The 139162-nt window shown below is 46.1% G+C and overlaps 3 protein-coding genes across 5 annotated transcripts; 1 reads left to right on the forward strand and 2 right to left on the reverse strand.

Moving 5' to 3' along the window:
* Positions 1-63147: 63147 nt before the first annotated feature.
* LOC116514091 (major facilitator superfamily domain-containing protein 8-like) lies at positions 63148-94791 on the reverse strand. 2 transcript variants are annotated; one of them, XM_032225532.1, is made up of 12 exons: positions 94432-94791; positions 81420-81605; positions 80634-80696; positions 77824-77943; positions 76660-76739; positions 74049-74367; positions 72030-72103; positions 71160-71243; positions 68403-68532; positions 66186-66308; positions 64458-64588; positions 63148-63511 (listed from the first exon to the last, which is right to left on the reverse strand). In XM_032225532.1, exons 1-12 carry the CDS (start codon positions 94505-94507, stop codon positions 63422-63424), a joined length of 1476 nt encoding a protein of 491 aa, XP_032081423.1. In that variant the 5' UTR covers positions 94508-94791; the 3' UTR covers positions 63148-63421. The 2 variants fall into 2 exon arrangements, with proteins under 2 accessions (XP_032081423.1, XP_032081424.1); XM_032225533.1 differs by lacking the exon at positions 94432-94791 and adding an exon at positions 92032-92199.
* Positions 94792-96797: 2006 nt separating this feature from the next.
* POLR2H (RNA polymerase II subunit H) lies at positions 96798-102577 on the forward strand. 2 transcript variants are annotated; one of them, XM_032225892.1, is made up of 5 exons: positions 96798-97059; positions 98316-98399; positions 99518-99611; positions 100549-100632; positions 101950-102577. In XM_032225892.1, the coding sequence occupies exons 1-5, from the start codon at positions 96987-96989 to the stop codon at positions 102065-102067; spliced, it is 453 nt and encodes a 150-aa protein (XP_032081783.1). In that variant the 5' UTR covers positions 96798-96986; the 3' UTR covers positions 102068-102577. The 2 variants fall into 2 exon arrangements, with proteins under 2 accessions (XP_032081783.1, XP_032081784.1); XM_032225893.1 differs by lacking the exon at positions 96798-97059 and adding an exon at positions 97066-97175.
* Positions 102578-105923: 3346 nt separating this feature from the next.
* On the reverse strand, positions 105924-121176 carry THPO (thrombopoietin). Its single transcript, XM_032225528.1, has 5 exons — positions 120954-121176; positions 117868-117995; positions 114944-115030; positions 111703-111867; positions 105924-107434 (listed from the first exon to the last, which is right to left on the reverse strand). The coding sequence occupies exons 1-5, from the start codon at positions 120964-120966 to the stop codon at positions 107252-107254; spliced, it is 576 nt and encodes a 191-aa protein (XP_032081419.1). The 5' UTR covers positions 120967-121176; the 3' UTR covers positions 105924-107251.
* Positions 121177-139162: the final 17986 nt, after the last annotated feature.

A 139162-nucleotide genomic window follows, 5' to 3' on the forward strand; every position in this document is an offset into this window, starting at 1 on the left:
TGGCTTTTATATTTTAACGGTGTTGCTGGAGGTGTGCCATCCATCAAGAGCCGTGGTGACGCAGTGATTAGAATGCAGTACTGCAGGTAAAGCACTTTGAAGCGGTATATAAGTCTAAACCCTATTGCGATTGCTACCTCTTTGGCATCTTTGGGGAAGAAGTGTCCTATCAATAACTATGTAAACAATTGTTGTTGTTAGCAAGTGCCGTTGCTGTTCCTTTCCTTCCTTCCTTCCTTCCTTTCTTCCTTCCTTCTTCCTTCCTTCCTTTCCTTCCTTCCTTCCCTCCTCCCTCCCTTCATCCCTCCCTTACCTGGTGCACAGTGGTTAGAATGCAGCGTTGTATGCTGACTCTGCCGACTGCCAGCAGTTCAATCCTTATGGGCTCAAGGTTGACCCATCTTTCCATCCTTCTGAGGTGGGCAAAATGATGGCCCAGATTGTTGGGGGCAAGAGGCTGGCTCTGTAAACCACTTAGAGAGGGCCATAAAGCACTGTGAAGCAGTATGTAAGTGCTAGTGCTATTCCTTCATAGCAATAGCAGTTAGACTTATATACCGCTTCATAGGGCTTTCAGCCCTCTCTAAGCGGTTTACAGAGTCAGCATATCACCCCCACAGTCTGGGTCCTCATTTCACCCACCTTGGAAGGATGGAAGGCTGAGTCAACCTTGAGCCGGTGAGATTAGAACCGCTGAACTGCAGATAACAGTCAGCTGAAGTGGCCTGCAGTACTGCACCCTAACCACTGTGCCACTTCGGCTCGTCATCTCACTTCCTTCCTTCCTTCCTTCCTTCCTTCCTTCCTTCCTTTCCTTCCTTCCTTCCTTTCCTTCCTTCCCTCCTCTCTCCCTCCCTTGCATGGTGTGCAGTGGTTAGAATGCAGCGTTGTATGCTAACTCTGCCGACTGCCAGCAAGGTTGACTCAGCCTTCCATCCTTCCGAGGTGGGTAAAATGAGGACCCAGATGGTTGGGGGCAAATAGGCTGACTCTGTAAACCGCTTAGAGAGGGCTGTAAAAGCACTGTGAAGCGGTATATAAGCCTACATGCTATTGTATCAGGGCTGTTGGCAGGGTGCGGTGACAAAAGGCAACGGTGCGGACAAAACTTTGCCTAATGGGAGCCTCAACTGCCCCATCGTAGCTGCCATTTTGACTTGGCATTTGGAGCCATCAGCAACCTTCTGAGCCTCTGCCCAACTTCCCTTCCCATAGGTAGTAAAAAAAGGGTTTAAAAAGTGGGGAAAAATGGTTCCGACGATCACATGGATAAGCTGTGAGTCGCGCAATTGTCGGCCCCTCTTTAATTCACTTTTTAAAGCATTTTTTCCCCTACCTATTGGCCTGAACCGGCAGGGGAAAAAAATGCTTTAGAAAGGGAAATAAAGAGGGGCCGACAATCGCACGACTCAGAGCTGATCCACACAATCGTCGGAACCATTTTTTCACTTTTTTAAAGCATTTTTTCCCTACCTATCCACCCAAACCAGCAGGAAAAAAATGCTTTTAAAGTGGGGAAAACTTGGCCATGCCCACCCGGTCCGCATGACCCACCACACCACACCAAGCCACGGCCACAGAAATGGGTGGCAAAAAAAATGTAGATTTCACCACTGTCCTGACGCTCTCTGAACTTGGTTGTTTTCTGGCAGACATTTCATTGCCCAAACTAGGTGATCATCAGTGATGGTCACTAGCACGGATGATAGTACCTAGCCTAGGTGGAGGAGGAGGAGGAGGAGGGGGAGGAGGGGGAGGGGGAGGGGAGGAGGAGAAGAATAAGAAGGAGAAGAGGAGGAGGAGGCAGGAGGAGAAGAAGAAGAGGAGGAGGAGGAGGAGGAGGAAAAGAAGTAGGAGGGGAAGGCAAAGCGGAAGGAGAAGGAGGAGGAGAAGAGGAGGAGAAGGAGAATTGGAGGAGGCAGGAGAAGAAGAAGAGGAAGAGGAGGAGGAGAGGAGGAGGCAGGAGGAGGAGAAGAAGAAGAAGAAGAAGAACAAGAACAAGAAGAAGAAGAAAAGAAGAAGAAGAAGAGGAGGAGGAGGAGGAGGAGGAGGAGGAGGAGGAGGAGGGGAGGAGGAGGAGGAGGAGAAGAGGAGGAGGCAGGAGAAGAAGAGGAGGAGGAGGAGAGGAGGAGGAGAAGAAGAAGAGGAGGAGGAGGAGAGGTGGAGGAGAAGGAAAAGAAGGAGGGGGGAAGGGGAAGGGAAGGAGGAGGAGGGAGGAGGAGGAGGCAGGAGGAGGAGGAGGCAGAAGAAGAAGGAGAAGAACCATCCTTAAGAGCCAGGCACACCTGGACAGGGGAAACCTTCACATTTGCCTTCATGAAAGGCTAACAGTGTTTAGGTCATTCTGATCACCAAAGTGGAGGGGGGACAGGGGATGTGCCATAAAACAGAGGCCCCAGCAGAAAAAGCTCTTGGTCACTGCCAGCTGACCATCTTTGGCTGACTAGGGTCTACAGCCTATCCATCTGGTCAATCTGTTTGGATCGGTTTAAAGACTTTAGGGGGGGGGGGGGACTCCAGCTCCTGGCACATCCCAAAGCAGAAATGCTACGTTGGCTGAATGCAACGTGCAATCTTCCATTACTTGTCAATCTGCAAATAAAATAAAATAAAATAAACCAGAAGGAGTGGGTGGAATTGCAGAGTGCCCTGCTAATGGCCTGGGACCCGCGGCTCTTGTTCAGAATAGGAAGCGCCAGAGGCAAAGCGCTCGCCTGCCGGGGAGAAGGAGAACCCAGGCCGTAGCCGTTCCAGGGTCTTGCCGTACAGCATCCCCGTTCTCGGTGATCGCGGTGTAGGTGGCTGCATCCAGACCATCCTGGGGCTTCCTGCAGGCAGAAAAGCAATCAGGAGGGAGCCAGAGCAGATGAGACAGGACAGGAGGCATTTTGGAAAAAGGAAGCCATTAGCAACCTGCTGTGCAACGCGGGTGGGTGGGTGGAAGGAAAACTGAGATTTTTCTCTGGAGCAGAACAGGCTGTTACACGCACAGCCGTTGAGGGCGAATGGACTCTGCTGTTGGAAGAAATATCCATCTGGTTCAGCCCCAAGTGGGGAGAAAGACACTGGAAACCTGGAGGCTGATTGGAAAGAGGGTTTGTTGATGAACAGGACCTCATGGGTTTGAAGCAGTGGTGGGCTGCAGGCGGTACGCCCTGATACGGGTGTACCAGAGCTAGCCCTGAGCACCGGATACCATTCTGGTACGGTGCTCCGGACGGCCCACCCACCCGAGTCCTTACCTGTTTTTTAAAGCTTCTGCACTGCCGCGGACGCGCATGGCACATATAGCGCACGCGCGACGCGACGCAGAACAGTTGGAGTGTCACAGAAGTGCTAAGACGTATGCGGATGCTACGCGCGTCCATGAGGATGCCGCCGGCCCTGATTCCAACCGTACGGTTGGAATGGGAATTGAAACCCACCACTGGTTTGAAGTCCTGGTGCAGCTGACCACATGGAGTGGAGAGAGTGAGGGTTATTTCTACCCTTTCTTGGGCCTTGCCCTTGAGCTTTCCTGTTCCTGTGGCAAGAGCATATCTTCTATTGGTTGCTGTAGGGGGGGGGGGTCCACAGCAGGGGTGGGATTGAAAAATTTTAGCAACCATTCTCTGCCCAATTGCTGGGTGGGTGTGGCCATGGGGGCATGGCCTAGTCAGTTTCCTGCACCACAGTGTTGGGGGGGGTGTTTTTTGCCCTCCCCTGGGCTCTGGAGGCTGAGAGTTCTAGTCCCGCCTTAGGCATGAAAGCCAGCTGGGTGACTTTGGGCCAATCACCAGGCGGCTGTGAGTTCTAGTCCCGCCTTAGGCATGAAAGGCAGCTGGGTGACTTAGGGTCAGTCCCTGTCTTTCAGCCCAAATCCCACCAGGCAGGGTTGTTATTCTAAGAAAAAAACAGAGTAGGAAGGAGTGAACTGGTCTATTCACTGCGTTCAGCTACTTATAAAGTAATACAAGCAGAATTTTAAAAAATCTTAGAATAATAAATTTCTCCCCCTTCGGCCCTTCCTTACCCCTCTCCAGCGAACAACGGGGAACAGTTGGGTGCTCTGCATGCCTCCTCTTGGATTTTGTGTTGGCAGTTCGTGAGCGAAACGCATCCCAAGGAAGAAAACTGAGATTTCCCCAGGTGTCTCCCATTGTTATTGCAAGGAGCCATCTTCAGTCCCAATGGCCCGTACGTCAGACTTGGCTGTATCTCCTCCTAGAATCGGTGGAAGCGTCGATGGAAACAAGGCTCTCATTGATGCTCAACGTTGGCCCCTAAGAGGTTTTGGGTTTCCCGTCCACTTTCCCTTCGTTTCTCGCTGGGGTGTAATTATGGAGCGATGGGAGGAACTCAAGATTACAATTCTTTGGACAAAACGCACCACTCAGGGACTATATGTGAATGCCCCAATTTGCCACGGCTGGTTTTCAGTTTCCCAGCCCTTGTTTTGCCTTTAGTTGGGGGAGTTTTGTTAAAGTAGGGGGGGAGGGAGAGTTGTTTTCAAGGATCCCCAACCAGGTTAGGCCAAATTCAGCCTCCTTTCTCTACAGTACCCCGGGGATTATGTGTAACTGGCAAAGTGCTGGAATTAGAGGAGGAATTTCCTCCTCCTTATAAGTTGCTTCTCTCCTTGATAGTTTCCACCCATTGCTTCTTGTTCTGCCCTCTGGTGCTTTGGAGAATAGTTGTGACTCCCTCTTCTTTGTGGCAGCCCCTGAGATATTGGAAGACTGCTATCATGTCTCCCCTAGTCCTCCTTTTCATTAAATTGCTTTTACTTACTTTCAAAGTTTTGTTTTTTTTAGAATTGTAAGCTGCCCAGAGTCACTTGGTTGAGATGGGCAGCCATAGAGTTTAAATAAATAAATAATATTCTCTAGCTCATGTCTTGCAGTCCATCCATCTATTCTTCCAAAATTGGTCCGCAATAAAGAAAACTATTGGCACACAGGGCCTCAATTTTTTTGTCAATGGGGCTCATGTGAAAAACACACACACACACACCACACACACACACACACCACACACACACACACACTTGATCTTAGCAATAGCAGTTAGACTTATATACGCTTCATAGGGCTTTCAGCCCTCTCTAAGCGGTTTACAGAGTCAGCATATCGCCCCCCACAGTCTGGGTCCTCATTTCACCCACCTCAGAAGGATGGAAGGCTGAGTCAACCTTGAGCCGGTGAGATTAGAACCGCTGAACTGCAGATAACAGTCAGCTGAAGTGGCCTGCAGTACTGCACCCTAACCACTGCGCCACCTCGGCTCATGTTAGTTGAATTGGATCCAGTCAGTAACTGGATAAGGGGCGCAATAGCTCAGTGGTTAAAGACGCTGAACTTATCCTCTCGTGTTCAAGACCCAAGTGCCGCTAGGTGAGTTGAGCGCCAGTTACTTGCCTCAGCTCCCGCCAACCTAGCGGTTCGAAAGCATGCAAATGCAAGTAGATAAATAGGTACCACCGGTGGAGAAGGGAACAGCATTCTGTATTTTCATTTCTGGCCACATGACCACGGAAGCGTTCTCGGACAACACTGGCTCCCTAAGAAACGGGGATGAGCACCGCGCCCTAGAATCCGACACAACTGGACAGGGGAAACCTTTATCTTTAGTAACCGGGCAGGGGACCACCAGGTGATCTCAGAGACGTAGACTAGACTGGGAAATCAATCAGGAGTGAAAGCAACGGCACAACCGCATTCAGGCCTTTGCCAAGCGAAGACTGCGGGTGATCGGTGTCGAATATTTTTCTTTCGTGCGGCCTCCGATGACTACCCTTCCATGCCGCAGACTTTTCCTGCAACCAAATTCCGCCGCCATCCTCCTCTCATTTGCCTAATGCTAGCAAACGGTGTCAATCATGACATCCCCGTTTGACCCGGCATTCGTGAGGACCTGGCTTGCCTTCCCGGCCATTAGCCTATTAAAGCGCCATCTAGGCGTGAAATGGGAAGGTGTCATCCTCACTTCGAGTGACGCCTTCATTTTCGCTCGGCAGACGGAAGGGTTGCCTTGGACCTTGCCATCGCTGTGATTCCCACTGCCGCAAAGACGGAGGGGTGTGCTGCACACCTCATCATGTGTGTGGTGTGTGCGTCTGTCCGTGTGTGTGTGTGTGCCTGAGCTTAGCTGCTTAGGCTCCCAAGGGCAATTTATCCCCCCCATCAGAGGCGTCTCTAAGCTGTGCCTAAGCTGCCTTTCAAGTTATCTCGCATTCTTCCTCCCAAATGAAGGCCTGCCTTGAGTATAAAGGGGGAATTTAGTCACGGGAGCCCATTATCTTAAATGGCTCACCTTCACCCACAAGGACCAAACGCCAACCCAGGAAGGAAGGAAATAAGAATTTCAAGGAAGAAAAAACCCCAGAAGCAAGAGCCAAGGTGGGGAAGGTTCGATTAGCTTTTGTGTTCCAATTGTCAGGCCTGCAGCCATCTTTTCTTTTGGATCTTTGGCCTGCCACACTTCCTATTATTCTACTATGCACTTTCTATTTGAATGGAGTGAGATGCTATGTAGCCATAACAACATTCTTTCTAGAAAGCCAAGATCATCCCTTTGTCTTTGCACTTCTGCATCTGACTGGACCCGAAGGAGTGGAAGCTGCCAGCATGGCAGTGGACGATTGGACCATGTGATGTACTTGTGGGTGTGGGGCAGGGGTGGGTTCCTGCCAGTACTATAGAAGAGGTCCACAAATCTACTGTGCCACTTAGAACCGGTCCCAGCTCCCTCCCCCCCCCCACCCCGTCCGCACATCATCAAGATGAAGAGCGAGAGGAGGAATTCAGCTCTCTGTTCTCCATGACCAACGTTTATTCCATCCCTGGTCCTTTAGGAGGTCATTTTCCCTTCTTCCAGATTCCCACAAGCAACCATTTAATCCCTTCTCCCTTCTCAAGCAGGACAGATACACCCCTCCTTTCTCCTCTCGTGTAGCCCAGTCCTTAGTTACCCCTCAGGGAGGGTGTAAAATCCACAGCCCCTTCCTCTATGTAATGCAGATGGCTCTGGCTACCGGCCTCTGCAAGCACACATATATCACGTTGCAGCCGTGTCTTCTCTGGCACCATAGAAAAGGGAATGATGGGGCAGGAATGTTCCCGGGGAGGTAGAAAGCGTTCCAGCCCCCCCATCCCGTCCCCCTCCTCCTCTCCCCCCTCCCAATCCCCCTCGGGAGCTGTTTCTTACAGCCAGGGACCAGCCTCCTCCTCCTCCTCCTCCTGGGGTGATCCTGGGATTGGCAGCTTGGTTCAGGACTGGTGATGTATGGCTTGCAGTTGTGCATCAGATAAGAGAGATTGAGTGCAGGGCAAGGCATCCCTTATGTTCCTGGCTGGGTGAGAATCCACGTTTTTGACCTGGATAAAGGAGCCGCCCATCGAACCTAGAGAAATCCCATCATAACCAAGAAAGGAGAATAGTTGTAGCTCTGGGGTGACACGAGAGGTCCTTGGTGCTCTCTGAGCTTGGCTGTTTCCCTCCAGACATTCCACGACCCAACTAGGTAACATCATCAAGGCTAGAAGGGAGTGAGGTTTGCAGAGTGGTGGTCGAGATGGACTGTGAGGTCCTTGGTGCTCTCTGAGCTTGGCTGTTTCCCTCCAGACATTCCACGACCCAACTAGGTAACATCATCAAGGCTAGAAGGGAGTGAGGTTTGCAGAGTGGTGGTCGAGATGGACTGTGAGGTCCTTGGTGCTCTCTGAGCTGGCTGTTTCCCTCCAGACATTCCACGACCCAACTAGGTAACATCATCAAGGCTAGAAGACAGGGAGTGGGGTTTGCAGAGTGGTGGTCGAGGAGGACTGTGAGGCTTGGTGCTCTTGAACTTGGCTGTTTTCTTGCAGACGTTTCATGACCCACCTAAGTAACATCATCAGGACTATCTAGGTAACTAGGTAACATCTGGTTTAGGTAATGAAACAGCTGCAAGAAAACAGCCAAGCTCGGAAAGCACCAAGGACCCCCTCAAATCCCACAATGTTCTGAACCCTGAAATTAAGCCCATTTTTGCTTAATAGTGTCTGGGGGGAGGGAGTGCACTTCTCTGAATTCACAGAGAAATTCAAACAAGTGGGGGGTATTCACACATTCCCCCAATCGAGATGGCACAGGGGGGCTTGATCTGCCAACAGCCCGACAACAACACATTACTTTCCCAACCGTACCACCATCGTGGTCAGCCTTCAGCTGACCCAAGACATACATTCTCCTTCCCATGTGGTCAAAGGCTGGGCTTCCCCAATCGACTTTCACAGAGCTTTTCGTAAAAATGTTATGTGTATATTCCAAGAAGGAAAGGCAAGGGGAGGGGAGGGGAGGGAAGGAAAGGAAGAATGAAGGGAGGGAGGATGAAGAGGGAAGGAAATAAGGAAGGAGGGAGGAAGGCAGGGAGGTAGAAGCAATGAAAGGAGGGAGGAGGGAGGAGGAAGGGAGGGAAAGAGGACAGGGAAAGGAGGAAGAAAGAAGGAAGGAAAGAGGGAGGGAGGGAGGAAATAAGGCGGGAGGGGGAAGGAGGGAGGGTAGAAGGAAGGAAAGAAGGAAGGGGGAAGGGAGGGAGGAAAGGAAAGGAGGAGAAAGAAGGAAGGAAAGAGGGATGGGCGGAAGAAGGAAGGAAATAAGGGAGAGAGGGAGGAAGGATGGAGGTAGACGGAAGTAAAGGAGGGATGGGAGGAAGGGAGGAGGAAGAAAGAAGGAAGAAAAGAGGGAGGGAGGAAATAAGGAAGGCGGGAGAAGGGAGGGAGGTTAGAAGGAAGGAAAGAAGAAGGAGGGGGAGGGAGGGAGGTAGAAGGAAGGAAAGAAGGAAGGAGGGGGAGGGAGGAAAGGAAAGGGGAAGAAAGAAGGAAGGAAAGAGAGAGGGAGGAAAGAAGGAAGGAAATAGGGAGGAGGGAGGAAAAGGATGGAGGTAGATGAAAGGAAAGAAGGAAGGAGGGAGGGAGGAAAGGAAAGGAGGAAGAAAAAAGGAAGGTAAATGGGAGGGATTAAGAAGGAAGGAAAGAAAGAAGGAGGGAGGAAGAAGGAAGGAAGAGGGCGAGAGAGAGAGGGAGGTAGAAGGAAGGAAGAAGGAAGAAAAGAGGGAGGGAGTGAGGAAGATGAGTCCAGGCACAAGTGCAATTACTTCAGAGCCATTTCACTCATCAAATAAGATTATTTCCATTTTTTTTAAAAAATTTCCTAATGAAAACAGAAAATCGCAGGACGAGGCAAGAGACATTATCAGAAAAAGAGGCCAAGCTTTCTCTAAAAGGCTGGAATGGAGCCGAGGTGGGAATCCGAGATTAACAGTGTAATACAAGGCAAAGGATCAGCTCTGTTGATAGAAAGGGGTTTATTTCTAAGTAATTTGCTGAGGGAATCAGTAAAATAAAGTTGGGGGGAGGAAAGGAAACACTTTCACCAAGCATTGACTTGCTCTTTCAATTTCCCAGGGTTTTTGATCACGGCAATAATTTTAATTATGCTCACAGGTGCCAACGACAACACGGGGTTTGTTATATATTAGTGCAGACAAGGAGAGCCTAGGGCTTCAGGTAACCCTCCAATTCTATTTTGCAGCCCCCACGGGTCTTCAGCGCAAACTAACAAAACGTGCAGCCACAATGCCAAGGTTTTTTTTTTTAACCACAATGCTGTCTTTGTTGTTAACTTACTAATGAAAAAAAAAGTGCATTTGCTGGGAGAAAGCACCCATCTTCTGTTGGGATTGCATTCATTCCTAGGAACCACAACTAGAACTTTTTTTTAAAAAAAAGATCCCGAAATTGCAATTCTAAGAAATTCACTGTGTAAAAAAGTCCTTCAACATTTCTGAACTCTTCTTTCTTACTGGCCGGATGCCCTTCCTGTCGCCAATGCGGAGTTTTGTTCAGCAGATATATTCTCATTGTGCCCAGAGAGAGAAATATATGCCTCTACCTAGGATGAACTCACGGCCTCTTGATTGTAAGGCGAGAGACTCCACCACTGCATCACTCAGTCAGCAACCTTCTTTAAGCTCTCCAAATTCAGCCACAGATTGGGCTTCATCGAAACTAATGGAGAAGGATGTATTTTCATCCCAGGTTCTCCAGATGTAACCAACCACACCAAGGAGCTGCCCATGGCTGGCCTTACTGATTCCATCCGGGGCATGGATGTCAGTAGCCCAGATAAACAACTCTGCTCAACCATCACAAGAGCAGGAGACCATCAGCCCAAACTGGAAACAAACTGGCCAGTTGAGCTGGCAGCAGATTGGACAGGGAGGAGGTTTGGGGAGGAACCTGGGCCAGTCCAGGAGTCTGGGGAAGGCTCTGATGAGGGCTCTGTGTCGGAAGCAGAGAGGGGGCCAGAGCCGTATGCCATTTATCAGCTGCCTTTGGAGTCAGAGATCAGTGAGGCAGAGGAACAGCTGGAGCCTGTTCCCAGTGTGCGCATACACAGAGTTGCCAGACGAAGGAAACAGCTAAAGAACAGGGGTCGATTTGGGATATAAAGCTACAGGTGGACGATTTAAAGCTACAGGTGGACGATGAATGGCCCCTCCCTTAGGGAATAAAAGAGGAGGGAAAGGGGAGGGGTGTTTGCAGGTGACATTTACCTTATTTTTCAGACTATAAGATGCACTGGAATATAAGAAGCACCATGATTTTGAAGAGGTATTTAAAAAAAAAAAAGGTTTTGCACTCTGCAGGCCTCCCAAACCCTCTGCACGCCTTGTTTTTTGTAAAAAAACGTGCAGGGGCATGCCGAGTTTTGGGAGGCTTATACAGTGCTCCTAGGGTCTGGGGAGGGGGGGGAAACGAGCAATAGAAAATAATAGAAAATAGAAATACAATGCAAATAGAAGAGAAGAGAAGAGGGAAGAGAAGATAGAAAATAATAGAAAATGATAGAAATAATAGAAAAATATAAATGCAATGCAATAGAAGAGAAGAGAAGAGGGAAGAGAAGAGAAAATAGAAAATAGAAAATAATAGAAAATAATAGAAAATAATAGAAAATAATAGAAAATAATAGAAAATAATAGAAAATGATAGAAAATAATAGAAAATAGAAAATAGAAATACAATGCAATAGAATAGAATAGAATAGAGAAGAGGAGAGAAGAGAAGAGAGAAAATAATAAAAAATAATAGAAAATAGAAATACAATGCAAATAGAATAGAATAGAGGAGAGGAGAGAAGAGAAGAGAGAAAATAATAAAAAATAATAGAAAATAGAAATACAATGCAAATAGAATAGAATAGAATAGAATAGAATAGAGAGTTGGAAGGGAGCTTGGGGGTCTCCTAGTCCAACTCCCTGCTCAAGCAGGAGACCCCTACACTATTTCAGACAAGTGGCTGTCTGAAATGGTATAGAAGGACAGTTGCATATGAGAAAAGGGTCATCAAAAAATCTAATCAATCAATCAATTAATCAGGTTCTCTTCAGTCCCAGAATCTCATTCTACAAAGAATCAGAGGACGTGTTGTGGGTGAAGGTCAAAAAAAGCCAATATCGCAGCCACAACTACTTGATGGAAGGCAGGGTCGGCTATCCACCCTGGAGTGACAACTGTCCTCTTGACTTTTTTGACACCACCCACCCACCCACCCTCCATGGTTACTCCTGGGGTCAGCCCACCGGCCACTTTGTGGTCCGAAGGAGCAGAGAGGCCAGGCGGCAAATGGTGATTAAAACAACCCCAGCTCCCGAGGCATTGCTCTGCTTTGCCAACCTTGTTGGGTCCAGCCAAGTGTGAACAACGCCAGCCGACAGCTTAATGAAGGCAGCCGTGCTTGAGAGGAGGGGTGGGGTGGGGGAATGCTCGGGGGCCGTTGGGTCGACTGCCAACGTGGAACAGCTTCGCATTAAGAAACAGAAGCAAACAAGGAACAGAAGCCTGGGGAGGATGGATGGTTGGCTGGATGGCGGAGGCAGGGTGGATGGAGGCCCAGGCAAGCAGCTCTACTAAAAAAAAGTTTTGTGGTTTTTCATGGAGTTGGGATTGGCACCTGTAGGCTCTAGGACTGATATGAACAATCACAACACAGGGGAGAGAGGAAGGGAGGGAGAGAGATGAGGAGAGGGAGAGAGAAAGAGAGACAGACAGGGAGAGGGAGACGGAAAGGGCGAGGGACGGAGGAAGAGACGGGGAGAGAGAAAGGGAGAGGGAGGGAGGGAAGAGACGGGGAGAGGGAGGGAGAGGGAAAAGGGAAGGAGAGGAGGGAAGGACGGAGACAGAAGTGGAGAGAGAAAGGGAGAGGGAGGAGGGGAGAGACGGGGAGAGGGAGGGAGAGGGGAAAGGGAGAGGGAGGGAAGGACGGAGACAGAAGGGGAGAGAGAAAGGGAGAGGGAGGGAGGGAGAGACGGGGAGAGAGGAGGGGGAGGGGGGAAGGGCGAGGGAGGGAAGGATGGAGACAAGGGGAGAGAGAAAGGGAGAGGGAGGGAGGGAGAGACGGGGGGAGAGGGAGGGAGATTGGAAAGGGAGAGGAGGGAAGGACGGAGACAGAAGGGGAGAGGGAAAGGGAGAGGGAGGGAGGGAGGGAGAGACGGGGAGAGGGAGGGGAGAGGGAAAGGGAAGAGAGGGGGGAGGGAGAGGCAGGGAGGAGACAGAAGGAAGGAGGGAGAGAGAGGGAGACGGAGAGGAACAGGAGGGAGATGGGAAAGAGAGGGGGAGGGGAGAGGGAAAGCGAGAGGGAAAGCGAGAGGGAGAGGGAGGGAGAGAGGGAAGAGGGAAGGGGGAGGGGAGGAAGGAGACGGGGGAGGAGAAGAGGGAGAAGAGAAAGAAAGAGAGAGGGGGGAGAGGGAGGGGGAGGGGAGGGGAAGGCGGAGAGGGAGAGAGAAAGGAGGGGAGCGCGGGAGAGGAGAAGAGGGGGAGGAGAGGGAGGAGACGGAGAGGCGAGAGAGGAGAGAGGAGAGGATGGGAGAGGGAGAGAGAAAAGAGAGATAGACAGGGAGAGGGAGAGGGAAAGGGGAGGGAGGGAGGGAGAGGTGGGGAGAGGGAGGGAAGGAGACAGAAGGGGAGAGGGAAAGGGAGGGGGAGGGAAAGAGAGAGCAGGGAGAGGGAAGGGGAAAGGGAAGAGAGAGAGAGGGAGAGAGAAGCAGGGAGAAGGAGAGGGAGGGAAGGAGGGAGAGAGATGGGGAGACGGAGAGGGAACGGGAGGGAGAGGGAAAGCGATGGGGGAGGAGGGAGGGAGGAGAGATGGGAAGAGGGAAAGGGAGGAGGGAGGGAAGGAGGGAAGAGAGATGGGGAGAGGGAAGCGAGAGGGAGGGAGAGATGGGGGAGAGGGGGTGGGAAAGGGAGAGGGAAAGGGAGGGAGGGAGGGAGGGGGGGAAGGGAGAGAGCTGGGAAAGGGAGGAATTTGTGACCTGCTTTAAACCAGAGGTTGACGACAATGGCCTCGTATGACTTGTGGGCTTCAACCCCCAGAATTCCTAAGCCAGCCATGCTGGTTCAGGAATTCTGGGAGTTGAAGTCCACAATCATAAAGGGCCATTGTTTCTCCATCTCTGTTAAACAGAAGCTCACTCAAGATTCTGGGCGATGAAATCCTTACAGTTGCCACATTTGAGAGACACCATTCAAAATTGTGGTACCCAACAAATGAGGATAAATCCAACAGTTCTCCAGTCTGGTTAAACAAGTTGTTGCAGACAGATATCTGGACAATTCTTCCTTCAGCTGCCAAGAAAGTTTTGTTGCGAATGATTGTCCCACCAACAAGGAGCAGCGTGATGGAAGAATAAGCAAAGAGAAGTGATCGTACAGCGGGAAAAGCCAATAGCAGATTAGATACAGGTTAACAGAGTTGGAAGGGACCTTGTAGGTCATCTAGTCCACAACCCCAAGCAAATGGGGTGAAGCCAAAATCCAAAACCCCAAAGTTTTGAGAAAACCCAAATAGACCTCCCACAGTTGCAAACGAGATTTAAAGCATGACTTAGTTGGGGGGGGGGGAGAGAATCTGCAGAAAGAATTGGGGGAGAGTGAAGTTTGGTCACGTGCAGGCAATTTCCCCTTTCAACACTTCTTATATTAGGAGCCCACGTTTTCCTCGTGGCATTCAGTTCACACCCGCTCCCCCCAAATGCACACTAATTAAGTATTAAGATACATGTATGTTTAAAAACTCTTCATTGCCTACAGGTGAGCTAGTTGGGGGAGGGGGGGGAACAGCTTATGTGGGGCCGAGTGCTAAGATTATTCACTGGAAATTGTGACAGAAGTTTGGATTGCGTACAGCAAAAACCACTGGGAACATCAGGTGAGAAGGTTCTAGGAATGAAAAAGTCAAGATCTTGTGGGATTTCAGAATCCAGACTGGCAGGCACTTGGCCCACAACCCACCTGACATAACAATGTGAAAAAAAAAAGTTTGGTTCATTGACATTGCAATACCTGGCGATGAGCGAATTGAAGATAAGCAGCAAGAAAAAAATCACAAAGTACCGAGACTTGCAAATTGAAGTTGAGCGACTGTAGAAAAAGAAATCGTGTGTTGTCCCGATTATAATTGGAGCCCTTGGAGCAATACCTAAAGGGCTACCTCGCTATTTGGAAATTCTAAATTTATCCGACTTGAATATTCTGACTCTACAAAAAAACACCCTACTTGGAACAGCTTATATCCTCCGATGTTACCTTAACAGTTCCTAGGTCCTTGGTTAGGACTCGAGCTGTTGAGCTACCAACCAGCCCTCAAAGGCTGTGAATCTCACCAAAGATTAACGACATAACAACAACATCAACAACATTAACAACAACCAGATGGATCATCATTTGGAACACAACATGTTCACAGTTGTCGAAAACCAAAACGTACAATTTATTCGTGGCAGACAAAACCGCGCTCGACTAAAGCGCGCCCGATTAAACCGCGTCATCAACAGGGCGACAACAGCGAGCGCAGAGAAAGAAGGGTGCTTTAAATAGCGCTTTGAAAGCAAGCCGATTCAAGTTAAGGTAAGGGTTAGGTTTAGGGTTAGGTTAGGGTTAGGTTAAGGGTTAGGTTTAGGGTTAGGTTTAGGGTTAGGTTAAGGGTTAGGTTTAGGGTTAGGTTAGAATTAGGTTTAGGGGGGTTAGGTTCAGGTTTAGGGGTTAATTTTAGGTTTAGCGTTTACAGCGTGCTTTTTTCTCCGCGCTGTTGTCACGCTGTGATGATGTCAGCTACGCGGTTTCGTCGAGCGCCCTTTAGTCGAACGCAGTTTTGTGGTGGAACCCAATTTATTGATATCACAGTACTAGGAAAGTCGAACTGGGAGAAATGAAATACGGCGAGTTGACCATCGAAACTACATGGCTATGGATGAAACATGTAACAGTGATATCCATTATCATCGGGGCATTGGTAACATGTCCAAGAATTTTACAGAACACATCAAAAAAACTGCAGCTTCCTGCAATAACACCAGCGGAATTGCAAAACACTGTGCTACTAGGAACATTATACATCTTAAGAAGGTACTTGGTTGATACTAGGATGCTGGCAGGAACCCATCTCAGCCATCAGGGCCAGTCAATGGTATTTGTGATCAGTTGACTGAGTTTCATGTTTAATGAATGAAGTACATAGCAATGATGATTGGAATAAAAACCTAATAAATAAATACAATTTCAAAAGTGGAGAGAAAAAACAAAAGTACATTATATCATGCATGTAGGCTAATGGAAATTAAAACAGAGAAAATTTTAAATAGTCCTTCATTTGATTTCACGGACCCCCTGAGAGCCGCTTAGGGACTAGACTAAACTTTGAGAGCCAGGTTACATTCAGGTTACCAAGTGCCTGGATTTTGATCACATGTCCTTGATTATGAACCGTCATAAGTTCAAGCACCAGTTGTAAGCAGGGGTAGGATTCAGCCAGTTCGGACTGGTTTGGGCGAACGGATGTTAATTTTAATCTGGTTCGCCGAACCGGTTGTTGCAAGGACTGGCTGATACCCCCCTCCCCCCCTCCCAGGGGTCCCCACGCAGCCCATTTGGATGCCAGGTAAGTCCAGGGCCCACACAGAGGTTCTGGGAGGGCAAAAAACAGGCCTACCGAAGTCCAAAAACAAGGCTGGGGGAGCCATTTTTCCCTCCCGGAGGCTCGAGTAGGACCTCCGGGACATGGGGAGGGCGAAAACACACACACACACCACCCACTGTGCCATGGTGCAGGAAGCTGACTAAGCCACGCCCCCATGGCCACGCCCACCCAGCAACCGGGCAGAGAACTGGTTGCTAAATTTTTTCAGTCCCACCCCTGGTTGTAAGTAACTAATTTTAGTGCCATGATTACTTCGAACATTGGCTTGTAGGAAGTTAAAACCCACCCCTAGAAAATTGAAATATCCTGGGAAATGTTGAAAAGGCAGCACATTATATTTCCCTGGATCAGAAACGGAGAAACCTGTTTTTAGGCAGGAAATAGATTCACTGTTAGTAGCCTCCGCCTTTGTCAATGGACCGTTAAAGGGGAGTCGGTCTATTCTACATAACAAAGATCTCTCCCCTTCAGATCCATGGTGATGGGATTAAGGCATGATAGTGTTGGCCCTTTACCCATCTCACCACAGGGCACCTGGGAAGAAGCAATGCTCGACCAAACTTGCTCAAAAAAACAGCCTAGAGAGTTGCCCTGCACCGCCCCCTGGGAGTCTGTCAATCAATCAGAATACTAGCTCAGTTTCAAAGCCCAGAGAGGGCATAAAACCAAGGACTTTCAGCATCTCTGTCTTTTCTTTTCTTCTTCACCAGGGGTGGGTTCCTGCCAGTTCTAACCTCTTCTATAGAAGAGGCTCCACAAATCTACAGTGCCATTTAGAACCAGTTCCAGCTCCCTCCCCCCGCCCGTCCGCACATCATCAAGATGAAAAGCAAGAGGAGGAATTCTGGGAGTTGAAGTCCACAAGTCTTAAAGCTTTCAAGTTTGAACACCCCTGGGGTTTATTTTCTAAAGGGTTAGGGGTGCAAGGGTCTTGTAACTTGACAACTTTAAGACTTGCACGCTTCAATGCCAGAGTTCCTGAGCCAACATTTTAGTTGCTAAGCAAGAGCGTTGTTAAGTGAGTTTCACCACATTTTACAAGTTGGCCCCCCACCCAGTCACATGACTGCCAATCCACTCCTACCCGGTCACATGGCTGGCAAGCCACTCCCACAAAGCAGGCCACACCTACAGAAGTGGTTCTAAAAAAATTTGAAACCACCACTGTTCTTCACCCAACACCTGGGAGCATCTGATCCCCTTTTCTGTTCAGGGCTCAAGCCATGTGAGCCTGTCCACCATTAAACCATCCAAGCAGCCTCCATGTCTCCAGTGTCTTTTTCTCCACTTGGAGCTGAACCCAGAAGGACATTTCTTCCAACAGGCTAAACAAATGGTTGTAGGTCGAGTGCTAGCTTTGTGGTTACGACATAAAGCTCCGATAGAAGTCACGGCAATAAACATAGATTATGATGTCATTGAGACACGAGAATTATGATTTCATTTTGAAATGAGAAATATGATTTCATTCAGGGGGAAGGGAGTTATTTGTTACCTTCCTCACCCCCCCACCTCCGGCCACCATTTTGCCATGAAGTTTCTTGAAAACACACATGTTACTTATAAACATGTTCAGATTTTAAGCAAAAAATGGCTACTCCCGATAGAATGAGGGAACTGCTTTCTAAACTCAAAAGAAACCATAACAAAACTTTAAAAGCTGGACTTTTGATAAATACAGATGAAACCTTTCTCATTTAGCAAGCATGGTTGCAATCAGTTTAATTGGTAGCTTTGGCAAGCAAAGCTTAATTTCTGAGACCATTTTTTAATTAGTGGGGCTGAGAAGGAGTTAAAAGCACGGTTATTTATTTTTCCAGGCAATTTTTACACTGAATCATACTTTGCTAGAGAGCCAGAAAAAGAAAACACTGAAAATACAGTCCCCCCCCCTTCATTCTTACAGTGAATCATAGTGTGTTTTTTTAATTACATTGTAAATTATCCCACACTTGCTTCAATATCTCACATAGGCAGCCCTATTGAAGTTTTGGTGACATACATTGGAAATGTAATTAGTTAATTAATCAACTTAACAACGCCATCTTGCAGATGTCTCCTATGAAATGAGCTTTTGGATTGCAACAAAAACTTATACCCGGGGTAGGGCATATAGAGAAATGCTGTTCTCTAATTGATTGACAGGCACAGTTATTGTCATTTAAATCAAATAGACCTCGCTATTTTTTTTTAAAAAAAAAAGTTTATTAAAAGTGCTGCCCTTGCCAGACATTTCAATGTGTTTTTGCTCATATGAACAGAAATACTGAAAAGTAGTTTTAATACTTTTATTGGGGGGTGTGGCAGAATTTATAGGTCCTCTTAAAAATAAACCCTACAGAATAAAAAATTACTTCAAAAGCTATGCGTTTAGAGAACAGCCGAAACCAGCAGTCACCAACTGGTGATCCGTGAGAAAATTTCGGTGGTCCGCAGAAAATTTATTTGCATTTTTATATTGCACTAAATCAGGGATCCTCAAACTACGATCCCTGGGATGGATACGTGCAATGAACGCTTGTGTTGCTGCAAAGAGTCTCCCCTTTGGGGTCTTTTTGTATGGGTCGGAGGGGGGCAGAAATTCCAACTCGGGGTCTGCTTCAGCCTCCTGGTGGGGGGCTTTGGGCGAAGGCTGGAGGGAAGCACCGCTGGTGGAGAAGAGCCAGGGGGGGCTTGTTCCAGTGGGACTGCATCATGGCCTGAACTGGCTGACCATCTCAGCCTGCTGAGCCTCCAGGCGCCGGCACCTGGCCTTGCACTCCCGCAGGTCTTCCCTCTGCTTGGAAAGCCTATGCTTCTAGTCCTCAGTGAGGTGCTTCTGCTGAGCCTCCTTCTCGGTCAGATCCAATTTGAACTGAGCTGTTTTGCCAACTCTTTCTCATGGTGGCTGCTTAGCTCCAGCAACTGCTTCCTGTTGTGGCCCCCAGGAGCCCAGGTGGGCAGGTGAAGAGTGGCTGGGAGGGGAGGGGCGAGGAGTAGTTGGCAAAGCACCCCTTGACATGAATGACATTGAGTTGGTCACGCCCACCCAGTCACATGACCACATAGCCACGCCCACCCACGGTCATTAGGCAGATCATATTAGTGGTTTGCGGGATTTAAAATTATGAATTTAGTGGTCCCTGAGATCCGAAACATTGGTGACCCCTGGCCTAAATTATCATTCGTGTATATAGGTTGACTTACAATCATCTGTTTAGTGACTGGAAAAAGTGGCTTATGACCAGTTTTCACACTTACTGACCATTGCAGCATCCCCGTGGTCAGGTGATCAAAATTTGGATGCTTGGCAACTAACTCATCTTTACGACGGTTGCCCTTTCTTGGGGGTCTCGTGATAACCATTTGTAGCCTTCCAAGTTGGTTTCTGACAAGCAGAGTCAAAGGGGCAAGCCATATTCGCTTAACGACGGCGTGATTCACTTAACGGCGGCAGTGATTCTCTTAAAACCTGTGTGTAAGATGAGGCACAGCTCACTTGACCATTAGAGATCGTCCTTGACTTACAAGCGTTCATTTAGTGGCCATTCAAAGTTACAACGGCACTGCCAAAAGGGACTCATGGCCGTTTTCACTATTATGACCATTGCAGCACACACACACCCACGGGATCAAAATTTAGTCATGCCGGCTACATGACCACGGCAACTGGTTCACACTTATGACCGTCGCTGTGTCCAGAGATCACATTTTACGACCTTCCGACAAACGAAGTCAATGGGGAAGCCAGTTCCACTCAACAAACAAGGTTTGCTAACTTATCAACTGCAACAATTCACTTAACAGCGGAAGCAAGAAAGGTCTTAAAGTGCGGCAAAATTCACTTAACAAACATCCCACTTAGCAACAGAAATGTGGGACTCAGTTGTAAGTCGGGTATACCTGTACCTCTTAGCAATGGGAATTTGGGGGCCATTTGTGGCTCAGTGGCTAAGGCGCTGACCTTGTCGATCAGAAAGGTTGGCAGTTCGGCGGTTCGAATCCCTAGCCCCGCGTAACGGAGTGAGCTCCCGTGACTTGTCCCAGCTTCTGCCAACCTAGCAGTTTGAAAGCACATAAAAATGCAAGTAGAAAAAATAGGTACCACCTTTGGTGGGAAGGGAACAGAGTTCCATGCGCCTTCGGCATTGAGTCCTGCCGGCCACATGACAATGGAGACGTCTTCGGACAGCGCTGGCTCTTCGGCTTTGAAATGGAGATGAGCACTGCCCCTAGAGTCAGGAATGAATAGCACATATGTGCAAGGGGAACCTTTGCATTTACCTTCGTAAATTGAGGACTACCTACTGTACGTATTTGAAATCCATGATGTGTTTTAAACCAAGGGTTGGAACCTCACACAATCGCCAGATGTTTCTCCTGCCAAACCTTCTGAGAAGTTGGAATATCACTAAAGCTCAGGAGTCTGGGGCAGTCTCATCGCCCAGATCCTTTTGGGAATCTCACACCAGGATCTGAAATCTCCTGGCTATTTTACGAGTGTTTTGCTGTTTTCACAGGACATCTAGAATGAAAGCTACAGTTCTGAATTATATATGAGATTTGGGCCGTTCAATGCAAAGCCATAATTATTTATTTGTATAATTATTTAACAGAGCGCTCCCAGATTTAACTCTTGGTAGTGCTGCTGGCTACCCCAGCATTGAACTAACACATGGTCTATTTTAACCACATTTTGCTAACAAGTCTGAGTGGCCAAGTTCAGTGTAATCCACGCATGATGTAAATACTATCCTTGCCTAGGTTTACAGCCTGATTAAGCCAGAACTAAACAAATTGTAATATGGCTTAATAGGATAATAAGTCCCCAGTATGATCTGATTTGTAAAATTGGAGAAAGTTGTATAGTTTTCAATTATGAACAAGGAGAAAAACACCTTCCTGATCCTGAATGGAAAGGTTGAAGAACATGTAGCTCAGTGTTTGTTTTTTCAAACTTGGCAACTTTGAGATGCGCAGAATTCAACTCCCAGAATTCCACAGCCAGGACACTGCATATTATAGCGTACAGCAAGAAACCATGAGTTCTAGTTTTGTCTTAACCTTGAAAGCCAACTGGGTGACTTTGGGCCAATCACCAGGAGATTGTGAATTCTAGATCTGCCTTAGCCTTGAAAGCCAACTGGGTGCCAATTTGAACTGAGGTAACGGAATGTGAGGCAACTGGCAGTTGGAAAAGAGTTCTTTTCAGAAAGGGGAGGGGGAGTAGAACTCCTTAGCATCAGGGCATGTTAATTACTGTATAAGAAATACTAATGATCTGATGGTCATTTCAAAAACTCCTTTCCTGTTGTGGGATTTGTTTCAGGTTGCAGGTGCGTTGGTCTACCTCTCAAGACTGTTTTTCACGGTGCTTTGAACCGTGATTATCGTGCTGCTCCAACTTCACATAACACGGTATTAGAGCCGGCTGTGAGATTGGGGCTCCAGATCCAATGCACTGGCCTTCCAAGCGCAGATGGAAATATTTTACACTTTAGAGCTCATTTCCAAGCCTGCACAAAGGAATTTTTTTTGGGGGGGGGGGAGAACCCACAAAGTCCTTGATACTCATTGCAGTAACAAGCAACACCCCCCCCAAAAAAGATATTTCCCTGCTCTGTGAGTATAATTGCTGGCACATACAATCCTAAGCCTTCCAAAACTAAAGAGGGGGGGGTTTCTCTATTTTTTCATGGGAATATACAAATGTTACTTAAGACAATTTGATTGTTCTCAGCAAGTTATTCCTGGGTTATTTGTTCATTTCTCTGACGTTTTGCCCACAATCAAATCTAGAGAAGCCAGGCGTGGCTTGAAAAAATCCAGACATCCACGAGAGGGCAGAAAAGAGCCTGGGTTTGGGAGGTTTCTCCTGGCTGCTTACTTTAATCTCTCTGGAAAGGTTTCTCAACCTTGGCAACTTGAAGATGTCTGGACTTCAACTCCCAGAATTGGAAGTATTGGAAGACTGCTATCATGTCTCCCCTAGACCTTCTTTTCATTAAACTAGACATACTCAGTTCCTGCAACCGTTCTTCATATGTTTAGTCTCCAGTCCCCTAATCCTCTTTGTTGCTCTTCTCTGCATTCTTTCTAGAGTCTCCACATCTTTCTACATCGTGGCGACCAAAACTGAATGCAGTATTCCAAGTGTGGCCTTACCAAGGCATTATAAAGTGGTATTAACACTTCATGTGATCTTGATTCTCCCTCTGTTGATGCAGCCTAGAACTGTGTTGGCTTTTTTGGCAGCTGCTGCACACGGCTGGCTCCTATTTAAATGGTTGTCCACTAGGACTCCAAGATCCCTCTCACAGTTACTACTATTGAGCAAGGTACCACCTATTGTACCTGTGCATTTCGTTTTTCTTGCCTAAATGTAGAACCTTACTCTTTCACCATTGAATTTCATTTTATTAGATAGGGCCCAATGTTCAAGTTTGTCAAGATCCTTCTGTTTCTTAAGCAGGTCTTCTGGAATGTTGGCTATTCTTGCCAGCTTGGTGTCATCTGCACATTTGATGAGTTCCCCATTTATTCCCTCATCCAAATCATTGATGAAGATGTTGAAGAGTACTGGGCCTAAAACAGAGCCTTGGGGTTCTCCACTGCATACTTCCCTCCATGAAGATGCAGTTCCATTGAGGACTACACGTTGGTTCATTCAGTGACTCTCCAAAGTCACAACAACACTGAAAAAAGTGAATTGTGACTATTTTTCACCCTGACGCCCATTGCAGCCTTCCCATCGTCACATGATCAAAAGTCAGGAGCCTGGCAACTGACTCATATTTATGACGGTTGCAGTGTCCCGGGCTCACGTGATTCCCCTTTTGTGACCTTCTGACAAGGAGGCCAGATTCGCTTAACATCCGTGTCACTAATTTAATAACTGCGGCATTTCACTTAACAACAGTGGCACAAAAGGTCGTAAAAGGGGAGCAAAATTCACAACAAATGGCTCACTTCACAAGAGAAATTTGAGGCTCAGTTTGTGGTCGTCAATCTGTAATATTTTGGGCCTTCTCTTCAGCTTGAGGGAAGTGTGTCTGGGGACAAGACCAGTCTGACAGTCTGGGGAGAGACCCGCAGAGAGGGCAATGGCCAAGGGCCAGAGCCAGGAGAGGCCATGGCCAACATGATGCCACTTGTAGAGGACCAGCTGGTGACTGTGGTTCCAACAGCTACAAAACAGATGGCAGATGGCTAATTCTTGTGAATTATGGATGCCAGTGGAAACAACTCACCAGCTGGGAGCTTTTGGCCTCCACCAGCTGGGTGATCGGTTATGCTAGGAAAGAGCCGAATGGTGCCCACCCAGTGACACTGGGAGGAGAAGGAAGAGCTTGGGGAGAAAGTTTAGATCAGCAGAGAACATCAACATGAATCCCTTTCTCAGCCATCCAGGGCATGGTTGTCCCAAAGGGGCTTTTTCAGGAGGCAACTGGACCTTTTCATTTTCCTTTTGAAGACGTTTCGCTTCTCATCCAAGAAGCTTCTTCAGCTCTGACTGGATGGTGGTGGGGAATGGAAGGAGTGATATTCCTTGCAGACAGCTGGTCATTTGCATCCTTTTAGAGAATCATTGAGGCCACCTGGAGGTTTATCTGGTGTCCTGAGGGTCACCCGAGTGGTGCAAATGGTTCTGCCATTTTCTTTTGGTCTGGAAATCCATTCCTATTCCCACACCATTCAAAGGAGTGTTCATCCCAAATTGTATAGCCGAGGTGGCGCAGTGGTTCAATGCAGCACTGCAGGCTACTTCAGCTGACTGCAGTTCAGCAGTTCGGCTGTTCAAATCTCACCGGCTCAGGGTTGACTCAGCCTTCCATCCTTCCGAGGTGGGTAAAATGAGGACCCGGATTGTTGTTGGGGCAATATGCTGACTCTGTAAACCGCTTAGAGAGGGCTGAAAGCCCTATGAAGCGGTATATAAGTCTAACTGCTATTGCTATTGCTATTGCTAAAAGTTTGTAGAGCAGTGTTTCTCAACCTTGTCAACTTGAAGATGTCTGGACTTGAACTCCCAGAATCCCCCAGCCAGCGAATGCTGGCTGGGGGATTCTGGGAGTTGAAGTCCAGACATCTTCAAGTTGACAAGTTTGAGAAACACTGCTGTAGAGATTCTCAGCCATCCAGCGCATGGTTGTCCGAAGGGGCTTTTTTTCAGGAGGCAACTGGACTTTCTGTTTTTTTCTTTTGAAGATGTTTCGCTTCTCCTCCAAGAAGCTTCTTCAGCTCCAACTTCTACAGCTATCCAATCTGGGGTGAAGCACCCTTGGAATGGTGAGGGAGGAGAAATGGATTTCCAGAGGAAAAAAATTGCAGAATACAGGAACCATTTGCGCCACTCAGGTGACCCTGAGGACAAATAAATCTCCAAGTAGCCTTAACGACCCTCTAAAAGGATGCAAATGACCAGCTGTCTGCAAGAAGTATAAATCCTTCCATTCCCTACTATCTGGTCAAGACCTGGGCCAGTCTATTCTACATAACAAAGATCTACCTTCTTTAGGCAGAGCTATAATAGGAATCCCAAAGCCTTTTAATTACAACATCATCCAGCAAGGCTCAACCAAGCGTGGGACTCAGGACAGCCTACAGGTTGCCACAAAGAAGAGGGAGTCAAGCTATTCTCCAAGGCACCTGAGGGTAGAACAAGAAGCAATGGGTGGAAACTAATCAAGGAGAGAAGCAACTTAGAATTGAGGAGAAATTTCCTGACAGTGAGAACAATTAATCAGTGGAACAACTTGCCTCCAGAAGTGCGAATGCCCCAACACTGGAAGTCTTTAAGAAGATGTTGGATAGCCATTTGTCTGAAACGGTAGAGGGTTTCCTGCCTAGGCAGGGGGTTGGACTAGAATAAAATACCTGTATTCGCTTTGCAGTTCAAACTCATCTCTTCCCAGAGCCAGAGATTCTGTACAGTACATGCGCAGCGCAGGGCAGAGCCCATTTCTAAGGCTAAAACTGGTAGCAAATACAAAAGTTAGCATTGGTATGTCTGCAAAACTTCCAGTGGCCACTAGTGGCAGCCCGAGGTTAAAGAGTGAATCAGCGTATCCCTTTGCTGCCCTCTTATGGTCACGCAGATTTTGCAGAGTCCAGATGAGTTGCGCCACCAATCTTTCTCAAGGTGAGTTGCTGCACCTCTCCAAAATGCAAAGGACTGTAAGGAAGGCTGAGCACCGAAGAATTGAAGCTTTCAAATTGTGGTGTAGGACAAGACTTTCTGACAGTTACAACAATTAATCGCTGGAACAACTTGCCTCCAGAAGTTGCGAATGCCCCAACACTGGAAGTCTTTAAGAAGATGTTGGATAGCCATTTGTCTGAAACGGTAGAGGGTTTCCTGCCTAGGCAGGGGGTTGGACTAGAAGACCTCCAAGGTCCCTTCCAACTCTGCTATTGTATGTAAGAATTATAGAATAATACAGAATACAATATAAAGATACGTTATTATTGGATAGATTTAAGATGATGTAATGAATTGTTATAATATAAATGAATCCAATTTCTAGAATATCTTGTTTAAAATGAAGGAATAATAGTGACAGTCAAACAAATGACGTACAATGATAATAATGTATACATACATATTTGATTGATGATAATATGTGATTCCATATAAATTGTAAGTGAGGACTATGGAGAGGATGCGCAAAAATCTTGTAACCAATAGACACGCTGTATGTAATTGAAGATGGTTTTATGTTTTATGTTTTGTTTTGTAGGAAGTTATCACCCAGCCCTCTCCCAGAAAAATGAAATATCCTAGGAAATATTGAAAAGGCAAAATATTTTTTTGGGATGTGAAAAGGAAGAAACGTGTTAGCTCCCTGTAGCTTCCTGCCCATCCCCACTTTGCCAATGGGCCATTAAGAAGGCCAAGCTAGTCCCTTTACATAATAAAGAGTTCTCCCCTTCAGCTCTAGGGGGGTGGGATTGAGGCATGATAATATTGGCCCTTGACCCAATTCGCCACATGGCATCTGAGAACTCAACCAAACCTGGATTCAAAGCGCAGCCTAGAGAGTTGCCCCTGCATGGCTCCATGGGAGTCTGACAACCAATCAGAATACAAGCTCAAGATCAAAGGCCAGAGAGGGCATAAAACCAGGGACTCAGCTGCCCTTCTCTTTCTCTCTACCAACATTGAAGCAGGTGATCACCTTTTCTGTTCAGGACTCAAGCCATGTGGTCCTGTCCACTAATAAACCATCTTTCCAAGCAGCCTCCGTGTCTCCAGTGTCTTTTTCCCCACTTGGAGCCGAACCCAGAAGGACATTTCTTTCATCTGTTTGTTTATGTCTGTCTAAAAATAAAAACTCTCTTTTTAAAAAAAAAAAGAAAAAGAAATTTGGGGCTCCGTTATGGCCGTAAGTTGAGGACTACCTGTACAGCCCAAGGAAGAGTTTGAGGCTTACCTGAGCCTCCTTTCTGGGCCTCTTATAGAGCAGGTTCTCCCCTTGGCTGCCGCCCTGCAAACCACCTTCCAGAGATGTCAAAGAGGCATCTCTGTTTCCCTCCATCCAATCTCCGCTGGAGACGATAGTGGAGGAATTCAAAAGGTCAGGCCAAGACTTCGGCTGCCGCCTGGCCTACCTCTTATGCTGCCAGCCCCCCGGAGCCCTCGCCTCTCCCTGGGATGGGCGCTGGGCAGGTGTGCGTTCCTCTGCCAGGCATGTGAGGGGGGGGGGAGGGTCATCCCTTGGTCACGCTGGTGTCGTCATTCTAGAGACAAACCAAAGCCTCTTTCAGAGGTGCTGATGCTCTTCTGCAGGGGGAGAGAGGCCAGGGCTATGATGGGCTGGGCAAACCTCCAGCTCCTAGAAGACCAGGAGGGCAAGGGAGAGGGAGGAGGAGGGGAAGCCCCACGTTGAGGTAGGCAGCCTTCCAAAGGGTCCCTGCAGCCATCTGAAGGCCCTTTGTCTTCCTCCTGGGCCCACTTTCCATGAGATTCCATTGCTTTCAGCAGAGATAGACTGGCAGCCAGGTTGGGGACCGGGCAAGCGTCCAGCCAGGAGGGGTCTGGCAGAGCAGCCAGGCCCAAGTCTGTTGAAGCTCCATCAGCACCATCGAGCTGAGCTGACAAGCATCCAGAAGCCCAAGGAAGCAGGCGACGCGTAGCCCTCGCTCGGCCCTCCTGGAATCCCTCTGGCAGCCTGTATTCCTTGAGCTCTCTCGAAGTGTGACTTCTCCAGGGCTTCTCCTGCTTGGGCAGAGGGGATTGGCAGGCAAGGGAGGGTCTTGGCAAAAGAGGCAGAAGGGTGGGTGCGGGGCAGTTTCAGGGTGAAGAGATAAGAAGGCAGGTGGGTTTGGGATGAATTCTGCAAGTTTTCTGTAACTGAAACTGCTGGAAAGTGGAGGGTCTCCCTTCCTTTGGTTAAGAGGAGGGAAAGGAAGGGAGAGAGAGAGAGAGGGAGATAGGTGAGTGATTGGATGGATGGATGGATGGATGGAAGGAAGGAAGGAAGGAAGGAAGGAAGGAAGGAAGGAAGGAAGATGAGTAAGTGGACAGGAGGAAGGAAAGAACAAAGATGGAGGGGAAAAGGAAAGGAAGGAAGGAAGGAAGGAAGGAAGGAAGGAAGGAAGGAAGGAAGGAAGTAGGGAGGAAGGAAGGGAGATGAATGAGGGGTGGGTGGATGGAAGGAAGGAAGGAAAAGGAGATGAGTGAATGGATGGATAGGAGGAAGGAAAGAACAAAGATGGAGAGGAAAAGGAAAGGAAGGAAGTAGGGAGGGAGGGAGGAAGGAAGATGGAAGGAGATGAGGGAGGGAGGGAGGAGGGAGGGAAGGAGGGAGGAAAGATGGAGATGAGTAAGTGGATGGAAGGAAGGCAGGGGAGAGGGAGGGAGGAAGGAAGGAAGGAGATGAGTGGATGGGAGGAAGGAAGGAAGGAAGAAGGAAGAAGAATGGAAGAAGGAAGGAAGATGGAAGGAGATGAATGAGTAGATGGGAGGGAGGAGGGAGGAAGGAAGGAGATGAGTGAGTGGATGGGAGGAAGGGGGGAGGGAGCCCTTCATCCAGGTGGGCTTTGTTACTCCCACCTGCCCACCCTCCATCCTAGACATGCCTCACACTGTATCACCCCAGCATAGGAGGGCAGATTTGAAGTCCAGGCCAGACGTGACTCCCTGAAGGCTGGGGACCGGCTCGCAACCTCATAACGTCATTACTTAATAATGATTTCAGATTCGACAGAAGGGGGGAAAGTATTTCAACCTGGAGGTTCATCCGAGCCAACCTTGGCTGATCTTGAAAAGCTCAGCTGAGTCGGAGCCGATTAAAACTCGGAGAGGAGAAAATCCAGAAAGTTTGCCAGTCTGAAGGCTGCAAAAGACAGCCCAAAAAAGCCACAACAGACAGATAACCTGGCTTTTACCTGTGTTGCTGGTTAGGCGGGTTCGTTGCTTTGTTGTGTCTTTTACAGACTAACCGAGATGGAAGGGAACTTGGAGGTCTTCCAGTCCAACCCCTACTACATGCCAAAAGTGGGGGAGCGCAGGGGGGGTCGTGCGCAGGGATGCCCACATCCATAATTCTATCTCTGTGATCCCCGTGTGCATGCATACGCAACCCCCATGTGCATTCCGCATTCCAGCTCCGCAGGCCGCCCGCGGACCACAACAGAAGGCTGAGTCACCCTTGAGCCTGGTGAGATTTGAACTGCCAAATTGCAGCCAGCCAGCAATCAGCAGAAGTAGCCTGCAATGGGTGGAAACTAATCAAGGAGAGAAGAAACTTCAAACTAAGGAGAAATTTCCTGACAGTTAGAACAATTAACCAGTGGAACAGAAGTTGCCTCCAGAAGTTGTGAATGCCCCAACACTGGAAGTCTTTAAGAAGATGTTGGATAGCCATTTGTCTGGAACGGTATAGGGTTTCCTGCCTAGGCAGGGGGTTGGACTAGAAGACCTCCAAGGTCCCTTCCGACTCTGCTATTGTATTGTATTGTATTTATAATTTCCATAGTGAATTCATTTTTGCTGTCATTTCCAATGGTCCATAAGCAAACGGTTACAAGTCAAGGACTATCTCTCTGTTCGGTTTACCTAATAGTGAGTCAGTGGGCTAAGACTGGGCTTCCTTCTGCTGTTCATTAAACAAACACTGCAGTTGTTAAGCAAAGCGATGGCCTTTAATCAAACCTGTTTTCACTCTAAAGGCCCCAAAACTGCCAAACAAAATGCCAAAACCCGCAGTCAAGTGATCGCAGATGCTGCAAACAGCTGTACGTGCAAGCCAGTTGCTACGTGCCCACGATGCGATCATGTGACCAAGGGCATTATGGCTATCAGCCACAATGGCACAATGACTATATATGTATATTTTGGTTCCATTTCTTTAAAAAAAAAGGAGGAAGATATACGTTAAAATTAAATATGCATATTGAAAAGGAATTATAAATACCATCAACATAAAATGGAACTCGCTCGGAAGCTGAAATATACCAAGTAAATGAGATGAAGAGTGGGAAGTAGAGGATAGAGGTAAGGGAGGAAGAGAGGGATAGGAGAGAGGGTGGGGGGGAGAGAAGGAGAGAAAAGAGGAGTGGAGAGGGGAGAGAGGAGAAGGAGAGAGGAAGGGGAAGTGGAGAAGGATGACAGAGGGAAGAAAGGAGGTAGGGAGGAGGAGGAGAGAGGGAGAAGAAAGTGATGGACAGGATACAAATATGGTGTATAGAGAGCAGAAGAGCCAATAATTGTTTTGGGGAGTTGCTGGTAAGATGAATTGATGTAACTATTTAGCAATATAGCAATAGCAATAGCAGTTAGACTATATACCGCTTCATAGGGCTTTCAGCCTCTCTAAGCGGTTTACAGAGTCAGCATATCGCCCCCCACAGTCTGGGTCCTCATTTCACCCACCTCGGAAGGATGGAAGGCTGAGTCAACCTTGAGCCGGTGAGATTAGAACTGCTGAACTGCAGATAACAGTCAGCTGAAGTGGCCTGCAGTACTGTACCCTAACCACTGCGCCACCTCGGCTCTAAATTTAATAATACAATACGATGTTGGCTATGTAATAGCATACATGTGATTGATTATATGTTATGAAAATGAAAACATAACAAAACTTTTAAAAAAGAAATTAAAAATGGGTCATAAATCCTCTGGGTAGGTCTCTCACAACGTCAAACGGTCTCAAACGAGGGAGTAGCCATTAAGCAAGGACTACCTATCGGTTAAAAAAAAACCTGGATGCATTCATTCCGCAACCCTTCCATAACTCAAGGTTTGATGGCTGCCTTTATGCATTACGCCAAACCTGGTTAGTTTGAAGGCTTGTTTGCTGTGCTGTGGTGGTGAAGTGGTTAGAGTGCGGGACTGCAGGCTACTTCTGCTGATTGCTGGCTGGCTGCAATTTGGCAGTTCAAATCTCACCAGGCTCAAGGTTGACTCAGCCTTCTGTTGTGGTCCGCGGGTGGCCTGCGGAGCTGGCAGCAGAGTCGGACAGTGAGGAGGTTGGGGAGGAACATGGGCCAGTCCTGGAGTCTGGGGAAGGCTCGTATGAGGGCTTTGCGTCAGAGGCAGAGAAGGGGCCAAGACCACCTGATATGATGTGCTGCCTCTGGAGTCTCCAGAGTCTAACATCGGCAAGGCAGAGGAATAGGGGAGCCGGTTCCCAGTGTGCGCATGCGCAGAGCTGCCAGAAGGCAAGAACAACTGAGAAAAAAGGGGTGACTCGGGAGTAAGGCATGGAGATGATTGGCCCCTCCCATAAGACATAAAAGACATAGAGCCGAGGTGGCGCAGTGGTTAGGGTGCAGTACTGCAGGCCACTTCAGCTGACTGTTATCTGCAGTTCAGCGGTTCTAATCTCACCGGCTCAAGGTTGACTCAGCCTTCCATCCTTCCGAGGTGGGTGAAATGAGGACCCAGACTGTGGGGGTGATATGCTGACTCTGTAAACCGCTTAGAGAGGGCTGAAAGCCCTATGAAGCGGTATATAAGTCTAACTGCTATTGCTATCGCTATAAAAGAGGAGCAAATGGATGTGAGCTTTTGCAGGAAGCAATTAGTTCCTCTGAGAAGTCCTGTTTGACTCTGTGCTACGTTTGGCCTGGCAAAACTAATTGGAAATTAACTCTCTGGCAGCATTTCAAGAGAGATAAAGGTGAGTGCTTATCAACCTTACTCTGTGGCAACTTGAGCAGACATCTGTCAGATTCTTCACAGACTGTTTGTGAATCATTACAATACAATAATACAATACAATACAATAGCAGAGTTGGAAGGATCTTGGAGGTCTTCTAGTTCAACCCCTGCCTAGGCAGGAAACCCTATACCATTTCAGACAGATGGCGATCCAACATCTTCTTAAAGACTTCCAGTGTTGGGGCATTCACAACTTCTGGAGGCAACTTCTGTTCCACTGATTAATTGTTCTAACTGTCAGGAAATTTCTCCTTAGTTTGAAAATTGCTTCTCTCCTGATTAGTTTCCACCCATTGCTTTTGTTCTACACTCAGGTGCTTGGAGAATAGTTTGACTCCCTCTTCTTTTGTGGCAACTCTGAGATATTGGAACACTGCTATTACGTCTCCCCTCGTCCTTCTTTCTATTAAACTAGACATTCCCAGTTCCTGCAACCGTTCTTCCTATGTTTTATTCTCCAGTCCCCTAATCATCTTTTGTTGCCTCTTCTCTGCACTCTTTCTAGAATCTCCACAGTGTGGCCTTACCAAGGCATTATAAAGTGGTATTAACACTTCACGTGATCTTGATTCTATCCCTCTGTTTATACAGCCTAGAACTGTGTTGGCTTTTTTTGGCAGCTGATGCATCACTGCTGTTCATATTTAAAAAGGTTGTCCACTAGGACTCCAAGATCCCTCTCACAGTTATACTGTTGAGCAAGGTACACCTATACGTACCTGTGCATTTCGTTTTTCTTGCCTAAATGTAGAACCTTACTCTTTTCACCATGAATTTCCTTTTTATTAGATAGGGCCCCAATGTTCCAGTTTGTCAAGATCCTTCTGTATCTTTAGCTTATCTTCTGGAGTGTTGGCTATTCCTGCCAGCTTGGTGTCATCTGATGAGTTTCCCATTTGTTCCCTCATCCAAATCATTGAGGAAGATGTTGAAAAGTACTGGGCCCAAAACAGAGCCTTTGCAGTGGGTACTCAACTGCATCCTTCCCTCCATGTAGATGCAGTTCCATTGAGGACTACACTTGAGTGCGGTTGGTCAGCGGGCTGTGAATGACCATAATTCACAGTCCTATAAATAAAAGAGTTTTTTGGGGGTGGGACTGAGATTGTGGTTTCTGATTTCTCAGGAAGGCTAGGTCAGAACACCTTCCATCCTTCCAAGGTGGGTAAAATGAGGAGCCAGATTGTTGCGGCAGCAATATGCTGACTCTGTAAAACACTTAGAGAGGGCCGTGAAAAGCACTGTGAAGCGGTACATAAGTCTAAGTGCTATTGCTAGTTTTGCAGTTCAGCCTGGATTAACCAGTATAGTGCAGTGTTGCACATCGGCAAAGCAATGGTGAGGCATTACTCTGAGCCGTTTTGCCATGCACGGAGCTCTCCTTCTTACAAAAGCAAATTAAAATACCTGTATTCGCTTTGCAGTTCAAACTCATCTCTTCCCAGAGCCAGAGATTCTGTACAGTACATGCGCAGCGCAGGGCAGAGCCCATTTCTAAGGCTAAAACTGGTAGCAAATACAAAAGTTAGCATTGGTATGTCTGCAAAACTTCCAGTGGCCACTAGTTGGCAGCCCGAGGTTAAAGAGTGAATCAGCGTATCCCTTTGCTGCCCTCTTATGGTCACGCAGATTTTGCAGAGTCCAGATGAGTTGCGCCACCAATCTTTCTCAAGGTGAGTTGCTGCACCTCTCCAAAATGCAAAGGACTGTAAGGAAGGCTGAGCACCGAAGAATTGAAGCTTTCAAATTGTGGTGTAGGACAAGACTTTCTGACAGTTACAACAATTAATCGCTGGAACAACTTGCCTCCAGAAGTTGTGAATGCTTCAAAAAATTTAAGAAGAGATTGGAGAACCATTTGTCTGAAATGGTATAGGGTTTCCTGCCTAAGCAGACGGTTCAAATATTTGATTCGATTCAATTCGATTCGATTCTACTCTACTCTTCTCTTCTCTACTCTAATTCTACCATATCCTACCCTACCCTATCTTATCCTACTCTACTTTATACAACTTTACTCTAATTCTACTCTACCCGACCCTACCCGACCCTACCCGACCCTACCCACCCAACCCAACCCTACCCAACCCTACCCAACCCCACCCAACCCAACCCAACCCAACCCAACCCTACCCAACCCAACCCAACCCTACCCAACCCTACCCTACTTGACTCAACTCAACTCAATTCCACTCTAATTCTACCCTACCCTACCGTACTCTACCGTACTGTACCTTACCCTACTGTACCCTACCCTACCCTACTCTATTCTACCCTACTCTACTCTACTCTACTCTACTACTCTACTCCATTCCATTCCATTCTCTTGCCCTACAAGAATATCCAAAATCAGCCAATCCTGAAGGAAATCAACTTTTGACTGTCATTTGGAAGGACAGATTCTGAAACTCACCTCCTTTGGCCATCCAATGAGAAGGCAGGACTCATTCCCAAAGACCCAACTTGGGAAGGGTGGAAGACAAAAGGTGAAGGAGACAGCTGAGGATGAGATAGTTAGATGGTGTCATCAATGCAATGAATGTGAATTTGGGCAAACTCCGGGAGACAGTGGAGAACAGGAGGAGGGTGGCATGCTGTGGTCCACGGGGTGGCAAAGAGTTAGCGATTGAACCACAACCATCCCCAAAGGATGCAAAAGAGCCACTGTGGCCAATCCAAGCCACCCCATGGACTCAAGAGCATATTCTGCACGCCCAGCTTTGTTTGATGAGTTCACAGTTCGACAAACAAGCCCAGTTAAATCAATCTATCTTCTTCTATTTATTCTTTATTTTATTTTTAAATTTATTTTTTTATATTATATTTATTATTTTTATGTATGTATATATGTATGTTTCAACATAACTCTGGAAAGCCTCGAGGAATTTCAACCAAACTTTGTACACAGATGACTTACTCTCTGGAAACAAATACTGTGTGGGTATAACAACCCTAACACCCCTCGGATGTGTTCTGTTAAGATACAGCCTGTTGTGCCTTAAAACGGTTTCTACCATACTGCCAAAATGGCTTCTACAGTATAGCGCAGTGAAGTTGCCATGGTAATGGCTTCACAGTACTCCACAAAGGGGCTCCCTCTGGTAAAAGGGGGGAAATCAGAAGTGGTTTGCTCTGAGTTCAGCCCAGATTTGCCAAACTGGTAGTAGCGGCAGTCAGTGGGAGGCTCTGCCCACTCGCCCAGATGCTTCTGCGCATGTGCAAAAGCATTGCATGCATGTGTGAGAGAGAGAGAGCGTGCCCGAGCAAACCGATAGTAAAAAAATTGGAAACCCACCTAGGAAAAATCCAACATTAGAAATTACATTTGGTCCGGACATTTTCCCTCTATAAATAAATACCCGGGCAACATCCGAGGTGGCGCAGTGGTTAAATGCAGCACTGCAGGCTACTTCAGCTGACTGCAGTTCTGCAGTTCGGCTGTTCAAATCTCACCCGCTCAGGGTTGACTCAGCCTTCCATCCTTCCGAGGTGGGTAAAATGAGGACCCGGATTGTTGGGGGCAATATGCTGAGTCTGTAAACCGCTTAGAGAGGGCTGAAAGCCCTATGAAGCGGTATATAAGTCTAACTGCTATTGCTATTGCTACTGCTATCCGGTTATCAGCTAGGTAAGAATAATCAAGCATTTGTACTTTAATGGGACCACTTTGGGCTCTCCTGGGAGTATCAATTACCTGATCTCAAGGTCTCTTGCTTCAGCATTGACATGTGACATGTTTGGATTTGCAATTGCTCCCTGAAAGAACTTTTTTAAGAGTTGCCAATCCACGAGAAGAGGGGAGGGGGGTGGAATGAGTTTCCTGCATTCCGCGAAGAAAGGAAGAAGCGATAGATTTTAATTATTGGAAAGTGCCTTGACGGTACGCATGCAGAGCGGGCTCGCAGCCTTCCTGAGACAAAGGGAAGATCAAGGATAGGGCTCCCCTGGCCCATTAGCCAGGCCCGCTGCAGAATCTGACGTCTTCAGACCAAACCGCTTTGAAATCAAAGTGAGCCACTCTGAGCCGCAACCTATTTATAATCCTTGGCAATATGGTCCTTGGCCCCTTCTTTTCATCAGATGTTTATTAAGAGCCAAGCAGCATCTGATGTCAAAGGCATCTCTGCAGTTAATGTGCAGGTCTTGGGAAAAGACAGATGTGATGGCAAGGAAAGCTGATGCTTTCCAGGACTGGAAGAAGCAAAAGATTGAGGATGGGGGTTAACTCTTTCCTTCCGAGTGGAGAGTGGAGATCGGTGGGGGGTGGGGGGGCCAGAGGGAAGGGGAAGGCTTCCTCTGCACGAGGGTGAAACTGCCCCTTGGCGCCGGCGTTAACTGCATTTAATTAATTTTTAAAAAGAAACATTAAAAGCCCGTCACTTAAAGGCCTTTTAACATTCTAATCGGTCCCTGAGAAAGCCACCGCTCAGCATCTCCGGAATTGGGATGGAAGTCTTGCCAAGCCACACCAGAGGGTAACAGAAGTGACAAGATCCTGGGCTGTACAGAAGTGATTCTTCTAAAAAGAATGCCTCTTCTCCCGCCTTGCTCCGCTCTAGTAGAAGAAGAGCAAAACAGAATAACAGGAGTTGGAAGGGACCTTGGAGGCCTTCTAGACCAACCCTCTGCTCAGGCAGGAAACTCTATACCAGTGGTGGCAAACATATAGCACCAAGGGTGGGTTCTGGGCAGTACGGCTGTACCAGTAGTAGCCATGGAGCACTGTGGCCACCGTACCGATACGGTGGCTCATTTGGACCACATGCTTTTGTCCGCTTTCCATAGCTGTTTATAACGCCACTGGCCAATTGTGCACGCACGCACAGCGTGCAGTGCCTCCGTGACCTCCGCCAAGCAGCTGGGTGTTGCAGGGCTGGTGGTGTGCGCATGTGTGCACAGGGCGGTGGCATGCCCAACTAGAATGCCTGGCCCCGTGCACAGCATACTGGTTGCGACAGGATCCGGAACCCACCACTATGTGGCACACATTTTATTTATTCATTTATTTTTATTTTATAATAAGATTTATAGGCCGCCCAATCCTGAGGGACTCGGGAGGCTTACAACAAAGAGAAAAAAAGAAATAATAAAATAAAAAGACAGATTTAAAATTACCAACACATACAGTGAGGTCAACAGCCCCAGGCCTGCCGGAATAGCCAGGTTTTAACAGCTTTCCTGAAGGCCATGAGAGTGGGTAAGGTCTGGATTTCTGGGGGTAGTTCGTTCCAAAGGGTCGGAGCAGCCACAGAGAAGCTCCCCTCCGGGGAGCCGCCAGCCAACATTGTCTGGCTGACAGCATCTGAAGGAGGCCCACCCTGTGGGATCTCACCGGCCGCTGGGAGGTATGTGGCAGTAGCGGTTCTCGCAGGTATGCTGGCCCTAAGCCACGTAGGGCACATGCTGGAAGTGGCACCCACCTCTTCTTTGTGGCAACCCTGAGATATTGGAAGGCTGCTATCATTTCACCCCAAATCATTATTTTCATTAAACTAGACATACCCAATTCTTTGTGCCCTGATCTGGTGCCTCTGGATTAGAGGTGTCCAAACTCAAAGCTCGCGGGCCGGATCTGGCCACAGGGGGCTTAGATCTGGCCCCGTGGGGCCGCCCTAGAAACAGCGAAGGACCAGCACGCAGTTCCTCTGCCAGCAAAAACAGAGCCGGGATGACTGCACTTGCCCCTCCCCAAGATCCATTTTCGACTGCAGCCCTCTGCCAGCAAAACGGAGCCAGTGTGTGGCCTCTCCGAGCTCCGTTTTCACTTGGATTCGGGTGCAGGAGTCTGTCGTAGGCGAAAACAGAGCCTTGTCAAGCTGGCCATGCCCACACAGCCATGCCCACACAGCCATACCCACACCAGCCATGCCCACACCCCAGGCTCCCAAGGTCAAACACAACCCTGATGAAAATAATTCCCTCACCGCTGCCAAACCATTCATGAAGGCTGCATTAGTATTCTTATTAGTCCTCTCATCGTTCTTATCACTCATCTCCTCCCACTTATGACTGCAGGACTGTAACTTTGTTGCTTGTATCCTTACGATTTATATTGATATTGATTGTTTCCTGATTGCTTATTTGTACCCTATGACTACCATTAAGTGTTGTACCTTATGGTTCTTGTGAATGTATTCTGTTTTATTTATGTACACTGAGAGCATCTGCACCAAAGACAAATTCCTTCTGTGTTCAATCACACTTGGCCATAAAGAATTCAATTCAATTCAATTCAATTCAATTTTATTCTATCTATTCTATTCTTCTAGTCTTATTCTATTATATTCTATCATTTTCTTCTATTCTATTCTATTCTTTCTATTCTTATTCTATTCTATCCGTATTCTATTCTTACTCTATTCTATTCTTATTCTACTATTCATTTCTTCTTCTATTCTTATTCTATTCTAATTCTAATTCTATTCTTATCTATTCAATTCTTATTCTATTCTTATTCTATACATTCTATTCTATTATTCTATTCTTATTCTTATTCTACTGTATTCTATTCTTATTCTACTATTCATTTCTTCTATTCTATTCTTATTCTATTCTTATTCTATTCTATTCTATTCTATTCTATTCTTATTCTATCTTATTCTTATTATTCCTATTCTTATTCGTATTCTATTCTATTCTATTCTATTCTAATTCTAATTCTAATCTATTCTTATTCTATTCTATTCTTATTCTTATTATTCTATACTTATATCCATTCTTATTCTGAAGTCTAATTCTATTATTTTTATTCTATTCTATTCTATTCTATGATGCGGCCCTCAATGAAGTCGAGTTTGGACACCCCTGGTCTAGATGGTGGCTCAGAATGATGGGAGCTGTGGCACCATACAATTGGGAGGGTGCCAAAGGGACAGAGACCTCAGTCCCACTGGCAGAAATACTTTACGAATTGGCTTTCAGTGCAACAGCAACAAAACTTTTTATTATATTTTCTTCCCTTCCTCTCGTTATCTCGGTCTTTCTTTCCATGGCTTCGGATGCTCAGTCAAGCGGGGGAGGAAAAGGGGGCTGCCTCGTGGCAGGAAATGTTGACAGCTTGGCATTTTGGAGACCTTGGCCATCGGAGAAACAAGACAAGCATGACAAGGTGAGCTTTTCCCTCTGCGATCCTGGCTTGTCCCTCTCCCCTCACTTCTCACGTTATGCCCCTTCCTCACATGGGTGGTTTGGGGCAGTGGTATCCATATGGGGTTTTGATCCGACTTGGTCCTTGTCCTTTCATTTTGTGTTTCTCACCTCCCACCTTGCCTGGAGAATCCACAATGCTTTTGCTAGCAACTTCCATGCCTTTGGGGATCACGCAATTACAGAATAGATGGACAGACAGACAGACAGACATGAAAAGATGCTTCATCTAGAGCAGTGTTTCTCAACCGTGGCAACTTGAAGATGTCCGGACTTCAACTCCCAGAATTCCCCAGCCAGCATTGTCAAAAAAAATTGCATGCATAGCCTATGGAGGCTTATAGAGTGCTGTTGGGGCGGGGAGGGCAAAAACTGCCGTTTTTTTGCTCATTTCTGCCCTCCCGCCCCCACGGTCATTTGGTGAAGGGGGCGAGGTTTTGGGAGGCCAAAAATGTGCATTCAGTGCACCCAGATTTTCAGCCTCTTTTTGCGGGGAAAGGTGCATCTTATACTCTGAAAAATATGGTAAACATGAGGGAAGTTAACAGTGTATTCTGTGTTTGACATCTGCTCTGTTCTCGTCGTGATATCACGCTGGTCATATGGCTATACAAATGCCTCTGGACAATGCTAGTTCTTTAGCATTGTCCAGAGATGGCACCGCCCCCTAACGTTGGTCACAACTACCAGAGTTAAACCCTCAAGGATACCTTTGCCCTCAGATGCAGAATCTGACATATCTCTCTATCGAATTCCATCTTCTTCATTACAGTCCACTGCTCAAGTTTCGTCTGCCTTTTTTCTGAATTGTGTCTTTCTCGCCAAAATCCTCTGAATTTTGTGTCATTTTCCAAATCTGATCATTATTCCCTTAGTTCCATCGATGTTATTAATAAATAAAAAATCTTGAATGGTCCAGGGCCCAGGACATAGAGCCCTTATGGCCCTCCACTCTCCCTGAGCTGTGATAAAAAATATTACGAATATGTTCTGAGTGCAGCCACCCGACACATTGTGAGCATAATGTGCACTGATGGTTAATTCAGAAACCAGGTTAAGTGCGCTGCTTAACTTGAGGCAAACACACTGCAGCCCACTGTACGGAGTAAAACACATTCATTATGCAGGACAGTTTTGCAAAACCTATCTTTTGACATAAGGAGGGAGAGACTAAATTTAGCAGGACGAAAGGATCCAGATGGAAGAAAAACCTTTTGTTGTGGCCCACCAATGGCCAGCAGAACTGGCAGCAGATTCGGACAGTCAGGAGGTTGGGGAGGAACCTGGGCCAGTCCTGGAGTCTGGGGAAGGCTCCGATGAGGGCTCTGTGTAAGAAGCAGAGAGGGGGGCAGAGGCGTATGCCAGTTATCAGCTGCCTTCAGAGTCAGACATCAGTGGGGCAGACGAATAGCAGAGCCTGTTCCCAGTGTGCGCATGTGCAGAGTTGCCAGACGAAGGGAACAGCTAAGAACAGGGGTCGACTTGGCAGTAAAGCCACAGGTGGACAATGAATGTCCCCTCCCAGAGGAAATAAAAGAGGAGCAAAAGAGGAGTGGAGTTTGCAGGAGACAATTAGTTTGCTTAATTGGTTGTGACTCTCCGAGATTCCTTCCCAAGTTCTGCAGATCTCGGCCTGGCAGCTCTCCAAGCCAGATAAGTCTGTGACTGTAAATCCTCCTTGAAAGACTTTGCTGGATGTGAATGAGCAGAATTCACATAAATTTAAACTTCATCTTTGAAAGAAACCAAATCCCCCTGCAACCAGCCCAAAACAGAAGTGGACAGGTTTGAAGCTGGTGGGATCTAGTTCAATTTTGACCAATTTTCCAGATCTGCCAGTTTGGAGCCAGATGCAAAAAATCATGCCTTTCACTTAAGAGAATTCGAGTCCTAGGAATTTGTTCTGGGTGCCAGCTCTTATTGCCCCACAAAACCTACTCCTGGTATTCCCTATGTATTTATGTATGTGTGTGTGTGTGTGTGTGTATGTGTGTGTGTGTGTGTGTGTGTAGTATTTGTGTTGATAAATAAATAAAGGTAGACTAGTATAGAATCTATTTCAAGCTATTTAGCTCTGATCGGCTAGTCATACCCTTACTGGGATTCAAACCTGGGTTCGAATAAGGGTATGGTTAGCTGATGAGAGCTAAATAGCTTGAAATAGATCTTACTAGTTTCCCTTTATTTATTTATCAGCACAAATACTACACAAATGTAACAAAGGCAACAGTAAAATTTGGGCTTTCTGTCTGGATGGTCTCCTTGTGACGAGCGATGGGCAGAGAATGGAAGCAGTTAGCTTCCCCCACTAATGGGGGCATACTAGGGGTTGTGACTTATTTATATATATATATATATATATATATATATATATATATATATATATATAGATATATATATATATATATATATTATGTATATATATATATATATTCATTCTCTGAGGTTTCGCGGGTGTTAGTATGTAGGTCCTCTAGTTGTTCGGGTTTTTCTCCCGCGTAGAATTGGAGATGTCTTGGCGACGTTTCGACGAAGTCTCATTCGTCATCTTCAGGCGGTTTTGGTGTTAACAGGAGTAGTGTGAGATGCAGATATCTCATTACCCAACTAGGGTAACATCATCAGTTGCTAGTGAGTGTGGGGGTTTCCTTCTTGTTGCCCACAGTAGTTTTACCCTGCTAGTCTTGGTAGGAGAAAACCAAACCTCATTGGCGGAACAAACCACTGAACAGGTAGTCCTCAACTTACAACCATTCGTTTAGTGACCATTTGAAGTTACAACACTGGAAAAAGGAACTTATGACCATTCTTCACACTTAGACTGTTGCAACATCCCTATGGTCAATTATCAAAACTGGGGGCGCTTGACAACTGGAAGGTATTTATGATGGTTGCAGCATCCCAGAGTCGCGTGATCCCCTTTTGCGACCTTCTGACAAAGTCAACGGGGGAGCCAGATTCACGTAACAACCGTGTGGCTAACTTTAACCACGGCAGCGATTCACCTTAACAACCGTGGAAGAAAGGTCGCGAAATGGGGCAAAGCTGACTTAACAACGTCCTCGCTTAGCCACAGAAATCTCAGGCTCAATTGTGTGTTGTACGTTGAGGGCTACCAGCATATAAACAGGGAGCAAAGCCCACCACCCTCACGCCACTATCCCTGATGATTGTACCTCATTGGGTAATGAAATGTCTGCAAAGAAAGAAGAGAAGCTGAGAGAGCAGCAAGCGCTCGGCAGTCATGAATATGAACCAGCCTTGTTCTGCTCTGCTGAACCAGATCAGCAGGAAGGATGCTTTCTGAATATCTGCTGCCAGAAGTTGGACTAGCTAGCACACAAGGGACGACCTCCTCCGATGTGCCTTTGGGCTGTGGAGGCCTTTCCCCTAAGGAGATGCAACGGTTCTCTCTTCCCCTGTAAGAAAGTGTCAAAATCCATCCCTTTTTCAAGCTTTTAACCATTAGTCAAACTGATTTTGATCTTAATGATAGTTTTAATCTTTCCATATAATATAATATAATATAGTATAGTATAGTATAGTATAGTATAGTATAGTATAGTATAGTATAGTATAGTATAGTATAGCTATAGCATAGCATAGCCATAGTATACAGAAATGGGTTCCTACCAGTTCGCACCAGATTCAGTAGAAACCAGTTCGTCAAATCTACCCGAACCGGTTAGAGGAGGTTCCACCAGAAAGCAGGCCACACCTACAGAAGAGGTTCCAAAAATTTTTGAAACCCACCACTGACACAGACAGACACACACACACAGACTTATACAGAGAGAGAAAGAGAAAGAAAAGAAGAAAGAAAGAAAAAGTGAGAGAGAGATGAAAGAAAAAAAGGAAAAAGGGACAGAGAGACAAAAGGAAAGAAAGAGAGAGAGAGAGAGAAAGAGAAAGAAAACACATGGCTGGCAAGCCACTCCCACCAGGTCATATGGCTGGCAAGCCACTCCCACAAAGGAGGCCACACCCACAGAGTAGGTTCGAAAAATTTTGAAACCCACCACTGATAGTATAGTATAGTAGAGCACAGCACACAACACAACACAACACAACACAACACAACATAACATCAGAGTTGGAAGGAACCTTGGCGATCTTCTAGTCCGACCCCTGCCTAGGCAGGAAACCTACACCACTTCAGACAAATGGTTATCCAACATCTTCTTAAAAACTTCCAGTGTTGGAGCATTCACAACTTCGCACGGCAAGTTGTTCCACTGATGAATTGTTCTCACTGTCAGGAAATTTCTCCTTAATTCTAAGTTGCTTCTCTCCTTGATTAGTTTCCACCCATTGCTTCTAGTCCTGCCCTGAGGTGCCTTGGAGAATAGCTTGACTCCCTCTTCTTTGTGGCAACCCTGAGATATTGGAACTCTGCTCTCATGTCCTCCCCTAGTCCTTCTTTTCATTAAACTAGGCATACCCGGTTCTTTGAGGCAGCCCATACAGCCCTGGGGCCCTGGAGAAAGGACAGATAGATTTGGGGTGCCCAGCACAGCCCCCCTACTCCTATGGGGCATTGCTCTTCTCTGCACTCTTTCTAGAGCTCCACATCCTTTTTACATTGTGGCGACCAAAATTGTATGCATATAAGAACATAAAGTTTTTAAAGTGCATTTTAAATGCTGTAAATCACCTTGACCCATTGAATGGGCAAAGAGTCAGGATATGAATGAATGAATTGCAAAAAAACCTATTAAAGAATCAAGGTGCATTCCATTTCCCTTTATATTAATAACTCATTCATTCATACAAACCCAGCGTGAAAAAGAATGCCTTTATTCTCAAGCTTTTTCACTGCTGTTATTTGGATTCTTCTTCTAATGGTGTTGGTTTTAAGTTTGGATCCTGCAGTTTATGCTTTATGAAGCCATCTTGTGTGTTTGCGCAGACAGAGAGGTGGGATATAAAATAAAAATTAAATTGAATTCTCAGAACATTGGAGAGTGACTTTAATTATGATTAAACAATTGCCTTTACAGACTTAGGACCACAACTGAGCTCAACATCTCTGTTGCTAAGCAAGACAGCTGTTAAGTGAATTTTGCCCCATTTTATGTCTTTCTTGCCACAGTTGTTAAGTGAATCACTGCAGTTATTAAGTCAGTAACGTGGCTGTTAACTGAACCTGACTTTCCTTACCAGAACATCACAAAATGTGATTATATGAAATCGGGGTCCTGGGTGCTGTCTGAGCTTGGTTGTTTTCTTGCAGACGTTTCATTACCCTACCAGGTAACATGATCAGTGCTAGAAGGGAGTGGGGTTTTCTCTTATTTTTATATACCAGTACAGTAATGGTTATAACCTTTTTGTTGTTATTTGCACACACACCATAATGCAATGCACCTGTGACCCCCTGCACGACCCACCCCACACACATGCGTACACAATTCCCCTGTGTGCACCCTGCCCCACGCCTGTGCATGCGTTCACAGCCCCTGCGCTCCCCCTCCCCTGGGCAACCTCGCACTGCCCCCACCCCCACCCCAAATCTGTGCATGACTCCCTGCATGCCCCCCCCCATTCCTGGATGCACGACCCCCCACATGCACCCCTTCCCCACCCATGCATGCCGACCACTCCCACCTCTGTCCATGTGCATGCATCTCCCGAATGCGCCCTGCCCCTCGCGCATGTGCAGCAGAGACCTGAAACCAGTACACACATGCGTGGTGGATCTGAGCTGGGGCAACGACTCATGTGCCCGCAGAGAGGGCTCAGCCTGCCACCTGTGGCATGCATGCCATAGGTTCACCATCACAGCACTGGTAGCTTGCCCTATCAGTGTTGGTGGGAATGGTCTTAGACATGACCCGTCAAAACCGCGCTCGACTAAACCGCGCCCGATTAAACCGCGTCGCTGACGTCATCAACAGGGCGACAACAGCCAGCGTGGAGAAAGAAGGGCGCTTTAAATAGCGTTTTGAAAGCACGCTGATTCAACTTAAGGTAAGGGTTAGGTTTAGGGTTAGGTTTAGGGTTAGGTTTAGGGTTAGGTTTAGGGTTAGGTTTAGGGTTAGGTTAAGGGTTAGGGTTAGGTTTAGGGTTAGGTTAAGGGTTAGGTTTAGGGTTAGGTTTAGGATTAGGTTTAGGGGGTTAGGTTAGGTTTAGGGGTTAATTTTAGGTTTAGGGTTTACAGCGTGCTTCTGTCTCTGCGCTGTTGTTGCCCTGTTGATGATGTCAGCGACATGGTTTAGTCGGACGCGGTTTTGTGGTGGAACCAATCTTAGAGGTTCCTTGATTAGGTTGTTGTTTACTATTAGCTTGTTTATCTGAGTTGTTAGTTTCTTGATTGGACTATTGTTTACTACTTGATTGTCGCTCTAGTATTAATCTTGGTATTAATCTCTGCTTATCTGAGTGTTGATTACTGACAAGGAGGCGTTTGGTCTTTTTTTGTTCCCTTTTTGGCTTTTGATTGCCTCTTTTGAGTGGCATGTAGGTGTTGTTTATCATTATATTTGTCTGTTGATGGCTGGTTTGTCAGACTGCCAGGCTTTCAGAAATCCTCTGGCGTTTTCAAACTTCGCTTTGTTTAGGATGCTCACACTTTCCCAGTTGAAGAGCTGTAGTTAGGTTTGCCCATGTGGTGTGAAATTAAGAAAAAAAAAAAAAAAAACCTTCTCCCTTCTAGCACTGATGACGGTACCCAGATGGGTAATGAAACGCCTGCAAGAAAACAAGCTCGGCAAACGCAGAGGACCTCACAGTTAAATCCTGAACTACAAGCTTCCTATCGACACGATGAAAGTCATCACGGTTATCCAGCCATTTCCTCTATAAAACTTTCCTTTGTTTTCTATTACTATTTTTTTGAGAATTTTTTTTTTATTGTTTTAATTAAACAAAAAGACAAAAAAAAATCATATTTCGTTACAACTTGTTGAAAGCGTATCAATTGGTTAAACGCATTCCGTGCGTTTCTTCCACAATCCTTACATATGCTTCATTAAAAATCAGGTTGTGCATTTTAAATCAAGAAAGAAAAGTTATGTATTTTACTGTCCCTGTACCATAATTCTCATTTGGTTACCATTGTTTAAACATGTTTTTATCTAGAATCATTTATATTAAAGACACAGCCACCTACTGGCATTCATTTGCAATTTCAATAGATCTCCAATAACATTGCACCTTTATAACATATTCTAAAATTAATTCGGTTAAGTAAGATATCTAAGCGTCCCCACATACATTTAATGTATGTATCATTAAATATTGTCCATTAATATTTCATTGTTATTATTGTTGTTAACTACAAGTTATTTACTGTTTACCTCACCTCTCCAGGCCCACACAATATTATAACTTTATAACCGTCTTTAAACAATGATTTATTAATAAGATTTATAAGACTTTTCCCTCAATCCCAAATTAGTTAATTACATGCTAAGAAAATAAACATTAGACATCTAAGACAATCTAAGAGAGATAACATTTCTTCTTGACAATCACCCCACAGTTCAACCCTGAACTACAAGCTTCTGGTTCCACCACAAAACCGCGTCTACTAAAGGGCGCTCGACGAAACCGCGTAGCTGACGTCATCACAGGGCGACAACAGCGCGGAGACAGAAGCACGCTGTAAACGCTAAACCTAAAATTAACCCCTAAACCTAACCCCCCTAAACCTAATCCTAAACGTAATCCTAAACCTAACCCTTAACCTAACCCTAAACCTAACCCTAAACCTAACCCTAAACCTAACCCTTAACCTAACCCTAAACCTAACCCTAACCTTATCCTAACCCTAACCCTAACCCTAACCCTAACCCTAACCCTAACCCTAACCCTAAACCTAAACCTAACCCTTAACCTAACCCTAACCCTTAACCTAACCCTAAACCTAACCCTAACCCTTAACCTAACCCTAAACCTAACCCTACCCTAACCCTAACCCTAACCCTTAACCTAACCCTTAACCTAACCCTAACCCTAACCCTAAACCTAACCCTTAACCTAACCCTAACCCTTAACCTAACCCTAAACCTAACCCCTAACCCTAACCCTAACCCTAACCCTAACCCTAACCTAACCCTTACCTAACCCTAAACCTAACCCTAAACCTAACCCTAAACCTAACCCTAAACCTAACCCTCACTTTAACTTGAATCGGCTTGCTTTCAAAGCGCTATTTAAAGCGCCCTTCTTTCTGCGCGCTCGCTGTTGTCGCCCTGTTGATGACGTCAGCGACGCGGTTTAATTCGGGCGCGCTTTAGTCGAGCACGGTTTTGTCGTGCCACGCAAGCTTCCTATCGATACGATGAAAGTCATCATGGTTATCCAGCCATTTCCTCTATAAAACTTTCGTTTGTTTTTCTATTTTAATGTTCCTAATCCAGTGAAGGCGAACCTTTTCGGCACAGCGTGCCTCAAAGGTTGCAGGGAAACGTAGCCCGTGCGGTTGTCAGAAAAGGCAAACTTTCAAGTTCTAGCACGCATGCACACCTGACGATCAGCACTGCTGTGTGCGCAAAGGGATCACGCTCTGGAAAAGCCGAACTTCCCGGTTCTAGCGCGCATACGTGCACGACAATCAGCTGGCCGGTCACATGTGCACGCCAGTTTTCGGCACTGCCACACACGCAATGATCATCGCCTGTGCCAGGAACCTGGAAGACAAACCGGGAAGGGCCCGCGTGCCGGGTGACATGGCTTCACATGCCGATTTTGGCACGCGTGTCATAGATTCGCCCTCACGGTCCTAGTCTCTTCTTCACCAGGTTCTTCTCCAATTTTGCCATCGTGGGCTGCTAGAAATGAATTTCTTTCTTATTTTCAACCAGCCAAAGAGCATTGAAGTGGGATACTGTCATGGGAAGAGGACCACTGTTCTTGAGAGAGAACTGCTCACCCCGATGATGGCTTAGTTCTGAACGGAAGGTTCACAGAGCTGGGAAAGAGGCCTGCTTCAAATTAAGAAGCTGGCAGGTGGAGAGAACCTTTCTGGGATTTCCAACTGAAAGATGGCATCCCTTCCCTGCTTGTCATCCTTATGGGAAGCAGAAGGAAGTGGCCTTTCTGAAGAGCTGAAAGGTGTAGGAAGCAACAGACAGAGAATTTTCCCTTTCCAGATTCAGAATTGCAAGTCCCATTCGGAGTGCAATTCTGCCATCTTCTGGATAAGGAGACAAAGAGCTCTTCGCCTGCAGCTGCTCTCCCCCATTTTAGTACTTTACAGATGTCTGAGAGGGTTTTGCTTCAACCTTTAGAGTTGGCCACTTTAAGACGCATGGACTTCATATTTGTGCCTTAGGTGGACTAGAACTCACTGTCTCCTGCTCATTGGCCCAAAGTCACCCAGCTGGCTTTCATGCCTAAGGTGGGACTACAACACACAGTCTCCTGCTGATTGGACTCCCAGGCTCCTGGTGATTGGTCCAAAGTCACCCAGCAGGCTTTCTTAGCTAAGGCGGGACTAGAACTCATAGTCTCCTGGTGATTGTCCCAAAGTCACCCAGCTGGCTTTCATGCCTAAGGCAGGACTAGAACTCACAGTCTCCTGGTGATTGGCCCAAAGTCACCCAGCGGGCTTTCTTAGCTAAGGCGGACTAGAACTCATAGTCTCCTGGTGATTGTCCCAAAGTCACCCAGCTGGCTTTCATGCCTAAGGTAAGACTAGAATTCACAGGTTCCTGGTGATTGGTCCAAAGTCACCCAGCTAGCTTTCATGCCTAAGGTGGGACTACAACTCACAGTCTCCTGCTGATTGGACTCACAGTCTCCTGCTGATTGGTCCAAAGTCACCCAGCGGCCTTCTTAGCTAAGGCGGGACTAGAACTCACAGTGTCTTGCTGATTGGCCCAAAGATACCCAGCTGGCTTTCATGCCTAAGGCGGGACTAAAACTCACAGTGTCTTCTGTTTGGCCCAAGTCACCCAGGCGGCTTTCATGCCTTAAGGCAGGACTAGAACTCACCACTCCTGGTTTCTAGTTTGGCTCCACAACCACTATACAAAGCTGGCTCTCCGTGAACTCCTAGAATTAATTATCTCAAATTTATGAAGCTTAGAATTTGCATCACTTGTGTGGTGGAATGTAGTTCGATTCCCAGGCGGGAGGGGCTGCATTCCAGAAGAGCAAGAGGCAACTCAGTTCAGGCAGTTTATGTGAAGGAATAGGATAAAGACTCCTCCTCCTCAAGAGTTCCCAGATTATATGTTTTATGATGTGAATGTTCGCATGCTTTAATGTGGCAAGATTCTGTCTGTGGATGAAGCACGATAAAGGCATCCGAACCGGCAGTAATGCTGGTAGCAACCCACTCCTGGAGCACACACAAGTTGTTGCCCTGATTAATTGTTCTAGCTGTCAAGAAATTCCTCCTTAGTTTTAGGTTGCTTCTCTCCTTGATGAGTTTCCACTCTTCTTTGTCCTGCCTTCTTACAAAGCTAAGAGATTTTCGTTTTGCAGAGGTCACTTTATGAGTTAGACCTCTTCTTATTTTGAAATGTTTAGATGTGTTTGCGGTTCTATTGCATGGCAATAATTTTAGTGGTTGGAAATGCTCCCTTTAAAATTATAACTTGATCTGTTTTTATTGGAAACTGAAGCTCATTAAGGAAAGAAAAATAGGCTATGCATTCTAAATAAATTTTATAAGATGCAAGAAAGCTTTCAAGTTTACTGGAACGGTTTTCACTCCCTCTGTGAAAAAAAAATTAAAAAGGGGGGGGGAGTGAAGAAAAGACGGTATTTGGTATGATGAAAACGGCCCGACGTAGTTTAGATAATCATTGTAAAAGCGATGAAACTGTAGAGAAATTGGTTCTGCTTGCATTTAGTGCAAACAAAACTAATTTGCTTTTCCAGAAACAACCAACAGCTGTTATTTAAAAATCAATTTTATGATCTTTTAGTTTACATTCTTCAGTAAGGAGTAGGTTGAAAATTCATAGATTATGGAAAAAGGTATCAAGTGTGCTTACATTAGGAGATAGGGGCATATTTTTTTTAAAGCCATTTAAAAAAAAAATCATAAAGTGATGTGAACAGAATGAATAAACTCCCTAATGGACAGTTTTATGCATCCCCCCCTCCAACTAAGCCAACCTTCCTTTGTCATCAATCTGGGGATCAAAGCAGAAAAAAAAACCCAAATATGTCTGGAAGTTAACATTGATATATGCACAGAGAATCCTTTTGTCTCCAGGAGCAATGCTTGAAAATTAAGACAAGGTGGACCAGGAGTTTTAGCCCTGTGGATGGTCCATGTGGGATGAACAAGCAGGACCTAGACGCAAGATCACGAATTATAGGGCTGGAAGGGACCTTGGAGGTCTTCTAGGTCCAACCCCCTGCCCAAGACAGGAGACCTTATACCATGCTGGTTAACCTTTTTCCAGACTGAGTGCCCAAAACGGGCGCGACTGAGTGCCCGACCCCCAAAATGCAATGAGCATGTGAGCCCCCCTCATGTTCCACCCTACGCATGTATATGCACCCCCCACACACACACACGTATGTATGGCAGAGATTTGAAGACCAGCTGGTGGGCAGGAGGTGCGTGCATGTGCGGCAGAGCTGAACTGGGGCAACGGCTCGCATGCCATCAGAGAGGGCACTGCGTGCCACCTCTGGCATCTGTGCCAGCGATGGGCTCCAGGTTGCTGCTACTTGCCAGTTCTCTCAGGGACTCACGCTTCGCACACGTGTTCATGCGCTAGTACTAAAAAAATGCATAAATCCACTCATCTACCCTCTGTGCAGTCCTAGAGGAGATCAACCCTGACTGCTCTTTAGAAGGCCAGATCCTGAAGATGGAACTTTGGCCACCTAATGAGAAGGAAGGACTCCCTGGAGAAGAGCCTATGCTGGGAAAGATGGAGGGCAAAAGAAGAAGGAGGTGGCTGGATCGAGTCAGTGAAGAAGTTGGCATGAGCTTAATGGGTCTCCAGAGGATGGTAGAGGATAGGAAGGCTTGGAGGAAAGTTGTCCATGGGGTCATGATGGGTCGGACACGACATCACAACTAACAACAACAACAACAAGAAGAGATTGAACAGGCACAATAGAATAGGATAGGATAGGATAGAATAGAATAGAATAGAATAGACACAGAATATAGAATGGAATGGAATGGAATGGAATATAGGATAGGATAGGATAGGATAGGATAGATAGAATAGAATATAGAATATGGAATGGAATATAGTATAGTATAGTATAGTATAGAATAGAATAGAATAGAATAGAATATAGGATAGGATAGGATATAGAATGGAATGGAATGTAGGATAGGATAGGATAGGATAGAATAGAATAGAATAGAATAACAGAGTTGAAAGGGACCTTGGAGGTCTTCTAGTCCAACCCCTGCTTAGGCAGGAAACCCTACACCACTTCAAACAAATGGTTGTCCAACATCTTCTTAAAAACTTCCAGTGTTGGAGCATCCACAACCTTCTGTACTGGATAAGAAACCTTGATGGCTTCCCAAATTCGAGACTTGTGACTGAGCAAACATGGCCAGGAGTAGACTACAAAGTTTCCTGTGCCGACTCTCTTCCTGCAAAACCTCCATATATTTTTTTAAAGAAACCAAGTCAATTGAGAAGTGTGACAACTGTGGCATCTTCCTCGGAAGGCTGTCAAGCATCGTTCAGACGGACATCCTCCCTTGGCACTTTCTGACATGAAAGGAGATGGGGGGTGTTTAGCTTGCAAAAATGAAAACTGAGGAGAATAATAATAGCAGACTACAAATATTGAAAAAGCCCTTATGGCAAAGAGGCAGAGCCGGCCCCTCTTGATGCCAGTGGAAAGACAATGACTAAATAAAGATATTTTTTTAACAAAAGGAAGACTTGGGTTGTCGAGGTGGCGCAGTGGTTAGGGTGCAGTACTGCAGGCCACTTCAGCTGACTTATCTGCAGTTCAGCGGTTCTAATCTCACCGGCTCAAGGTTGACTCAGCCTTCCATCCTTCCGAGGTGGGTGAAATGAGGACCCAGATTGTGGGGGGTGATATGCTGACTCTGTAAACCGCTTAGAGAGGGCTGAAAGCCCTATGAAGCAGTATATACGTCTAACTGCTATTGCTATTGTTGTTGTTGTTTTTTTAAGGAGAGCTTTCCTGACAGGGAATTCTGTTTAAAACTGGACAACCACTGGTCTGAAGTGATATAGAGCAGGGTTTCTCAACCTTGGCGACTTGGCTGGGGAATTCTAGAGAAGTCCACAGGACTTAAAGTCGCCAAGGTTGAGAAACACTGATACGGAGCCATGATGAGGGCGTATATCTACGACATACATGCCAGAGGTGGCACACAGCGCCCTCTCTGATGGCACGTGAGCCGTCGCCCCAGTTTAGATACATCGTGCATGCCCATGCACCTCCCACTTGCCAGCTGGTTTTCAGATCTCTGCCATGCATGCGTGGGGGGGGCGCATGAGAGGGAGTGCGCATGTATATGCGGGGTGTGGGTATATACGTGGAGGCACGTGTGCATGGCATTTGGGGGGTTCGGACGCTCAGAGGCGCATGCTTTGGTCACTCAGTGCGGAAAAAGGTTAGCCATCACTGATATAGGGTTTCCTGCTTGAGCAGGGGGTTGGATTAGAAGATCTCCAACGTCCCTTCCAACTCTGTGATTCTGGAACAGGGAGTTTGTTCAACTGGGATGATTTAGAGAAGTGGTGATTTCCCCCCCCCCCCAAAAAAAACAAACTTCACAACTTGATAGATGTGTGGGTTTCGATTCCCAGAATTCCCCAGCCAAGCAAGGCTAGGAGTTGAAGTCTAGTTTGGAGCAAAAAAAAATTTTGTTTTATCTCTTCACTGTTCCTTTCAATTTCCAACAATGGTTGGAAACTAATCCAGGAGAAAAGCAACCTGGAATTAAGGAGAGACTTCCTAACTACGAAGACATTACCATATTTTTCGGAGTATAAAACGCTCCGAAGTATAAGATGCACCTAGATTTGGGTTGGAAAAAAAGAAAGAAAAATCTGTCTCTGCCTCCCAGCAATTTGCCTCCTTGCAGCAAGCAGCCTGTTTCAGTTTCAGTTTCAGTTTCAGTTTCAGCACAGCCTGATTAGCACAAGCAGCTGATTGTCAGTTGGATTGGCTTCCCGATGATCAGCTGTTTCAGGCTGCAGAGATTGCCATAGCCTTTTGCCCAATTTTCTGCCCGTTCCAAGCAGCGGGGATCAGAATGGGCAGAAAATGGGGTGTGCGGAGCCCGAAAATGGGGCATGTGGTGGTGGCAATAGGCAATGGCAATCCCTGCAGCCTGAAACAGCTGATGGTTGGGAGGCCGATTCAACTAACACTCAGCTGCTTGGGCTAATCAAGCTGTGCTGAAGCTGAACCTGAAACAGGCTGTTTGCTGCAAGGAGGCAGATTGCTGGGAGGTAGAGGCCAAAGGTTGGGGGCTGGTGGCTACATTCGGTGTATAAGATGCACCCAAATTTTCACCCCTCTTGTAGGGGGGGAAGTGCATCTTATACTACGAAAAATACGGTAATCAGTGGAACAGCTTGCCTCCAGAAGTTGTGGGTGTTTCATCACTGGAGGATTTCAAGAAGAGACTCGATAGTCACTTATCTGAAATGGTATAGGCTTTCCTGCTTGAGCAGGGGGCTGGACTAGAAGACCCCCATGGTCCCTTCCAGGCATCCTCCCCCTCCTTTTCTTCTTCTTCCCCAACCACAAAGATGCAGCCTTGTCTGTGATTGCCTTCCCTTGCTTAAGTTGTTTAAAGATGAGGAGGCGCAGTACAATAAAGGATTATGTTTTTAATCTCTGCACACTGCTGCGGTTTAGCATTTTCTGTGTGCAGAATCTGCTCCTTGAGCTCTCTGCATTATTGATTATTGTTGGGAGATTATAACTTTCTACCCTCAGCTCAGAAAGCACCAGCATGGCTTTTACAGTAATTGCATTTGCTGCTTTAAAAATTTCCTGTTGTATAGAAATTATGGTTTTTAATTTGGTTTTGATCTTGTATGTTGCCCAGAAAAATGGAGGGAGGGAAGGAAGGATGGATGGATGGATGGATGGATGGAAGGAAAGAAGGAAGGAAGGAAGGAAGGAGGGAGGGAGGGAGGGAGGGAGGGAGGGAGGGAGATGGATAAAGGAATTGTTGGAAGAAATGTCCATCTAGGTCCAGTTCCATGTGGGAAGAAAGACACTGGAAACATGGAGGCTACTTGGAAAGATAGCAATAGCAATAGCAATAGCAGTTAGACTTATATACTGCTTCACAGGGCTTTCAGCCCTCTCTAAGCGGTTTACAAAGTCAGCATATCGCCCCCACAGTCTGGGTCCTCATTTTACCCACCTCGGAAGGATGGAAGGCTGAGTCAACCCTGAGCCGGTGAGATTTGAACCACCGAACTGCAGTTAGCAGTCAGCTGAAGTGGCCTGCAGTACTGCACCCTAACCACTGCACCACCTCGGCTCTAAGATGGTTTAATGGTGGGCAGGACCACATGGTTTGAGATCCTGGGCAAAAAAAGCACATGGGAGAGATGGGGGAGGGAGGAGGGAGGGAGATATTCATACCCTCTCTTGCATTAAAATAAGCCCTCCCCAAAAAATAAGCCCTCCCTGAAAAAATATTGCAACACAGCAACAGCCATGCAGTGACCATATTCGCCGCCTCCTGCACCTCAATAATAAGACCTCACCGAAAATAAGGCCAAGAGCTTATTTTGGCGCTCAAAAGAAAATAAGACCCTGTCTTATTTTCGGGGAAACACAGTAGATGACCTACAAGGTCCCTTCCAACTCTGTTAACCTGTTTGTTCAACGGCTTAGAAAAATGTACAAAAAAAGAACTAGGTCTTTGACTGATTCAGTGGGTTGTGCGAACACAACTTCTCTACTCCCTGTGGGAAGATTCAGGGCAGCAGCAAGGCAGCCGAGCAAAGAAGAGGGTCAGGGGGTTGAGACACACACACCCCCTGCCCTGGCCTCTGGCTCACCCTTCCATGCCTCCTCCACTGACCTGGCATGGGCTTTGGATGCTTGCTAAAAATAACCCTGGGAATTGGGGAGTGGGGGAAGAGGGCATGGGTAGGCTGCTCATTTGGTGGCCTGCAAGTGAACCAGAATGGTCAGGAGGAAAACCCTGCCAGGCTGAAGACGTGTGGTGGGCTGGAGGCTGGCAGAACAAATTAGGAGATTACTGCAGCATCCCACCGCCTTCAGCATCTCCAGAGGCCTCACACAGGAGGACCACGAAAGGTCCCCGTTGACTAAAGCTCTTCTTGTCCAGGCACCCATCCAAACCTCGCCCAATGGAACGGAAGGTGCCGTTCAGCCATCCCTTGGTTGATCCACCTAGGGAGAAACCTTGGGCTCACCTTCTCCGAGCTGGCTGGCTTCCCTCCACTAGGTTGGAGGGGAAGCTGAGAATTCCCAGCTGGTGTGGGCAGCCCCTGGGGGACGCCAGGAATTAAGAGCGTGCCAGCTTTTTTCTTCTCTTAATTAAAATTCCCCAACCAGCTTTGTGGATTGTCAGGCAAGAATCTTTTGATAATCGAGGGACCCCAGAAGCTTATTAAATCCCTAATGACAGGTTAGACAGATGGACCTTCTGCCATGCGGGTCAATCTGCACGCTTGGTTTCTTTGGGGAGGGGGGCTTCCGGGAAGCATCTACACAGTGTTGTCTGTAGAGATTTTCAGGCATCCGGGTCCCAAAGGTGCTTTTTTCAAGAGGCAACTGGGCTTTTTGGTTTTCCTTTGAAGATGTTTCGCTTCTCATCCAAGAAGCTTCTTCAGCTCTTGACTGAATGGTGAGGAACGTGTTGTGGCCCAGCAGGAACCGTTGGAGCTGCCAATGGACTCTGATAGCGAGGACCCTTATGAGTCAGCTATGGAAGATGTGGAGGACCCTGGGCAGGGTTCAGACTCAGAGCAGGGACCAGAGAGGCTGGTTGGCCACTAGGAGGCGCCTGAGGCATGGAGCAGTGAGGAAGATCAAAGGAAGTTTGTCCCTGACACCAGGCAACGGAGGGCGGAGAAACGGAGGCAGCAGTTACAGAGACAGACTCAGAAGAGATAATCAAGCCTAGGTGGTTGTGGCTTGGCCCCTCCCAAGAGAGTATATAAGAAGAGACTTTGGGAGGAGTCCTTTTGCAGGACACAACCATTCGTAGTAATCTGGAGAACTCCTTGTCTGGTCTGCCTTGTGTTCCCGTGTCTGTTGGAGTCTGGGTTGCTGCCAATGCCTTGCCAGTGAGTTGTGTCTGGACTTTCAGCCAACAGGATTATAATTGCTGTGAATAAAGAGTGGCAAACAGCTCAGCCTGTGTCTGTGTTCATTACTGGATGGAGTGGGGCCAGAACAGGAATGGAAGGATTTCTACTCCTTACAGACAGCTGGTCATTTGCATCCTTTTTAGAGGATAAACCACTTGGAGGTTTATCTCTGTCCTCAGGGTGACCTGAGTTGTGCAAATGGGTGTGGCGCCTTCTTGGAACTATTGAAAGGACCGTCTTGTAGACTGGAGATAGATGATGTCATATCCCTCCCCCTCCCTCAGGCCACACAAAATCCATATTTTGGACAGAGAGGATTGGTGGTTTCAAAGTGAGGTCAAAAAGAGGCCATCAAAACTGAACAGCCCTCTCTTAACAGAGGGGGAGGGATATGACATCATCTATCTCCAGTCTACAACACAGTCCTTTCAACAGTTCCAAGAAGACTCCACACCAATTTGCACCACTTAGGTGACCCTGAGGACAGAGATAAACCTCCAGGTTTATCAGCTAAAAGGATGCAAATGACCAGCTGTCTGCAAGGGGTGTAAATCCTTCCATTCCCCACCATCCAGTCAGAAATGAAGCTTCTTGGATGAGAAGCAAAACATCTTCCAAAAAAACCCCCAGAATCAGAATCAGAATCAAGCTGGAAAGGACCTTGGAGGTCTTCCACCCTTCAGGCTTTCCGCAAAGCCCTTAAAACCTGGCTGTTCCGACAGGCCTGGGGCTGACGAGTTCCCGTCCCCGCTTGTGTGCCTGTTGATTGTTTTTAAATTGTTGTAGTTGTTTGTCCGTTGTTTTCCTCCTGTTTGTATCCCCCCCCTTACTTTGGTTTGTGAGCCACCCTTAGTCCCTCTGGGAATGGGGCGGCATAGAAATGCAATAAATCAAATCAAATCAAATCTAGTCCAGCCCCTGCTCAAGCAGGAGAATCTATACCATTTCAGATAAGTGACTGTCTTGTCTCTTCTTAAAAACCTCTAGAAATGGAGCACCTACAAACCGCCCATAACTTCTGAAGGCAACTTCTCTTCCACTGGTTAATTGTCCTCACTGTTAAAAGTCCAGTTGCCTTTTGAAAAAAAGAACCTTTGGAGTATCTACACCAGTGTTTCTCAACCTTGGCAACTTGAAGAGCCAGCTGGGGAATTCTGGGAGTTGAAGTCCAGACATCTTCAAGTTGCCAAGGTTGAGAAACACTGATCTACACAGTATCTCTGCGTTTATAGATCTCCTGGTGAGCTATACGTTACCCAGCCACCATCCTATCCTCTTAATTATCTTAAGAGGATGGGGTGGTGGCTGGGTAATGTATAAGGCTGTGATGGCGAACCTGTGGCATGAGTGCCACAGGTGGCATTTGGAGCCATTTGTCCGGGCACACAAGGCATTGCCCTGTCAGCTGCCAGTGTGCATGCACGTGCTGGCCAGCTGATGTAGGCCTTCTTTTCAGGCCATTTCCTCCCCCTCCCCCGAGCCTTCTGGGGGCTTCCCTGAAGCCTCCGGAGGGCAAAAAATGACCCTACGAGCAACCCGGAAATCACTTCCGGTTTGCTCATAGGGTCGTTTTTTGCCCTCCGGAGCCTTCAGGGAAGCCTCCTGAAGGCCCCTGAAGGCTCTGGAGGACTAAACCCCGGCCCTACAAACAAACCGGAACTTCCGAACTGTTCCCGAACTTCCGGTTTGCCCATAGGGACATTTTTTTCACACTCCGGAGGCTTCAGGGTGGGGCAGGGGAGGCTGTTTTCATCCTCCCCCGGCTCTTATAAAGCTTCTGGAGCCTAGGGAGGGCGAAAAAAACGACACCAAAAATGAGGGGGAGCGCTACTATGCATTTTGGCGCGCGAGCCGCAAAAGGTTCGCCATCACTGGTTTAGGGGATCTGATCTTCTTATGGTTACACAGGGTGGGAAATGGAATACCGTTAGTCCTGGTAGAAGCAACGGATGGAAACTAGTCAAAGAGAGAACCCACCTAGAACTAAGGAGGAATTTCCTGGTAGTTAGAACAATTAATCAGTGGAACATCACTCCAGAAGCTGTGGGTTCACCACCACTGGAGGTTTTTAAGAGGAAAGCGGACAACTGTTTGTCTAAAATGGTATAGGATCTTCTGCTTGAGCAGCGGGTTGGCTAAAAGACTGCAAAGGCCCCCCTTCCAGCTGTATTGTTCGGTTCCACCACAAAACCGCGTTCGACTAAAGCGTGCTCAACGAAACCGCGTACCTGACGTCATCACAGCGCGACGAAAAAAGCACACTGTGAGCGCTAAAGCTAAAATTAACCCCGAAACCTAACCGGAAACCTAACCCTAAACCTAACCCTTAACCTAACCCTAAACCTAACCCTAACCTTTAACCTAACCCTAACCCTAACCCTAAAGCTAACCCTTACCTTAACGTGAATCGGCTTGCTTTCAAAGCGCTTTTTAAAGCACCCTTTTTTCTCCGCGGTCGCTGTTGTCGCGCTGCTGATGTCAGCGACGCGCTTTAATCGGGCGCGCTTTAGTGGACTGCGGTTTTGTCGTGCCACATATTGTTCTGTTATCCTGTTAGTAATCCTCTGCACCCATCTTGACGTTGGTGGAACCACAGTGTCCCCTGCTGGAACAAGCACCGTCTTCATCTCCTCCTCACTTCAGGACCAATAAAAATTAGTCCCAATTTTAATAAGCAGCTGATAGTACAGAAACCTAGATATGGAGGGTAGGGAGGGGCTGAAGGCGTCAAGTCCCAAGGTCTCCTTCCATGAGAAACTCATGGTATTGGACCTGGGTACTTGAGAGACCGCCTTCTGCCAATTACCTCCCACAACCCGTTAGATCGCACAGGGTCGGCCTCCTCCGGGTTCCGTCTACCAGCCAATGCCATCTGGCTACCACCCGGGGGAGGGCCTTCTCTGTAGCAGCTCCGGCCCTTTGGAACGAACTCCCCGCAGAGATCCGGACCCTCACCTCTCTCCAGGCCTTCCGGAAAGCCGTCAAAACCTGGCTGTGCCGGCAGGCCTGGGGTTGATGAGTTCCCCTCCCCTCTCAACTTGTATGGCCGTATGACTCTTGTGTATTTTAATTATGTGTATTGTGTTTGTATCCCCTTTCCCCTTTTGAGTTGTTCGCCGCCCTGAGTCCCTCCCGGAGAAGGGCGGCATACAAATAAATTAAATCTGAAATCTGAATCTGAAGTTCAAGAAATGCACAGCTGTCTCCTCTCGACTCATCCCAGAAAGGAGAGTCCACCCACTCTCGGAGTCGTCCCAACTTTCTCATGGCTAAATTTCCCAAGCTCCAGGTCCTCTCTATTTGCATGGGGCTAGGCTGGTAGTTCTCACTTTGGAGTGGGTCACATTTCACTGAACCCATCTGGATCCCGCCCAGAACTGTATGCGTACCTTGGGGCGAGATCTAACCCCGCTTAAGGATGAAACGGAGCTGTCGCTTCTGAAGATTTGGAAACAAGGCTTCCATGGGAAGAGTCGAAACTTGTGCTCATATTGCTGGCAAACGCTACTCGTTCATTGGCCTGACACACTGTGAGTAGCTACAATCCCTTGGTCCCCTTCGTGTAGGTCGGATAAGCCTCACTTCTATTTGAATTGGTCACCTAAGTCAGTGGTCCCCAACCTTTTTATCGCCGCGGACCAGTCAGCCTTTGATAATTTTACCGTGGCCCGCTGAGCGCGCGCAGGGGTGGGGGGGCGAAAATGGGGGAATACAAACATACTTTTTAAATCCACCTTCCCAATTCAACACCTGAATCATATCCCACCTTCCATTTTGTATGTAGATTTTAAGGAATAAACAGCTGAATTAATCAAGGTCAAAGATAAAAAGAGCAAGGGCAAAATTAAATAAGCCAGAGGATAGCAATGTAAAAAGAATACAGTATTAAGCCCATTCACTCTATCTAAGCCCCCCCACCTCACAAGGTTGTGGTGGGGGAAATAGGGGGTGGGAGTATTAGGTATCTTCACTACGATATATAAAAGGAGATACTATCTTAAATAACAAAGTGGGCCTCCACCTCCAAAATATACTAAAAGAAAAAAGATTCCATGTGCTCAACTAATTTTTTTTTAAATCATCACTATATTATGGACTACAGACATATATATATATATATATATATATATATACACACACACACACATATATACATACATGCATATATACATACCGTACGTACGTACGTATATATATATAATGTCCAAATAACAGGAAAAGCGCTTCAAGGACCAAAGTATATTCCTTTTTTGCAGCCTTAAGAGAACTCTCGTTTTTTGAGGCTCAGAACCAGGCATTCTCATGGGCTGCAAAAAGGAAACACGACCCGGGAGCGCAGCCTCCAAGAGTGCATATCGCCAATAACTACGCGTGGGGGGAAAGGAAATGTGTTTTGTGAGGAAGAGAAAGAGCGCGCTTCACCGATGCCCGTTGGCGAAATTTTGGAAGAGAGGCAAGAGACTTCAGGCACCGAGCCCCCACCCACAACTGGAGCGGGCGGGAGGCAGGCAGGGAAGGGGTGGGCAAGACCGCCGTTTTTCCACCGTGCGCTGCAATAGCGGCAGCGGCGGCCTGAATCTGGCGCCAAAATCGCGCACCCCCCATCTCCCCTCAAAAGACCCCCCCCACCCTCGGCTGCCCGACGTTCTCTCTCTCTCTCTCTCTCTCTCTCTCTACCTCTCCCGCCGTTCCTTCTCACAAGCCAAGGCCGGGCGGGAAAAAGAAGAGAGCAGCCTCCAAGGGCTCCGCTTCCAACGCATGGTCCGCCCCCTCCTCGCCTCGCTTCCAGGCGAGCCGACTGAGGCGAGAAAGGAGAAAGAGGCGGAGGCGTTCACTGAGGGGACGGCTGACTCGGGGAGGGGGCGGAGGTGGTGTAGTAGCGGGGGATTCTTCCTCCTCGCCTCACTTGCTCCTGTGCTTCCGCGCAGCTCCCCCCCTCCGGCGACGGCACTGCATGAGTGAAGTCGGCCGTTGCATGGCCCCCGGCCGCTGCGCGGCCCAGTGCCAGGTACTCCGCGGCCCGGCACCGGTCCGCGGACCGGGGGTTGGGGATCACTGACCTAAGTTATAGGCAGAGGGTGGGTTTGATTTAAATCAAGTCAATTTCAGCCATGATTTAAATCGCTAGTAAAAAGGCTTGATTTACATCAACTCGATTTAAATTCTAATTTTTAAAGTGCCACTCTCATCTCTGTCCCATAGCAGCTCCTTCTCTCACCTGCTGTTGATTCAATGACAGCAGAGGTGGGTTCCTACCAGTTCGCACCAGTTCGGTAGAACCAGTTCGTCAAATCTACTGAACCGGTTAGAAGAGGTTCCACCAGTGGACCCGGAAAGCAGGCCACACCTACAGAAGAGGTTCCAAAAGTTTTTGAAACCTGCCACTGACACAGACAGACAGACTCACAGAGAGAGAGAAAAGAGAAAGAGAAAGGAAGAAAGAAAAAAAGAAAGAAAAAGTGAGAGATGAAAGAAAAAAAGGAAAAAGGGACAGCGAGACAAAAGGAAGGAAAGAGAGAGAGAGAGAGAGAGAAAGAAAGAAAGAAAGAAAGAAAGAAAGAAAGAAAGAAAAAGTGAGAGAGAGATGAAAGAAAAAAAGGAAAAAGGGACAGAGAGACAAAAGGAAGGAAAGAGAGAGAGAGAGAGAAAGAGAGAGAGAGAGAAAGAAAGAAAGAAAGAAAGAAAAAAGAAAGAAAAAGTGAGAGAGAGATGAAAGAAAAAAAGGAAAAAGGGACAGAGAGACAAAAGGAAGGAAAGAGAGAGAGAGAGAGAGAGAGAGAGAGAGAGAGAGAGAAAGAAAGAAAGAAAGAAAGAAAGAAAGAAAGAAAGAAAGAAAGAAAGAAAGAAAACACATGGCCGGCAAGCCACTCCCACCAGGTCACATGGCCGGCAAGCCACTCCCACAAAGGAAGCCACACCCACAGAGTAGGTTAAAAAAAAAATTGAAACCCACCACTGACCGACAGTCCCAATATTGCAAAATATACAGCCTCAGGCAAGAAAAATCAAAAGCACACATATCGACTGGGTGAAACCAGGCTTAATAGCAGGCACTGTGAGGGGGATCTTGGAGTCTTAGTGGACAACCGGTTAAATATGAGCCAGCAGTGTGCAGCCAAAAAAAGCCAATGGAATCCTAAATTGCATTAACAGATCAAGATCAAGTGAGATACTAATACTGCTCTATAAAGCCCTAGTAAGACCACACCTAGAGCAGTGTTTCTCAACTTTGGCAACTTGAAGATGTCCGGACTTCAACTCCCAGAATTCCCCAGCCAGCATTCGCTGGCTGGGGAATTCTGGGAGTTGAAGTCCGGACATCTTCAAGTTGCCAAGGTTGAGAAACACTGACCTAGAGTACTGCATCCAGTTTTGGTCACCACACTATTAAAAAGATGTTGAGACTCAGGAAAAAGTGCAGAGAAGAGCAACCAGGATGATCAGGGGACTGGAGACTAAAACATACGATGAGCGGTTGCTGGAATTGGGTATGTCTAGTTTAATGAAAAGAAGGACCAGGGGAGACATGATAGCAGTCTTCCAATCTCTCAGGGGTTGCCACAGAGAGGAGCTATTTTCCAAAGCACTTGAAGGCCACACAAGGAATAACGGATGGAAACTGAACAAGGAGAGATTCAAGCTAGAAATAAGGAGAGATTTTCTGACAGTGAGAACAATCAACCAATGGAACAGAAGATGCCTTTGAATGTTGTGGGAGCTTCATCACTGGAGGCTTTCAGGAAGAGATTGGACTGCCATTTGTCAGAAATGGTGTAGGGTCTCCTGCTTGGGCGGGGGAGGGGGGGTTCAAGGTCCCTTCCAACTCTAGTTAATCTGTTAAACTCTTATTATTCCAGTGGTGGGTTTCAAAAAAATTTCTAACCTACTCTGTGGGTGTGGCCTCCTTTGTGGGAGTGGCTTGCCGGCCATGTAACCTGGTGGGAGTGGCTTGCGGGCCATGTGTTTTCTCTCTCTCTCTCTCTCTCTCCTTCCTTCCTTTTGTCTCTCTATCCCTTTTTCCTTTTTTTTCATCTCTCTCACTTTTTCTTTCCTTTTTTATTTTTTTATTTCTTTCTTTCTTCCTCTCTTTCTCTTTCTCTCTCTGTGTCAGTCTGTCTGTCTGTCTGTGTGTGTCTGTGTGTGTGTGTGTGTGTGTGTGTGTGTGTGTGTGTCAGTCAGTGGTGGGTTTCAAAAATTTTTGGAACCTCTTCTGTAGGTGTGGCCTGCTTTCCGGGTCCACTGGTTGGAACCTCTTCTAACCGGTTCGGTAGATTTGACGAACCGGTTCTACCGAATAGTTGCGAACTGGTAGGAACCCACCTCTGTATTATTCCATGTTCTATGTTCTATTCAGTCCTCAGCCCAAAGATGGAAAGCAAAGACAGGGTGGAAAAAGTTTAATAAATAAAACATCCAACCCTCCCAGTGCAGTTTAACAATCATCACGGTCAGAACTGTGAAAACAGCAGCAGCAGCAGCAGCACAAAATAATGGGTCGCCACAAAAGTCATAATAAATTATGAGAGTCATAAAATTATGTAAGGAAATGAAGAGCCAAGGCCAGCATGTCTTCCCTTTTTGGGGAAGGGTTTCAAAATTCACCCAGGAGCTTGTTTGTTCTCTTCTGCAAAACTGGACGTGAGATTTGCATGGATCTTCACTCAACTGAAGGGTTGGGGGAGTGAGAGGAATATCCTGGTGGAAAGATGAGACCAAACAAATTCCATCTGACTCCTCCATCTCGAAGGTGGACAGAGCTTCTCCTGACCTTCCCGAATCTGGAATTTGAAAGCCAAAGTAGTTTTCCTGGAGTGGCCAGCTGGCTGGCAATTCCTTCTCCTGGGGGGCGGGGGTGGGGTGGGTATGAGCTTCTCCGTCCCTCCAAGAGAAACTCATCGGATCCTCACGAGTTGGACTCCTCCTGGGTTGTTCGTGGCCAAGGGGGTTGACTCGGGATCTCGACCAGATATTTGTAGGATAGCCCCACCATGACCTGCAGGGGAAAGACGAAAAGATAGCGTACATAGCTAAAGGTAAAGGTCCCCCTCGCACATATGTGCTAGTAGTTTCTGACTCTAGGGGGCGGTGCTCATTTCTGTTTCAAAGCCGAAGAGCCAGCGCTGTCCGAAGACGTCTCCGTGGTCATGTGGCTGGCATGACTCAATGCCGAAGGCGCACGGAACGCTGTTACCTTCCCACCAAAGGTGGTCCCTATTTTTCTACTTGCATTTTTACGCCCTTTCAAACTAGGTTGGCAGAAGCTGGGACAAGGAATGGGAGCTCACCCGGTTATGCGGCGCTAGGGATTCGAACCGCTGGAACTGCCGACCTTTCTGATCTACAAGCTCAGGGTCTTAGCCCCTGAGCCACCACGTCCCATACATGATTACTTAAGCACAATTGTACCCAGAACACACACTGTTTGATGAAAATTGGATTGTTTTATTGGATAAATAAAACAAATAAAACTTGGGGGGGAAAGGAAAGAAAAACAGGCTGTCAGGGCTGCAGCCATCTTTTCTGTTGGGTCTTTGGCCTGTCACGCTTTCTATTATTCTACTATGCATTTCCTATTGTGGGGAAATGGGAGGGGGGAATTGTACGGAGTTAGGTGCTATGTAGCCATAACAAAATTCCTTTCTAGAAAGCCAAGGTCAACCTTTGTCTTTGCACCTCTGTACCTGACTGGAACTGGATGGGTGGAACTGCCGGCATGGCAGTGGGAGATTGGACCATGTGATGGACTTGTGAGTGTGGGGGGCAAGATCTTGAGCTTTCAACTGGGTGGGGAAAACTGGGAAACTTTCAGATTCGGGTTTTCCCAGATGTGCCAATGTGGCTCTCTTAATAAATTGGAATTTTGAGCAATACTTTGCCTCGGACTCTGATTTACTTTTGGATGCTATTTGGAACCCTGACACTGGCCTTTGCACACTCACCATCAATAGGCTGAGGAGCCCCATCATCACACCTAGCATGATGTACAGATTATCTGTCAATCCTCCCGCCCACAAAGGACCAAGGATGGTGGCGATTCCCCCAACGGAGCGACGGAGACCCTGGCTGAATCCTGCCAAAAGAAGAGAGAACAAGAGAGAAATAGATCCTGCTGTATTAAGGCTCTCATGAGAGTAGTGCGGTGGCCTAGAGGTGGCGCTCTCGCCTCACAATTAGGAGGCTGTGAGTTCAATCCTAGATAGGAGCAGATATTTTTTTCTCTCTCTGGGCACAATGAAGAATATATCTGCTTGGGGGTGGGGGGGACTCGGCATTGGTGATAGGAAGGGCATCCAGCCAGTAAACACTCGGCTCCATTCAGTTGCCCATATTCCACCCCGCAAGGGATTATGGGGTCATTAAAACAAGATGCCTCTCACAACAACATGGAGCCAGTCTGAAAACAGGACTCTCTTTAAAAGCACTTACGAGCCTCATCATTCATTTAATGACCGTTCTAGGTTACCTTGGCACCGAAAAAAAGTGATTTGTGACCATTTTTTCCCCCTCATGCACATAGCAGTATCCCTGGGGTCCACTGATCAAAATTCAGATGGCTCATATTTACGACGGTCGCAGTGTCCCGGAAGCCATGTGATCACCTTTGGTGACCTTCCGACAGGCGAAGTCCATGGGAAAGACAAATTCGCTTAACGGCCGTGTTATTAAGATAACAACTGCAGTGATTCGCTGAACAACAGTGGGAAGAAAGGGCATAAATGCAGTGGTGATATTCAAAAATTATCCCTGGCGGTTCTGTGGGCGCGGCTTGGTGGGCGTGGCTTGACAGGGGAGCATGTGACTGGGTGGGCATGGCCAACTTTTAAAAAACTTTTTTTAGCATTTTTTTCTCCCGAACCGGTAGTTAAAAAGTGCTGCAACAAACTCTGACAAAAGTAGCTTCTTTCAATTCTAGAGCAGAGGTGGTATTCAGCAGGTTCTGACCAGTTCTGGAGAACCGGTAGCGGAAATTTTGAGTAGTATCCTACAGTATCCTTCCCCTGGAGTGCGGAAGGAATGGAGATTTTACAGTATCCTTCCCCTGGAGTGCGGAAGGAAAGGAGATTTTACAGTATTCTTCCCCTGGAGTGAAAAAGGAATGGAGATTTTACAGTATCCTTCCCCTGGAGTGCGGAAGGAATGGAGATTTTGCAGTAACCTTCCCCCAGAGTGCGGAAGGAATGGAGATTTTACAGTATCCTTCCCCTGGAGTGCGGAAGGAATGGAGATTTTACAGTATCCTTCCCCTGGAGTGAAAAAGGAATGGAGATTTTACAGTATCCTTCCCCTGGAGTGAAAAAGGAATGGAGATTTTACAGTATCCTTCCCCTGGAGTGCGGAAGGAATGGAGATTTTGCAGTAACCTTCCCCCGGAGTGGGGAAGGAATGGAGATTTTGCAGTAATTTTCCCCTGGAGTGAGGAAGGAACGGGGATTTTACAGTATCCTTCCCCTGGAGTGGGGAAGGAATGGGGATTTTGCAGTATCCTTCCCCTGGAGTGGGGAAGGAATGGGGATTTTATAGTAACCTTCCCCTGGAGTGGGGAAGGAATGGGGATTTTACAGTATCCTTCCCCTGCCACACCCACCAAGTCCCACCCACAGAACCGGTAGTAGCCATGCCAACACTTGGGAGTTTGGAGGTTGGAATCGGGAACGAGGTGGGCTTACCTTGGGTTCTCTCTGCTGTGATTTTAGAAAAGAGCGACACTTGGGAGACGGCAACGAAGGGTAGGCCCAAGATCTGCAAGAAGACACCTATGATCAGCTCCGTGAGGAGGACAGCAAAGGTACCTGCGTGAGGGACAGAGACATGCAAAACAAGGTCAGGAGAAAGTTCACAGCAAATCATCAGTGTAAATTGCACCTCGGCTTCCTCAACTGGATGTCCCGCCTTCAACTTGGCCATCCTAACATAGCTCTTTGGTGAGTCAAGAATATGTGCTACGTCTTTTCATCGTGATCCATGCAAATATACAGAGAGGAAAACCTGCTAAGAAAACCTTCCACTGCCTATTTGGGCTAGGACAGAGGTCAGCAATCTGCGGCTCTGGAGCCGCATGTGGCTCTTTCATCCGTCTGCTGTGGCTCCCTTTTGCCGGTCAGCTTCACAATTGATAGGACTTTCAATTAGGACAGGTAGAGGACGCTGTGCTAGGAGAAGACTCTATGGTGGGGGAACCAGACTTCCAGTCGGCTCCAGAAATGAATGGTGGGCTTCCGATAAGGACCTTTGTGGCTCTTTTGAGTGTTTAGGTTTGCTGACCCCTGGGCTAGGAGCAGCTTACTGGTAGTCCTCAAGTTATGACCACAATAGAGCCCAACATTTCTGTTGCTAGGCGAGACAGTTGTTAAGTGAAATTTGCCCTGTTTTGCAACCTTCCTTGCCACGCTTGTTAAGTGAATCAACTGCAGTTGTTAAGTTTGTAATGGGGTTGTTAAGTGAACTTGGCTTCCCCCGTGACTTTGCCTGGTGGAAGGTCGCAAAAGGGGGATCACGTGATCTGGGGACACGGCAAACGTCTTAAATAGGGACTCAGTTTGCCAAGTGTCTGAATTTTGATCACATGACTATGGGGCTGCTGAAAGTTTATTAAGTGTGGAAAACAATCGTAAGTCACTTTTTTTCCAGCGCTGTCACAACTTCAAACAGCCATTAAATGAACGGTTTTCAATCGAGGATCACCTGTACCGATGTGACCTGATATATTCAAGGTCCTTTTTCTTGACCTGGCAACATATGAACCTGACCCGGTTTATGCAAGCCTGCTGACTTCCTCTGTTGCAGTTTAAGCAATTGATGAGACCTGACCTTGTCTAGGTGGCTATAAAACATGAGCTGCTCGCATCCGAAAAGGAAGAAGTAAATAATTAGCCAGCAGGTTGACGGGACACAGCTGCTAAAGAGGTAAATGTTCTCTTGGGGGGGCTGATACAAACAGAAATGAAGAGTAATTGAGGAATTTGCCACCGGATGAAACCTTTTGTGGAACTCTGGCTCACCACACTTCAAAAGGAAAATTACACGTTGGAGCATGTTTAGAAATCGACTAAGAATGTGAGTGATCTGGAAACCAAACCCCACACGGAATAGTTAAAGAATCTGGGTATGTTTATCTACTGGAATCTGTTGTGGCCCAGCAGGAGCCATTGGAGCTGCCACCAGACTCCGACAGCGAGGGGCCCTATGAGTTGGCTCTGGAGGATGTGGAGGACCCTGGACAGGGTTCCAACTCCAAGCCGGGCGCAGAGAGGCTGGTTGGCCACCAGGAGGCGCCTGAGCCTTGGATCAGTGGGGAGGAGACAAAGGCGAGTGAGCCGGACGCCAGCAATGAGTTGTTCCTGGATGCCCGGCACCAAAGAGCTAATAGGCGTCAGGAACAGTTGTGCAGTTACAGGAGGTAATTGCACTCAGCTGGTGGTCATTAGGCTCCTCTCCAGTCTATAAAAGGACTGCTTGTGCACACGCCCCTCTTGCAGAAGTCAACGCAGGAACTAATGTTGGAGAACATTATTGTGAGCTTGGCAGGCTGGATTGCTGCCACGGCTTATCTGTGCTGGATTGCTGCCCAAGCTTGTCTGTGCCGGTTTGCTGCCAAGGACCTGTCTGTCTGTTAATTAAATGCCGTAACCTATCTTTGGCTCAGAGTGTGTTGGTGTGGGATGAGTGGGGTCAGAACAGCTTGCTAGCACTGATGATGTCCCTTTGTTGATCCCCAAGTAAAAAACCAAGTTCAGTCAGCACCAAGCACCCCATGATTCGACCCTGGGCTACAAGTATTCTCTTCTAGGAGAACGCTATGTCTCCAGGGCATCAAGAGGTCAGGAACTGAGAAGATGGGAGCGAAGACACCTTCACGCTCTTCGCCAGCCGTCCAACATCATTACCCTGGGGTTTTGCCAAAAACAGCAGGCACCAGACACAGGCCACATTGCAGATGACCAGGCCTAAGAGCAAGATGATCCGATCGGAGAGCCAGGTGCTGAGAAAGCGCACCAGGAAGAAGCCAGCGATGACCTGAAAAAGAAGAGGCACAATGTGTCGGTGTTCCAAATAGCATCCAAAAATAAATCAGAGTCCAAGGCAAAGTATTGCTCAAAATTCCCATTTAATAAGAGATCCATGTTGGCACATCTGGGAAAATCCAAATCTGAAAGCTTCCCGGTTTCCCCCACCCAGTTGAAAATTCAAGATCTTGCCCCCCACACCCACAAGTCCATCACATGGTCCAATCTGCCACTGCCATGCTGGCAGCTTCCACCCATCCAGTTCCGGTCAGGTGCAGAGGTGCAGAGACAAAGGATGACCTTGGCTTTCTAGAAAGAATGTTGTTATGGCTACATAGCATCTAGGTCAGTACAATCTCCCCTCCCATTTTCCCATAATAGAAAAGGCATAGTAGAATAATAGAAAGTGTGTCAGGCCAAAGATCCAAAAGGAATATGGCTGCAGGCCTGATACAATGAGTGTAATCAGACCCTGTGCAGTGACTCTCATAGCAAGGAATGGGGACAACTCGCCATGGCTAAGTCACCACTGCCGACTTGGCACAGGACAATTTAAAAATAAATTTTAAAATATTTTATTTTTTGTCATTCACATTTCATTCTGTCCCTCCTTTGGCATCCTTTTTTTTAATGATTCTATGCCACCACCTTAGAATCCCTTTAAGAGCCTGGGTAATAAGATGTACATTGAATTTCTTCCCTGCTGTAATTGCTGTTTGTTGATATAGTGCTTGTAGCATGTGTATGTATACTACTCCTATATTCCTCTTGTAGATTTAAAAAACCACTATTTGATACAAACCACTCTTGGCAATACTTGTCCCTGGGTTGATACATGTGATCGACCTGTGCACACTCTAACAGTGTTAAGTGAGTTTTGCTCCACTTTATAATGCTTCTTGCCATAGTTGTTAAATGAATCAGTACAGTAAAATACAGGACAGTTAAGTGTCCATGGAGATTATTCTCAATTATCCAGGTCCCGGTTGCCTCAAAGGTGCTTTTCCAAAAGGCAACTGAGCTTTCTTGGTTTTGCCGTGAAGACCTTTCACTTCTCATCCAAAAAGCTTCTTCAGTTTTGACCAGTTTTGAAGAAGATGGCAAGCAAAACATCTTCGGAGGAAAAATTAAAAAAAGTGTCCAGTTGCCTTTTGAAAAAGCACATTTGGGACACGGTTATTAAGTGAATCTGGCTTCCCCACTGACTTTGTCAGAAGGTCACAAAAGGTGACCGCGTGACCCCGGGACACTGCAGACTTCGACAGAGATAGATAACAGCCTCTCCAGCATTAAGAATGAAGTTGAATCCTGTAAATCAGACTCCTCCCCGAGTCCCTCCTTAAATACAATCTTGAGAGGAGCCTAATTACAACCAGCTGGGTCCAATTATCTTTTGTAACCGCATAGCTGTTTTCTCTGTCGATCTGCCCGGCATTGCCGGGCATCCAGGACCACCTCCCTTGTCTCCTCGTCACTACTCCAAGGCCTGACGTCAGGAGCACACTCCCTTCGTCTCTCACCACTGCTCCATGCCTCAGGCACCTCCTAGTGGCCAACCAGCCTCTCTGTGCCCTGCTCAGAGTCGGAACCCTGTCCAGGGTCCTTCACCTCTTCCAGAGCCAACTCATAAGGCCCCTCGCTGTCGGAGTCTGTTTGCAGCTCCAATGGCTCCTGCTGGGCCACAACAAATATGAACCAGCTGCCAAGGCCCCAAATTTTGATCACCTGACTTTGGGGATGCTGCAACAGTGATAAGGGTGCAAAACGATCATAAGTAGTCACTTTTTCAGTTCCGTTGTAACTTTGACAAGTCATTGAATGGCTGTAAGTAAAGGACTACCTGAAATGGGCAGGGCAAGAGGGTCAGAAAAGACCCTCCCTAATTTCTTAGGCTGTAAAAGAGATGTGGGGGGGGGGGAGGGAAAGAATTCTACTTTCATACTTGCAAGATTCTATCAATGTAAGGTAAAGGTAAAGTTCCCCTCGCACATCAGTGATGGGTTGCTCTCAGTTTGGCCAAATTGATAGTAGCAGTGGCGGGAGGCCCCCACCCACCTGCCGGGATGCTTCAGTGCATGCGCAGAAGCGTTGCTCGTGAGCGCGCCCAAACTGATAGTAAAAATATTTGCAACCCACCACTGTCACACAGATGTGCTAGTCGTTCCCAACTCTAGGGGGCGGTGCTCATCTCCGTTTCAAAGCCGAAGAGCCAGCGCTGTCCGAAGACGTCTCTGTGGTCATGTGGCCGGCATGACTCAACGCCGAAGGCGCACGGGACACCGTTACCTTCCCACCAAAGGTGGTCCCCATTTTTCTCCTTGCATTTTTACGTTTTCGAACGGCTAGGTTGGCAGAAGCTGGGACAAGTAACGGGAGCTCACTCCATTACGCGGCGCTAGGGATTCGAACCGCCGACCTTTTTGATCGACAAGCTCAGTGTCTTAACCACTGAGCCACCGCGTCTCGTCTATCAATGTAGTTTGGCAATGAAGTAGAATCAGCTCATTCGGTCCTGATTCCTACCTGCTTTACCTGGCCAGGCCGACACTCTACCTTGTTAAAGTGGCACGGTGAGCAAAATCTCCTATAACATACACACACTGCTCAGTTACAGGGTCAGCCCTTTTTCGCCCTTACCTCCACACCACACAGGAAATACATGATGCTGTTCTCCAGTTCCCCAAAGTTCAAATACTTCTGTGTAATTGGAGTCACCATAGTCTGTGGAGGAAAATCAATACAAGTTTCAGGTTGTTTCCCTATTCTTAGAATGACCTCCAATGCTACAAGCAGCAACTTTCAATGCATTAAACTCCTGCTTTTGATTCTCAACATTTCAACTTCCGAGTCTTCCAAATGAGGAAGAAGGAACTTGGGGGGGGGGGGTCTGGGGGAACCACCAAGGTAGAGAGGTATGGCCTATATCAGAGGTGTCCAAACTTGGCAATTTTGAAACCTGTGGACTTCAACTCCCAGGATGGCTGGGGAATTCTGGGATTCTGGGAATTGGATTCTGGGAATTGGAGTCCACAACTCTTAAAATGGCCAAACATGGCCGGCTGGGGAATTCTGGGAGTTGAAGTCCACAAGTCTTAAATTTGCCAAAACCCAGGCATCCCTTGTGTATATTGATTGATACCCATGATGCACACAAATATGAGGTTTTGCCCACACAGTCGCAACCACCATTGTGATTGGCTGCTCACTGTCAGGAGTTCGATCCTGACTAGCTCACGGTTGGCTCAACCTTCCATTCTTCTGAGTTCAGTAAAATGAGGACCCAAATTGTCGGGAGCAAGAGGCTGACTCTGTAAACCACTTACAGAGGGCTGTAAAGGACTGTGAAGCGGTATCTAAATCTAAGGGCTATTGCTAGAACGATGTATTCTGGCTCACAATCTCCCCATCGCAGCTACTAAATTGAAATATCTTAGCATTAAGCCTTCCACTTTCTGCTTCAGAGCTCCCGAATGAGCTCAGGGTCGATGCACAACTAGGCCTACCTACCTCCAGCGCCGTTTGATTGAAGAGAGTAATGAACTGGGCGGTGAGGAGAACCACCACTTCCTCCCGCAAATATTCTGAAATGAAAAGATAACCACCATCAAGCCTGGAAGAGCCTCATTGAGGCTGAGGAGGCTGGAGGCCCTTTTTACTCTGGTGAGTGTGTGTGTGTGTGTGTTGTGGGAAGTTATCATCCAGCCCTCTCCCAGAAAAAATGAAATATCCTAGGAAATATTGAAAAGGCAGAATGTTTCTCTGGATGTGAAAAGAAACATGTTTTAAAAGACAGAATAGTTGCCTGTAGCTTCCTGCCCGTCCACACTTTGTCAATAGGCCATTGAGAAGGCCAGGCTAACCCACTTTACATAATAAAGACTTCCCCACTGCAGCTGCAGGGGGAAGGGATATTACTCAACTCTCCACATGGCATCTGAGAACTCATACCTGTATTCAAAACAGCCTAGAGAGTAGCCCCCTGCATGGCACCATGGGAGTCTGACAACCAATCAGAATACATTGCTTACCCAGGAACAGGAAACAGAGAGGTGGGACTAAACAGGGTATAAAAAGCCTAGCAAGCCCCTCCTTCAGCCCTTCTCTTCTTCTCCGTCAACATTGAAGCATGTGATCACCCTTTTTCTGTTCAGGACTCAAGCCATGTGGCCCTGTCCAACAATAAACCATCTTTCCAAGCAGCCTCCATGTCTCCAGTGTCTTCTTCCCCACTTGAAGCTGAACCCAGAAGGACATTTCTTTCAACAGTGTGAAAAAGAAATGAAGGATTAATCATAAAACCATCTCCCTGGGTCTTTCTTTGAGAGATCTACTTGGCCAAGTTCAAGGTCGGATTCACCCTCTGAATCAGGCTAACACAAGACCCCGGTTATGAACGGTAGCCAAAACATTCTTCCACATTGGCACTGACTTCCAGTCATTACATTGCCTACTATAAGCATACCAAGTTTTTTCATCTTGGTTAGCTATCTGGTTCACGTTGTGGCATTTTAACCGAATCTAACTTTTTCAATGTAGAATTAAGGAGAAATTTCCTAACGGCGAGAACAATCAACCGGTGGAACGCCTCCTTTTGAGAATTTGTGGTTCCCCGTCACTGGAGGTTTTTCAAGAAGAGACTGGACTGATTTGAAATGGTATAGGCCAGTGGTAGTCAACCTGGTCCCTACCGCCCACTAGTGGGCGTTCCAGCTTTCATGGTGGGCGGTAGGGGTTTGCTGTAACTCTGCTTTATAAATTTTATAAAGTAAAGTTACTTCCCTACTTTATAAATCACCATTACTGTGGAACCGGTGGGCAGTTAGAAAATTTTACTACTAACAGAGATACAAAAGTGGGCGTTAGGTATAAAAAGGTTGCTTACCCCTGGTATAGACTCTCCTGTTTGTGCAGGGAGTTGGACTGGATGACCTCCAAGTTCCCTTCCTGTGTTATTCCATGTTCTATCCCAGTGATGGCTATCGTCGTTGCGTGCCAAAGGCATCCATAATGCAATGTGTGTGCGACACCACCACTCCCATGCACTCTGCCCCAGCGCATATGCCACCCTCTGTGGGCGCCCTGTCCCCTGCACATGTGTGTGACCCTGCCCTGCTCCCACCACTCCCCCCATGCAAGAATGCATAACCCCCCGTGCTCCCCCTTCCCCCGCGCATGTGTGTTTGTGAGCCCATTCTCCAAAGCACTTGAAGGCAGGACAAGAAGCAATGGATGAAAACTTATCACAGAGAGATACATGTTAAGAACTAAAAGTAGAAATTTCTTGAAAATGAGAAAATATTAATCCATGGAACAGGTTGCCTTGAAAAGTTGTGGCACTCCATCACTGGAGGTTTCTAAGAACAGATTGGACAACCATTTGCTTGAGCAGGGGGTTGGACTAGAAGACCTCCAAGGTCCCTTCCAACCATTATCCTCTGCTCTACGTTCTAAAAAGGGACCAGATGCAGCCCACAGCCTGGGCAACTAGGACATGGCCTGTTCCTGCCCCCATGAGGGCCACCTCACCTTTCACAGAGCTAAAGTGATGGAAGGGGTTCTTGTCTTCTTCAGCCAATTCGTCATCTGCCAAGTGTCCATTGGGCACATAACGGCATTCGTCACCGAGGGAAGATTGTGGCAGTGCCACAGGAGTGCTGCCGTAGCAGCTCCCTCTCCTGGCCTCTCCTTGGCCGCCCTCATGCCCTATCAGGGGCTTCTGCTCCTCTTCCAGGGCACCCTGCTGCACCGCTGTGATGCTCCTTGCAGTCTGAGTCGGTGGCTGAATGTCGTAGTACATCGTCATCACAATAATTTGAAGCAGGATCCACACCAGGCACATGAAGAGCTGTCGACAGGAGAGTGGAGAAGAATAGAAAGCACTTTTGCGTTAACACAGAATCTGGTTGCGGGGAATAAAAGGAAAGCCAGGAATAACCAGAATTTTTTTTCTATTCCATTTCACCAAAGGGCATCCAATGCTGAAATTTTAAGACAGCCCTGAAGGTTTTTTTTTTACAACAAATGACAAATAAATATTTGATTAACCTAAAGCTAGACTGAGATCTCCATGAACCCAAGGGGGGAGGGGGGGACTTGTTTCTACGTAGGCTTGCATTGAATGATAGGAATCTGTTCTGACCACCCCCCCCCCCCCGTCCCACACCAACACACATTCTGAGCCAAAGATACGTTACGGCATTTAATTAACAGACAGAGAGGTCCTTGGCAGCAATCCAGCACAGATAAGCCGTGGCAGCAATCCAGCCTGCCAAGCTCACAATAATGTTCTCCAACATTCGTTCCTGCGTTGACTTCTGCAAGAGGGGTGTGTGCACAAGCAGTCCTTTTATAGTCTGGAGAGGAGCCTAATGACCACCAGCTGAGTGCAATTACCTCCTGTAACTGCGCAACTGTTCCTGACGCTTATTAGCTCTTCGGTGTCGCGAATCCAGGAACAACTCACTGCTGACCTCAGGCTCACACTCCCTTGTCTCCTCCCCTCTGGTCCAAGGCTCAGGTGCCTCCTGGTGGCCAACCAGCCTCTCTGCGCCCTGCTCGGACTCGGAACCCCGTCCAGGGTTCTCCACATCCTCCAGAGCTGACTCATAGGGCCCCTCGCTATCAGAGTCTGGTGGCAGCTCCAACGGCTCCTGCTGGGCCATAACAGGAATCTAAAATCTTGCTCTTAAAAAGAGCCCTCAATTCAACAGGCATGCTTTTGAGCAGGTTTTTAATGATGATTATTTAACATTTGGATTTGAATTCACTTCAACCTTACTATAATTGTTCTTATGGTGAAGTGAGAGAAGAAACATACTTGGAAAAATGTGGACTACTGCAGTTTCATCTAGCGGTTAAGACTTTGAGGCCATCAACAGGAGACAGTGAGTTCTAATTCCACCGTAGCCAAGAAAACCAGCTGGGTGACTTTGGGCCAACCACTAGGAGACCGTGAGTTCTAATCCTGCTTTAGGCATGAAAGTCAGCTGGATGACTTTGACCCAATCACCAGGAGGTGGTAATTTCTAATTCCGCCTTAGCCAGGAAAGCCATGCTGGTTGACTGTGGGCCAGTCACTCTCAGCCCAACTCACCTCCCAGGGCTGTGGTTGTGAGGAAAACAGGAAGAGGAAGATGAGTTGGATAAATTGTAAATTATATTTGTAAACATAATAAAGGTGCATGACCCGACAAATGCGCGCACGACAAAAGTGCACTGACAAAACCGCGGTGCTAAAACCGCAACGTCATCAACGCGACATCATCAATGCGGCAATAACAGCACGCCGACAGAAACGCGATTTAAGTTAAGGTAAGGGTTAGGGTTAGGGTTAAGGTTAGGTTTAGGGTTAGGTTTAGGTTTAGGGTTAGGGTTAGGTTTAGGGTTAGGTTTAGGGTTAGGGTTAGGTTTACAGTGCGCTTCTGTCGGTGCGCTGTTGTCGGCATGCTTCAGCGCTCATTCGTCGGTGCGCTTTAGAACTCGCGGTTTTGTCACCGCGGTTTAGTCGGGCGAGCTTTTGTCGTTCGCCCTTTTGTCGGTGAACCATAAAGGTGGAATATAAACCAATAAATAAGCCAATGAGATGGTCAAGGAGCCGAGGAATGTTTCATTTTTCACTATACAACTCTCTCCCCAGTACAGATAGTCCTTAACCTACTATCACAATTGAGACCACCAGAATTTCTGTTGTTAGGAAAAGCAGGCGTTAAGTGATTATTGACTTCAAAAAAATGTTGGACCAGTTTTGTACTTAAATCTTGTTAATATTTTAACATTAACAGGAGCCGTGGTGGCAGAGTGGTTAGAATGCAGTACTGCAGGCTACTTCTGCGGACTGCCAGCTGCCAGCAAATTGGCAGTTTGATTCTGACCGACTCAAGGTTGACTCAGCCTTCCATTCTTCTGAGGTCACTAAAATGAAGACCCAGATGGTTGGGGACAAATAGGCTGACTCTGTAAACCGCTTAGAGAGGGCTGTAAAAGCACTGTAAAGTGGTATATAAATCTAAGCGCTATCGCTATTTGTGATATTAATTGTAAGCCAATCCAGAGACATTTTGTGGAGCAAGACGGGCAACATATATACATTTAGTAAATAAATAGTGCTTCCAAAAAAAGAAAAAATCTTGCAACTTACCCCAGGAGATGTAAACTTATTGACCACAAAGGGCCCCAGATGGAAGTTGCAGAGGCGAAGGAAAAGGTTGCATGCTGGCCCTGGAAGCAAATAGGACAGAAGAGGTGTATAAATAAGGCATGCAGGTTACCTGCCAGGACATTAGCATCTTCTGCAATACAATAATAATACAACACAATACAATAGCAGAGTTGGAAGGGACCTTGGAGGTCTTCTAGTCCAACCCCCTGCCTAGGCAGGAAACCCTATACCGTTTCAGACAAATGGCTATCCAATATTTTCTTAAAGACTTCCAGTGTTGGGGCATTCACAACTTCTGGAGGCAACTTATGTTCCACTGATTCATTGTTCTCACTGTCAGGAAATTTCTTCTTAATTCCAGGTTGCTTCTCTCCTTGATTAGTTTCCACCCATTGCTTCTTGTTCTACCCTCAGGTGCCTTGGAGAATAGCTTGACTCCCTCTTCTTTGGGGCAACCGCTGAGATATTGGAAGACTGCTATCATGTCTCCCCTAGTCCTTCTTTTCATTAAACTAGACATACTCAGTTCCTGCAACCGTTCTTCATATGTTTTATCCTCCAGTCCCTTAATCCTCTTTGTTGCTCTTCTCTGCACTCTTTCTAGAGTCTCCACATCTTTTCTACATCGTGGCGACCAAAACTGAATGCAGTATTCCAAGTGTGGCAGATCGACGGCGAAAACAGCTACGCAGTTACAAAAGATAATTGGACCCAGCTGGTTGTAATTAGGCTCCTCTCAAGATTGTATTTAAGGAGGGACTTGGGGAGGAGTCTGATTTGCAGGATTCAACTTCATTGTTAACGCTGGAGAAGCTGTTATCTGTCTCTGTCAAAGTCTGAGTTGCTGCCAAGGTTCTTATCTGTTTGTTGTGCTTGGCTTTCAGCCACTGAGATTTATGTTTCCTGCTAATAAAGTGCTGTGGAATTCCAGTTAAGCTTGTCTCGGCATTCGTTACTGGACGGAGGAGGGGGTCAGAACACACTCGTAAGCCGCTTTTTCCAGTCCCGCTGTAATTTTGAAGGGTCACTGAATGAAATATTGAGAGTCTACCTGTACCGCAATGCAAACTTCAAGTGCCGACCCAGAATGTCAGTTCCCGGGGGGTTGGGGGGGGGGCAGCTGTCAAAAACAGAAGTCCTTACCAATAAGCAGGCCAACCTGGCGGCATGCCATGACGGCCGCAAAGACCTTGGACCTCTCCTGCGAAGTGGTGGAACGGGTGAGGTAGCCGAAGATGGAGGCCCCTGCCCCAGTTCCCACACCTGTAGTGGAAAGGCAAAAAAAGTCCATTGGAGAAGGAAAGAATGGTGAATTAAGCATATCTTCGCTCATCCACCACCCGGAAGTACATTATCCCCTCCCTGTCTGACACCTTGACACCGAAGACTGAAAATGCTACTGTTGTGGCCCGCCAGCAGCCAACAGAGCTGGCCACAGAGTCAGACAGTGAGGAGGTTGGGGAGGAGCATGGGCCAGTCCTGGAGGCTGGGGAAGGCTCGGACAGGAGCTCTGCGTCGGAGGCAGAGATGGGGCCAAGGCCATCTGGCAGTTCTCAGCTGCCTTCGGAGAAAGACAGCAGTGAGGCAGAGGAACAGCTGGAGCCTGTTCCCAGTGTGCGCATGTGCAGAGCTGCCAGAAGAGAAGAACAAGTCAGAAATCAGGGTCAACTTGGGAGTAAAGTCACAGGTGGACGGTGAATGGCCCCTCCCATAGGAAATAAAAGAGGAGCAAAAGAGGAGTGGGCTTTTGCAGGAAACAATTCATTTGTTCACTTGTTCGTTTTTTTCAGGAGTGTGAAGATCTGTCCATGTATCTCAGAGACTCTGTGCCAAGCCTTTCCTTGCACCGCACTGTGTTTGGAAAATATTTACATGGCAGCTTTCCAAGATAGATAAGGTCTGTGGTCATAACTTCACCTTTGAAAGACTGTTTACCAGGCCTTTGTTGAATGTGAATGAGAGGAATTCACATTCGTTTAATAAAAGAGGTTTTGTTGGGACCAGGAATCTGCTTTCGTGCTTTTGGGGAAAAGCCTAGAACAGTTTACATCTTCTCTATCCTGCTCTACAGAGTGGAGAATTGGTCTCAGACAGAAAGCCACTTGAAGAGACTAGAAACCTTTGAAATGTGGATTACAGGCGGCAGATACATATAAGTTGGGTTGACAACATCAGAAATGAGGAAGTGATAAGCCCCCTGGGAAATACAAGGGAAATCATCGAAACCATAAAAAAGCGAAAGTTAGAATATTTCAGACATGAGATGCGACACCCGGAAAAATACGGCATCCTTCACTTAATCCTCCAAGGAAAGATTGAAGGCAAATGAGGTCCAGGCAGAAGAACATTGTGGCTTCAAAATCTAAGGACCTGGTTTGGTCAAAACTCAACAGCACTTTTTTTTTGGTGAGGGGAAAGTGGGGGGGAATGCTTAGATATCTTACTAACTGACTTTGTTTCAGAATATGTTATCAGGGTGTAATGTTATTGGAGGTTTATTGAAATTGCGAATGAATGCCAGTCGGTGGTCGTGTCTTTAAATACAAATGATTTTAGATAAAAGCACATTTAAATAATTGCAATTAAATGAGAACTGGGGTACAGTGATAGCAAAATACATATTTTTTTTCTTTTTGTTTTAAAATGTACAATTCAATTTGAATGAAGTATATGTAATGATTGTGGAAGAAACGCACGGAATGTATTTGTAACCAATCGGCACGCTTTCTACAAGATGTAACGAAAGATGATTCTTTTTTGTGTGTGTTTTTGTTTAATTAAAACAATAAAACTTTTCAAAAAAAAACAAACCTCAACAGCACTTTTTCGTGTGGCTGTTGATAAAAACAGGATCGCCAACTTGGTCGCCAACGTCCATTGACAGATATGGCACCTTCAAGATTTGTCCAGCTAATATCTGGTTGGCTGGGCAAGATATTTTCTTCTGATGCAGTTCTCTTTGTTAAATTTAAAACAAAGGGTAACAAGACCAAGTGTAACACGTTTCAAATATTGCAAAACCAGCTAAAAACATCAAATCCAAAATATAACTGAAGTCCTGTAACTGTGCAATCCTCTTAACTTGACCCGCGGACCTTCTATTTTTATTTTGGAATTTGCACAGTACACACGGAAGTAAAGGTTTAAGTTGAGGTTTATTGGATTCATATGCCGCCCTTCTCCCAAGGACTCAGGGCGGCGTACAAAATAAAAGGAAACACATATTACAAAAATTAAAAGGGACATTAAATAAAGTATCAAAAAAAAAAACCCAATTGATATTTACAATAAAAATTTAAAAATTAAATTAAAATTAACAACCAAATTAATCCTATATTTTATTCTATTCAAGCCAGGCCGGCTTGCTGGAAAAGCCAACTTTTTAGGGCGCGCCAGAAGGACCGGAGATCGGGGATTATGCGAAGCTCCGGGGGCAGCTCATTCCAGAGGGAAGATGCTCCCACAGAGAAGGCTCTCCCCCTGGGGGTCGCTAGCCGACACTGTCTGGCCGACGGCACCCTGAGGAGGCCAGACTAACCAAATAAGCTAGCTTGGCCCAACAGGCCAAGTTGCAAATCAAGGTTAGAACAAACACGTTAATGTTTTTGCTAGGCCTTTTACCTAAGAGATTTAGTAAGCTGTGTGGAAAGAGGAGGAAAGAAGAGAAGGGCCGATAGAATTGGAGAAGCTTAAACCTCTAGATCAGTGTTTCTCAACCTTGGCTACTTGAAGATGTCTGGACTTCAACTCCCAGAATTCCCCAACCAGCGAATGCTGGCTGGGGAATTCTGGGAGTTGAAGTCCAGACATCTTCAAGTTGCCAAGGTTGAGAAACACTGCTCTAGATTAAGGAAAAAGGGAAGAGAATTCTCTTATTTGTACCTCAAAGCTCAATTAGTTGAGTTGGGTAGAGTTGAGTTAGACTCAGAAAGATGTTCCTCTCTGGTCCTTACCTGCTACTAGTCGGCTGCTGAGAAGCATCCATTTGGAGCCGCCAATGAAGTACATGAAGTTTCCTGAAATGATAAGAAAGACTAGAAGAAGTATGGCTTGGTGGAGCTCAGCCATACGTCACAGGACTAGAACCCACCTGGCCACCCACGATGCCACCAAGCTTGACGGCACCCAATTCTAAATCATTCATGGACAGCATGATGCTGGTTAGGGTTTTGTGCCCAGCAGAAGAAGCTCTCTCACTATGATCGGGGAGCAAGTGGATTATGGGTTGATGTGTCTCCTAAACCTGGAAGACGTCACGGACGGACTCTCCATTGGAATAAAACTCCTATTGGAACAATGGATCAGTGGAACAATATATCTATGGAGACTGTGGTTCTCCATTTCTGGGGGCTTCCAAAAAGAGATGAACAGTCACCTCTCAAGGATGGTTCTGCTGGCGTTCCTGCACATTACGGAAGGATGGACTGGATGATAAACTTCACACCTGTAGATTGGCTCATTCAACACCGGACTGATGGGAGTGGTTTCTTAACTGCCTTAACCTACGTGAATTGCGTAGGGGATCCTCAGATCCTGCTTCTTTTGCCTTGCTATCTCTTTCCTTCAATAAAAGGCTCCTTTTGAAAGGCTAATTGTTTCAAGAGTTCTACTTTCTTGAACGTCAGAGGAGAGGCAGGCCCTTGCAAAGGGACCTTGGAGTTCTGAAGGGACAGAAGCAGATGGCAAACTATCTTGTAAGGGCGACCTGTGCCAACCTCCCCATGGCCGCGTCCACTCACCTGCTATCTGAAACAAGTTGGCAAACATGATGCTCCCCTTGGTCCGATGGGTGCGATCGGACCAGTATCCAAAGAAGGGACCTGTGATTAATCCAGCAAAGCTAAAGGCAGAGAGAGCCAGGCCCAAGTAGTACGGTTCAGCATTAAGCTTTTGCAGATAAGCCCAAATGGTTGGCAGGATCACCGCTGGGCATGGAGAAGGGAGGAAGAAAAGAGACACACAAGTTTAAGAAACGTGTCTAAATAAGCGTGCATCAGAAGATGCCCCCCTATAGCCAAAATTACAGAAGATCTTCGGCTTTCCGTTGCGAAGCAAGACAGTTGTTAAGCGGCTGTTGCCCCATTTTATGATCTTTCCTGCCACAGCTATTAAGTGAATCACTGCACTTATTAAATTAGTAACGCCGTCGGTAAGTGAATCTGGCTTCCCCATTGACTTGGTCGGAAGGTCACAAGGGGGGGAATGGCATGACTCCCAGGACACTGCAACCGTCATAAGTACATGCCAGTTGCCAAGAGCCTGGATTTTGATCACGTAAACATAGGGGTGCCTGCAAAGGTCATTAAGTGCGGAAAAATATATACAAAATGTTTTATCGTTGGCATTTACCAATAGCAATAGCAATAGCAGTTAGACTTATATACCGCTTCATAGGGCTTTCAGCCCTCTCTAAGCAGTTTACGGAGTCAGCATATTGCCCCCAACAACAATCCGGGTCCTCATTTTACCCACCTCGGAAGGATGGAAGGCTGAGTCAACCCTGAGCCGGTGAGATTTGAACAGCCGAACTGCAGAACTGCAGTCAGCTGAAGTAGCCTGCAGTGCTGCAACCACTGGGCCACCTCGGCTCCACCACCAAGAAGATTGGCTAAAATGTACCCAAACATGAAGCCGACCTGCTGGAAGTGTAAAAAAGTACAAGGGACTTATTATCACATATGGTAGACCTGCCCGGAAACACAAAAATATTGGACAAAAATTTGGAAATGGGTGCAAGAAATTACAGGAGAACAGATAAAATACAAACCCGAAATCTTTCTACTGGGAATAATCAAAGGGAAATATACAAAGAAAATTAAGTACACATTAACACATCTGCTAACGACAGCTAGAATAGCATTTGCCCAATGCTGGAAACAAAATAATACCCCCTCGGACGAATTAGTGATAAAAAAAAACTTTGGATTGTGCAGAGACATCGACAAATTAACACTGAAATTAAAAGATAAAGAAGAGTCGGAATATTATGAAATTTGGAACAATTGGTACAAACGGCTGCAAAACAAGAATAAAATTAATTAAGCCAAAAAACAATATGTATATATAAATATATATAGAACTGTGAATAAAGGTGTGTAAATATAGAAGCGAAATATTATATACATGTACAGGTATGATGACATAACAACATTGATATAATGACTGTAAGGCAGTGTTTCTCAACCTTGGTGACTTTAAGTCCTGTGGACTTCAACTCCCAGAATCCCCCAGCCAGCTGGCTGGGGGATTCTGGGAGTTGAAGTCCACAGGACTTAAAGTCACCAAGGTTGAGAAACACTGCTGTAAGATGTTGTAGAAGGGGAAAAAAAAAAAATCTGCCAAGTGCGGAAAAACTGTCACAGGTCACGAAACAAATGGTCATAAATCGAGGGTTATCATCTTGAATGAAGCAGATTCTCACCAAGCATAGGTTTCTTGCCGTATGGCCCAGCCACTTCCTTTCTCGTTTTTGAAATCTCTGGTTTTCTTTACTGGCTGGATGGCAAGTTCAACTTTGCTTAAATTCAAGCTTTGGATTGCAAAACCTTTGATTCGAGCGATGCGGCTACTGTGGTTAACCACGTTTCTTATAAACTCCGAAACCAAGCTGGGTGACTCCTTTGAAGCTCTCTTGGCTGGGATTATACGAAAGGCTAAACCCCCATTACAGCTTAATGCCAACGTCTTAAGCGGGGTGTCTTATCTTGCTTGTTTTCCCTTTAAAAAAAAAACCCGCCCCTCATTTCTATTGCCAGTAATGTGGTTGTGGGGAAACCACAACTAAGAGGGAAGGGAACCCTTGGAACAAAACTGAGGATTTATGCATAGATCTGCCTGGGAAGTTATTTTTATTTTAGTATGTGCTTATATTTAAATGCAGTACGAGATGTTCTCCCCGCAAAGACCACCCGGTAGATTAAGTTGGACTGAGGCATAGGTAGTCCTCGCCTTACACTCATTCACTTAGTAACTCTTTAAACCAGGGGTCTCCAACCTTGGCAACTTTTAAGAGGTGTGGACTTCAACTCCCAGAGTTCCTCAGCCAGCTTTGCTGGGCCACTGGGGGGGCCACAAAAGCAAGTGGCTTCTTCGTATTTGCAAAAAACTGGAAAAATGAAACAATACCAAAACAGGAAGAAGTTATTCAAAAAATAATGGAGTGTGCTGAAATGAGCAAATTGACATTTGAAATTAGAGAACAAGAAGACGAGCAATTTTATAAGATATGGGATTTCTTTTATCAGTGGCTGGGGAAAAAAAACTGGAAATGAAAAATGTTTTACTTGTGCTCTAATTGAAGGAGTTAAGCGATAATACAATTATGTTGTTCAATAGATTAATAACGATATAAGGAGATATATATATATATATATATATATATATATATGTGTGTGTGCGTGTATTACATCTTAGGCAGATGTGTTAACCACTAAGCCACAGAGTTCGACTCCTTATCAGCTGAGCCAGGGTGAAAGGTATCTATTTAGAGTTACAACCCCCGGTATGCCCAAATATGGGAGGAAGATCACTACTTCCATTCTCTGTCCATCGGCTCATCACAAGAGACCATCCAGACAGAAACCCAATATTTTTACTGTTGCCTTTTTGTTACATTTGTGTTGTATTTGTGCTGATAAATAAAGAAAGAAATGGAGATTAGTATAGATCTATTTCAAGCTATTTAGCTCTCATCAGCTAGCCATACCCTTACTGGGATTCGAACCTGTGCTGTATTGCATCTTAGGCAGATGTGTTAACCACTAAGCCCCAGAGTTCGACTCCTTATCAGCCGAGCCAGGGTGAAAGGTATCTATTTAGAGTTACAACCCCCGGTATGCCCAAATATATATATAATAATTTAGAATTGTTTGTTTTAAAATGGATAAAGATAATGATGAATTTATGTATACTTGATAGAGGATTGGTGACATAATGTATAACTCTAAGTATATATTATAAAGATATCCTGTTGTTGATAAATAATTTTAATAAGGAAGTAATCAAAATATGGTATATATATGAAGTGAGTATCTAACAGAACACACACCCAGAGGGATTTTAGGGGTGTTTTACTCCCACAATATTTTTTTCCCAGAGAGTAAGTCATCTGTGTACAAAGTTTGGTTGAAATTGCTCGAGGCGTTCCAGAGTTATGATGGAACATACAAACCCACAGTCGTTTTTATAGAGAGAGGTTTTATTTGTTAAATAAAATGCCAAAGTTTAGACTGTATTTACAACTTTCTATTTGGACCCTATGGCCATAAATTAATTACGTATATGTATATGTGTATATATGTATGTATGTATGTATGTATGTATGTATATATGTATGTATGTATGTATGTATGTATGTATGTATGTATGTAGATGTAGATGTAGATGTAGATGTAGATGATGTATATGTATATGTATGTGTATATGTATATGATGTATACTGTATGTATATATATGTATATGTATATAAGCCTTGCTCCCTTCCTTCATTCTGCAATGGCCAATGATTTATTAGACATTAGATATACAAAGTAGTTCTTGATTTCTGACTCGTGGGTCATGTGTCATCACATTGGCAAGTACTAACAGAGAGAGAGAAAGACGAAACCTTTTTTCTATCCACTCTCTCTGCTGCATTTACAATTTAAGAAGGGTGGATCCCACTCTCCCTCCCACTTCCGTTTACTTCTCTCTGAGCTAATTAGCCTGAGTGACTTTCATAGATTATTTATTTCTCACATGTGTCTCTCACCTTCCTTCCATTAGGGCATACTTAGTTTTTCCTGCCAATCCAGATCCTAGAGATGATGACAAACCTCAAATTCCTCACCTTCTCATGTTCAACACAGGCTTCTGGCCACCAAACCAGACTGTCTCAAGCTACACTTAACCCAGACTGTTTCTATTCCTGTAAGATTTATGCCAGGATCAAATTCAGATTTATTTATTTTTTACCGCAGGCTGTGGTGGGATGTGTCCCAAATTAACATCCTTCAAATAAGCATCCAAAGATTAAGAAATTGCCCAGAAAAAAACTCAAGATCAGCTGATAAATTAATGACAGTTTAATTTATTAAATCCTACCTTTTCGGAGAGCAAAATTTACCAAATTTACAAAGGAGGGCTACCTAATTCTAAGATAACAATCCTAGTTAGATGTGCAACTGACTCTTCATGGTTCAGATCTAATACTTAACATCTGTACTGTCTGAAGAGCAAGCCTCAGAAAGCTAGGCAGCAAACTTAATTTAAATTTAAACAAACTTAGTTTAAATTAAGAGTCATTGACTGAGATGGATGGCTAGGGAAACTGAACAAACAAATAAAGATGTGTGCATCCACATTACTGAAAACATGGTTTAATGAATAAATCACTACTGGTTGAGTACACATTGTTAGGAATATAATCTAACGGTTGGGTTGGCAATATATAAATCATATAGCAATGCTGTACCTGTTTCTTTAAATCATGCTGTAAAATGTGATTGGTTGCTGTTTTCCTCAATCGGCCATATGAGGGAGCCAGAACGACTGTTAGCTCTCTGTTTGTTAGATGCTGGGCTGATCTGATCTGAGTGTTTTGGAAGCTGGCTTTTAGAAAGTGCCGTAATCTACAGTAAGTTTTGCAACTGATAGCAAACTTTGAGTACCAGACTGTTTATATGATTATGGACTATGTTATTTGGATTATCCCTTAACTGAAAGACATTGATGACTGACTGACTTATCCGTGTATGACTTGGACTGTTTGATGGACTCTGATACCTCTATTTCCACGAAAGTAAAAGCGTATTTAAACTGCAGTGTCTCTGTATGCTGGTTTGTGTGTTCTCTAACACAGCTCTCACAATGCTTCTCTGAATGCACTCGCTCTCCCAATGGGGAGCTTACCTAATACACATAATTCACTGTCCCATAATTCTTGTTTTATGTCCGCCCTTCCAGATGAAGCAGTCAGGAAACATGACAAGGTGAGCCAATTCTACTTTATTGTAAGACCACGTTAACCTAATCTTGCAAATCTGAGGGTATGAATCTCCCATCACCATTTTCAAGCACCTGAACAATTAGGGACTGTCCTTCCCAAGTTTCTTCCTCTGACCATTGAGTCACTGAGGGCACCTACCTCTCTTATCTGATTGTTTCCTAGGCACCACCTCTTCCCTTCATTCCTCAAGATCATTTCCACATCTCATTACAGTAGATAAGGTAGGATGCCCTGAGTTCACACCATGATTGATTAATTGATTTGCCAAACAAATCTTATTTCATTCTTTGACAAAGTGACTAAATTGGTGGTAGCGGACCAGCGAAATGCAGCGGACACAGTATACTTGGATTTCAGTAAGGCAGTTGACAAAGTAGACCACAAACCAGAGGTGGGATTCAGCAGGTTCTGACCAGCTCTGGAGAAACGATAGCGGAAATTTTGAGTAGTTCGGAGAACCGGTAAATACCACCTCTGAGTGACCCCGCCACCATCTATTCTCTGCCTCTCCAGTCCCAGCTGATCAGGAGGGAATGGAGATTTTGCAGTATCCTTCCCCTGGAGTGGGAGGGAATGGAGATTTTGCCGTAACCTTCCCCTGGAGTGGGGAGGGAAGGGAGATTTTGCGGTATGCTTCCACTGGAGTGGGGAGGGACTGGGGATTTTGCAGTATCTTTCCCCTGAAGTGGGGAGAGAAGGGAGATTTTGCAGTATCCTTCCCCTGAAGTGGGGAGGGAAGGGAGATTTTGCAGTATCCTTCCCCTGAAGTGGGGAAGGACTGGAGATTTTGCAGTATCCTTCCTCTGGAGTGGGGAGGGAATGGAGATTTTGCAATATCCTTCTCCTGGAGTGGGGAGGGAAGGGAGATTTTGCAGTATCTTTCCCCTGGAGTGGGGAGGGAATGGAGATTTTGCAGTATCCTTTCCCTGGAGTGGGGAGGTACTGGAGATTTTGCAATATTCTTCTTCTGGAGTGGGGAGGGAAGGGAGATTTTGCAGTATCCTTCCCCTGGAGTGGGGAGGGAATGGAGATTTTGCAATATCCTTCTCCTGGAGTGGGGAGGGAATGGAGATTTTGCAGTATCCTTCCCCTGGAGTGGGGAGGGAATGGAGATTTTGCAGTATCCTTCCCCTGGAGTGGGGAGGTACTGGAGATTTTGCAATATCCTTCTCCTGGAGTGGGGAGGGAAGGGAGATTTTGCAGTATCCTTCCCCTGGAGTTGGGAGGGAATGGAGATTTTGCAGTATCCCTCCCCTGGAGTTGGGAGGGAATGGAGATTTTGCAGTATCCTTCCCCTGGAGTGGGGACGGAATGGAAATCTTACAGTATCCTTCCCCTGGAGTGGGGTGGGAATGGGAATTTTACAATATCCTGAGGTGACATGATAGCAGTGTACCAATATCTCAGGGGCTGCCACAAAGAATAGGGAGTCAAACTATTCCCCAAAGCACCAGAAGGCAAGATAAGAACAATGGATGGAAACCAATCAAGGAGAGAAGCAACCAAGAACTAAGGAGAAATGTCCAGACATTCCCGAAGTTGTGGATGCTCCATCACTGGAAGCTTTTAAGAGAGTGGACACCACTTGTCTGGAATGGCCTAGGGTTTCCTGTTTGAACAATGGATTGCAATAGAAGACCTCCAAGGTCCCTTCCACTTCTGTCATTCCATCTGATATTCTGTTTTAGCAACCACACGGATTATCTCCATGACAACCTGGCCTTAATCTAGTCCTTTGCATCTCCCAATGGTGCGCTCATAGCAATTAATCAATTAACCCTGCTGTTGGTTATCGTCTTCTTTCCTTTCCTTCAGTTTCATACCTTACACTGAATCAAAACTAAAAAAAAAAAAAAATCCACACAACTGAACCTACTGGGAAAAATCCAACCGGACGTGGCAAGAATCGGAAAGCGGCTTAGCCAAGAAGCGAAGGCAGACCTGGTAAGCCAGTCCCAGCAGCCCCGTGGAGATGCGTGAGGCATGATGGGGACTGTAGTCCAAGACAGAAGGCCTCCAATTAATAAAGGCTGAGCTACGCCCAATCTATTCGCACTTCCTCATTATGGCTAAATCTGAGGAAACGGACGCTTTATTAAAGTGTTTATGGATTTAGTAGTTGTAATTATCTTGGTTTCCTGCAGCAGTTGTTTGAATCTCTTTGCCTAAGACTATTTTTCTAGTGCTGTCTGTTGTGGCCCAGCAGGAGCTGTTGGAGCTGCAAACAGACTCCGACAGCGAGGGGCCCTATGAGTCGGCTCTGGAAGAGGCGAAGGACCCTGGACAGGGTTCCGACTCCGAGCAGGGCGCAGAGAGGCTGGTTGGCCACCAGGAGACGCCTGAGGCATGTAGCAGCGGTGAGAGCCGAAGGGCGTGTGCTCCTGACGTCAGGCCTTGGAGTAGTGACAAGGAGACAAGGGAGGTGGTCCTGGATGCCAGGCAACACCAGGCAGATCGACGTAGAAAACAGCTACGCAGTTACAAAAGATAATTGGACCCAGCTGGTTGTAATTAGGCTCCTCTCAAGATTGTATTTAAGGAGGGACTCGGGGAGGAGTCTGATTTGCAGGATTCAACTTCATTCTCCATTCAACGCTGGAGAAGCTGTTATCTGTCTCTGTCGAAGTCTGAGTTGCTGCCAAGGTTCTTATCTGTTTGTTGTGCTTTGCTTTCAGCCACTGAGATTTATGTTTCCTGCTAATAAAGTGCTGTAGAATTCCAGTTAAGCTTGTCTCGGCATTCGTTACTGGACGGAGGAGGGGGTCAGAACACACTCGTGAGCCGCTTTTTCCAGTCCCGCTGTAATTTTGAAGGGTCACTGAATGAAATGTTGAGAGTCTACCTGTACCGCAATGCAAACTTCGAGTGCCGACCCAGAATGTCAGTTCCCGTGGGATTCCCAGGATTCAACTTCATTCTTAACGCTGGAGAAACTGTTATCTGTCTATGTTGAAGTCTGAGTTGCTAACAAGGTTCTTATCTGTTTGTTTATGCTTGGGCATAAAGAAGCAATGAATTTATGAGTTTATGTTTCCTGTTAATTAAAGTTAATTAATTAAATTGCACAGCTTAACTGTGCAATTCCAGTTAAGCTTGTCTCGGCATTTGTTACTGGATGGAGGAGGGGGTCAGAACAGATGTCTATGGAGATTCTCGGTCATCCAGGTCAAGGTTGTCCCAAACATGCTTTTTTTTTTTCAAGAGACGACTGGACATTCTGGTTTTTCTTTGAAGACATTTCGCTTTTCATCCGAGAAGCTTCTTCAGCTCTCACTGGATGGTGGGGAGTGGAAGGATTTCAGTTAATGGAAAAGCACCTTTGGGATCCCAGTGATGTTTGCCCTCAGCTGGTCCACAGCCCAGGTATGGGACGGAGTTAAGTTCAAAGGTCCCAGCCTTAAGGCAGCATTTTCTCTCTTATTCCAACCCTACCCAGCCAAGCCTCACCTCCAAATGGATAAAATCAGTTCAGGTTTTAATATCTACAAGGGAAGCCTGCTGTCTTTTGGAACAGAGGTAGCAAAAGCAGGATAAATCATCCAGAAAGATAGCATCATTCACCCGGCTATAATTTTATCTCAACCTAAACGCGGAGCGAGAACTTTCATTTTGTGGCTGTGATGAGAGCAGATTTGGGCGCCTCTCCCCAAAGGCCGGGCAGGGAAAGGCACCCTATTCCCGTGATGGCGAACTTTTAGCCAGAGGTAGAACATAGAGCCCTCCCTGCGGGCACGTGAGCCGTCACTCAGCTCAGCTCCACCGCGCATGGCAATGTGCGCACGCCTCCCACCAATCAGCTGATTTTCAGGTGTCTGCTGCGCATGCAGGAGTTACTCTCTGGGAAAAAAACAATGTGGGGGTAAGACACCCCTAACACTCCTGGGGGGGAAATCTGTTAAGATACAGCCTGTTGTGCCTTTAAACGGCTTCTATTGTACTGCTGTAAAATGCCTTCTACTATGCAGCGCAGTGGAGTTGTCATGATAACGGCTTCACAGTACTCCACAAGGGGGCTCCCTCTGTTAAGGGGGAAAATCCAACATTAGAAATTATTACTTTTGATCCAGACATTTTCCCACCTATAAATAAATACTCGAGCAACGCCGGGTTATCAGCTAGTAAATAAATAAAATAAAATCTTCGGATAGGGGAGAAGCTCACAAGCAAAAATGCTTCCACATTTCAGAAAGTTGGAAAGAAAGTCGTAATACTGATTCTGACGCTTGCAAACCAATAAGAACTGCCAATCTTTTCGCCTGTTAACCGCAAAACATGCCTTAAGAAGGACAGGTAGAAACCTGGTGTGTTTGCAGTCTAAAAAAAAAACATGCCACTGTTGTTTTACAGGCTCCCGATTTTGCTGTTGTGGGCGAAGTTCAAGGAAAGGCTTAGAAAAAGTTTACCCAGTCCTTTGCTTTCAGGCCAACTAGATAACATCAACAGAAGATGTAGGACACCATGTGTGAGAACATGAAAACCCAGCATCATAATTAACTCCTACGGAAAAATGAGCCAATTTGGTCTAGCACGGTGATGGCAAAGTGTGTCCTCGCATGCCGAAATCACGGGCGTGCCCACACCCACAATGCAATACGCTCCCTCCCGTGCATGCGCATTCTGCCCCCCACATATGCGTGTGACACCCCCGCACTCCACCCCCCCATACACACATGGGCGCTGCACCCCTGAAGCCTCCTGAGACCAAAAACAGGCCACGGGGGGAGAGGGGGCGCCACACACCCACACATGCTCCATTTTGGGTCTAGCATGCCTCCCTGAAGCCTCCTGGGACCACAAATGGGGCACAGGTGGGCGCGCCCCCTCCCCACACACCCACATGCATGCGCAATTCCCCACCCGCTATGTATGCGTGCGTGATGCCACCGTCTCCCCCCCCCCATGCATGAATCTCCCGTATGCGCAACCCAGACCCAAAAACCAGCTGGCCAGCAGGAGGGGCATACGCATGCCTGGTGGAGCGGAGCTGGGCGATGGCTCGGGTGCCCGCAGAGAGGTGCCAAAGTTTTACCATCATGGGTCTAATACATTAGGCTAGAAAGAAGGAACATTTGTCTGGAACACTATAGGGTTTCCTTCCTAGGCAGGGGGTTGGACTAGAAGACCTCCAAGGTCCCTTCCAACTCTACTATTGTATTAGGGTTGCCCCTGCATGGCCCCATGGGAGTCTGACAACCAATCAGAATACAAGCTCAAATTCAAAAGCCCAGAGGGCCTAAAATCGAAGCACTCCCAGCAGCTCTTCCCCAATGCTATTTTTACTGTATTGAGTTCTAGTCCAGCCTCAGGCATGAAAGCCGGCTAGGTGACTTTGGGCCAATCCTTCTCTCTCTCTCGGCCCAACTTACCTCACAGGTTTGTTGTGGAGAAAATAGGAGGAGGATGGAGCATCAGGTATGTTCGCCACCTGAGTTATTTACAGACATAATAAAGGCGGGATCCAAATAAAGGTATAAAATGTTCAGAGCTCGGGGTGGAAAAGCAAGAGAAAAACCTTGTTCGTTCCCTTACAGATCCAGATCTTTTGGCAAACTAGAACAGGGATTAAACGTTGCACAAATTTACAATTTTAAGAATGCTGATTCTGCAAGCCAGAGTACACGGAAAGCTTCTGCAATCCCTTGTGGATCTGATCACACTTAGCCAAATAAAGCACAGGTAATTCTCCACTTACAACAGTTCATTTAGTGACTGCAACAGCACCGGAAAAAGCGACTTTCACACCTATGAAATCGTCCCCATGGCCATGTGATCAAAACTGCGATGCTTGGCAACTGATTCATATTTACGACGGCCGCAGTGTCCCAAGGTCACACGATGCCCTTTTTGTGGCTTCTGACAAGCCAAGTCAATGGGGAAGCCGGATTCACTTAACAACCATGTTACAAACTTACGAATTGCAGGGATTCGCTTTACAACTATGGCAAGGAAGATCACAAAATGTGGGCCAAAATTCATTTAACAAATGTCTCGCTTAGCAACCTAAATTTTGAGCTGGATTTTGTGGGCCCCTAAGTCAAGGAGTAATCTCTATTCAAATTCAAATTCTCAACTCTTAAGATGTGTGGACTTCAACTCCCAGAACTGAAGTTGAAATCCACACATATTTTATTCCCCAAAAAATAAAATAAAACGTTGAAGCATAATAAACAAGCTCCCATCATCCATAATCATACGGTAAAAACCAAGCTATTGAAAGTATGTCGCTAAACTGAATGGAAGGGGAGTAACTAGGAAGAAGGGAAAATAAGATCCATGGAAGATGAATTCAGTTCAAGTGTTAATATTCAATTTAAAGTTGAAGTCCACGCGTCTTAAATTTGCCAAGGTTGGAGAAATGAGTAGCATTTCTCCAACTGTTTGGTGAAGCTTCCTTCCAGCATCCCTCCTAAAATCTGGGGCTATTCAGTGGCACACACCCCCTTAAAAAAGGGGTAAAGAGCCTTAACCCTGACCCTGCTTCCTATTTTATATTTCAGTTCCACCCCAATTTCTGTTGCCCGGAGCAACACACAGGACCCTGGGCACGAAGAAGACCAGAAGAGCCAATAAACAATGGATGGAAACCAATCAAGTAGTGAAGCGATCTGGAATTAAGGAGAAACTTTCTAACAGTGAGGACAGTTGATCAGCTTGCCTGGTTAACTAGCCTCGCTGTTGCCCACCCAGAGCGGAGGGCATTTTTTAAAATTCAGAATAGAGCTGGAAGGGATCTTGGAGGTCATCTAGTCCGACCCCCTGTTCAAGCAGGGGAACCCCGTACCGTTTCAGACAAGTGGCTGTGTCTGGTCTTTTCTTAAACTAATCATGGAGGGAAGCAACCTGGAATTAAGGAGGGACTTCTTAAAAGTGGGAACAATTAACCAGGGGACAGAAGTTGCCACCAGAAGGTGTGGGAGCTACATCACTGAAGGCTTATCAAACAAAGAAACAATCAGAACAGAGCTGGAAGGGACCTTGGAGGTCTTCTAGTCCAGCCCCCTGCTCAAGCAGACATGGTGGCTGTCCAGTCTCTTCTTAAAAACCTCCAGTGTTGGAGCACCCGCAACTTCTGGTGGCAAGCTGTTCCACTGGTTAATTGTCTTCACACTTAGGAAGTTAATCAGAATAGAGGCAGAAGGGGTCTTGGGGGTCCAGCATAAGACCCCATATACCATTTTGGACCAAATGGCTGTCCAGTCTCTTCTTTAAAAACAAACAAACCCAGTTTTTTAAAAAAAAAATCCCAGCACCCACAACTTCCAGAGGCAACTTCTGCTCCACTGGTTAATTGTTCTCACTTTTAATAAGTTTCTCCTTAATTCCAGGTTGTTTCTCTCCTTGATTAGTTTAAGAAAAGACCGGAAAAGACAGCCACTTATCTAAAACCCTACGGGGGGTTAACAGATGAACCAATTTCGTTGTATTTATTTATTTTGTACAGTGACAATAAAGACTGTACTACTATTAACAGAGTTGGAAGGGACCCCTAGAGGTCATCTAGTCCAACCCCCACTCAAGCAAGGGCACCACTTCTGACAAATGGCGGTCCGATCTGCTTGAGCAGGGGGTCAGACTAGACGACCTCTAAGGCCCCTTCCAGCTGTATTACGAATTTTAAAAGAGGCAACCCCCCCCCCAGGTCGGCAGGCTAAAAGATGCACCCAGGTGTCCCCCAACCCCAATCCCACGGTACCCTCGCCCCCTCCCCAACCACCCACCCACCCTTCTCCCCGGTGATCCGCTTACCGACCCCCGGACAAACCTACCATACTCGATCCCTCCGGATAGGAAAAGCAGCCCGATGGTGAAGCCGGTCCGTTTCTTCTTCCGTTGGGAATCCATCCATGCGCCCGGCGCTCTCCAGGTAACAGATGTGGAGCGAGGGATCCCGGGGAGGAGTTGCAGCCGGTTCGCCCTCCGCCGGGCGATTATAGGTAGGCCGAGCCAGGCATCTCCGGCACCTCCTCCTCCTCCTCCGGCTAGTTACGCGGCGCAGCTGGCTTGCCGACCCGGACTGGGAGCGGGCGGGCCGCCGCGGAGACCTGGCTGGGCTACGGCCCTGGCTTCAGCCCTTCCTCCGCACCCCCGCGAGAGCCCTTTGGGCTGGCCCGCAGGCTCCGGGAAGCGAGAGAGAGTGGAAGGAACTAAGTTGGAGATGGGGGGGGGGGAACGACCTTTACCAGAGTTGGCGGCTTCTGTTTCTGTTGCTTCCCGAAAAGCAAAAAGGGGAAACAACCGAAAGGATGCAGAAGCGCATGGATTCGGAATCGGTTAATTCCAAAATCTATTCTACACAGACACAGACACACACATACACACACACAAAAAAAAAAACAGGGGGGGGAGAGAGAGAGAGAGAGTAAATTTATATACACAGATAATATATATACATTTACACACATGTACAGTTAGATGAGAGAGAGAGAGAGAGAGAGAGAGATTTATTCAGTTAGTTTGTCACTCATCTACAAGATAATAGGAATAAGAATAAACATGAATAAGAACACAGGAAATGGCTAGGAATAAATGGGGACAGTAGGACAGGGATGTTAGGCATGCTGGTGCGCTTATGCACTCCCCCTCTTTGCGGACCTCTTAGAAATGGGGTGAGGTCAACAGTAGACAGCCTTAGGTTAAAGTTATGGGGGTTTGAGGATGTAGCAACGGAGTCAGGAAGAGCATTCCAGGAGTTGATCACTCTGTTGCTGATGTCCTATTTTCTGCAATCAATGGAGTACTTTACCTTGAGTTTGTATCATGAGTTTGTGTATTGTTTAAGATGAAGTGTTCATTGACAGGTAGGACATTGTAGCAGATAATTTTGCGTACTCCGCTTAGGTCAGACCAAAGGTGGCGTAGTTCTAAGTTGTCTAAGGCCAACATTTTGAGCCTGGTGTCATAAGGGATTCTATTGTGAGCAGAGGAGTGGAGGACTCTTCTCGTGAAATACCTCTGGACTCGCCCAATTGTGTTAATGCCCGCTATACAGTGCAGATTCCAGATAGCTGTATGCAAGGATTGGTCTAGCAAAGATTTTGTATGCCCTAGTTTGCAGTACGAGAGAGACACAAACACAAACAGAGACACACATATTCATTTAAGAACTGTGGCAAGAAAGGTCACAAAATGGGCCAAAACTCACAACCAATGTCTCAGGCCCCGGGAGCATAACAACATAAATTTGGGATTCAATTGTGGTCATAAGTCGAGGACTACCTGTAGAGTATGTTTCGGTATATATTTATGTAATGTGTTTAATAAATGAAATTTGTTTATAAATTTTTGTGGTGTATACAAAAAATACATATAAACATATACATGCATATACCGTATATATAAAATCTCCGCCCAACTCACTTTACAGAATTGTTGTGGGGGGAAATAGAAGGTATGTTCACTGCCTTGATTTATTTATAAAAATTTTATACTAAAAATATTTATCAAACTTAGGAGACTGAAGGCTAAAACATATAAAGAACAGTTTCTGGAAATGGGTATGTCTAGTTTAATGAAAAGAAGGGGATACATGATAGCACTCTTCCAATATCTCAGGGGCTGCCACAAAGAAGAGGGAGTCAAGCTATTCTCCAAAGCACCGGAGGGCAGGACAAGAAGCAATGGGTGGAAACTAATCAAGGAGAGAAGCAACTTAGAACTAAGGAGGAATTTCCTGACAGCATAATTAAGTTGCCTCCAGAAGTTGTGAATGCTCCAGCACTGGACGTTTTTAAGAAGATGTTGGACAATCATTTGTCTGGAGTGGTGTAGGGTTTCCTGCCTAACCAGGGGGTTGGACTAGAAGACCTCCAAGGTCCCTTCCAACTCTCTTATCCTAGTCTAGTTGTGGTCGTAAGTCGAGGACTACTTTACAGCGATAATAGGCTTTTTCAACAGCAATACAAATATTCGAGATTTTCATTGGAGCCTTAAAAAGAGGGCGGGCTCCGAGCGTCACGGCAACGCCTGCGCGTGCGCAGCACAAAGTTGTCTCATGCCTCATTCTGGAGGCGTTGCTCCGTCTTTTTTTTTTTTTTTTTTGGTTTATGTTTCCGCCCCTCCCTCTCGGGCTTTCTCCCGGGACCAATATGGCTGGACCAGCTCTGCTTCAAGCCTCTGACGTCATTGTCGGGCGCCTGCGCGGGAAGCGGAAGAGCGTGAATTTCCGTCATTTCATGCAAGGGTCTGGATGCGTGGATGCTTCACGTGCGTTCCGCGTGGAGAGTTGTGTAGCTGCTCTGGCTCCTAGCAGAGGCCTGGTGTAGCCCTCGGCTCTCCCCTCCCTTGCTTAAATCTTGCGTCCGGCCCGCTCTCGCTCCTCGCCATGGCGGGCATCCTCTTCGAAGACATCTTTGACGTGAAGGACATCGACCCCGAGGGGAAGAAATTCGACCGGGGTGGGGCTCAGTTAGGATCTCCCCCCCTTCCCCACAATTATCCCTCCGTTGTGCTTCCTAGGAGGCCTAGGGGGTTCTTCCCCTCCCCGCTTCATCCCCAACAACAGCCCTGTGAGGTAGGACAGGCTTCGCGGCGCTGAGCAGCCCCAGGTCCCCCGAAGCAGAGAGTTGCGTCTCTTGGTGTTAAGATTGGAGCCGAGCTGCTATTCCAGCTCTGAGGCCTACGGTTCTTTAAATTGGGAAGCCGTTTATTGGTTGTTGCAAAACCACTTGGACGTGACCGTGAAGGAGGGTGAGGAGAAGAGCGGGAGGAGAAGAGGGGGAGGGGAGGGGAAGAAGGAGGAGATGAGGGAGAAAAGGAGGAGAAGAGGAGGAGGAAGGGAAAAGGAGTCGGAGAAGGAAAAGCATAGGGGGAGTAGAATATTTTCTGTATCTTGATGTAGCCTCCCTCACAGGGTTGTTGTAAGTATAGAAAAGAATGGTTGTTCATATGCTTTTATCAAGGGGGAATATAAATCAGGTGATTTGTGAAGATTGGACTGTTCTATCAAGCCGTAGGATAGGGCTGCTATGATTACCCCAATGGATGAGTAATTTTAATTGTGTTTTTGGAATGTTTGGTTCCCACTGTATATAGTTTTGTTTAATCAAATGTAAACTTGTTTTTACTCTGAGTAGCATGGATTTATTTTAACCCAATCACAGATTTGGGGTATTGTATGTTGGCTGCTTGATAGAGCAGCCAAGGAACTGTACAAATAAAATGAGTTAACATTTCAATCCATCTAGTCCATCTAGTTGTGCTGGGTTCCTTGAGGGAAGTATTTATTGAAACAACTAATACCAACTTTACTATGGACTGTAAAGATTCCTGGCCTCCTGCGTGCTGTTTGTGGTAGAAAAGTACCACTGATTATCCCCATTCTAAGAATAGGGTACTAGTGCTCATCCCTCAGTAAGTTTGTCCTTTACTGCAGCCTTCAAATCTGGCTGTGCATAGGTACTCCTTCAACTTGTAGTATGTTATCCAAATAAATGGAAATCCAAGAATTTTACTGTATTCAGTTCAATGTTGAAGAATTTTCAACACGCTGTAGAAAACTTGGATGAACATGGAGATTTTTCCCTAAGCCTCACATACTTTTGGAGTGACATTTAGAATAGAAATAGGAATAGAATAGAATAGAATTTGAGCAGGAAACATCTTTCTTGAAGATTTTTATCTTTCAACAACTAACATCCTGGCATGTTTTTAGTTTCCCGGCTGCACTGTGAAAGTGAGTCCTTCAAAATGGATCTGATCCTCGATGTGAATGTACAGATCTACCCAGTTGATCTTGGTGAGCACATACCTAGCAATGTTTCTTGAGTTCCTGTATCTTTATAAAATATATTTGGATGGTGGGTTTCCCCCCCCCCCCCGCAACATAAGATATTCACTAATATATGTAGCTCAGGATTGAACTGTGAAGTCTTTGGTGCTCTCTGAGCTTGATTGCTTGTAGACATTTCATTACCTAGCTAGGTAACATCATCAGTGCTAATCAGGGTGGAGTTTATTCTTTGTTTATATACAGTAGCCTGTTGGTGAGGTGTGGTTTTCTCCTTGGTAGTTCCTTAATTAGGGTAGCGTTTGTTTTTTTTTTTGCTTGATTGCTTGGTGTTAATCCCTGCTTATTTGGGAGTTGGCTGCTGAAGAGGATATGCTTCTGTCTTTTTGTTTCCTTGGTTTTTTTTTCTTTCTTAAATGGAATGTAAAAGCTAAAGGATTTATTTTGAGGGCAAACAGCCAACCAAACAACCAAGCTTATAAAGCATCAAGACGCCTCATTATTATTTTTTTGCTTATTACTAGAACAATAGCAGCATCTAGAACAGGGCCATTAAACTCCCAGCCCACAGGCCAGATGCGTTTTGCACTAGCCACACCAATTTAGCAAAGAGGAAAAAAGTCCCTATACGTCACGTAACGATGCCATCATGACATGAGTTTGACACCATTGATCTGGATTATTCTAAGTTTGCATTATGCACTGAATCATGAACTAAACCTGCCCCAGAATCCCTAGTAAGGGAGATCGGTGGCATAAAAAATTAATCATAATAACTAATCATAGAGACTAAACTCAATATAAAGCATGCCCAGTCATACTTAGAAAACCCTGATCAAAACTAGCATGTCCATAACTTAGTAAATAAGTGTTGTTCAAAGTAATACATTCCAGGGTTTGTCTTGAGATGTTACCTCCAGAAAGCTCTATTCTAGTCATTCATGCACAATTTCTTTTCAAGTCCTACACTTGGATCTTCCACAAAAGTTTTTGGGGACCCTGACATACCAGATTTGCACATTCCTCTTCTGAGGATTAGGTCTAGAGGGTCTGATTCACAGGTGGTTTTTTTTTTTCTTTTGCATGTTGTATTTCACTTCTCGTGTTTATCGTTTCTTGCATTGCAGGAGACAAATTCCGCCTTGTGATAGCCAGCACCTTGTACGAAGATGGCACATTGGATGATGGCGAATATAATCCTACAGATGATAGGCCCTCCAGGTGACAAAAAGTCTGGGATGGAGGCCAGTGTAAAGAAAAGGCAGCGGTTGTCACAGATCTGATTTTTTTGGTCTCCTCATCTAAGCTTTGAGTTTTTAAATCTGGTGGGGTAATAATAAGGGATTCGTCTCCAGCTGGCTGGAGAATTCTGGGAGTTGAAGTCCACAAGTCTTAAGGTTGCCAAGTTTGGAGACCCCTGATCTAGAGGAACAAATATTGCCCCCTGGATTTTAGGGTGTCAGACACGTCTACAAATGTCTCCCTTCCCCTCCTCCACCTCAAAACTTCATGCCAATCCTGTGAGGTAGGTTAGGGTGAGAAAATGTGCTTGAGTTCTGTTACTCACAATGAACCACAACGAAATACAGGTAGTCCTCGATTTACAACAGTCCATTTAGTGACCGTTCAAGGGATACAGTGTCATTGAAAAAAGGGACAACCATTTTTCACACCGAAAAGTGACTTACGACTGTTTCCCCACCATCACATGATCAAAATTCAGGTGGTTGGCAACTGGTTCATATTTATGACAGTTGCAGTGTCCCTTTTGTGACCTTACGACAAGCAGTGGAGGATCCAAATTCACATAACAACCACATTGCTAACAAATGCACCAATTCACTTAACAACTGTGGCAAGAAAATGGGGCAAAACTCACTTAAATGTTTCACTTAGCAACATAAGTGTTGCCCTCAATTGTGGTTGTAATTCGACTCCCTGTAATCCAGTCTGAAGTGTGCAGAGCCATAGGATGATAATTTTAAGAATTGAAGGCAAAGACATTTTTGCTCTTGCACAAAGAATATTTTGATGTCTGTATGTCACAGATGGAAGGCTTGAGTTTTGGATTGATGCTGAATGTGCTCCTTCATTTTTGGTGTTTCTGATATTTTAATATATGTTCCCTTCCTTTGGCCGGCTCTTCTTATTACCACAGGGCAGATCAGTTTGAATACGTGATGTATGGGAAAGTGTACAGGATTGAGGGCGATGAGACATCAACGGAAGCAGCCACACGCCTGTGAGTCTCTTTTCTGAAATGAGGTTGAAAAGCTATCATGTTTTGACATCACACAAAGCCATAACTTGATTGGTTGGGTTCAGGCTGAGGGTGTTGTTTGATGGTCTACAACAGAGGAGGTATTCAGCAAGTTCTGACCAGTTCTGGAGAACCGGTAGCGGAAATTCTGAGTAGTTCAGAGAACTGGTAAATACCATCTCTGACTGGCCCATCTATTCTCTGCCCCCAAGTCCCAGCTGATCGGGAGGGAATGGAAATTTTGCAGTATCCTTTCCCTGCCACGGCCACCAAGCCATGCCACGCTCACAGAACTGGTAGTAAAAAAAATTTGAATCCCACTACTGGTCATCTCACCACAAGCAACTCGGTACAGTCAATTCACCACAGCCAAATTGTTTGGAACAACTCACCATAGTTAACTTGCTGAAGGATGACTCGCCGCAGGGCAGGAGTTATCCTGATATTGTAGAAATAGTTGAACAGAATCATTAAAGAAAGGATGCAAAAGGAGGGACAAAATAAAATGTGAAGGACAAAGATTGAAATAACGTTTAAATTATTTTAAATAATTAAGTTGAATTGCCCCACAGCAAGTTGGCCTCTGCAAATTGATCGTGGTGAGTTGGCTACGGCAAGTTGTCCCATTCCGTTCTCAAGGTGTGCTAGACTTTCTGAGCTTAAGAGGCGCAGTGGTTAGAATGCGCAGTGGTTAGAGTGGTTAGTTTTGCAGGCGAATTCTGCCGACTGCTAGCAGTTCAATTCTCGCCAGCTCATGGTACTCAGCCTTCCATCCTTCCGAGGTGGGCAAAATGAGGACCCAGATTGTTGGGGGCAAATATGCTGACTCTGTAAATTGCTTAGAGGGGACTATGAAAGCACTATGAAGCAGTATATAAGTCTTAAGTGCTATTGCTAATGCTATGTCATTTTGGCAAAACCAGCGGAAAATCATGCGGTGCTGCAAACAGCTGTATGAGCAGTCCATGTGTTGAGCATCTAAAGTACAGGTACTCCTTGACTTAACAGCAGTTCATTTTGACAATAGGGTAAGGTAGGGTAGAATTAGAGTAATGTAGAATAGGGTAAGGTAGGGTAGAATTAGAGTAGAATAGCATAGAATAACAGAGTTGGAAGGGACCTTGGCGGTCTTCTAGTCCAACCCCCTGCCTAGGCAGGAAACCCTACACCACTTCAGACAAATGGATATCCAACAACTTCTTAAAAACTTCCAGTGGTGGAGCATCCACAACTTCTGGAGGCAACATTGTTCCAGTCTATTCCGTCTCTTATCTCATCCTTCTTTCTCCCCTCCTCCAGCTCTGCCTACGTCTCCTATGGTGGCCTCCTCATGAGACTCCAGGGAGATGCCAACAACTTGCATGGCTTTGAAGTGGATTCGAGGGTCTACCTCCTGATGAAGAAATTAGCCTTCTGAGCAGCTTCTCCCATCAAACTGTCAGAGGCTCGATTAGCAGCTTGGGACATTTCAGAAAAACAACATGGATCTTCCTCGGCTTCCCTTCCTGTTTGGAGCAAAGCTCGGCAACGAATTAGAAGCCCCCTTCGGATGTTCTCCACCTCTTAGCAGCCACAACAAGGACAGTTTTTTTCTCCATGCCATTTTTTTCCAAGGGCCCTTTGCAGTTAGGAAGCAGCTGCCAGGCTACATGGGCAGCATTCCTTCTGAAACTGAAGCGTAGTATTTCCCAGTGCCGGAAACTCTATGCTTTTGACAAGGTGATGTGTTTTACAGGGCATTTTCCTACAAAGGCAACATTTGCCATTTCTGGTAAACTGGGCTTGTTTCGTTTTTTTTTCTTTTTCTTCCTGATGCTTTGGTCAAAAACACACAGCAAAAGAAGTTAGCTCCTGAATCAAACTCCTACAGGTAACCGTTACTCCTTTTTTAAAAAAAAAACCCTCAAATAAAATATTTTTTATGGATTTTTGTGGTTGTCGGGGGCTGTGTGCAGGAAGGAACCTCTGTATCTCTTTCATTAATGTAGCTAATCAGTACAAAGCTTTCACCACTTCACCCAATTTTATGTTGATGGTATAGAGCAGTGATGGGTAATCTTTTTGTGCTGAAACGGGGGAGCATGTGTGTGCTGGACACTGGAAGACCAGCCGCTCGGTGAGCGTGCGCGCACCGAGAAAATGATCTTCCGGTTTCTTGTGCATGCATGCAGGCCTCCTGGTCTTCCGGTTTCCGGCGCACATCCGTGCACACAAAGACCAGCTGGCCAGGGCGCATGTGCTTGCTGGAAACCAGATCATCTATCCGGTGTGCTCATGTGCACCAGGTGGCCGCTCTTCCAGTTTCCCGCACTCCCGTACACATGAAGACCAGCCGGCCGGTGCGGCAGAACCTGGAAGAACAACGGGCGACAGCTCATGTGCCCAGAGAGATGGCTCTGCATGCCACTTCTGGCACGTGTGTCACAGGTTGCCCCGTCACGGATATACCCTGTTTTCCCAATAATAAGACCTCCCCGGATAATAAGCCCAATTGGGATTTTGAGCGCATGCACTAAAATAAGCCCAACCCCAAAAATAAGCCCTACCCAAAAATTTTGCAACACAGCAGCAACCATGAGGTGACCATACTTGCCGCCACCTGCACCTTAAAAATAATAAGACCTCCCCAAAAATAAGGCCAAGTGCTTATTTTGGGGATCAAAAGAAAATAAGTCCCTGTCTTATTTTCAGGGAAACAGGGTAATGGGACCCAGAAGACAACTTGGGTGCCCTCCAGATGCTTGGGACTTCTATGCCCATCAGCCACACCACCTGTGACACAGCAGAAAGGGATTGTGGGAGCTAGAATGGTATAGTGGTTAATCTTTCCAATGGGTGGAGGGATGTCCAGCAGACCTGGATTCAAGCCCTTGAGCAAAAGAAATAATAATTCAAGAGTGAATTGGAAACAGTTTGTGTTTCAGCTCAATTAATCTCAGGATAGTAAAGATACAATGGGAGGTTGGGGGGGGGGGTTTCCTGTCCTGTTCGCTGTTTAGAAATGTCCAAAGAAAAATGAAATAGGAGTTTGTGTGTAATTATCTCAAAACTCTGGATTTGAAAAAGTCTCTAATGCAGGGATAGTCAACCTTTTTATACCTACCGCCCACTTTTATATCTCTTGTTAGTAGTAAAATTTTCTAACCGCCCACCGGTTCCACAGTAATGGTGATTTTATGAAAACTTAATGAAAATGTTTTTAAATAATGCTATGACATTTTTTTAAAAAGTCAAATTTAAAAAAAGGAAAGTGCTTCAGTATCGGATAAAACCCCTACCGCCCACCATGAAAGCTGGAACGTCCACTAGTGGGCGGTAGGGACCAGGTTGACTACCACTGATCTAATGGTTGGGGATGGCAGGAATAATGATGCCCTAATTAGATGGATGGATGGACGGATGGACAGACAGAGGGAGATGATGCTGTATGTATTACACAAACAATGATGGTCCAACAAGTGCATCTCCATATGACCATGCCTGATTTTACAACATTTTTGTGCCGGTCATTACGTGAATGCCACAGTTGTTAAGTGAACCCATTGTTTGCTATGGGATGGATTTTTCCAGTAAATACCAATTTCTGGCAAAAAAAAACAACAATGTTGTAAATCATAGTCCTGTGACTGTGGGGGTGCTGCGAATGTAAATGCAAGCTAGTTGCCGAGTATCCATAATGCAGTGATGTGACGCTGGAGTGCATCTGGACATCGGAACATTGAATTCGTGTCATTGATCCCATTATAACGATGTAATGATTTCAGGATTTGAGAGGCTGCCACAAAGAAGCGGGGGTCAACTTATTCTCCAAAGCACCGGAAGGCAGGACAAGAAACAATGGATGGAAACTAAGAGAAGCCACCTGGAATTAGGGAGAAATTTCCTAACAGTCAGAGCAATTAGCCAGTGGAACTGTTTGCCACCAGAAACCGTGGGTGCTCCATCACTGGAGGTTTTTAAGAAGAGCCTGGACAGCCACCTGTCTGAAATGGTATAGGGTCTCCTGCTTGAGCAGTGGGTTGGACTAGAAGATCTCCAAGGTCCCTTCCAGCTCTATTCTGATTGATCCCATTTTGGAGTTCTGTTGGAACTTCAAACAGTCGTTAAGCAACCGGTCATAAATCAAGAACTACCTGTACAAGAAAGCTGGTTTATGATCTTTGTACGTAAGCAAGAAAAGGGTTATGCTTGAGATCACACGCCTATAATTCTCCCAAAGCTTTTTCCAATATGTATGACTGGCCAAAGCAGCAATAAGAGCTCAATTACCCTGTTTATCCAAGATCTTCTTGTGCTGGTTAAATATATATATCCCATCATAGTGTTTTTTTTTTTAAAACTGAATAAGATCATTACTGATCATGTAATGGCAATAATTAGCAGGTTTCATTCCTTCCTTGTAGATTTCCTGATCCATACCTGGCTGGGATGTCAGAATTATAAGAAAGAACCACCTGTAGCTGAATTGTATTTACTTTCCATTCTGACCTACCATATTTTTGGACTATAAGACACTCTGGACTATAAGATGCACCTAGCTTTTGGGGAGGAAAGCAAGGAAAAATAATTCTGCCTCTGCCTTCCAGCATCCATCCGGTATTCACCTGGCCCATTCGGCAGCGCTTGTTTGCCACTGCTGTCCGTTCTAGAACAGCTGATTGGCACCGCACTAAACACCCCCCCCCCCGCAATATTTTCTGTATAAGACTCACCATCATTTCCACCCGCTTTGGGGGGGCGGGAGTGCGTCTTATACTCCGAAAAATATGGTACTTATCGCTCCAAGCACACCTTTGCAGGAGAAGAAGACAACTGAAGACATTTTGGACACCTTGCCCCAAATTACCCGGACAAGCCATGATCCCTTAATCCAAAGGTCTCCAAACGTGGAAACATTTTAAGACTGGTGGACGTCAACTTCCAGAATTCCTCAGCCAACCCATGCTGGCTGGGGAACTCTGGGAGTTGGAAGTTCCCCATGGAGATCCGTACCCTCACCACTATCCAGACCTTCCGCGCAGCCCTCAAGATCTGGCTCTCCCAGCAGGCCTGGGGATAGGCTTCCAATTCACCCGCCCGAGTGTTTGATTGTTGAATGAAAGTTGTGTTTTACTATCTTTTCTTTGTTCACATATTGTTTTGTTTTTGACCTTGCACCCCCCCCCCCCTGTGGTTGTAAGCCGCCCTGAGTCCCCTCAGGGAAAAGGGCGGCATATAAATCCCAATAAACCTAAACCTAAACCTAAGTCCACCAGTCTTAAAAGTTGCCAATTTTAGAGAGCCCTACCTTAATCAGAAAATGCTCGGCTGCTCTTTTCCTCCCCCTCCTCCCCCTGCAGCTTCTTGATATAAAGTGAGGACATCCAGGCAAGCATTTTGCTGATTCTCAAATTCCCCCGATCCCTCCAAATGGTATTGCCTAGATGTGGTTTTCATAAGACAAGTTTATTAGAATGGAATCCACAGGCAGGAAAATAGGCCTGGAATTTATCTGGGCGTAGTAATTTGCCAGGAGATGCTCTCGGTCCGGGAGGGTAATGAGGGAGAACTGAGCCACCGCTGGTTGTGCGCGTGCATGTACTGCCCAGCCTCTTGTGCGGCCCAGTACTGGGCCAGGAGTTGGAGACCCCTACTCTAGGTTTCAATTCTGGTCCTTGAAGAAAACCCCAGTATATACACGCCCACTAAGAGAAGGCTCAGCAACCTTGGAACACTCAAAGGAGCCACCAAGGTCCTAACTGGAAGTCCCTCTGTTCAGTTCTGAAGCCGAGTGGAAATCCAGTTCCCGCAACATAGAGTCTCTTCCTAGCATGGTATCCGTTTTCCTTTACCTGTCCTAACCGAAAGCCCTATCAATTGTGGAGCCGACTGGCGACAGGGAGCCACAGCAGAAGGATGAAAGAGCCACATGCGGCTCCAGAGCCGCAAGTTGCTGACCCTTGCACTGAGAAATGCTTAAATCCTAGGTCACGGCTGCAAAAAATAGTAATAATTAAGGGGCCCTTGTAGAGCCTCTGTTGCAAAGCCCAGAATATCTTCGTCCTTAATGACTAATTAATAAGATAACCACCTTCATGACGAAGAAGTTGGTTTGCACAAGATAACGTTATGGGGGAGCAATGAGGTTGCTCCGCTGATTCCGACTCAGATGGCCCAGAATTGTTCGAGCAAGATGGTCTGAATGCCCTCATCTTTTCCACTGAGTTTCCGTAGAGTTCATTGGAGGTGCTTATTCCATGAGGACATCGACCGGGTTAGAGGAGAAAGATGCCAAAACCTTTTTAGGGGGGAGAGGCAGACTTGCCCAACTCCGTAAGCCTCGAGTTTGGTTTGGGTTTTTTTTGCAGGCAGTTGAAGCAAGTTGGTACTAAATGCAGAGAATTGGGATCTCCAGGGTTAACACAACACACACACCCTCTTCTTTTTCTCCCCCACCTTTTACCATCAGCCCTCCCCCTCCCACAATTCTGAGGGCTTGGTCAGCCCTGTTCTTCCACCCCAGCGTCCAGGTGGCTTTTCTCCTCCAATAGCTGCATTGGTCGATGTCTCTTGCCAGCCCACCTGCAGGGTTACTCAATGCCCGCTTGATGTGGCCAAGGTGCTATGGAGGAAGGGCAACCCCAGGCGGATGGTCCTCCTCAGCACAGGAGTTTTCCCGGAGGTCATAGAACAGGAAGTTCAACTTTCCTTGCAAAAGCTGCACGTAGGTCCAGAAGACTGTCCTAAGGTTTCTTGTCGAAATCAGTTTGGGGACGTTTTCTGGCTGTGCCGTGATACTTTGTTCCTAGGGCAAGAGAAGAAACCAGTCAGAGTGCCTGCAATGACCCGGAGCATGGCACAAAGGCTACACAACCAGAGAACAGGAATGAGTCCCTTTATTAATACCAGCTCTGCCCCCAATGTCCCTTTCAACTCTCCGGCCTGGAAAAAAGCTCTCCCACAAACCTGTAACAGCCTTTGGCTGAAAATACTCCAGTCCAAATGTTGTAAGCAGAAAACTTCCAACTATGAATCCAACAAGGCAAGATAAGGTAATTAATCGGGCAGGGCAAGCAAGATAAGGAGTTCCAGAAGTGAAATAGCATAGCCATAAATCAAACCAGTTGGGAGGATGCCAGGAACTCAGATAAGCAGTTAACGCCAGATGAACTCAGTGTTCTAGACCATTTGCCTCTCCTTTAAACTCCATCCCCAGGTGTGCCTTGTGAAGGGAATCATGGCCCTTTCCTCCCTCGTAAGCCACGCTAAAGCTAAAATTAACCCCTAAACCTAACCCCCCTAAACCTAAACCTAACCCTTAACCTAACGCTAAACCTAATCCTAACCCTTAACCTAACCCTAACCCTAAACCTAATCCTTAACCTAACCCTAAACCTAACGCTAAACCTAATCCTAACCCTTAACCTAACCCTAACCCTTAACCTAACCCTAAACCTAACCCTTACCTCAACTTGAATCGGCTTGCTTTCAAAGCGCTATTTAAAGTGCCCTTTTTTCTCCACGGTCGCTGTTGTCGCCCTGCTGATGACGTCAGCGACGCGGTTTAATCGGGCGCGCTTTAGTGGACCGTGGTTTTGTCGTGCCACGGGATGAGGAGGGGGTGGGCCTTGGTCTTTATTTGAACACCCCTCTCCCTTGTTCTACTTTCCCCCCCGCTCTGCCCAGCCTGACTTTGCCCTTCCCCAGTTTCCTCCATAGTCAACCGAGCCACTCTCCCGCTCTCTGACAGCTGTTCATCTTCTATCTCAGAGTCAGACTCTGAAGGGGGCATAAACACTGCCTGCCGAGCAGAGGTGGGTTCCTACCAGTTCGCACCTATTCGGTAGAACTGGCTCGTCAAATCTACCGAACCGGTTAGAAGAGGTTCCACCAGTGGACCCGGAAAGCAGGCCACACCTACAGAAGAGGTTCCAAAATTTTTTGAAACCCACCACTGGTCCTTGGATATGATTATTCTACACTATCATGCTCATATTTATAAAACTCAGTGCCTCTGTGAAAGGTAAGGATGACTGCTGCGTTTGTGGTGCAATCAGAACATTGCGTGTGTTGAAGTTGTTTTAATGCAAACCAAAGATGCCTTTTAAAAAACAAGTTTACAAGTTTATTCTTATGCATGCCAGTGCTGTGTGTAAGATAATTTAAGGTGGTTCTGACAAGTGTCGTCGGCGTCTTCACATGGGCAGCAAGCCACTCCCATCCGGTCACATGGGCGGCAAGCCACTCCCACAAAGGAGGCCACACCCACAAAGTAGGTTCGAACAATTTTTGAAACCCACCACTGCTTTGAATGTACCTATTGGCATACATTAACGTGACATTTTGTTGCATACAGCTCTCAAAGGGTTCACCACCTCCAATATACACCACACAAACATGGCATAAATAAATAAATTGTACATACACTACATCATTTAGTGATGAGTTGCCAGTGCTCATCAATAAACTGAGGACTATCTTGTAAAATGCAAAGGGAAAAGAAAAGAAAATGCTGTATATACTAAAAGAGCCCAGCTTCAGGGAACTGATAAAGTGCCTTTGATGGTGAGAAAAGCATCCCAGATTTGCTCAAATTCTTGGTCATATCCTATGTTTATACCAAGAGCATTCACTGCCCGTCCATTATCTTTTAGTGCCAACAAACGTCCATCACAACTATGGTATACTGTATATATCAAACCCTTCACACCTTACGGAAGTTTCTCACGTCCCTCTTCTCCGTAATCTCAACTCTTTCATCTGCCTTGTGACCTTCTTCCCTTTCATCTCCACTCATTCCATCATTAAACAGTTCAGCGGATGTCACACATTCTTCCTGTTCAGTGTTGACTCATTAGCCGCTACCCAATTTACTTTCAGGCGTGGTGTATTGAAGCCAGATGCCACTTTTCATGCATTCATCAAACACCGATGTCTCCCGTGTTTTCGCTTTCCATACTTCCAAATTTTAGCCAAACTCTGCCCGCAATCAGAAGTTCGAACCTGACCAGCTCGAGGTTGTCCCAGCCTTCCATCTTTCCAAAGTTGGCAAAATGAGGACCCAGGTTCTTGGGGGCAATATGTAAATGGTTCAGATAGTCCTTTATAAAGATAAAGGTTCCCCTCGCACATGTGTGCTAACCGTTCCCGACTCTGGGGGCGGTGCTCATCTCCGTTTCAGAGCCAAAGATTTAGATTTTTAGTTTTTTAGATTTGTTTTATTTATATGCTGCCCTTTTCCGGGAGGGACTCAGGGCGGTGAACAATTCAAAGCGGGGAAGGGAACATATAACACAATACAAGTAGTTAAAATAGCCAAGAATCACACAGCCACACAGGTCGAGAGGGGAGGGGAACTCATCAACCCCAGGCCTGCCGGCACAGCCAGGTTTTGACGGCTTTCCGGAAGGCCTGGAGAGAGGTGAGGGTCCGAATCTCCACGGGGAGTTCGTTCCAAAGGGCTGGAGCTGCCACAGAGAAGGCCCTCCCCCGGGTGGTAGCCAGATGGCATTGGCTGGTGGACGGAACCCGGAGGAGGCCGACCCTGTGTGATCTAAAGGGTCTTTGGGAGGTAATTGGCAGCAGGCGGTCTCTCAAGTACCCAGGTCCAATACCATGAAGGGCTTTATAAGTTACGACTAGCACTTTGAAGCGTATCCGGAGACCAATCGGTAGCCAGTGCAGCTCGCGGAGGATAGTGTAACGTGGGTGTACCGAGGTGTACCCACAATCACTTGCGCGGCTGCATTCTGGACGAGTTGAAGTCTCCGAATACTCTTCAAGGGCTGCCCCATGTAGAGCACGTTGCAGTAGTCCAGTCTTGCCCCATGTAGAGCAACTGCTGTCCGATGACGTCTCCATGGTCATGTGACCGACATGACTAAACGCCGTAAGGCACATGGAACGCTGTTACCTTCCTACCAAAGGTGGTTCCTATTTTTCTACTTGCATTTTTTACATGCTTTTGAACTGCTAGGTTGGCAGAAGTTGGGACAAGTAACGGGAGCTCACTCAGTTACGCGGTGCTAGGGATTCGAACTGCTGAACTGCTGAACTTTCTGATCAACAAGCTCAGCATTTTAGCCACTGAGCCACCAAGTCCCTGGTAATTCCCCATAATTCTCTACATTCTCTAAATAAGGGATGTCAAACGTAAGGCCCGCCAGCCTATGATGCCTCTGCCAGCTAAAATGGAGCTTGGGAGGGCCAAGTACGCGCTTTCTCCCCACCCACCCCCAATTGGCTCCCCTGCCCTCTGTTTTCTCTGGCAGAGGGCTAGCAAAAGAAACTAAAAACAAAACGAAAGGAGAAATGATTCCCCTTTTGCACTTGAGCATGCAAGAAGGGACAGGAAAGGAGAAAGGGAAAGAGGAAAGACAAAGAAAAAGAAGGGAAGAGAGTAAGGAAGGAAAAAAAGGAAAGAGGGGAAGGAAGAAGAAAGAATGGAGAGGGAAGGCAAAAGAAGGAAGGGAAGGGAACGGGAAGGAAGGAAAGAAGGAGAGAGGGAAGGAGGGGAAGAAGAAGAAAGTAGAATGAAGAGGGAAGGCAAAAGAAGGAAAGGAAGGGAGGAAGGAAGGAAAGGGGAAGGAAGGATGGGAAAGGAGAATGAAGAGGGAAGGCAAAAGAAGGAAGGGAAGGGAGGAAGGAAGGAAGGAAGGGAAAGAAGAAAGAATGAAGAGGGAAGGCAAAAGAAGGGAAGGGAGGGAGGAAGGAAAGAGGGAAAGAAGAAGAAAGTAGAATGAAGAGGGAAGGAAAAAGAAAAAGGAGGGAGGGGAGGAAGGAAGGAAGATTATCATGAGAGTGAGGGAGGGTCTGAAGGAAGTCCTGCCTTAGCACTTGGCCACCACAGGCCAAGGAGACATCGAGCTGGCCACCCCCACCCTCACCACACACACACACATCCCCGAGGTCAAACACAACCCTGATCTGTCCCTCAATGAAATCCAGTTCGCCATCCCTGCTGTAAATCCATATAGAAATACTATCTCTCTCCATTCAGAAAACCCCACAGCGTGATGAGATGGCTTCTGTAGTGGTCATCCATCCACCCCACCAATTCTGGGATTGGCTCACCTGCCCTTGGAAGCTCCTTAAGTGCTGAAGGAAGAAGTTGGCTTTCTCATAAAGCTGCTGAAGACGTACCAGGATGCAGGTCTCGTTCGTCGATCGCTGGGCCACCGCTACGCCATCCATCAGTTGGATCAACGCTTGGAGGATTTCCTGCGCCTTGACTTCGTTCTGAAATAGAATCAGTCATTTTTGCCATCTCGAAGGAGACTGTTATTTCCACCTTAGCAACTTTAAGAAGTGTGGACTTCAACTCCCAGAATTCCCTAGCCAGCAAGGCTGGCTGGGGAATTCTGGGAGTTGAACTCCACACCTCTTAATGTTGTCAAACTGAGAAACACTCCTGTATTTACTAGGGTGGAACCAGAATTGGGGTTTTTTTTCCTTAAAATTTAAGAAGTAAGACTGTCATCATTTTAGTTTCACTGCCATTAGCCTCTTTGTCCCATATTACAACAGAATTTCAGCACACCCAAAATAATTTAAAAAACCAGTAATCCATACAAGCTACAGTCAAATATCATGCTTAGCTACCACACTAATTTTCCTAGGCAAGGCTAGGAAACCAAAGTTAACGCATGCTAATGTTAGTTTAAGGGACGCAGTGGCTCAGTGGCTAAGACGCTGAGCTTGTCAATCAGAAAAGTCGGCAGTTCGGCGGTTCGAATCCCTGGCGCCGTGTAACAGAGTGAGCTCCCGTGACTTGTCCCAGCTTCTGCCAACCTAGCAGTTCAAAAGCAGGTAAAAACGCAAGTAGAAAAATAGGGACCCCCTTTGGTGGGAAGGTAACAGCGTTCCGTGCGCCTTTGGTATTGAGTCCTGCCAGCCACATGACCACGGAGACGTCTTCGGACAATGCTGGCTCTTCGGTTTTGAAATGGAGTTGAGCACCGCCCCCTAGAGTCGGGAACAACTAGCACATATGTGCGAGGTGAACCTTTACCTTTTAATGTTTGTTTATTTATTTATTTATTTATTTATTTATTTATTTATTTATTTATTTATTTATTTATTAGACTTATGTACCGCTTCATAGGGCTTTCAGCCCTCTCTAAGCGGTTTACAATTTTTTTTTAGCAAATTGAGTCAGCAACTTGCCCCCACAGTCCGGGTCCTCATTTCACCCACCTCGGAAGGATGGAAGGCTGAGTCGACCTTGAGCCGGTGAGATTTGAACCGCTGAGCTGCAGATCACAGTCAGCTAAAGTGGCCTGCAGTACTGCACCCTAACCACTGCGCCACCTCGGCTCAATGTTACTTTTATTATGTTATAAAGCTTACAAGTCTGAATGTATCTTCACTCTCTCACCCTTTATGAGAACTAGTCAAGGTGAGACACTTAGTCAGATTACCATTCTGTTCCAGACTCAAATTTCTTTTATCTGAAGGTGACCCTCATTAGAACCTTTCCCACTGTTCTTCAGGGTTATTTCTTCTTCCCATTACAGTTGTGTACACCTAACTGTGTTCTCAACCTGGCAACGTTAAGATGGGTGGACTTCAAATCCCAGAATTCCTCAGACAGTGTTTTAGCTTGGAAACACTGGTCCACTTGGCCCAGACAGAGAGAACCACTGGTTTGAAAGAGGGGTCAAAGAGGCTACCTATTGAGCAGCCGTCTCTCAACTAATCATTGGAACAACTTGCCTCCAGAACTTGTAGTGCTCCAACAGTGGAGATTTTTAAGAAGAGATTGGACAACGTTTGTCTCAAATGGTATAGGGTCTCCTGCTTGCGCAGGGGGTTGGACTAGAAGACCTCAGAGGTCCCTTCCAGTTCTACTATTCTGTTATTGGGATATTTTATTTATTTTTTGTTTGTATGTCAAACACGTGAAGTGCTAATACCACTTTATAATGCCTTGGTAAGGCCACACTTGGAATACTGCATTCAGTTTTGGTCGCCACGATGTAGAAAAGATGTGGAGGCTCTAGAAAGAGTGCAGAGAAGAGCAACAAAGAGGATTAGGGGACTGGAGGCTAAAACATATGAGGAAAGGTTGCAGGAACTGGGTATGTCTAGTTTAATGAAAAGAAGGACTAGGGGAGACTTGATAGCAGTCTTCCAATATCTCAGGGGCTGCCCCAAAGAAGAGGGAGTCAAACTATTCTCCAAGACACCTGAGTGTAGAACAAGAAGCAACGGGTGGAAACTAATCAAGGAGAGAAGCAACTTAGAACTAAGGAGAAATTTCCGGACAGTTAGAACAATGAATCAGAGGAACAACTTGCCTCCAGAAGTTGTGAATGCCCCAACACTGGAAGTCTTTAAGAAGATGTTGGATAGCCATTTGTCTGGAACGGTATAGGGTTTCCTGCCTAGGCAGGGGGTTGGACTAGAAGACCTCCAAGGTCCCTTCCAACTCTGCTATTGTATTATATTATATTGTATTGTATTGTATTGCATTGTATTGTATTGTATATACAAGATAACAAGTAGATATGAACATAAACATGAACAAAGGAAGTAAAAACAGATAAATGGGGACAGTAGGACAGGGACGGAAGGCACGATAGTGTGCTTATGCACACCCCCTTTATGGACCTCTTAGGAATGGGCTGAGGTCCATGGTAGACAGATGAGATTAAAGTTATGGGGGTTTGAGGATGTAACAATGGAGTCAGGTAGAGCATTCCACGCGTTGACCACTCTATATTTTCTGCAATCGAGTTTGGAGCGGTTTACCTTGAGTTTGTATTGATTGTTTGCCCGCGTATTATTGCGGTTGAAGTTGAAATAGTCATTGACAAGTAGGACGTTGTAGCAGATAATTTTGTGTACTATGCTCAGATCAGACCACAGGCGGCGCAGGTCCAGATTGTCCAAGCCCAAAATTTCAATCCTGGTAGCATAGGGAATACTATTGTGAGCGGAGGACTGGAGGACTCTTCTCGCGAAATATCTCTGTACCCGCTCAATCGTGTTACTGTCCCATATACAGTGTGGATTCCAGGAAGACGAGCTGTATTCAAGAATTGGTCTGGCAAAGGTTTTTGTATGCCCTAGTTAGCAATACAGTGTTACCGGAGAAGAAGCTTCGTAAAATTAGGTTAACAACTCTGAATGCCTTTTTGGCAATGCTGTTACAGTGAACTCTGGGGCTTAGATCATAGGATATGGCAGCACCTGTCTCTTGTCTGTAACACAGTCCTTCCAGCAGTCCCAATAAGGTTCACAACCATTTGCACTCTGATTCCGGTGATTCTGAGGATACAGATGAACCCCCAAGTGGCCTGAACATACTTACCGTCTTTGTTTTCCACACCCTGAGGTTCAACCCCACCAAGGGTAAATGCACGGGTTCCAGGAGCAAAGGAAATTCTTCACATTGGCTCTGCAGAGACAGGAGAAAAGCAGAGGAAAATCAGCTTGAGGCTGGCTAAATTCCACTTCTGCCTTCTACCCCTTCTAGCAAACAGAAATGGGAATATTCTTGTTAGAAAGGCAAATATTATTCTGCGGACTAAATCTACGATGAAGGATTATTGGAAGTATGTACGTCTCGTCTAATGAAGAGAAGAACTAGGGGTGACATGATATCCGTACTCCAATTACCTCCAATAGACCAATTAGATCCCACAGATTAGGCCTCCTCCGAATTCCATCCGCCGGCCAATGCCGGCTGGCGAGTACCCGGAGGAGAGCCTTCTCTGTGGCTGCTCCGACCCTCCGGAACGAGCTCCCCATGGAGATTCGAACCCTCACCACCCTCCAGGCCTTCCGCAAAGCCCTTAAAACCTGGCTGTTCCGACAGGCCTGGGGCTAAAGAGCTGTTGCCCCCCTTCTCGAATGGTATGGTGGTTGTGTGCTTTTAAATTGTGTATTGTTTTGTTCGTCTTTTTTATCCCTTATCTGTATCCCCTTCCCTGACTTGGATTGTGAGCCGCCCTGAGTCCCCTTCGGGGAAAAGGGCGGCATATAAGTGCAATAAATTCAATTCAATTCATTACTTGAGGGGCTGTCGCAGAAAAGAGTGGGGGGTCAACTTAGGTGTATAAAATGCACCTTTCCCCCCTTAAAAGAGGGTGAAAATTTGGGTGCGTCTTATACACTGAATGTAGCCTCACCCACCCACTGTCCTCCACCCTTCGGCCTCTGCCTCCCAGCCATCTACTTCCTTGCAACAAACGGGGAAAATGCAGCTTGCAGAGGCTGCAAAAGGCTATAGCAATCCCTGCAGCCTGAAACAGCTGATAATCGGGAGGCCCCTGCTGAAATTGAAAGTGAAACTTGCTGTTTCGCTCCACAAGCCAAATTGTTGGGAGGCAGAGGGAGGTTTTTTTTTTCTTGTGCTAATCAGGCTGTTTGCTGTTTACTGCAAGAAGGTAAGTCAATAACTAGAAATGCCTATAGAATGTTCAAATTATTAGACTTATTTTTTAAAGACTGCTTTATTATTGTTCTAGACAATTTAACAAAATGAAGAAGCTTTTTAAAGTTAATGCTTGATCTGAAGAGGCCCAGTGCTATTATATCTTCTTTTAAATAGCAGAGAATAACTATACTACTGGAAAGCCAGATCAATTTTAACAACATCTGCACAAGTATAGTCTGAAATGTAACCCTACAAACAGTGAATATTGTATGTACTGGAGGTTGATTGCAAGGAGGCAAATTGCTGGGAGGCAGAAGCAGATTCCTCCCCCCCTTATTTTCCTCCCCAAAAGCTAGGTGCGTCTTATACTTCAGAGCATCTTATACTCTGAAAGATATGGTACTTGGGGTCTGGTTGGTATATGGGGCCAACTCTGAAATTAAATTGCCCCAACTTCACTAGCCAAAAGGGGTTCCCCACATTGCAAGGGTACTCATTTCAAACAGAGTGGCGTCAGAATAGGGAATCCCACATGTGATAGGAATGGAAGAATTTACGGCATCCCCCTGTGGTGATTTAACGCTGCCTGAATGTGCTTTTTATTTATTTATGGTTTTCAAACGCAGGTTGGGGTGGCGTTTTGTAAACAGCTGGGCGAGGCCACAGGCTTCAGACGCTTCAGCGAGACTCCTGGCCACAACAGGACAAAAGTCTCGCTTTCACGCCAATTCCCACATAATTCCCAACCCAAACACCCCAAAGGTGAAATCAACACAGCGAAAAAAATGCTGTTATTTTGCGGTGTCAGCAAAGTAACCAAGGATTCAGAGCCGGGGGGGGGGGGGGAGAGAGCGCAGTCCTTACTTATTTTCCTCCCCAAAAGCTAGGTGCGTCTTATACTTTGGAGCATCTTATACTACGAAAAATAAAGTATTCTCCAAGGAACACAAAGGCAAGACAAAAAATAACAGTTGGAAATTAAGGAGGAATTTCCTGACCGCGACAACAATTAATCAGTGGAGTGACTTGCCTCCAGAGGTTGTGAGTGCTCCATCACTGGAGGTTTTTAAGAAGAGATTGGACAATCATTTCTTCAGAATGGTATTAGGGCGGGAGTGTCAAATTAATTAAGGGCCGCATCAGGGTTGTGTTTGACTTCGGGAGGGGTTGGGGGGATGTGGCCAGGGTGGGCGTGGCCAGCTCAATGTCACTCATTAAGGCTCTGTTTTCGGCCGTGATGGCCTCCTGCAGCCCTCTGTCAGTGAATCTGCATATGGCCATCTCAAGCTCCGATTTCGCTGTCAGAGGCACTGCAAGCTGGTCCTTCGCTGTTTACAGGGTACCCCCACAGCAGTGGTGGGTAACAACCGGTATGCCCCGTTACGGGCATACCGGTGCCTGCCAGGAGCACCAGATACCATTCCCATACGGTGCTCCGGAGGGCTCGCCTGCCCGCGTTCCTTACCGGTATTTGAGGTTTTCAGGACTTCTGTGCATGTGCACCGAGCATACGGCGCCTGTGCAACACTCCACCGAGCAGCTGGAGCATCGTGGAGGTGTCGCAGGTGGTAAGTATGTATGCGGGCACTGCGTGTGTTCATGTAGTGGATTCCCTACCGGTTGCAACAGGATCTGGAACCCACCAATGCCCCGCAGACTAGATTTAAATACCCTGTGGGCTGGATCCGGCCCGTGGGCCTTGAGTTTGACACCCCTAATATAGGGTCTCCTACTTAAGCAGCAGGTTGGACCTCCGAGGTCCCTTCCAACTCTGTTATTCTTCCCCCCGTTTGAAATAGGCCAAGAAGGAGAAACGAGTTCAGTGCGCTTGGACAGACCAATAGGTGCTTTCTCACCAACGTTTCCTCCATGTCCACAGCTTCAGCCACGTATTTCTGAATCAGTCGCCTGTCACATACAAGCTCCGTGGGCCACATCCCGGAGAGTCTCATCTGGAACAGGAATACAACGAAGACCAGCAGCCCTAGAGGAGACCAAGGAGATAGACCAGAGAAGGACTCACTATCTTCTGCTAGAGTTTGAGGGTGGGCACTCTCACAAAACGGAAACGCTCATCCAATCCACAAGTAGCTAACATGTACCGGTGCAAACCAGGGGTGAAAGCTACTTACCTTCACTACCGGTTCGCAAATGTGGGCGCCCACGGCCACCTCCGCACATGCGCAGGACCTTCCGCGTAGGGTGGCAAAAATGGATGTGTTGACATCCGGGTGGGTGGGCGGAGCCTGCTACCCAGCATGCCTAAAAGGTGAATAGAACAGGGAGCGGAGGGGGAATCTGCTATGCCACGTGATTTAATTAGCTAGAAAGCAGGAAATTCTGCTTTCTAGCTAATATAAATCTTGTGTCACAGCTGATCGTTGAAAATACCAGTTCGCCTGAACCAGTAATATGCACACACACAAACACACCCCGCCGCTTTTTCGGCCTGGAAAGCCTCCTGCATCAACCTCAAATAGCAGTTAGCAATAGCAGTTAGACTTATATACCACTTCATAGGGCTTTCAGCCCTCTCTAAGCGGTTTACAGAGTCAGCATATTGCCCCCAACAACAATCCGGGTCCTCATTTCACCCACCTCGGAAGGATGGAAGGCTGAGTCAACCTTGAGCCTGGTGAGATTTGAACAGCCGAACTGCAGAACTGCAGTCAGCTGAAGTAGCCTGCAGTGCTGCATTTAACCACTGCGCCACCTCGGCTCTAAGCAAAAAAAATGGTTGAGGCGTAATGGGCGCATGTGCAGATGGCAGGGGAGCATAGGGGATCGTGTGCACATGTGTGGGGGTGGGGTGCACACAGGGCGGTTGTGTGTGCATGTGGTGGGCGGGGGACAGGGGTGTCACACACACATTGCAGGAATTCAGTCCGTGCACTTATACAAATACAATAGCAGAGTTGGAAGGGACCTTGGAGGTCTTCTAGTCCAACCCCCCGCCTAGGCAGGAAACCCTATACCGTATCAGACAAATGGCTATCCAACATCTTCTTAAAGACTTCCAGTGTTGGGGCATTCACAACTTCTGGAGGCAACTTCTGTTCCACTGATTCATTGTTCCAACTGTCAGGAAATTTCTCCTCAGTTCTAAGTTGCTTCTCTCCTTGATTAGCTTCCATCCATTGCTCCTTGTCCTACCCTCAGGTGCCTTGGAGAATAGTTTGACTCCCTCTTCTTTGTGGCAGCCCCTGAGATATTGGAAGACTTCTATCATGTCTCCCCATGTCCTTCTTTTCATAAAACTAGACATCCCCAGTTCCTGCAACCGTTCTTCATATGTTTTAGTCTCCAGTCCCCTAATCCTCTTTGTTGCTCTTCTCTGCACTCTTTCCAGAGTCTCCACATCTTTTCTACATCGTGGTGACCAAAACTGAATGCCGTATTCCAAGTGTGGCCTTACCAAGGCATTATAAAGTGGTATTAACCCTTCACGTGATCTTGATTCTCTCCCTCTGTTTATGCAGCCAAGAACTGTGTTGGCTTTTTTGGCAGCTGCTGCACACGGCTGGCTCCTATTTAAATGGCTGTCCACTAGGACTCCAAGATCCCTCTCACAGTTACTACTATTGAGGAAGGTACCACCTATACTGTACCTGTGCATTTTGTTTTTCTTGCCTAAATGTACAACTTCAAATGTCCAGTCTTAATTTTTTGCTCATTGCTAAGTCAGATGCATATAGTTTCCAACCCAAAAGACAGTTTGTTTCCAGTTTCGTCACCCCCCTGGCTCTCCCCTCAGCCTGGGATAATGGATACTGTAGTTTGGGAGGCAAGGCCGCAAAAATGCCCTCGATCGATCTGGGAGTGGTCAAAAAAGTCAAGATGGCAGTCACAAAAACACAAGGCTCTCCCGGTGGTTTCTCTGCATGCAAGAAAACAGAAAGGGCTTCTAATACAGGAAGTCCTCGACTTACAACCATTTGTTTAGTGACCTTCCAAGTTGCAACGGCACTGAAAAAAGTGACTTATGGCCAGTTTTCACACTTACGACCGTTGGCGCCTCACCATGGTCACATGATCATAGTTCAGACGGTTGTCAAATGGTTCGTATTTATGACGGTTGCAGTGTCCCTGGGTCAGGTGAGATCGCCTTTTGCGACCTTCTGACAAGGCAAATCAATGAGGAAGCCAGATTCCCTTAATGACCGCGTTATTAATTTAACAATGGCAACGATTCTCTTAACATCCATGTCAGGGAAGGTCGTAAAATGGGGCAAAATTCTGTCTCGCTTAGCAACAGAAATTCAATTGTGGTCGTAAATCGAGGACTTGCAGAGAATTGAGGCCTCCGTCTTGATGTTTTTCAACCAACCTCCCCAGAAATCCCATCAAAAAACAGTTGGACTTCCAACCTCCATCATCCCCAGCTGAGGTGGCTTATTAACAGGATCCCATCTTTGGGGTCAGCTGAATTGCAGATTCCTAATTCTAACCCCAAACCTAAATATCTTGAGTTCTAGATAGGATCCCTCCCCATTTGGAAACTTAACTTGGGAGCTTTAAGACTTGTGGACTTCAGCTCCCAGAATTCCCCAGCCAGCGAATGCTCAATTCAGTCTGTGGGAGCGGGGTGGGGTTAGTTCTTCCCCAGACCTCATCCTGGATTATTGCCCTCTAGCCTCAGCTCATGTGCAGAGTGCTTTCCCCCTTGCATGCTACTTTTTCAAGAAAGAGGCCATGCCAGCCCTTCTATTTGAGCTCCTGTCCTTCCCTAATTCGTTTTAGTGTCAATCCGGGAGAATATTTGTAGCCCGGGGTTGAAAATGAGGGATCCTTGGTGCCCTCTGAGCTTTGGTGGTTTTCTTGCAGACCTTCCATTACCCAAACTAGGTAACATCATCAGTCCTGCCAGCGAAATGCCTGCACCAAGGATCCCTGCATTTTGGGGTTTCTCTGCCCTGCCCTCTCCTGCCAGGCTGGCACTCACGGTTCAACTCCATGCCCCACTGTCCATCGGGTCACCTCCTCGCTCCGCAGGGGGACAACAGCTGCTCTTCTCCAGCTCCTGCCCGGCGTCCATTGAAGACGGCTTAAGCACGCAACCCCAGCGAGGCCGCCGTGCCGCACGGAGGGGAGAGCCCCAGAGGTTGCTGGCTTCTCTTGCCAGGGCTCTCTGCTGCGCAATTCCAGCTTTCCCAAGTCAGGGTTGCGTCGCTTCCTGTTGTGTTGCTGCTACTGGTGGTGCTGACCTCTGGGCCAAGGCACTAGAGAAGGGAACACGGCAGGCCGTCAGGAAAACTTCTCACTTCCAGATATTTCCGTCTTGGCTCGCAGCTGATGGAGGAAAGGCAGCACAGGCTACGGACTGAGCCACGAGAAGCCATCCGCAGGGATCTTGCAAACACGTTCCAGCCTCAAGGCTTTATTAGTATACAGAATAAGGGAGTTGGAAAGGGACCTTGGAAGTCTTCTAGTCCAACCCCCTGCTTAGGCAGGAAACCCTACACCACTTCAGACAAATGGCTATCCAACATCTTCTTTAAAACTTCCAGTGTTGGGGCATTCACAACTTCTGGAGACAAGCTGTTCCTCTGATGAATTGTTCTAACTGTCAGGAAATTTCTCCTAAATTCTAAGTTGCTTCTCTCCTTGGTTAGTTTCCACCCATTGCTTCTTGTTCTACCCTCAGGTGTCTTGGAGAATAGTTTGACTCCCCCTTCTTTGTGGCAACCCCTGAGATATTGGAAGACTGCTATCATGTCTCCCCTAGTCCTTCTTTCCATTAAAGTACGATCTCCCCGTGGAGATTCGTACCCTCACCACCCTTCAGACCTTCCGCACAGCCCTCAAGATCTGGCTATCCCGTCAGGCCTGGGGTTAAAGATTACAATCCGTCCCCACCCGAATATGAATGTTGCTCTATTTTTTAATTAAGTATGTTCTATACGTCATTGTATGTATCCCCTCCCACATAAGTTGTAAGCCGCCCTGAGTCCCCTCAGGGAAAAGGGCGGCCTATAAATAAATAAATAATAAATAAATAAATAAATAAATAAATAAATAAATAAATAAATAAATAAATAAATAAAGTAGACATACCCAGTTCCTGCAACTGTTCTTCATATGTTTTAGTCTCCAGTCCCCTAATCCTCTTTGTTGCTCTTCTCTGCACTCTTTCTAGAGAAGGCTTACTACAGGTAGCTCACAACAACCAACTATTTTTTTAGTGACCATTCAAAGCTACAGTGCCATTGGGGGGGGGGGGAGGGAGTGACTTATTACTGGTCTTCACACAGGCCAGCATCATGTTTAGGATAAAGACAAGCTTAGATTCTGACAGATCTCTATGTCAGTGTCTCTTAATCTCAGCAATTCTAAGATTGTGTGGAATTCAACTCCCAGCATTCCCCAGTCAACACTTGGGGAAATAGAATAGAATAAAAAAGAATACAGAGTTGGAAGGGACCTTGGGGGTCTTCTAGTCCAGCCCCCCCCCCTGCTTAGGCAGGAAACCCTACACCACTTCAGACAAATGGCTAACCAACATCTTCTTTAAAACTTCCAATGTTGGGGCATTCACAACTTCTCTCCTTGATTAGTTTCCACCCATTGCTTCTTGTTCTGCCTTCGGGTGCCTTGGAGAACAGTTTGACTCCCTCTTCTTTGGGGCAACCCCCGAGATATTGGGACACTGCTATCATGTCTCCCCTGGTCCTCCTTTTCATTAAAGTAGACATCCCCAGTTCTTTGAGGCACCCCATGCAGCCCCGGAGAAAGACAGATAGATTTGGGGTGCTCGGCACTGCCCCCCTAGTCCTATGGGACATGGATGTCACTGATGGATGTCTCCAAAGCTGGATCTTGACTTTGCTGCCTCTCATTGGGATCTACCAAATCCAGAATGTCTGGAACCAAAAAAACCAAAAAGTGTCTTAAAGCAAATTTTACGGTCCCAAAGGTGCTTTTTCAGGTGGCAAGTGGGCTTTCTTGTTGTTGTTGTTGTTGTTGTTGTTGTTGTTGTTTTCATTTTTCACCCCGGTTGCTCCTGGTTCCTGTAGTCTGCAGTTATTCCTCTGGAAATCCATTCCTACTCCCACACCACTCAAAGGGTCTTCATCCCAAATTGCATAGCTAAAAGTCTGTAGAGATAGATAGATAGATAGATAGATAGATAGATAGATAGATAGATAGATAGATAGATAGATAGATAGATAGATAGATAGATAGAAGTTTATTTATATGCCACCCTTTTCCCTGGGGGGACTCAGGGCGGCTCACAATCCAAGGGGGAGGGGGAGACAAACTTTTTAACATATAAGACAATACATAATTAAAAAACACAACATTCATACCATTCGGGCGGGTTACAGTCTTATCCCCAGGCCTGACGGGATAGCCAGATTCTGAGGGCTGTGCGGAAGGTCTGGAGGGTGGTGAGGGTACGAATCTCCACGGGGAGATCGTTCCATAGGTTCGGAGCTACCACCGAGAAGGCTCTCCTCTGCGTAGTTGCCAGTCGGCATTGACCGGCAGATGGAACTCGGAGGAGGCCTAATCGATGGGATCTAATAGGTCGCGTGGAGATCCTCAGCCATCCAGGCCATGGTTGTCCCAAAGGGGCTTTTTCAGGAGGAAACTGGACTTTCTTGTTTTTCTTTTGAAGACATTTCACTTCTCATCCAAGAAGCTTCTTCGGGATAGTGGGGGATGAAAGGATTTGTGCTCCTTGCATACAGCTGGAGATTTTCATCCTTTTTAGAGAGTCGTTGAGGCCACTTGGAGGTTTATCTGTGTCCTCAGCTTCTTGGGGAAAGAAAATCCCGTTGCCTCATGAAAAAGCACCATTGGGACAACCATGAGCTGGATAACTGAGAATCTCTACAGACACCTCAAGCTCCTTCTGTGCAGTTGACTATGTCTAACAAAAACACCCATCTCAGTCCTGCTCTGAGACTTCACTGATCACTGGAAGATCTGAGGTAAAATCAGGGGATAGGATTTGGATTTGATTTGGATTTGGATTTATTACATTTATATGCCGCCCTTTTCCCCGAAGGGGACTCAAGGCGGCTCACAATTCAGTCAGGGAAGGGGGTACAGACAGCGGGATAAAAAGACGAACATAACAATACAAAATTTAAAAACACACAACAACCATACCATTCGAGAAGGGGGGCAAAAGCTCTTTAGCCCCAGGCCTGTCGGAACAGCCAGGTTTTAAGGGCTTTGCGGAAGGCCTGGAGGGTGGTGAGGGTTCGAATCTCCACGGGGAGCTCGTTCCAGAGGGTCGGAGCAGCCACAGAGAAGGCTCTCCTCCGGGTAGTTGCCAGTCGGCATTGGCTGGCGGATGGAATTCGGAGGAGGCCTAATCTGTGGGATCTGATCAGTCTATTGGAGGTAATTGGCAGCAGGCGGTCTCTCAAGCCAGAAGCCTTGATGTCACTCCTGGACCGGGAGAGGAATGGAGAGGAAACTGACATACATGCGAGCAAGAAGAGACGATTAAGGATAAGGAAGGTCAACCAACTTGGCTCCGGCACTCAGAAGCTGCCGTAGCTCACGCCTGCAGTTGAGCGCCTGCTAGAATCCCTCTGGATCATGTGAGATTACTTTCCCGGTGATAGTAAAAGCTACAAGCGGGATTTCCGAGCAAGTCAAAGGATTTTGGCTGGAAATCAACTTGTTCCAGCTGCAGGAAACTAGTTATAGGCTTCATTCCTGTGAGGTTCTCTGGAACTTAAGACCCAACGGTGTCTAGACCAGGAGCAACTTTAAGACTTGTGGACTTCCAACTCCCAGAATTCCTCAGTCAGCACTTGGGGAAATAGAAACAGACCAGCTAGAACAGGGGTCTCCAACCTTGGCAACTTAAAGACTTGTGGACTTTAACTAGCAGAATTTGGGGAGTTGAAGTCCACAAGTCTTAAAGTTGCCAAGGTTGGAGACCCCTGGTCTCTCTAGACAGACAAGTTGGCTACTGCAAAGTAGGGAAAAGTCTAGTGGCTCTTTAAAAACTGGGCAATCTATTTGGGCCAATGGGTCCAGCAGATAGGGAGGAGTTTCATACAGGTACGTCCTTCACTTACAGCCATCCGTTTAATCAACACTTGAAGATACGACGGCAGTGAGAAAATGACCTATGATCATTTTTTGGGCTTACAATCAGTGCAACATGATCATGGGATCAAAATTAGGATGTAGCTGGCTCACATTTATTTTTATTTTTATTTTATAAATGTTATGCCTTTTTCTTTAACGTGCATAAGTGCTTAATAAACAGTGTATTGTCTGGGTCAATTTACTTCCTAATAATAGTAAGGATAATATTATTTACTTGTACATAATTAATATTACTATTAATCTTCTCATTGTCCCTATCACCCATCTCCTCCCACTTATGACTGTAGGACTATAACTTTGTTCCTTGCATCATTACAATTTATATGGATTGTTTCCTAGTATGATTTGATGGCTTATTTGTAGCCTACGACTATCATTAAGTGTTGTGCCTTATAATACGTGACAAATATTTCTTTTTATGTACACTGAGAGCATCTCCACCAAAGACAAATTCCTTGTGTGTCCAATCACACTTGGGCAATAAAAAATTCTGTTCTGTTCTGTTTGTTCTATTCCATCCCATCCCATCCCTATTCCTATTCCTATTCTATTCTATTGCTTTTATCATTATTTCTATTCTATTCTATTCTATCCCAACCCATCCCTATTCCTATTCCTATTCTGTCCCTATTCTATTCTATTGATATTCTCTTGTTATTTCTATTCTATTCTATTGATATTCTCATTATTTCTATTCTATTCTATTCTATTCTATCCCATCCCTATTCCTATTCCTATCCTATTCCTATTCCTATTCTATTCTATTGATATTCTCTTGTTATTTCTATTCTATTCAATTTTATTCTATTGATATTCTTCCCACTTCTAATTTCTACCTCTGTTATTGAGAGACCGCCTTCTGCCGATTACCTCCCTTCGTCCCATCAGATCGCACAGAGTGGGCCTCCTCCGAGTTCCATCCGCCAGTCAGTGCCGACTGGCGACTACGCGGAGGAGAGCCTTCTCAGTAGCAGCTCCGACCCTTTGGAACGAACTCCCCGTAGAGATTCGCACCCTCACCACAGTCCAGAGCTTCTGCACAGCCCTTAAGATCTGGCTGTCCCGTCAGGCCTGGGGATAAGATCTTCATACACCCCACCCGAATGTTGAATGAATGTTGTGTTTTATTGCTATTATTATTTGTACTCACATATTATTTTACGTTCTGTCTTGCACCCCCTTCCCATGAGTTGTAAGCCGCCCTGAGTCCCCTCAGGGAAAAGGGCGGCCTATAAGTGACAATAAATACTAAATACTAAATACTAATACTAAATTTAACCATTGGTAAAACAAACCCCATGTTAAAAAATATTCTGTATCTTCTTTATCCTTTATCTTTAATGTTAACCTAGCCATTTCCACACAGTCTCATATTTATGACCGTTTGCAGCACCTCGGGGTCAGGTGATCCCCTTTTGTGACTTTCTGACAAAGTCAATGGGATTCACATAACAACATCACTAGCTGAACAATGGCAGCAATTCGCTTAACCGGTGTGGCAAGAAAGCTCGTAAAATGGGGCAAAATTCACTTAACGACTGTCTTGCTTAGCGATATAAATTGTGGGCTCAATTGTGGTCATAAACCGAGGACTACCTGTACAACTGTTTCAGGATCCCAGGATCATTTAATCCCTATTTGTAACCTTCCGAGCTGCCTTTTGATAAACCAGATTTGCTTATTGACATGATTCACTGGATGACTGCGGGAGAAAAGATTGTAAAATCGGGCATGATTCACTTAGCAACTGCATCATTTTAGCAAAGGGAGTTAAAAATCCCAATTGTGGTCGTAAATCGAGGACTACCTGTAGCCTGCTATTACATGGCAAGGGAGCAAAATTATGTTTAATCTGATTGCAGTATCACAGGAAGACAGCAGAGGGCAGAAAAGGAACGTTGTTTTCAAGTGGGGAGAGGGGAAGTCCACTGGAAGAAGTTTAAATGAGGGGCATTTTCCTTTCAAATTGAAAAGTAATCTTGAATAAATTAAGCTCCAATTTTCACGAAATTGGAGGCAAGCGCTCCTTCCTTTCATCATTTCTCATTCTCTTTTCTTTAATCCTCCGGCTGTGATTCAAATTGCAAACGTTCCCCAATCTTATTGATTCCTAGAATCTTCTGGTGACTTTCATGGACATCTGGAGAAGTTTCCTGACAGATGGATGAAAGCAATTTAACAGAAGAACAGAGTTGGATGGGACCTTGGAGGTCTTCTAGTCCAGGGGTCAGCAAACTGCGGCTCTAGAGCCGCATGTGGCTCTTTCCTCGCTCTGCTGTGGCTCTGCCACCAGTCGGCGCCACAATTTTGAGAAGAGCTTCTGGTGGGGTGGGGGAGAGAGAAGCACAGTGTGCCAGGAGAAGACTCTACAGCAAGGGGAGGGTTTTCCAGTTGTCTCCACAATTGATAGGGCTTTCGGTTATGACAGGCAGAGGACAAAGTACGTCGCTCTAGGAGGAGACTCTAAGGTAAGGGAAACTGAACTTCCGGTCAGCTCCAGAATTGAACAGGGGGCTTCCGGTTAGGACATTTGTGGCTCCCAGTGTTTTCTTTTCTGTGGGAAACGGGTCCAAATGGCTCTTTGAGTGTTTAAGTTTGCCGACCCCTGTTCTAGTCCAACCAGTGGTGGGTTTCTACCAGTTCGGACCGGTTTGGCCAGTAGTGGTTTGGCTGGAACTGGCAGCGACCCTAACCTGCCACACCTCCGAACCGGTTCCCTGGTTGTTTTTTAGTTCTGTGCATGCGCAGAACAATTTTAATTGTGCTGTGCACGCAGGTGAAGCGTGCCCACAAGCGCAGAGCGCGAAGCGGGCACGCAAGCGAGCCGGCAGTAGTGCCTGCTGGAACTCACCCCTGAGTCCAATCCCCTGCTATCCTATTTCAGATAAATAGCTGTCCAGTTTCTTCTGAAAAACTTCCAAAGTTGGAGCACCCACAACTTCTGGAGGCAATTTCTGTTCCACTGATTCATTGTTCTAACTGTCAGGAAATTTCTCCTCAGTTCCAGGTTGCTTCTCTCCTTGATTAGTTTCCACCCATTGCTTCTTGTCCTACCCTCAGGTGCCTTGGAGAATAGCTTGACTCCCTCTTCTTGGTGGCAGCCCTTGAGATATTGGAAGGCTGCTATCATGTCTCCCCTAGTCCTTCTTTTCATTAAACTAGACATACCCAGTTCCTGCAACCGTTCTTCATATATTTTAGCCTCCAGTCCCTGAATCCTCTTTGTTGCTCTTCTCTGCACTCTTTCCATAGTCTCCACTTCTTTTTTTTATAATATGGTTACCAAAACTGGATGCACCATTCTTAGGTGTGGCTATACTATACTAAGGCTTTATAAATTTGGCACAGTCCATTTTCCAAAACTATGAGTCTCTCAATTTCAGCAACTATAAAACATGTGGATTCCAACTCCCAGAATCCCTCAGCCAGTGCTGAGCTCTAATTTTATTATTATCATTATTATTCTGATTTGAAGAGTGTGTCCAGGAAAGTCACAAGAGGATCTTTGGTTGATCTTGGAAAGCTGAGACCTAAAATGATGATGATGATGATGATGATGATGATGATGATGTAGTAGTAGTAGTAGTAGTAGTAGTGTAGTAGTAGTGTAGTAGTAGTAGTAGTAGTAGTAGTAGTAGTAGTAGTAGTAGTAGTAGTAGTTCTTAGCTCTTAACTTTCCTGCCATTTTCTGAAAAGGACAATTCTAAAGGAATAAAACATAGAATAAATTTAATATAGCTCATATCATTGTTCTCCTCCCCACCCTTCATGGTTTTCAAACTAAAAGAAAAAGAAAAGAAAATAGTGCTAGCTCCTAATCTCTTGCCATTTACTGAAAAGGTCAGTTATAAACGACTAAAGCATAGAATAAATTTAATATTGTTCAAACATAGTAGCCTAAATTGTGGAAACCTTTTGGGGAAAGTGTATTTTTGAGGTTTAACGGCTAATAACTTTGTTTCTGGAGTAGTACCATCACATTATATATCAATGGAAAGATAATTTAATCAGGAATATAATGCAACAAAGTTTTTTTCAATTATCTGTATTATTCTATGAAAAGGTATAGCCAAATATAGCCAGCAATAAAACCCAGTTAATAGAAGCAGTCATTCAATCTTGGTTTCACATTATAACAGCTGCAGAACTAAAAGACTTGGTTCACTCCATGGGAAGGCCGAAATTCATGCTAAAGTTTGCCCAACTAAGTATTAACTGACACGGTGATCATTTTTGTATATCTTGTTTTTACTATGTGTTTCACTTTTCTTCTTTATAACTGCTATTCTAACAGCAAATCCTTCGTAAACGTTATTACATTATATTCTTGATTAAATTATCTTTCCATTGAACTATATAATTTTATAGCTCTACTCCCAAAAAAGTGGTGTTATTTTAGCCATCAAACCTCAAAAATACTGCATACTTTTCCCAAAAGGTTTCAGCAATTTGGGCCACTACTGTATTGTCTGAAATGGTATAAGGTCTCCTGAGCGGGGGAGGGGGGGTTGAACTAGAAGATCTCAAAGGTTCCCTCCAACTCTTTTTGTCAGGCTGTCATTATTATTACTTCCCCCCCCCACCCATCCCCCCCATCGTTTTCACAGACTAAAAGACCTTTAAAAAGATATTCTTAGCTCCTACCCACCCCCTACCATTTTCTGAAAACCAGAAAATAAATCACATCTTTTCACATCTTATCACCTGTTAATGCCAGCTTCTCAAACTGCAATTAAGGTCCAGCTGTCTCTCCCATCCAAAAAGCTGGCAGCCCTTGATTGGCTACTAATTGGCACCACAGCTCCTGCGGAGAAAAGCAAAGGCAGCTGTTAATGATGGGGGGTGGATTTATACCCCCAACTTAACTGGAGGTGTCAAAATCAAGGTTTCAAGTCCTTGGCTGATTCAGGAGGCCCCCAGGCGGAATCAATCCACATTGGAGAAAATGGGTTTGATGTGTTCCATTCATTGCAACAATCTCAACGTTAATGTAGTGATAAGTACCAAATAAGCATTTGTTGTTAGTTGCAAAATCGTGACCCTCATGGACAATGTTCCTCCAGGCCTTCCTGTCCTCTACCCTTCTCTGGACTCCATTTAAGCTCATGGCTTCTGTGACTCTCTCCAGCCACCCCATTCTCTGTCGTCCCCTTCTTCTTTTGCCCTCCATCTTTCCCAGCATGAGGCTCTTCTCCAGGGAGTCCTTCCTTCTCCTTAGGTGGATAAAGTATTTGAGTTTCATCTTCAGGCCTTCAGGAGTCTTCTCCAGCACCAGAGTTCAAAGGCCTCCATTCTTTGGCTCTCAGCCTTTCTTATGGTCCAACATTCACAGCCATCCATTGCAACTGGGAAAACCATCACTTTGACTATACACACCTTCGTTGGTGATGTCTCTGGCAGTTGCTTACTCCTCTTCCTGGTTATTCTGTCTTTTACCAGATATAGAGATACACACACATGCACACAAAGAGGAACAGTCTGCATGAGAATGCAGGGAAAGCGATTATATCAGATGGCTATGATAAAGGGACAATATACCTAATACTACACATCCTGACCACAGCAAGAATGGTGTAGGCGCCGCAATAGAAGAGTGAAAACACCCCTTCAGAGGAGGAGAGAATAAGGAAGATATTAGTCTGTGCGGAAATGGATAGACTAGCACTAAAAATAGAAGACAAAGGAGAGACGGAATATTATGACACATGGAACAGATTCCACCAATGGTTAGGATCACGAGGTGGACTTTATTTATTTTCCCTTTGGCTTTCCTGGCAAGTGAAATGCCAGGACAATCACAAGGTATTTAATATATTTATATCTAAATAATAAAAATATTTTTTTTAAAAAAATTAATATAAAATGAGAGCAAATCCCACTCCATACCAACATTGATGATATTACCTAGTTTGGGTGATGGAACGTCTGCAAGAAAACCAGCAAACTCAAAGAGAACCAAGGACCCCTCATTCCAACCCTGAGCTACAAATATCCTCTATTGATATTGGATTATTTTGAATAGGAAGGGATCCAAAAGATCTTCCCATTGTACTGTAGTTACATTTATCTTGAATACTGAATATATTCTACATATACACGGCAAGCAAGAACAATCAACCAATGGAACAGAAGTTGCCTTCTGAAGTTGTGGGAGCTTCATCACTGGAGGCTTTCAAGAAGAGACTGGACTGCCATCTATCAGAAATGGTGTAGGGTCTTGGGCGGAGGGTTGGACTAGATGACCTGCAAGGTCCCCTTCCAATTAATCTCTTAAAACTCTGGATATGTTGCTACATTAATCTTGATCCTCATTCCTTGGTATTGGCAATAGGCTATTTATGATTTTGGGTCCTTATTTGTTGGTGGTCTCCTTACCACCACATGTTACCCATGTCCTAGCTTTGAGAGACGGTTGAGCTGATTTGCAAAAAGGAAGCATATAACTATACTTCTTTTGAGGGAAAAAGTGCAAAGAAGATCAACTAAGATGATTAAAGGCCTGGAGATTAAAACATATGAAGAACGGTTGCAGTAATTGGATTTGTCTTAGTCTAGAGAGAAGAAGGATTAGGGGGGAGATGATAGCAGTATTCCAGTATTTGTGGGGCTGCCACAAAGAAGAGGGAGTCAGGCTATTCTCCAATGCACCTGAGGGCAGGGAAAGAAGAAATGGGTGGAAACTAATCAAGGAGACAAGCAACTTAGAACTGAGGAGAAATCTCCTAACAATTAGGACAGTTAACCAATGGAACAGAACTTGCTTCCAGAAGTTGTGGATTTTCCATCACTGGAGGTTTTTAAGAAGAGACTGGACAGCCACTTGATTGAAACAGTATAGGGTCTCCTGCTTGAGCAGAGAGCTAGACTAGAAGATCTCTAAAGCCCCTTCCAGCTCTATTCTGATTGATTGATTGACTACAAGTATGATGGATACCACAATTTCCCACTGTCCACCATCAAATGGATGCACAGCAATTAGAATTCAGATCTTTTCATGACCCAAATTAGGTGACATCTGAAGTGCTAGTAGAATATAACGTGAGCAAATCCCACTCACTCCTAGCACTGATAATGTTGCTTAATTTGGATCTTGGAATGTCTGCAAGAAAACAACCAACCTCAGAGAAAACCAAGGACCCCCTCCTTCAATCCCAAGCGACAAATACTCTCCTTTATCAAGACCGTTTCCTGTGCCTCACCTTCATCCCTCCAAGAAGAGACCTCAAGTGCAACCAAAGAAGATTAACCAGAGGACCAGAGAGAGTCAAGTTCTCTATTGGTTGGTTCCTAACACTGTCCTTTAACAACAGCATGGCCTGCAGCTATTAGCAGTTAATGAGGAGCTGATGGGCTTCTCTGAAGCTTCAGCAACACCCTCCTTATCTGTGCTCCAGGGCAGTAGCCCAAAATGCAAAGCAAAATGAAAGTGATGGGGAGAAGACGCCTGCAAACAGATGTGGGAGATGTGGGACAGATAAGAAGGCAATTGAAAACAAAAGTTCATGAACATCAACTAGCAGTTAAATGACATGACCAAAGATTATGACCAAAGTATCAGGGTCCCAAATAGCATCCAAAAGTAAATCAGAGTCCGAGGCAAAGTATTGCTCAAAGTTCCAATTTATTAAGAGAGCCACGTTGGCACATCTGGGGAAAACCCGAATCTTTTCCCACTCAGTTGAAAGTTCAAGATCTTGCCCCCCACACTCACAAGCCCATCACATGGTCCAATCTCCCACTGCCCTGCTGGCAGTTCCACGCATCCAGTTCCGGTCAGGTGCAGAAGTGCAAAGACAAAGAATGACCTTGGCTTTCTAGAAAGAATGTTGTTATGGCTACATTGCACCTCACTCCGTACAATAGAAAATGCATAGTAGAATGACAGAAAAGATGGCTGCAGGCCTGATACAAAGATTATTACAAACAATTACCTCCCAAAGACCTGTTAGATCGCACAGGGTCGGCCTCCTCCGGGTTCTGTCCACCAGCCAATGCCACCTGGCTACTACCCAGGGGAGGGCCTTCTCTGTAGCAGCTCCGGCCCTTTGGAATGAACTCCTCGCGGAGATCCGGACCCTCACCTCTCTCCAGGCCTTCTGGAAAGCCGTCAAAACCTGGCTGTGCTGGCAGGCCTGGGGTTGATGAGTTCCCCTCCCCTCTCGACTTATATGGCTGTGTGATTTTCGTGTATTTTAATTATGTGTACTGTGTTTATGTCCCCTTTCCCCCCTGAGTTGTTCGCCGCCCTGAGTCCCTCCTGGAGAAGGGCGGCATACAAATAAACTAAATACAAATACAAAGATTATGACCAAAGATTCCTGATCTCAAATGTCTATGGAGATTCTCCGTCATCCAGGTCATGGTTGCCCCAAAGGTGCTTTTTTAAAAAAAAAAGGGAATTGGACTTTCTTGGTGTTTTTTTTTCCTTTTGAAAACGTTTGGTTTTTCATCCAAGAAGATTCTTCTTCCAGTCAGAGCTGAGGAAGCTTCTTGGAGGAGAAGCGAAAAAATGTCTTCAAAGAAAAACTAGAAAGTCCAGCTGCCTCTTGAAAAAGCACCTTTTGGGTCCTTTATCTCAAACCCACCTAGGATGAAGAAGAAACTTCCGGACGGCGAGAACAATTAACGCAGGGGTGGATTTCAACAGGTTCACAGCGGTCCCCGCGAACCGGTTGGTCAGCGAACCCAGAAGTAAGTAACTTCTGGGAACGGCGAAGGGCCCACCCGCCCGCCCGCGCTCCTTACCCGGTTTTGATGAGTTCTGCGCTTCCACGCATGCGCAGGACGCATACAGCGCCTGCGCGATCCTCCAGGAGCAGCTGGAGCATCGCACAGACGCTAGTACGCATGCGTGCACCGCACACGTGCACGAGGACGCCGCCGGCCCCGTTTCAACCGAACCGGTTGGAACGGGGCGAGAAACCCACCCCTGAATTAACGTCTTAACACTGGAGGTTTTTAAGCCGGGATTGGACAACCGATTTTTCCAAAGCGCCAGAAGGCAAGACAAGAAACCATGGACGGAAACTCATCAAAGAGAACTAACCAACCTAGGACTAAGGAGAAATGTCCTGACTAAACAAGTCTGTGGAATAATTTGCCTCCAGAAGTTGTTGCTGCTCCATCACTGGAGGTTTTTAAGAAGAGACTGGACAGCCACTTGTCTGAAATGGTTGAGGGTCTCCTGCTTGAGCAGGGGGTTGGACTAGAAGACCTCCAAGGTCCCTTCCAGCTCTGTTATGCTGTGATTTCCAGATTTCCACATCCACTCCCAGGATGGTGGTTGAGCCAGGCCTGGCATGGGTAGAACCTCAATGACGAGGAGGCCAACCTGATTCTCCTCCTGCTGCTACCTGCAGCTACAGGATATTGCTGACTTCTGTTGCTGCTCCAAAGCCTGAGGAGAGGGGGGTGCAGCATTGTTCCAGGGCCCGTGGAGCTCAAAGGGGGCCCACGAAGGAGGGAATGTTTTAACATTTTTACAAAATCCATTTTTTAAAAAGAAAAACAATATTGGATCTATTCTTCCAAGTCTATACTTTGTGTGCGTAGCAAAACCGCCTTGTTTGGCATAGCCTTTATTAATCTGAAACTCAGAGAACGGTTATTTATGTCATTAATTCAGTTTTAAGTTCATTACTTATTTGCTTAAGTTTGCAAGTTCGGTAGTTTCATTCCGTTTAGGAATATATTTTGTATTTCATTTCAGTCGAGGAAGGGTGACGGAATGTCATCTCAAAAATCTGGGGCTCAAAAACACTGTACATTGTAAATGTATAATTGTGACATTATTGAATGATGTGTCCATGTGGAGGTGAGGGGTGGGAGGATCATACTAGTCTTCTTCTAGCACTTAATAATCCTACTGGCAACCCTGGCTATTCCAAGTTGGAAGTGTGAACAATTTGTTCTCTGTTTGACCTGGGAGAAGAAATCAGGCCATTGACCAAGACAGAAGTTTTTGACTCACCTTTATTTGCCAGCATGGAAGCCCTCTGCTTCTCTATTGAAAAAAGTTTCAAAGCTAGCTTCTATATTCAAAAGAGAACTAGCTGAGTTTCCCAGAATTGCTAGAAGGAGTGAGCAAGCTACAAGTTCTTCCCATATTCCAGATGGTCTATTTCTATTTTTTCTATTCTACAAAGAGTGCAGAGAAGAGCAACAAAGAGAATTAGGGGACTGGGGACTAAAACATATGAAGAATGGTTGCAGGAACTGGGTATGTCTAGTTGAATGAAAAAAAGGACTAGGGGAGACATGATAGCAGTGTTCCAATATCTCAGGGGCTGCCACAAAGAAGAGAGAGTCAAACTATTCTCCAAAGCACCTGAGGGTCGGACAAGAAGCAATGGATGGAAACTAATCAAGGAGAGAAGCAACTTAGAACTGAGGAGAAATTTCCTGACAGAACAATTAATCAGTGGAACAACTTGCCTTCAGATGTTGTGAATGCTCCAACACTGAAAGTTTTTAAGATGTTGGATAACCATTTGTCTGAAGTGGTGTAGGTTTCCTGCCTGAGCAGGGGGTTGGACTAGAGGACCTCCAAGGTCCCTTCCAACTCTGTTATTATTTTCTATTATTTTCTATTTCCCCAAGTGTTGACTGGGGAATGCTGGGAGTTGAAGTCCACACAATCTTGGAATTGCTGAGGTTAACAGACACTATACAATACAATACAATACAATAGCAGAGTTGGAAGGGACATTGGGAGTCTTCTAGTCCAACCCCCTGCCTAGGCAGGAAACCCTACATCACTCCAGACAAATGGCTATCCAACAACTTCTTAAAGACTTCCAGTGTTGGGGCATTCACAACTTCTGGAGGCAAGTTGTTCCACTGATTAATTGTTCTAACTGTCAGGAAATTTCTCCTCAGTTCTAAGTTGTTTCTCTCCTTGATTAGTTTCCACCCATTGCTTCTTGTTCTGCCCTCAGGTGCTTTGGAGAATAGTTGGACTCCCTCTTCTTTGTGGCAACTCCTGAGATATTGGAAGACTGCTATCATGTCCCCCCTAGTCTTTCTTTTCATTAAACTAGACATACCCAGTTCCTGCAACCGTTCTTCATATGTTTTTGCCTCCAGTCCCCTAATCCTCTTTGTTGCTCTTCTCTGCACTCTTTCTAGAGTCTCCACGTCTTTTTTACATCGTAGCGACCAAAAATGAATGCAATATTCCAAGTGTGGCCTTACCAAGGCCTTATAAAGTGGTATTAACATTTCACATGATCTTGATTCTGTCCCTCTGTTTATGCAGCCTAGAACTGTGTTGGCTTTTTTGGCAGCTGTTGCACATGGCTGGCTCCTATTTAAATGGTTGTCCACTAGGACTCCAAGATCCCTCTCACAGTTACTACTATTGAGGAAGGTACCACCTATACTGTACCTGTGCATTTCGTTTTTGTTGCCTAAATGTAGAACCTTACTCTTTTCACCATTGAATTTCATTTTATTAGATAGTGCCCAATGATCAAGTTTGTCGAGATCCTTCTGTATCTTAAGCCTGTCTTCTGGAGTGTTGGCTATTACTGCCAGCTTGGTGTCATCTGCACATTTGATGAGTTCCCCATTTATTCCCTCATCCAAATCATTGATGAAGATGTTGAAGAGTACTGGGCCTAAAACAGAGCCTTGGGGGACTCCACTGTATACTTCCCTCCATGTAAATGCAGTTCCATTGAGGACTACATGTTGAGTGCGGTTGGTCAACCAGTTACGAATCCATCTGGTGGTGATGCTGTCTAACCTACATTCTTCTACTTTAGACACTGACATAGAAGTCTGTCTGGATCTGAAGCTCGTCTTTTGATGATGCTGATGTGTCTGTGTGTGTGTTTGTGTGTGTTTGTGTGTGCGTGCATGCGTGCAGATCAAGCTTCTGTTCACTTTAGAGGCAAAACTTTAGAGACAAAATTTGGACAGGCAAGAGAGTTTTTCTGTTCAGTTCTCTGTCTGGTTTTGCAGCATTACCACCAACCCAAACAGTGGAACTTTTGCTGGAAAAAAAGAGTATAAAAAATAGCAATGTTTCTTTGGCAAAGCCATGTTCTCCATCTGGGTGGTACTAACTCCATCACTTCCCCATAAATATTGGCAATGCCTCCACTGTGTCCATATTTAATGCTTCCAAATATTTCTGGGTATCTTCCTTCTGGGAAAAAAAAGGGGGAAATGCATTATTTAGCCTCAAGTAACTGCCTAAATAGTCTTTTAGAGGAGAGCAGGAAAGTGGAGATGAGACACAAAAGTCATAAATAAACAAAAAGTTCCATTGTGATGCAATATGATTTCCCTCGCTGGCTGGGGAATTCTGGGAATTGAAGTCCACAAGTCTTAAAGTTGAAAAAGGTTGGAGACCCCTGGTCTAAATCACACCTTATTTATTTGCTTGTTTGTTTATTAAATTTATATGCTCTGACCTCCCTGTCACACGACTTGCAATCTGATAAAACATTATTATCAAAGTTTAGAATCGGAACAGAATAGAGCTGGAAGGGAGCTTGGAGGTCTTCTAGTCCAACCCCTTGCTGAAGCAGGAGACCCTCAACCATTTCAGAAAAGTGGCTGTCCAGTCTCTTCTTAAAAACCTCCAGTGATGGAACACCCACAACTTCTGGAGGCAAATTATTCCACAGACTTGTTTAGTCAGGACATTTAGTTCTAATCTTTGATTAGTTTCCATCCATTGTTTCTTGTCTTGCCTTCTGGCACTTTGGAAAATTGGTTGAACCCCTCCCCCTCGTCTTCATGGCAGCCCCTCAAATACTGGAGTACTGCTATCATGTCCCCCCCCCCAGTCTTCCTTTTCTAGCCAACCCCAAATCCTTAAACCATTCTTGATATGTTTTAATCTCCAGGCCTTTAATCATTTTAGTTGTTCTAATCCTAGTATGATTTGATAGCTTATTATTAACCTTGACTATCATTAAGTGTTGTATCATTTATTCTTGATGAATGTATTTTATTCTCCTTATGTACACAGACAGCATCTGCACCAAAGACAAATTCCTTATGTGTCCAATCACACTTGGCCTATAAAGAATTCTATTCTATTCTATTCTATTCTATTCTATTCTAAATCATCTTGTTGTTCTTAATTGCAAAGTCATGGCCGAACCATTGTGACCCTATGGACAATGTTCCTCCAGGCCTTCCTCTCCTCCACCATCTCCCAGAGTCCACTTAAGCTCATGCTTTGGTGACTCCATCCAGCCACCTCATTCTCTGTCGTCCTCCCCTCTTCTCCTGCCCTCCATCGTTCCCAGCATGAGGCTCTTCTCCAATGAGTCCTTCTCATTAGGTGGCCAAAGTATTTGAGTTTCCTCTTCAGGATCTGGCCTTCTAAAGAGCAGTCAGGGTTGATCTCCTCTAGGACTGGCCGGTTGGATCGCCTTGCAGTCCAAGGGACTCAATGCAGGAGTCTTCTCCAGCACCATAGTTCAAAGGCCTCCATTCTTTGGCACTCAGCCTTCCTTATGGTCCAACTTTCACAGCCCTACATTGCAACTGGGAAAACCATAGCTTTGACTATTCACACTTTTGTTGGCAGGGTGATGTCTCTGCTTTTTACTATGCTGTACAGATTTGCCATGCTGTCTAAATGATCTAAATCATCTTAGTTGCTTGTTTAAAACCATTGGGCAATAGATAGAACTTTAAAACAAACGGAGAAATAGCTAATCAAGAGGTGGTGGGGAATGATATGTAATGGCCTGGGGATGGGATCTTCTATTTAATCCATTAATCACTTCCAGAAGGACACACACCTTCCTCCCAGGCATGGAGGCCACTCTTTCCAAATTTGCATCTCTACATAGAAATGGGCCTACATAGAAATCGGCAGCTCTACCCAGACATTAGTATCCACAGTTTCCCTGCAAAACAAAAGTTTGGTCCTCTTTTGTGGCTGATTGTTTTTCCTGGGGGGGGGAGGAGGAGGTAGCAAATGTGGAATTGGCCAAAAGTTTCCTCCTGCTGAAGAGCTGGGCCTGGAAATAGCTGCTGATGGGATTTTTCTGTTGATGGGCTGCCACCACTTTGCACTCTGTTTGCAAGGGGCTAAAGTATCCTGCCAGG

This window comes from Thamnophis elegans, chromosome 10 (genome assembly GCF_009769535.1).
Source record: "Thamnophis elegans isolate rThaEle1 chromosome 10, rThaEle1.pri, whole genome shotgun sequence".
Lineage (NCBI taxonomy): Eukaryota > Metazoa > Chordata > Lepidosauria > Squamata > Colubridae > Thamnophis > Thamnophis elegans.

Excerpts from the sequence above, each read along its gene's own strand:
- LOC116514091 (XM_032225532.1), bottom strand. The coding sequence starts at position 94,507 with ATGGATTCCCAACGGAAGAAGAAACGGACCGGCTTCACCATCGGGCTG. Across the intron at positions 74,368-76,659 it reads ATAAGTTTACATCTCCTGGG|CTCTTCATGTGCCTGGTGTG; the intron begins GTAAGTTGCAAG and ends TCCTGTCGACAG. Across the intron at positions 72,104-74,048 it reads TCACTTTAGCTCTGTGAAAG|AATATTTGCGGGAGGAAGTG; the intron begins GTGAGGTGGCCC and ends TTTTCATTTCAG.
- POLR2H (XM_032225892.1), top strand. The coding sequence starts at position 96,987 with ATGGCGGGCATCCTCTTCGAAGACATCTTTGACGTGAAGGACATCGAC. Across the intron at positions 98,400-99,517 it reads GATCTACCCAGTTGATCTTG|GAGACAAATTCCGCCTTGTG; the intron begins GTGAGCACATAC and ends CTTGCATTGCAG. Across the intron at positions 100,633-101,949 it reads ACGGAAGCAGCCACACGCCT|CTCTGCCTACGTCTCCTATG; the intron begins GTGAGTCTCTTT and ends CCCCTCCTCCAG.
- THPO (XM_032225528.1), bottom strand. Across the intron at positions 111,868-114,943 it reads GGGTGTGGAAAACAAAGACG|AACGAAGTCAAGGCGCAGGA; the intron begins GTAAGTATGTTC and ends ATTCTATTTCAG. Across the intron at positions 107,435-111,702 it reads TAAGGAGCTTCCAAGGGCAG|GAACAAAGTATCACGGCACA; the intron begins GTGAGCCAATCC and ends CTCTTGCCCTAG.